The following is a 144,179-nucleotide window of genomic DNA, read 5'->3' as shown; positions in this document are numbered from 1 at the left end:
CTGTCCTCTCTGGGCACTCATTGCAACTGGGCCACCAGAGTGTCAGAGGAGCAGTTTGAGTGGCAGCAGGCATGGCACTTGCCTTGGGGCCTTCCTGCTGCTCACTTACCCTCTCTGAGCCTGTTTCTCCATATGGAAAATGGGGTAATCATAGCAGACCCACTGACCTTATAGAATTTTTTAAAAATTTAATTTGTGAATAGGTTCTAGGTATACCTAGTACACAATTCAAAAGGTATATAAGGACACATAGTGGAAAGTTACTCTCCTTCCCGCTTCTCTCCTCCAGACTCCCAGTTGTCTTCTCCAAAGACAATCCCTGTCACCAGTTTCTTTAGCTTCCTTCCATAGATATTCCATGTGTTTTAGAGCAAATATATCATCCATCACCACCTGTGCAGCATTCCAGGGGAGGAGAATCCACAACCTGCATCTAACTGTGAGGAAGCATCAGACAAATGAGGAATATTCTATTTTTTAAAGTGGCAGTTACAAAGCATCAAAATCACAAAACACAAAGAAAGACTGTGGACGTGTTCCAGAATTAAGGAGAATGGTAGATTAGATAAAAGCACTGTATCCATGTTAAATTTACCAAAGTTGATAAGTTTACTGCGGTTATGTAAGAGAATCCCTTTTTTAGGACATAAACACTTGACATATTTAGGGGTAAAGGGACCATGATGTACAACTTACCCTCATATGTTTCAGGAAGAAAAACGTGTGTGTGTGTGTGTGTGTGTGTGTGTACATAAGAAGGGAAGGGAGGACACACATGGTAAAGAAAATGGGGTAAATGTTAACAATAGGCGAATATGGGTAAAGTGTTGATGAATATTTTTGTAGTATTTTTATTTTTGCAACTTACGTCTAAGTTTGAGGTTATTTCTCCTAAACAACTGATGTTCATATTCATGGGTTCAAGTATTTGCAAATTCATCTACTCACTAACCTTTATTTGGAGCCCCAAATCAACACTCTAGGCACTTGCACAGCCATTCACACGCATGTGCAGAGCAGGGACAAATCTGAGTCATCCAACATGCGTGTTCCAAGCTGAGGTCAAACAAGGCAGCCCCCTCCCTCCCTGCTTCAGCTCTCAGCCTGTAAACAAGTGTCCTCTTTGCAGTCTATTTAGTGTCTATTTAGCCATGTTTTTTGAATTTTCATGCTTTTTGTTAATAATTGTGCTGCTTAAAATTGCCTTCAGTCATAGTGTTGAAGTGCTGTCTAGGGTTCCTAAGCGCACAAGAAAACTTTGATGTGCCTTACGGAGAAGATACATGTGCTAGATGAGTTTCATTCAGGTACGAGTTCCAGTGCTGTTGGCTATGAGCTCAGTGTTAATGAATCTGCAATACATATTAAATAAGATGTCTTTAAACAGAAACAATAAAGTTATGTATGTGTTGGTCTGTTGATGAAAATATTGTGACTGGAGCTTGCAGGAACCTAACCCTGTATTTCCCCTGGGAACAATAGTTCAATATCTGTTAATTCAGTGTTTGTGGAAACTTTATAGAACATAACTACCATGAATAACAACAATCAACTGTTTCTATATATGTGTTTCCTACACAAATGAGAGAATACAATATGCACTGTTCTGTACCGTATGAATATATTTACCAACATTCATAGAAATCGTGCTATTAGTTTGCATTCATTCTTTTTTTTTTTTTTTCAATCAGGTGAACAAAAAATGTGCTATGGAGATCTGTCAGCCTCTTTTCTCAGCCACCCAGTGTTTGCTCAATGGGCCCATGTAACCAAGTGGCATGGTAGCTGGGTTTTGTGGGCACATTGGGGCTTTTTTTTTTTCATTCTTCTGAACAGGTGCCTGGGATTCCCCATATGGGTGTTTCCTAATTGATCTAACTAGTCCTCTAGTGACAGACATTTGGGTTTTATCTTTTCAAAATGTTGCAGTCCTGCTTAAAGTACTTCCAGGCCTTACTCCTGTGGCATCTCCTGGCTCTTGGGATAAAAATTAAAGTCCTTAACCATGACCTGACAGACACTCTCACACGGCACCCTGTCATCTGCAAGTCTCCCCTCCAGCCTTCTCTCATCCCCAGTATCATCCACACTGCCTCCTGCTACATAGCATGTGCACGAGCTTTCCTCGTGGGACAGCATCCCCATCCCTCGCCCTTGGCCTGATTAACTATCCTCTTCCTTCAAACCTCTACCCGCTCAACCAATGTATCGCCGTTGGGGCCTGGCATAGAACCTGGCATATAGAAGCTGTTCAATACACTCGTGTTGAACAATTGAAGGAATGAGGCAGGAGGCAGGCAGGGAGAGAAGGCTGCTGGTAAGAATTATGTTTATGTGGCTGTCTTTTGACCAAACACTTGGTCGTAAATGCTTAGTGGAATGAAAACTGTACAGCTGTCTTATCTCCTGTCAGACTCTCAGCTCATTAGCACCAGAGTGATTTCTGTTGAACTAGACACATGATGATGATGGGAAGTCAGGGAGCCCCACAGAGTGACCCTGAGGAGGTCGCCATACCTTTCTGTGCCAGTTCCTCACCGTGAGAGGGGGTGATAATGTCTGGATCTGGCTTGCTGTGAGTAACACACCTTAGGACACATCACAGGGGCTCTCTTCCCCCGCTCCAGCTCCTACCACCTGTAAAGCATTGCCCCTGTCCTCTAAGAATATCCTCAGCATATTGGCTCAGAACAAAAGATCTGAATACGATGATCCAGTGACAAGTCAACATTCCCCCAACCAGGAGATGCCTGCTGGCACCAAGCTAAGGGGAAGGAACAGAAAAGGAGGTATCATAGACAAAGTGTCTTCCCGCCTCTCCAGGAGCGTATCACATGCCCCCGAGCAGGGAGAGACAGAGTTCTTTCTAGGCTGTCACCAGGCCTTTGGCTCCTTTCCACCTTCAAGCGACTAATTCTATTCTCACGGTTTCTCTAAAACTATATGAAACTTGTGGTAAAACCCACATCCTTCCCCTATGCCAAAAGGCCCCCAGCCATATCCTCCCAATGACCACCACCCCTTTTCCTCTATTATTGCTGCAAAATGAATCAAAGTAGCTCACAAAAAAGGTGTGAGAGAGAGAGCATACACAGGGGATGTCATAGACCCAGAATCCAACCAGCTACTTTTCCCCCCCGACCAACCACCTCCCCAGTCTGAACCATCCTCATCTCTCACCTGGTTTCTTGCAACACCCTAGCTGATCTTCCTGCTTTTACCTCCGTGCCCTAAAGCTTTCTCCGTGTACAGGATTGCCAGATAAACTTCAGGACACTGAGTTAAATTTGCATTTCAGATAAACAAAAAATAATTGTTTAGTATAAATATGTCACAAATATTATCTGGGATACACTTCTACTACGAAAAATATTCATTAATCTGAAATGCAAATTTAACTGGACATCATGAAGTTTTATTTGCTAAATCTGGCAACCCTAACCATGTAGCAACCAGAGTCAGCCTTTTAAAATGTAAATTAGCTCATATTATCCCTCTGCTCAAAATTCACCAAGAGTTTCCCATCTCTGAGCAAAGTCTTTACCATGATCTGCCTTCCCCAGTACTTCTTGTGTCTCATCCCCTACCACTCCCTTCCTTGGCCACCCAGCCCAGCCACCCTGGCTTCCTTGTTGTGCCTCACACTTCTCCCAGGTAGCCACATTGCTAGCTCCTTCTCCTTCTTTAGGGCTTTGCTTTCTCAGTGATGTCTTCTCTGACGATCCTTTAAACAAACACTGGAGGCATTCTACCTTCTGTCATCTCCCTGCTTTCTCTCCATCGCATGGTGATGTGTCAGCTCCTAACACACCACAGTACACATATGTGTTGGCTGGCTCTCTCTCTCCCCACTAAAAAGCATAGTTCATGAGAGCAGGTACTACAGTTTGTTCAAGCTGAGTATCCAGCCCCAGAATCCTGCTTGGCATATAGGAGACACTCAATAATTACTTCTTGAACCAATGATGAAACCCAAGGACAAGAAGCACAGCCAGGAAAGTCCGAAAACAAGGGGGTTTTGCTGCGTTTTCCTTTCTTGGCGGGATTGCTCTAATCTTTCTCCACTTATGTTGCTCAAGGCCCCCTTTGGCCACATTTCCGTGCCTCACCAGGACTTCTCGGGGGCACCATCACAAGACTGGGGTAACCTGATTGGCTCAGCTCACCTCCCTTCCTTTCTCTCTCTCTTTTTCTTTCTCTATCTATCCCTTTCCCCCTCCTTCCCTCTTTCCCAATCTCTTTTTGCCACTTATGTTTTTAATATTTTTTAATGAATGAGTAATATTTCTAAAAATTGACTTTATTTTCTTTATGTCTAGTGTGAAAAAGAGTGATCTGGCGGCTCTGACAGCCAAGAGCAAATGCCACTAAACATCTTCCTTGTGCCCTTTCCCAGGCTCAGGTTCCCTGCAGAGAATCACTGGTTCTCTGGTCTGTATTAGCTAGGAGAGGACAGCCTTCAGTCTGGTAGCAAACAGACTCAAAATCTGAGTCATATAAGACAGGAATTTACTCCTCACATATGATACATGTCCAAAGTGAATTGGCAGGGGTTCTGCAGTACCAAGTCTGAGGAAGCCAGACTGATGGAGACTCTTTTGAATTGTAGCTGGGTCATCTGGTCACCCTGTCCAGAGCAGGGAAATAGAGATGGAGGGACCCACCCTGGTCCACCCACCCTGGTTCTTAAATGCATCAGTCCAGAAATGAAGGCCAGCACATCCCCTAACAGCCCTTTGTCCAGAATTGGTCACATGGCTCCACATAATAGCAGGGGTCTAGGAAATGTGGGCGAACCTAGAGATATTTGGTAAGAAGTAGATGTCTCTTCCTAGGCACCCTCTTGGGGAAGAGGATGAGAGGCAAAGTGGGCGAGAAGCCTGTTCGGGCACAGATGTTCTTCTACTCGCTCACTTCACCTCCCAGAGCTCAGGGAACTCAGATGATCCCTGGCCAGTAAAGAGGAAGAGATCAAATGTGAGCCAGCTCTAAGCACTTGAACCAGGCCAGATGGCAGTGAGAAAATAAGATGATTTTCTGGGTAATGCAGGCTCCATTTCCTGATTCCATATCTGCTATGGAAAATAATAATATTAACTTTCATTTTTCCAGCACTGACACTTTTCAAAGAGCTTTCCCTTCCAGGTGGGCTTCACGAAAAGGCAGAAATTAATACCTTTTCACCGAAGAGAAATCAGAGGCTCAGAAAGGTTAAGAGAATTGCCTAAGGTCAGGCGCAAATAGAAGCATAATTGGGACTTGAGCAGCTCTGTTTGCCTCTACCTGGTCCAGGGCTCATCATACTTGTGCTTTGAAGGACTGGCCAGTGGGGAGGGAAGAACACAACTGGTCCCATAGAGGTCTCTTCAGCCACACCACATACATGGGAAACCATCACTGCTGCCTCCCTGTTATTCATAAACAGGTTAAGATTCAAAAATTAGGTAAAATTTAGCTCTGTTCAGGAAACAGAAAGCATGTTATCATGTGGATGGTGGGGAACAAAAGTGTAATGGCTTTCAAAGCAGAAAGATGAGGGAACTTTCCAAAAACCACACTCTTTCCATGTATCCCAGAGAGCTAAGTTGTAGAGCTGAACAGGCTGGTTACAAGGAAGGTTGCCCTGGGATTGAATCCTGGCTCTGCCCCTAACCTGCTCCATAAACTTGAACAAGTGACAACCTTCCTGAATCACGATCTCCACAGTTGTACAGTGATGGTTAGAGCATCCCCTTTATAGACTCTTGTGTGGACATAATGTAAAGTGAACCTATATGGTTCTCAGCACACAGCTGTCATTTGGTAAATGGTGTCTGTTCAGAACTGTTGAATGGGTTGACAGGAAGCCTGTGGGACCCTCAGGCTCAGAGAGAAAAACAGAAGGAACTGGAGGGCGGGGGCTTCCCAGTTCCTCTTCCTTTTGCCCTCTCTTCCTCCTTCTCTCATACTATTTTATTTTTACTTATAAAGAGAATAGAGAATAATTTTTAAAAGTTTAGGAGTAAAGAAGAAAAAAATGCAAAGAAACACTCACAACCTCATGATGGTAACCCAAACGTCTTGCCTTGTTCATACTTAAAAGTAAGTTTGCGTTCTCGAAATACTGTTTTGAGACTTTTTCTATGTTGCCTCTTAGGTTTAGGATAGCTTGTGCTCCAGTATCAACTCCCAAATCTCAGAGGCTTAAAATAATAAAGGCTTATTCCTTATTTCCCCAATGTCTTCTGTGGACCCGAGTGACTCTCGTGCAGTGAGAGTCATCTCCCATGGGATGACTTAGAGATGGAAGCTCCTTAAACCTTATGGCCCCTCCATTTGAACACATGGTCCTCTTCTTGACTGTAATGAAGAATTGTGTGTGGCATCTTAGATGGTCTAGCCCAGCAGAACAAGTATCACTTCCTAGTCACGAAGCTGTATCTTAAGGCAAGGCAGGGTGTGAGGAGGCCTGGACAATGCAGTCTTCCATGTGTCCAGGAAGGAAACTGAGAGTACCTGTGAGCCATCTTTTCAACTTTGTGTTTGCATGACTTTTCATTAATGGCACATTCCATCATTTATAGTTAGACATTTAGATTGTTTGCAATTTTTCAATATTATAAATATAATCAGAGCTCCCCAGTTTCACTATGTTTACAGGTGGGACCACACTAGCATTAAGACTGCCATCTTGCAGATGTAGGCCACCACCCACTCAGGCAGAGCCTCAGCTCTCATCCCCACTCATCCAGATCAGCCCTGTTTCCCAGAGTCCACAGGTGAGTAAGACCACTCAAGTTCTTCTATTCATTCAGAAATATACATTGAGTGCATGCTGGAGGTGAGGCACTGTGCCTGACACACCTGGGGATACAGCAGAAAATCAGACAGATGCAGTCCCCACCCTCACATACTCCATTCATGCTCTTGTCCTCTGCCCACACCTTTCGGAGCACTGCTGAGAACTCTGTGCCTTGACAGAGTAGAGGGGGTAGGAGAATGCTTCTCTCTCTGTTCCGTATGGCACTTGACCATGTAGACCCTGAAACTACACTGTTTGGACGTTAGGGTCTCACATAGTCCTTTGTTCATTCTTTTCCTTCTGTTTCTCCCACAAAGCATCAAAACCAGTGAGGCAGCCAATTCTAGGGTGGCAGAGACTCAAACCTTCTTGTCCCCCATGGTCCTCATCTTCATCATCCCTAGGAACCTCTTACTCATTCTTCAACCAAAATCCCAAAGCTGCCATGTACATCAACTGATGAAAACACACACTTGTGGAAAGGGGTGTCCCCTAATGCCACCCACCAGGACCACTGTAGACTCAGGCTCAGGTCATCCAGAAGCCGCTGAGAAGTAGTAACACTCAATGGACATCACCAAGAAGAGCTTCTTTCTTCGTTAGATTATTTCCCTAGGATAAATTCCCAGATGTGTGATAGCTGGGTCAAAGTATTAAAATATTTTTTGTGGCTCTTGATTCAAGTTGACAAATTGTTTTCTGAGACTTGTGTGGTGATAAGCGCTATCTACGATAATACCAGTTTCTTGCACTGTCACCAGGATTAAGAATTATCATTGTTGTAAATATTATCACTGTGGTGGAAAAAAGCCATACTTTTCCCTTGCTTTAATCTGTATTTCTGTGAATACCACAGATTTTAATTTTTTGCCATCTTTATTTATAGCAGTGTTTATACTTGTGTGATTTGTCACTGCAGGTGTTGATTTATTTATTCAAGCCTTAATTTCTTAAACCAATTTTTATGAGTTCTTTGTATAAGAAAGATGTTAGTCTTCTAGCTGTGGTAATTATATCTTAGAGCCTCACCCCACTGCCCCTGTTCTGGTCTCTTTGCTTTTTTATTTTGGTTATTTTATTGTTTTCATTGTAGTGCAGAAGTTTTATTTTTTTATTTATTTATTATTTTTTTTGCAGTATGCGGGCCTCTCACTGTTATGGCCTCTCCCATTGTGGAGTACAGGCTCCGGACGCTCAGGCTTAGCGGCCGTGGCTCATGGGTCCAGCCGCTCCGCGGCACGTGGGATCTTCCCGGACCGGGGCACGAACCCGTGTCCCCTGAATCGGCAGGCGGACTCTCAACCACTGCGCCACCAGGGAAGCCCAGAAGTTTTAAATTTTAATTCATTCAAATGTGTCAGTCTTTTCCATTGTGGTTTCTTCTTTTTTGTTTTCACTTCAAAGCTTACAAAAGTTAAAATTGATGACTAATAAGAACCTGCAATATAAAACAAACAAACAAACAAAAAACAACAAATACTAAACTTTCTTTGGGTTATTTGTGTGGAAATATGTTAATATAAATATTTCAGATATTACATGAAATTTCTAAAAATCTTATGTGTTCTGGTATAATGTTATAAGTCATAATTCTAGTTATTACTTTAAAATGTGTATCTCAGAAATAACTAAATTTCCTTGTCAATTGCATTATTATGAACTTTCATCAAATCTTTAACCCTGGTCATTTTTAAGTCTTTTGTCATTTACAGACAGTCCTGGGTATACTCTGATGTTTTTGCAAAAATGTTCCTATAAAAGGGTCTCATCTTCAAGGAATTCATGGAAAAGACTCTGACAAGTATAGGTTTCTGGTAACTGACTATACTGCTGAACTGAATGAATAAGCATTTTCAGAACTCTAATGGAAAACTGATGAATTCATAAAAGTGCTAACAAAAGATCAAGATAAAAAAATTAATTACATGGGACTGAGTGAACTGATGAGGATGATTATAATTTTTGTGACTTTCTGTTTGAATAAAAAAAAAATCCCACAAGGACTCAGAGGCAAAAAATATACAAATCAATTTTCACTGCAAAGTAAAGGAGCTGTTACAGTGGAGGATTACTGGACTGATGTCAATACTATGACATAGTATGAGTGTGTTTCATGCTTGGTAATTGCAATCATTGTTGCTTTTGTTGTGGTCATCCATTTACCATGCTTGGTGTCAGTTTATTTATCTCTTGTAAAAATAAAATACAGTGTTTGTGTGTGTGTGTGAGTTGTGAAAAAGAAAAAAAAAAAAGAAAGCTTACAAAAGTATTTCCTATCCAGAAACTTGATAATTATGTGATTTTATTTTCTTCTAGTTTGTCTTCTATGATTTGGCTTTTTAATATTTAAATCTTTCCCCCCCCCCCCCAGGCGTGCACTTAAAGAAAACTCAATTGTTTGAACATGGATTGCTTCTTAATTTTTTTCTTTAATGTTTATTCAATTTATTTAAACTTAAAAAAAACAGTTCCCTCATTTCTCCTACCCCTCCACACCCCTATCCCTCGCATCTTGCAACCACCAATCTGTTCTATGGGCTTGGTTTTTGTTTTGTTTTGTTTTAGATTCCACATACAAGAGAGATCATATGTATATTTGTCTTTCTCTGACTTATTTCACTTAGCATAATACCCTCAGGGCCATTCCTATTGCTGCATATGGCAAAATTTCATTCTTTTTATGGCTGAATAATATTCCATTATATATATCTATATATAATATACAAATATATTCCACAGCTTCTTTATCCTTTCACTTAGGTTGTTTTCATATCTTGACTATTGTAAATAAAGCTGCAATGAATTTGGGGGTGCATATATATATTTGAATTATTGTTTTTATTTTCTTCTCCATTTATTTTTAACTAGCCTTAGAGGGGATAAAAACCTTCTCTGAAAGGTAAGGAAACTTATTTGGGGTGTTTAATTCTAAACCCAAGGCATCAGGCATTAGATTTTCATTGGTTTGAAGGATTAGAGATAACTCTGTCCCAAGTTTTAAGCAAACTGAAATATAAAAATATCAATTCTTCCAATCCATAAGTATGGAATGTCTTTCCATTTATTTGTGTTTTCTTCAACTTCTTTCATTAATGTCTTGTGGTTTTCAATATACGGATCTCTCAGCTCCTTGGTTAAATTTATTGACAGGTATTTTATTCTTTTCAATGCAGTTTTAAATGGGATTGTTTTCTTAACTTCGCTTTCTGATAGTTTGTTGTTAGTGTTAAGAAGCGTGACAAATTCTTGTGTGTTGATTTTGTATTCTGCAACGTTACTGAATTTGCTTATTATTTCTAAAAGTTTTTTGATAGAGTAGGGTTTTCTATATATAATATAATGTAATCTGCAAATACGGAGTTTTACTTCTTCCTTTCCAATTTGGATGACTTTTATTTCTTTTTCTTGCCTAATTGTTCTGTCTAGGACTGCCAACACTGTCTTGAATAAAAGTGGCAAGAGTGGACATCCTTTTCTTGTTCTTGACCTTTGAGGAAAATTTTTCAATTTTTACTGTTGAGTATGATATTAGCTGTGAGCTTGTCCTATAGAGCCTTTATTATGTCTCCTGGAGGGAAGCTTTACACATGTCTGGTGTCTGATGCCCAGAGGGCACCCCTTGATCACCTGACTCTGGTGGCTGGAGGAGCTTGTGTTTCTGGGTCCCATGGGAATGTGGGAATTGGAGGAACAGTCCTTAACAAACCACCATGCCCAGGGCACAGCACAAACAGCGGACTGAGGCACACCCACCATTTTTTCTGTGAAGGAGGCCACTTTGCTTGTCCTGGAGCTTCAAACTGAGGAGTCGGCTCCAGGTTTGGCTTACATTTAGTGGCCTAAGGAGCTGCTCTCAAGGAAGATAAGCTGTGGATGCCATCTTGGCGTTCTCCCTCTGCCTGGTTCCAGCTTTCTGGTATCTCCCAGATACCAGAGCTTATACACTCATCTGGAGCCCACACGGTGGACATCTCTGGATCACTTGGCTCTGGTAGCCAGTGGGGCTTACCCTTGCAGCCCCTCAGAGCTATATATATTTGCATAAAAGCTGCTGTCTGAGGGGTAGCTACCAGTCAGATTCAATCTAGGTGCTGAGATCCTCCACTCTGGGACAGTAGCAGGTCTTGGCACATCCTCAACTACTGGGAGCTACTAAAAATATAATAGGCTGCCTGGACAAGCACAGAGGTTTAAGAGAAAACCAGGAGCTGAGGTAGGGTTATAACAAGGTATAACCTTGTAATAACAAGGTTCATCTCCTACACAAGGCCACTCCTTCAAGACTGGAAGAAGTGGTTGTTTCATCTACTGTACAGAAACCAACAGAGAGTCAAGCAAAATGAAGAGAGGAATGTGTTCCAAATGAAAGAACAAGATAAACCTCAGAAAACATCTTAACGAAATAGAGATCAGTAATTTACCTGATAAAAAGTTCAAAGTAATGGTCACAAAGATGCTCACTGAACTGGGGAGAAGAATAAACACAGGGAGAATTCCAACAAAGAGATGGAAAAATATAAGAAAATACCAACTAGAAGTCAGAGAGCTGAAGAATGCAATAACTGAACTGAAAAATACAATAGAGGGGTTCAACAGCAGACTAGAGGAAGCAGAAGAAAAGATCAGTCAACTCAGGGACAAGGCAATGGAATTTACCCAATCAGAGGAGCAGAAAGAAAAAAGAATGAAAAAATGTGAAGATGGCTTAAGGAATTTATGGAACAACATCAAACAGACTAACATTTAATTTATAGGGTTCCCAGAAGGAGAAGAGAGAAAGGGACAGAAATCTTATTTGAAAATGTAATGGCTGGGGACTTCCCTGGTGGTCCAGTGGTAAAGAATCCACCTTACAATGCAGGGGACGTGGGTTTGATCCCTGGTCAGGGAACTAAGATCCCACATGCTGCAGAGCAACAAAGCCCATGCACCACAACCACTGAGCTTGCGCATCTCAACTTGAGAGCCTGCATGCCACAAACTACAGAGCCTACGCGCTCTGATACCCATGTGCCACAACTAGAGAAGAGAAAATCCACATGCCACAACTAGAGAGAAGCCTGTGTGCCACCACGAAAGATCCCGCATGCCTCAAAGAAGATCCTGCGTGCTGCAACTAAGACCCTTCACAGCCAAAATAAATTAAATAAATAAATAAATAATAAATCTTTTTTTTTTTTTTTTTTTTTTTGTGGTATGCGGGCCTTACCCACCAAAGTTTTCATTCAGAATTGAAGGAGAGATAAAGAGTTTTCCAGACAAGCAAAAGTTAAAGGAGTTCATCACCACTAAACCCGCCTTACAAGAAAAGTCTCAAATAAACAACTAAACTTTATACGATAAGGAAACAGAAAAAGAAGAACAAATGAAGCCCAAAGTTAGTAAAAGGAAGAAAATAAAGATTAGAGCAGATATAATTGAAATAGAGACCAAAAAGACAACGGAAAAATATCAGTGAAATTAATAGCTGGGTTTTTGAAAAGATAAAAAAAATTGACAAATCTTTAACAAGATTCACCAAGAAAAAAAGGAGAGATGATTCAAATAAATAAAATCAGAAATGAAAGATGAGCTGTTACAACTGATACCACAGAAATACAAAGGATCGTAAGAGACTACAATGAACAATTATATGCCGACAAATTGAATAACCTAGAAGAAATGGATAAATTCCTAGCACATACAACCTATCAAGACTGAATCATGAGGAAACAGAAAATTTGAACAGATCAGTTACTAGCAAGGAGTTGAATCAGTAATCAAAAATCTCCCAACAAACATAAGTCTGGACCATACGACTTCACTAGTGAATTCTACCAAACATTCAAAGAAGAATTAACACCAATCCTTCTCAAACTCTCCCCCCAAATAGAAAGTCTTCCAAACACATTTTACGAGGCCAGCATTACCCATTATAAAAACCAGACAACCTGCCAAGACTGAATCAGGAAGAAAAAGAAAATATGAACAGACCAATCACAAGCACTGAAATGGAAACTGTGATTTAAAATCTTCCAACAAACAAAAGCCCAGGACCAGATGGCTTCACAGGCGAATTCTATCAAACATTTAGAGAATAGCTAACACCTATCCTTCTCAAACTCTTCCAAAATATAGCAGAGGGAGGAACACTCCCAAATTCCTTCTACGAGGCCACCATCACCTTGATGCCAAAACCAGACAAGGATGGCACAAAGAAAGAAAACTACATGCCAATATCACTGATGAACATAGATGCAAAAATCCTCAACAAAATACTAGCAAACAAAATCCAGCAGCACATTAAAAGGATCATACAACATGATCAAGTGGGGTTTATTCCAGGAATGCAAGGATTCTTCAATATACGCAAATCAATCAATGTGATAAACCATATTAACAAATTGAAGGAGAAAAACCATATGATCATCTCAATAGATGCAGAGAAAGCTTTTGACAAAATTCAACACCCATTTATGATAAAAACCCTGCAGAAAGTAGGCATAGAGGGAACTTTCCTCAACATAATAAAGGCCATATATGACAAACCCACAGCCAACGTCATCCTCAATGGTGAAAAACTGAAAGCATTTCCACTAAGATCAGGAACAAGACAAGGTTGCCCACTCTCACCACTCTTAATCAATATAGTTTTGGAAATTTTAGCCACAGCAATCAGAGAAGAAAAGGAAATAAAAGGAATCCAAACCGGAAAAGAAGAAGTAAAGCTGTCACTGTTTGCAGATGACATGATACTATACACAGAGAATCCTAAAGATGCTACCAGAAAACTACTAGAGCTAATCAATGAATTTGGTAAAGTTGCAGGATACAAAATCAATGCACAGAAATCTCTGACATTCCTATACACTAATGATGAAAAATCTGAAAGTGAAATCAAGAAAACACTCCCATTTACCATTGCAACAAAAAGAATAAAATATCTAGGAATAAACCTACCTAAGGAAACAAAAGACCTATATGCAGAAAATTATAAGACACTGATGAAAAAAATTAAAGATGATGCAAATAGATGGAGAGATATACCATGTTCTTGGATAGGAAGAATCAACATTGTGAAAATGACTCTACTACCCAAAGCAATCTATAGAGTCAATGCAATCCCTATCAAACTACCACTGGCATTTTTCACAGAACTAGAACAAAAAATTTCACAATTTGTATGGAAACACAAAGGACCCCGAATAGCCAAAGCAATCTTGAAAACGAAAAACGGAGCTGGAGGAATCAGGCTCCCTGACTTCAGACTATACTACAAAGCTACAGTAATCAAGACAGTATGGTACTGGCACAAAAACAGAAAGAGAGATCAATGGAACAGGATAGAAAGCCCAGAGATAAACCCACACACATATGGTCACCTTATCTTTGATGAAGGAGGCAGGAATGTACAGTGGAGAAAGGACAGCCTCTTTAATAAGTGGTGCTGGGAAAACTGAACAGGTACATGTAAAAGTATGAGATTAGATCATTCCCTAACACCATACACAAAAATAAGCTCAAAATGGATTAAAGACCTAAATGTAAGGCCAGAAACTATCAAACTCTTAGAGGAAAACAGGCAGAACACTCTATGACATAAATCACAGCAAGATCCTTTTTGACCCACCTCCTAGAGAAATGGAAATAAAAACAAAAATAAACAAATGGGACCTAATGAAACTTCAAAGCTTTTGCACAGTAAAGCAAACCATAAACAAGACCAAAAGACAACCCTCAGAATGGGAGAAAATATGCAAATGAAGCAACTGACAAAGGATTAATTTCCAAAATTTACAAGCAGCTCATGCAGCTCAATATCAAAAAAACAAACAACCCAATCCAAAAATGGGCAGAAGACCTAAATAGACATTTCTCCAAAGAAGACATACAGACTGCCAACAAACACATGAAAGAATGCTCAACATCATTAATCATTAGGGAAATGCAAATCAAAACTACAATGAGATATCATCTCACACCAGTCAGAATGGCCATCATCAAAAAATCTAGAAATAATAAATGCTGGAGAGGGTGTAGAGAAAAGGGAACACTCTTGCACTGCTGGTGCCAATGTGAATTGGTATAGCCACTATGGAGAACAGTATGGAGGTTCCTTAAAAAACTACAAATAGAACTACCATATGACCCAGCAATCTCACTACTGGCCATATACCCTGAGAAAACCATAATTCAAAAAGAGTCATGTACCAAAATGTTCATTGCAGCTCTGTTTACAATAGCCAAGAGATGGAAACAACCTAAGTGTCCATCATCGGATGAATGGATAAAGAAGATGTGTCACATATATACAATGGAATATTACTCAGCTATAAAAAGAAACGAAATTGAGCTATTTGTAATGAGGTGGATGGACCTAGAGTCTGTTATACAGAGTGAAGTAAGTCAGAAAGAGAAAGACAAATACTGTATGCTAACACATATATGTGGAATCTAAGAAAAAAAAATGTCATGAAAAACCTACGGGTAAGAGAGGAACAAAGACACAGAACTACTAGAGAATGGACTTGAGGATACAGGGAGGGGGAAGAGTAAGCTGTGACAAAGCGAGAGAGAGGCATGGACATATATACACTACCAAACGTAAGGTAGATAGCTAGTGGGAAGCAGCCACATAGCACAAGGATATCAGCTCAGTGCTTTGTGACCTCCTGGAGGGGTGGGATGGGGGGGGGGGGAGGGAGGAAGATGCAAGAGGGAAGAGATATGGGAACATGTGTATATGTATAACTGATTCACTTTGTTATAAAGCAGAAACTAACACACCATTGTAAAGCAATTATACCCCAATAAAGATGTTAAAAACAAAACAAAACAAAACAAAAAACCAGACAAAGATGCCACAAAAAAAGAAAATTACAGACCAATATCCCTGATGAACATAGATGCAAAAATCATCAACAAACTATTAGCAAATCAATTTCAACAACCCATTAGAAATATCATACACCATGATCAAGTGGGATTTATTCCAGGGATGCAAGGATGATTCAACATCCACAAATCAATCATGTGATACACCACATTAACAGAATGAAGAATAAAAGTCATATGATAATCTCAATAGGGGCTGAAAAAGCATTTGACAATGTTCAACATCCATTTTTGATAAAATCAACGAAGTGATTATTGAGAAAATATTTAAATCTTTCATCCAAATGAAACTTACTTTAGAGCTATACCATTTCTTTTTCCAACAAGTAGGAGTTGTAAGTCTTTCTACTATCCCTTAAGCCAAATAAATAAATAAGAAGTTGACCAAAAGTATCTCGGGCAATGTGAGGCCTGGGGATGGGCCTGGGAATAGGAGTTTTCTTTAGCCTCTCCTTCCATTCCCTTGCGTTTCTGATGAATGAACAAGGGTTGGGAATGGCCCATCTGTTCAACGTCTTTTCTTTCAGAGGCCCTTCAGAAGAATAGAGTAAACTCCAATTGTTAAAATCCTTCTTTGTTTTTCTTTTCTTTCTTTGTTTTTTTTTTTTTTGTTTGTTTGTTTTGAGTATAACATCTACAGGGTTGAGAGCTGGTGGAGGGAATGGAGGGTTAGGGTAGATGTTTTTATTTTAGGACTTGTGTGACTTTTTTTCTCAAGTTGTCTATATCAGGTAATGGTTTGGGGGTTTGTGCCACAGACCAACACTGTGATTTATGTCATCAGGTATGTTCAGGTCTCTGTATTGAGAAGGCTGTTTAGTTGCAGCCCCCAGCAAAATCTTTTAAAGTGGAGATGGGGTAGGGATGAGCCCAAGAAGTGTGTGTTGGGGCAAGGAGTTCATTACAAAGAACAAAAACTCACTTTGCTTTTTTTGTTTTAATTGAAGGTGGAGAAATGGCTTACTGCTAATATAATAGAGAATGCTAATATATTTCTCTAGTCACCAATACAAATTTTATTGTAAAAGTAGTTATGAGATATAGGGGTAAATAAATTCCAGGATATCTAAAGGAACTTACTCCCTTTGCACCTGAATTTCCCTAGCTGAAAAATAGAATCAACTTGGGATCCTATTGCCCCTACATTTCAAGAATAAATGGAAAAGATTACATCACATAAAACCCTGGAATTATGTACATTCATTTGAATACTTAACCTTTGTTAAATTAATTAAACCTCTGATCATATTTTTCACACAACTGTTCCTTTGAAAATGCTATTGCTGAAATAACAAAAATGTCCCTCAGTAGAGGACTGGGTATATCCACACAAAGGAATACAATGCATATGTAAAATGTATTCAGAAATATCGATATGTTCTGCTACAAAATGATTTCTGTGATATATTGTTAAGTGAAAAAGGCAACATATAGAACAGTGTGTAAAGGAACAGTATGCCATATTTATTTTAAGAAAGAGGCAGGAGAAATATGGTCATGTGTATACATACATATTTGATAATATGATATTTTTTTAAAAAGGAAAAAATGGAAGAGTAGACCAAAAAAGTAAAGGGAACCTGGGCTCTTTGTAGAAACTGCTAAGGCAGGAAATGTACAAGATAAGCCTGAAATGTCTTGTGGTACCAGAAAAAAAGGAAGTTATCAGAGACTACTGGATTTGTGCCAAAAGGACACAACAGCTAACAAGAAGGAATTCCCACTAACCAAATATGGAACAATCTGAAAACGAAAAATAAACAAACAAAAAATAAAAACGAAAACTGTCTGAGAAAATAACGATGCGTGTACTTGATTGAAACACAATAAGCATATTAAAGTTATGAGTTCATTATGCTATTAAAAATAATTTATTAGGCAGATAAGTGGATGCTAGGGAACCAACTCATTATTTTGAAAAGTGGTAAAGAAAAGGAAAGAATAGAGAATTTATTTTGCCTCTTTCATACAAACTATCTTTTAGAGTAACTGAGTAGTTGATGAAGGAGAATTTTCCATCACAGATTTCCAGCTAATACATGAAAAGGAATGTGGTAACCAGCCTCCACAATGGCCCCCAACAATTGGGTCTCCCAGTATTCACACCCTGTGCAGTCCCCTCCCACACAGTATCAGGGTTGGTCTGTTTGGCCAACAGCACATAGTAGAAATGATGGCATGTCACTTCTGAGATAGATCAGAAAAGACTTTGGTTTCCATCTTGTTCTCTCAGTCTCCCTTTCTCTCTCTCTCTCTCTCTCTCTCTCCTTACTCACTCTGAGGTAGCTGCCATATTGTGAGACATTCAAATAGTCTATGAAGAAAGAAGCTCACTAGGTGAGGAACTGAGTTATTCAGAGCCAGTAGGAACTTAGCCCTGCCAACAACCATGTTAGTGAGTTTGAAGGAGATCGTCCAGCCCCAAATGACTGCAGCCCCAGTCAGCAGATTGGTTGCAATGACACGAGAGACCCAGCTAAGCCACTTTCAGATTGCTGCCCACAGAAACTATGAGATAATACATGTTTGTTGTTTCAAGCTACTAAATTTTGGGCTAATTTGTTGTGCAACAGTAGATCACCAATACAAGGAATGATAGAGTTAGAATACCATAGATTTGTACTGACTAATGATCATCAAAAACTACTAAAATCATAGGTGCAAGGCTAAGGGGGAACTTTATAATAGATGGATCTGCAGGCTGACAATATTTGAACTTAGTAATTAATTTTTTAAAACAACTGGGTACTTCAAAGTAAATCCCAGACATCATATCATTTCACTCACTGGTCAATCTTAACATCACAAAAATAGAGCCAAATAGACATTATAAGCCTCCTGATGTGATGCAATTAGAAGTACCGAACACTATGTGTAAAATATTATTGCTAAAAAAAAAATTGAACCTGAATTTAATTAAGTCCCAACTGCAAGTTTATAGGAAATACAGAGGACATGTAGAAAACTCTACATATAAGTGACTCGATTTCTTCAAAAAGCAAATTGCCTAAAAGAGTGAAAAAAGAGAATCGAGATAACCCAGAAATGGGTGGACTCAGGTTCTCCAGAGAAACAGAACCAATACAGGAGGAAATTTATTATAGGCTTTGGTTCAGACAGTTATGGAGGCTGACAAGTCCCATCATTTGTGTCTGCAAGCTGGAGACACAGGAAAGCTGATGACGTAATTCAGTTCGAGTCTGAAGGCCTGAGAACTGGGAGTGGGGATAGAGGGTAAGTGGGGGGCAGCAGTTTAAGTCCTGATCTGCATCTGAATGCCCTAAAGCCAGGAGCAGCATGTTTGAAGGCATCTCAGCCCAAGCAGAGAGTGCAAATTTGCCCTTCCTCCATCTCTTTGTTCTATTCAGGCCCACAATGGATTGGATGATGTCTGCCCCGAACTGGTGAGAGTGATCTTTACTCAATCTCTTGAATTAACTGCTAATCTCTTCCAGAGACACCCTCATAGACACACCCAGAAATAAAGTTTTACCAACTATCTGGGCAGCCCTTAGTCCAGTTGGGTCGACACATAAAATTAACCAGCACATGTACCCTATTTGGAAATCAATTCAAACAAACCATCTGTAAAAGACATTGTGAGACAACAAGGAAAATGGAACATGAACCAGATATGCAATAACATTAAGGAATTATTATTGATTTTGTCAGGTGTGATAATGGAATTGTGGTTTTTGTTGTTGTTGTTATTGTCCTTATCTATAGAGATGTCTACTGAAGAATTTATGAAAAAATTAAATTATGCGATGCTGGAATTGGCTCTGCTCATCATGAAATTTTTTGCATTTTGATTTTTAAAAATATTGCATAAAGTATTACTTACCTTGATTAGTGAGTTTTCCTGGCATGTCCTTAAGTGCTCAAGGCAATTGCCTCACTCAGCTTACTCTAGTCCTGGTCCTGAGGAGACTGAATGTAAACAAGGCAGTCAGGACATAAATAATGCAACTGCGGAATGTGATGAATGCTATAAAGGCAACTTTTTGGACAATCATTAGGGAGTGGGAGCCAGAGAGACTAAGAGCGAGTGTGTGTGGGTGGGTGTGTGTATGTGTGGATAATGTTGGGTGGTAGGGGCAGAGGGGGGAGTCAGGGTCCAGATTTCCAAGGAGATGATGGAATTGGAGAGAAGTAGAGGGAATTCAGGATATATTTTCAGGATGGAAAAGATGGGATTTGCCAATGGCTGAGCAAAAGGAGGGGAGTGAAAGATAAGAGATGGGATTCAGCTTCAGGAATGGCAACCTGGGATACCTTTACAGAGGTGAATGATACTGAGGAGGAACAGAACTCAAGGGAAACCGAGTTTGACTTTGAACCATGTTAAATGTGAGCTGCTTATTAAAGACAGAAGTAGAGTTGGAAAAGGCATTGATAAAGGCAAATCTGGAACTCGAGTGCAAAGAGTTGAGCCAGAGATAGATAGAAACTTGGATGAGATCACCTGTGGAGATTATATAAATAGAGAAATGGGGAGCGCACAGGTCTGAGCTCTGGGCCTCTACACTTAAAGATCGGGTAAGGAGGAGGAAGGAGGCTGAGAAGTAGCCATCAGTCAGGCAGGAGGAAAACAAGGAAAGCCTTTCGCGAGGAAGAACTGTGTGAAATGCCGCTGAGAAGTAATTTAAGTGGAAAAAAGACAACTAGCCATTGGCAGTTTCTGGTGACCAAGGCACGGGCAGTTTCCCTTGAGTGGGTGGATGGAAGCTGGATTGGAATGAATTGGCAAGGAAATGAAGGCAATGAATTTGACAATGCACTTGGGAAATCCTTCAGGGATGAAGAATAAGAGATGGCTGGGAAGAATCGAGTTGGGGCATAATCCTCAGCCCGCACCTCTACTATCTACCTGCAGCATTTTGTATTGAGTACAACTCCGGTTCAGGAAGCTGTGGAGGTTTCATGGTTTCTTTACTTTGTGTGAAGATTACAAAGAGGAAGGAAAATAAATGTAAATTGTTTTACATTTTGCATACTTCTTTTTTTTTTTGGCCACACCGTGAGCATTCAGGATCTTAGTTCCCCAACCAGGGATCAAACCCGTGCCCCCTGCAGTGGACGCATGGAGTCTTAACCACTGGACTCCCAGGGAAGTCCCCTGCATATGTTTTTAATATGTTATCTTTTAACCAGCTATGACAGTAGCAGCAGAAGACATTAGCTAAAAATGTTAAGTCTAAATCAGGGTGTAGCATTTTTAAAGCAAGAATCATCCCTTAAGGCAGGGGACCGAGAGTGCAGGCAAGTGAGAGGTGAGGGGTGTGGAGCCCCATCCTTGGGCAGAGGTCTGACAGCGGAGACGGGGGGTCTGCCTAGCAGCACCCACGTGTGAGTGCCCTAGCTGAGTGGCCAGACCCTTGGAGCAGGCTGCCCTGAGATGAGCAGCCTCGGGAATACTCTCCACCTTATAATCTTGTGAGCAGTGCCCTGTTGTCCCCTCACCTTCCCACAAGAGCAAAGCCAGGACTGTCCCTGACACTCCAAGCACCCATGTGGGTTGAGGTGCTCCTTCCGTCACCAACAGATGGAAACTGAGAAGCAGCAGAGATGGCATCTCTTCCCTCCCCACCCCCATTCCCCCTGTTCTCCAGTAGAGACAGGAGAGAGAGGAGGAAACAATAAACATCCATTTGAAAAGCCACCAACCCCATCTTTCTTCTCCATGTATTTTGAACTAGTCTTCAAGGGGGAAATTGCTGCTCTGAGAGGTAAGGAAACATATTTTGGGTTTTGAATCCTAAACCCAAGGCACCAAGCATGACGTTCCTTGATATTCGTTGGTTTGAAGGAACCTAGATAACTCTGCTCCTCGTTTCAAGCAAACTGACCTGTAAACATGCCCTGCTTGTTCTTGTTCAGGCTTCTCAGAGCCCTGCTTGTTCTGCTCCTGTGGCTTTTAAAATTTCCTCCTTGGACTTGGGCAAGAACTGCTCAGACAGGCCTAAGTTTCTGCCTTTAGACAAGGAAAAGAGACATTCATTTAATCAGCAACTTTGGCTGCTCTGTGGCCACACTTCACCCAGAGGTGTATCCAGAGCACACACAAATCCACCTCCAAAAGCCTGTAGAATGAGACAGCTTTTACTGAATGTTTTTCCAAAAGGGGCAATGAGGGGGGATCATGCCACCCACCATGGCATGATTCTGGTCCCTCCTCTTGGGAAGAGGGCAAGTCATCTCTTTCATAAAATGCCCTCTACCCAGTCCACTGGCCCCTCGCTCCTCATTTCCCTGCCCCCCACCGCTTTCTCAGCCAGAGAGTCTGGCCTGCTCTCAGCTTCTGTCACTTTCCTCTCCAGCCCTCACCCCAGCAGTCCTGACCGGTCCTGACAAGATATTTCCTGCTCTTGTATGTTTTCGGTCAAAGAGGTGTGCAGGCCCACTGTCCCCAGTGATGGGACTCCCATTTTAATCACTGAGGTCCTTTGAGTTTGTTTCCTATTGCTGCTGTAGCAACTTGCCGCAGGCTTAGTGGCTTTAAACAACGCAGATTTACTATCTTACTGTTCTCTAGTTCAGAAGTCGAAAATGGGTCTCAGTGGGCTAAAATCAAGGTGTCATCTGGGCTGTGCCCCTTTCTGGAGGCTCTGGAGGGGAATCTGTTTTTTGCCTTTTCCAGCTTCTGGAGGCTGCCACATTCCCTGTTCCGTGGCCCCCTGCCTGCCCTCTTCAAAGCCAGCAATCACATTATACCGACCTCTGCTTTCATCTCCTTATCTGATTCTGCCTCCATCTTCCACATGTATGGGCCCTTTTGATTACGCTGGGCCTGCCCAATAACCCAGGGTATTCTCCCTATCTTAAAGTCAGCCTATTAGCAACATTAATGCCATCTGCAAACTGAATTCCCCTTTGCCATGTAGCATAACATCATCACTGTTTCTAGGGATTAGGGCATGGACACTTCACGGGGGGACATCATTCAGTCTACCAGAGTTCAAAGGCCAAAGTGGCTGGGGGTAGATGGTGGGGAACAGTCCCCTCCTCCTTTAGCCAAAGGCCTAAACTCAACTCAAATTGGTGCTAAGAGGCTGAGCCACTCAGGATAAGCTCAAGCCTTCCTCCAAATTTAGCCTCCTGCAAACCCTCCCCGTTTCAGCTCTGCTCCATCCTTGTCCTTAACCCCCATGTTAGGTGGGCAAGGGTGGGTGGGCAGTGACTTTCAGAAGAAACACAGATGAACAGACACTTTATCCCCAATGCCCCAGAGACATTTGCTTTCTACGGTTTCTTCTATCCTCTCCTGGCATCTCCTTGGCTCACAGCACTGAGCCATCCAGATTTTGGTGGACAGTTTGGCATTTGAATGGCTCTCCCATCCCCAGGTTAACGCCAGAATCACGTCGAATTCTTCTCATTGACTCCGGGAGGAGGGGAAGCATCGTCACCCTGTGGCTCTGATTTGTAGGTGAGGAAATACAGGATGGTCACTTGTTTTGATTTGGCAGTAACCATCACTCCATATCCCACAATTACATGGTGTGAGATAGTCACCAAAGATGGCTGTCATTAATTCCTCATCTCCCTGATGCACATCAAGACGTAGAGTCTAATTCCCCTGCCTGGGCTGGCCATAGCGACTTGCTTGACGGATAGAATGTGGGGGAAGTGATATGCTGGGCCTTTTGAGGCTAAGTCACAAGGCTTTTGCACGATCCTCTTGGGCATTGATTCTTGGAATCCAGCTATAATTATGTGAGAGCCCAAGTCACACAGAGAGGCCAAATGTAGGCTCTCTGGTTACTAGGGCCTGCTGAGCTCCCAGCCAACAGCAGCATCAATTTCTAGCTACATGAGTGAGCCATCCTGAACAACACGCCCAGACAAGCCTTCAGCTAACTCCAGCCCCAGTTGCTATCTGAACATAATAGTGTGCAAGGCCCTAAGTGAGAACCATCCTGTTGAGCCCAGTCAACCCCCAGAACTGTGAGCAATAAAAATATATTGTTATTTTAATCCACTAAATTTTCCTCATCTCTGGACCCTGGCACTGAGCCTGCTGCCTGACCCGGAGGAGTGTGTTTGGTCTATGCCTGCTGAATGGTGAAGCTGTTGCCATGGCCTAGGCTGGACGTGATGAAGGTGTAAGCCACTGCGGGGAGCCGAGAAAGAGAGAGGACAGATGTGGAAGAATTTAACAGGGAAAGGCATGGGGCTTGATGAATCTTGCCAGAACAGAGAGTTTTTTATGTTATGATCTTTCGTGATCTAAGTTGACAGCTCTTTGGCACGAGTTGAAAGAACATGAGCTAAATACCTCACTTAATAGAAATTTATTGAACGTCTTCCAAAGTTAAGAAATTCCTCAATTGTTTCAAAATCACCAGGACAAAGGATGCCTCGAGCTTGAAGACTTTCAGGCTTCTTGTTCTATGCTTGCCTCTGCTACTGTTAACAGGTTAGAGCACCAAACCGCATGTCAGGGCTTTCACCTGGCAGCCCTTCCGCACCACTGACAACACCTTTCTGTGCCGACCGGCCCCCAGAAGTAGATGTGTGCACTCACTCACTAATGTCCAGACACCAGCTGCTTTCTAGAAACCAGTCTCTGTGGCCATAAGCACAATTTGCTCACGTCATTCTTCAGTGTCAGCTCAGGTTTTGGAATCAGCGCAGACTGGGTCTGAATTCAGTAAAGGGCTCTGCCATTTACTACGGACTTTGGTCAAGTTATACCACCTGTGTAACTCCCAGCTCCTTTACCTGTAAAATGGGGATTGTAATGGGGCTACACCACTGGGTGTATGAGGATTAAATGAGGTTCTGGGTGTAAAGCACTTGGCCTTTAGTATGCACTCAGTATACAGTAGCTCTTAAACTGTTAGGATAAGTAGGTTTTCAGGCCCCTGTGGCCTCTCGAGTCAAAGGATATTAACAGCGTAATGAAAATAGTAGCCAGTTATGGCCATTCACAAAATTCAAGTGTGTAAAATAGAAACTTATTAATTTCTCGCACTGGCCTTATTTTCTGATCCTGTGACTCTGTCCTGGCCTTTGAAGGATGAGCTGATCCTGGTACATGCAGTCCTAGCCCATGACTTCACAGCCACATTTGGGATTAGTATCCAGTTGGAGCTCAGCACATCCTCTTTTCTTCCTCTGCACTGCTGCCTGGTCCAACATAAGCTGAGAACTTTGCTCTCTAGCACAGTCACCATGCAAAGGGAGAAATGGATCCCTTTTTTGGTCTCCTAGGCTCTGGGACCCAGGCTGTTGTCAGTTCCTGATGTCCTCTGGTCTGTGGTGCTCTCTCAGAGATGACAGTGGGGCAGCTCTGGTCAGTGGCACATCCTGTTCCATCCCATGGAGCCCAGCCTCACCTTTCCCTCACTGCTAAGGATCAGGTCTGTCCCTCTCTTACCTCCTGGCACAGGCCTCCATGGGTAGGTGTCTCTTCCCAACCAGGCCAGCACGACTCACCCTCCCAACTAACCTGTGACTCACTACAAGCTCCTAGAAGCCTCTAAGCCACTCTAGGACCTGCAAACCCGGGGGGCCCACTCACATCTCTATGCTGTCATCCTACTCGCTTCCCCTTATCAGAAGGTAGAAGACCCATCTGAGCAACTGCAACTTGGACACTAAGCCCACAAGCCTCCCCTTCTCGGAGGTGCCCCTGCACCTCCAGGGCAATGCTCCTCTCCTGCTTTCTCCCCACGTCAGAGTCATGTTAGCGGGAGGACTGTTCTACCTCTTATCACCCTTGTTCTCCCTCTATTGCCCTGTCTCCTGTCTCTGTCCTCCTCCAGCACAAATCTCTTTTTATAAACACATACACACACCACAGACACAGTGGAAACCAGTTCTCCGAGTTTATGCAGACTTTCCAGACTGTTTTGTCTCGTGTCCACCGGAGAACAGAACCTCTTTGAAGTGATGAGCTAAGGCGTCTGCCATTCTTGTTGCTAGAGGGCTTCTTGTGGTGGCTGAGGCGAGTGAACCTGCTAGTTGATGTCTCAGCTATTAGTCCGCCACAGATTAAGATTTCATGTTTCATCCTGTCTCGTGAGTTACATGGGTTTTTACTATGTAGTTGGAATGAGGTCTAACAGACAGCTCAGTTCACGGGGTGGGAAGAACCCCTTCATCATGCTCCAATCGACCCTTCTTTATCCCATTTCAATCTTTTATTTTAATTTCTTATCAAAGTTCTGCATACATATAATTTAAAAAGTCAAGTAATTCTCTAAAACATTAGAAAAACAGTAGTCTTCTGGTCCTCTCTCCTGTCCTCTACTCCCATTCTCACTTTACACCTTTAACTGGTTTTTAAAAATATTTTCCTCCATATTGCTAAAGAGTGAAGTTATATCGCTACCTCTTGACTTTTGGACATTATTTACTGATTTCCAAGCATGGGAGATAAAAGATTTAGCTTTTATGAAGACTCCCACACGCGCTAACTTACTATAGTATACTCTAATTGCCTTTCCTTTCTTGAACAATTTTTGTTTTCCTTGGATTTAATAATTGCCCTTTTTCCCCTTTGCTTAGTTTTCTATGTACTTACCTCTAAGTCAATGTCCTTTTCTTGCAGACTTTGCTTCCAGATCCTTCTGTCTCACCTCCTCTTGCCCCCTTGGTTGATAGATGTGTTGGGCATGCTTCGTTCTTGGCTTCCCTGGCAGCGTTCAGCAGACGGGACACACAACTTTTACTGGACTGCACTGCTACTCTGCCGGCTCTCCTCACTCTCTGGTCACTCCTCTCCTGTAGTTTCTCTTCCTCTCCTGTCCCTTGCATTGAAATGCCCCGCGTTCATCTCATCTCTCTTTGCCCCTCTCTCTACATAGGCTTCCCTGACTCATCCCATGCTAATCGCCCTGGCCTCTCCTGCCACCTCTGTATGGATGGCTGTGACTCTTGCTCAGTTTTTCTGCTGAGCTCAGACCTACATTTCCATCTTCTGGTGGGACATTTCTGCCAGGATATTCCACAGGAACCTCAAACTCAGCATGTCCTGAACCAAAATCGCTATTTCAGAACCTAAACGTGTTCAAAGTGCACTTTGTTATCTGTGAAACTTTGGGAAAGTTACTGTATTCTCACCTGGAAAACTGGATGATACTGCATTCCTTAGAGGATCAAATGGTCTCATATATCATGTGTGTTAAGCACTCGTCAGAGTGTCTGACCTCCTGTCCATGCTCAATAAATGGCCATGATCATTAGTAGTAGCAGAAGGAGGAAAGGATGGTGAGGAAGGAGAGCATTAATACTGCTGTTGTCCTCTCTCCATCATAATGGCACCATCATCACTTGTTCCCAGTCCAAACACATAGGATTCGTCCTTGGCCTCTGCTTCCTCCCCACAACCTAACTCACTCTATCATCAAGCCTATTGACCATATCTCATAAATATCTCTCACATCAGGTCCCCTGTTCCCATCCTCACTGCCCTGCCCTGTTTAGGCCCAATCCTCTCTCACCTACTCTATCAGGAAGGCCCTGCTGCCTGGTTCCCCGACCTCTGATCTTACATTTCACTTCTAGTCTATCCTCTAAATTTCACCAAAATGATCCATCTACATGCTAGTCTGACTGTCCCGTCTCTCCTAGGCATAGTTCAGTAATAATTATAATCGTAGCAGAGAGGGCGGAAAGCTAATATTTAAAATCATAACACACTGCAGCTGTGTCTTCCCCCCAGGCGTGCATTCCTGTTGTGCACAACGATCTTTGTTTGACAAAACACCTGGCTGGAGACAGAAGGTGAACAGTTGAGAAAAGAAAACAGAGAGATAGTTAAACTCCTCTGCAGAGGAAATAAGCCTGAATTGGGGAGTTAAAGGCATCTCGAGTGGGAAGGGAACTGAGGACAGACTTGGGGAGCGGGGGGAGGTGGGGGGGAGATATCTCACCAACTCAGTGGGTGGCTGGAGAGAATTGGGCCTCGGTGGGAGTGACTGTCATGTAAAGATCAGCAGTGTCTCAAGAGTTGGACCATTCTGTGCTGGTCTAGAACCCTTCCCATTCTACTCGCAACCCCACTTCCCTTTACTCCACATCTGTAACAAAGTTTATTACAGTAACACTGCCCCCCACGATCCTGCAAATGGGGGAAAGAGGTTGGTGCTGTCTGGATCTGCTCGGAACAGAGAGCTGAGAGCAGGGGTGGGGGGTGAACTTGGAGCCTGTGGATCCTAGGAACACAAGGGCATTTTTTGGCGGGGGTGCATGAACCTAAGTAGAAGCAAAGGTGGGGTTTCAAATCAATTCTACTTAAATCTCAGAGAGTGCCGCAGCTCTAATTCTGTGGTATCATCACTAGGACGATTTCACAGCTCTGCTTCCTATGGGCCAGGCCATTGACTGGGTGCTTTGCATGCACAGCCTCACGCCCTCCTCTCCTCATCCCTGCTGCAGAATTGCTATTATTGACTCCATTTACAACCAAGGAATTACAACTTGCCTGGGGTCACAGAGCTGGTGGGGGTCAGAGCCCCGATCTACCTCACCATCATTCAGTGCTCTCTCCTTTTTCTTGGATAAACTCTCAGCTCCTTCTGTATGCCCCAATTTTCTAATAGTGGTCAGATAAAAAGGTAGGTTCAATTTCAGGTCTGAATAAAAAATCAAGTCTAGCCATCTCATTTTGCAAATTGGAAGAGGTTGTTCCAAGGAAGCATGGTGACCCTGTCGAGGGGGTCCCATGGATTAGGACAAAGTTCCTTTCATTCCAAGCCTAGTGGTCCTTCCACTGCTCCAGTTTCCCAAACACGGTCTGCAGAACTGATGATGCCAATAAGTGTACCATGAGAAAGTGGCGATTTAATATGTCTAGAAATCATTGAGTTAAGTAAAGCTTACCAGGACTTCTCACAATCTTTATTATATTAATGTACATTTAAAAATTTTATTTTTTTATTGAAGTATAGTTGATTTTTACAATGTTGTGTTAATTTCTGCTGTACAGCAAAGTGACTCAGTTATACATATATATATCTACATACATACATTTATATATATGTATATATATATATATATACAATTTTTTAAATATTCTTTTTCATTATGGTTTATCACAGGGTATTGAATATAGTTCCCTGTGCTATACAGTAGGACCTTGTTGTTTATCCATTCTAGATGTAATAGTTTGCATCTGCTAACCCCAAACTCCCACTCCATCTCTCCCCCGCCCCCATTAATGTGCATTTGATTCTCCAAAAGCAAGCATTGATATGCAACGTTTCTCAAACTTACTGGATAAACCACTTACCAAGCCAGTATATCATAGGACAGAGTTTGGGAACTCTGGCTTTCCTTGCAGAAAAGCATTTACTTGGAGGAAATGCAGGCATTGCATAAAGCAGGGGTTTTAGGTAGTGCAAACTGATTACCCATAAAGATAATATTTTCTACAGAAAGAATGAGGAACCCCCAGAATCCTGCAGGGTCTCATATATTTCTTGATATAATTGGATGGAGACAGATGCCAAAGAGAAGGGTTATTCTGAGTAAGGGAAGGAATTTTGCTTTGAGAGAAAGGACAGAATCTAGCAGAAAGAATCTGAGTAGAATGAGGCTGGATCTAAAAATCACATACCTGTCAGGTAAAGACTACTCCTCGGTACTCAAATTGCAAGGATGACATATACCTTTATTTTTCTCAGTCAAACCTGGCCCACTCATAATGGTCAGCAAAAAGTACCAGTCATTTTCAGTGACTCTTTCCCCTTCTCTCAAGTCACATCAGAAGCCTAGGCTTGTCTAGTCCAGAACAGTGGGGAAAGAGGAGCCTCTCCTGCTGTGTAGATTCGGACTTCAGCTTTTTGGACCAGCACTGCCTCTCCAGGCAGGACTCGGAAATGGCCCTCCAGGGCCTTCCTCACAGAAGGGCTCAGTTACAGGGGCCCCTGTGGCAACCAGGGTCACCACTCAGTGTCCACAGACTTCCAGCCTCCTCACAAAACCTGAGACACTCCCCCTCCCCAGCCCCAGTAAGGTTTACTTGGCAACTGACCCCTCCTTCCCTGGAAGTTCTAACCTAGCCCTCACGTCCACTTCCAATTCATCCAATTTAGTTTCTTTCACCAAGCTCCTGAGAACACAGGTCTGGCAACCCTTTGGGGTTCAGGAGAGCCAGGCTGACCTTAAGCATTTAAAGCTACCGTGACCTAAGATCCTGTTGAACAGGGAAGAAAAAGTGCCTTTTCTTTCTTTGGCTGATGAATCCATAGCAGGTACCCCTAACAGCATCATTAAAAGAAGGAGAAGGAGAAGAAATTCTTCAAGAGGGCATTGTGTCACAAATATAATGTTTATTTGTTATGATTATATTTGTAGTAAAATAGAGGAAAAGATTAGAGACAGCTTCAGTAAGTCAATGAAGCCACGGAAGGGAAATGTGGTCCAGAGAAATCTTAGCCCTGGTGGAGCTTCCCTCTGTGTGAGGCTGGGAGAACCATGGAGTGATACCGACACTTGAGTGAAAATGACACCCTATGACCTCTGTGGCGGCATGGGTGCCTGGAGAGCACCGCGTGGCTGAGCACAGGAGTCAACATGCTGTGAACACATTGCTCGACCTCAACAACAACAAGTAATCAGAGAGCCGTGGGCAGTGAAGAGGACAAAAACAGGAAGACTGGCTGCAGTAGCTAATTTTATGTGCTAACTTGGCTCAGCAGTGGTGCCCGGATATTTGGTCAGACTCCAGTCTAGATGCTGCTGTGAAAGTACTTTTTAGATGTGATTAACATTTGACTCCATAGATTTGTATAAAAGCAGATGACCTTCCATCATGTGGATGGACCTCAATCTAATCAGTTGAAGGCCTTAAGACCCAGGCTTCCATGAAGAAGGAATTTGGCCTCCAGAAGGCAACATAGAACTTCTGCCTGAGTTTCTAGCCTGCACATTTTGGGCTCAGGATTCCAATATCAACTCTTCCCTGAATTTCCAGCCTGTGGGTCTGCCCTACAAACTTTGGACTTGCCAGCTCCCATGATCACAGGACCAATTCCTTAAAATCAGGCCTTTTTTTTCTCTCTCTCTCTCAATCATAACACACTAGCTTATGCTATTTTGAACTTGATACTATACATTAGAGATTAATAATGAGGGATGAGAATGGAAACAGGTAGCAAACTAGGTGCACATATCTGCTGTCCCTCCCCACATTCCCAAATCTCATAGTCATGGAGCAAGAAGAAGAGGAAGAGGAGGAAGAGGAGAAGGAGGGGGAGGAGGAGGGGAGGAGGAGGGGAGGAAGGAAGGAGGAGGGGAGGAGGGGAGGAGGGGAGGAGGAGGGGAGGAGGGGAGGAGGAGGGGAGAAGGGGGAGGAGGGGAGGAGGGGGGAAGGGGGAGGAGTGGGAGAGAGGGGGAGGAGGAGGAGGAGGAGGAGGGGGAGAAGGGGGGAGGAGGGGAGAAGGAGGGAAGGAGGGGAGGAGGGGAGGAGGGGAGGAGGAGGAAGAGAATCCACAATAGCACCAGAAAATAAGACTAATCATTGAACCACATTGTTTTTTGAGAAGAATTATAAAACAAATTGTTGAGGGAAAGGAGAGCATGTTCACCTAGTTCAAAATTCTAAAAAGTATCAAAGGATGTACATAAGTTTTCCTCCCATCGCTGCCCCAGGCAATCAATATCAGCGTGTGGTGGTGGATGGTGATGGTGGTGTGTGTGTAACCTCCCATATCTATATTAGGCACGTACAAGCATATAAATTATATTCCGTTGCCCCTTTTTTGTACAAATACTAGCATGCTCCACATACTGCTTTGCACCTGGTCTTACTCATACACACACATAAAGAGCCTTCTCATTTTTCTTTATACCCACATAACCATGGGGACCCACCATAGGTTACTGAACCACTGCACTATCCATGAGCATGTTTCCCATTGTTTGCTATTATGAAATAATGCAGGGAATAAGTTTGTCCACATATCACTTCCTAAGTTTGCAAATATATCCTTAGGATAAAGTACTAGAAGTGAAACTGCTGGTCAGAGAATATCTGCATTTGCAGACTTGATAGACAATTGTCAAAATGCCTTCCTTGGAGACTTGTAATTTTCATTCCCGTCAGCTATGACATGTTATCAAACTGTTAGAGACTGGTCAATCTAACAGGTTAAAATACAGTATCTTAGTGTAGTTTTAACTCGCATTTTTCTTATTTATGACTGAGCTTAAGCATTTTAATATATTTCCAAACTATTTGTATTTTTCTGCGAATTGTCCATTTCTTTACCTGCTTTTGTTGTTGTTGAATTGTAGATACGTGTGTGTATGTTTACATCAGCTGGCAAAAGTTCTTCATACAGCACACTTTTTTGACTGGGATAAAAATTGTAAAGATTTTTCCTCAACTTATCTTTTGCTTTTTAATTTTGCTTATGGTAGTTTTGTCATGCAGAAATACTGATTTCTTTTGCACGGATCAGAAAAATTGAGAAATCCCCTGGAAAACAGAAACTGGATGGTATCAAATTAGGAGAAACAAGATCAGAGAAAACCACAGTGAAAAACCAGAAAAGTCCTGCTTTGGAGGTGGGAATGATTCTTCAACGGATCCAAGCTCAGAGTCAATGGACCTGAGGAATGGCGGGGTGGTCCTTGGGTCAACCATGAGGATATTTAATTTGAAGCAACAGGGCTGGTGGAATCCTCTCTCAGCTCTTCTTGTGCTGAGCAGGGGTTACCAGTGGATTGTCCCCAGGATAAAGCAGTGCCTGGGCACTGGGGCCGCAGGGGCAGATTGATGTCTAGGCAGCAAGTGACACCCAGGACAGACATGAAGACCTCATAGCAAAAGATATGCATGCAGAGGCCCCCCCCCCCCACCATACTCTGGGCGTGGGGAGAGGCAGGGGCACACTCTCATCCCCAGAACCTGCACCTCAAAGACCAACATGGTTCACAAGCCCGAGGAGGAGAGGGCAGTCAAGAGTCAGGAGGTACCTGAGGAAAACCAGTACCCTAAAAGAGAGTAGCAAACTCAACAACAAGAAAGACTGATGTCTGGGGAAAGAGTAAGCACAAAGAGAAGAGTTTAAATGCATATGAGTAACTGCTCCAGAATGGCTAAGCACATGGGCTCAGGAATCAAACTACCTGAAATCAATTCCTAGATCTACCACTTTCTAGATGTGTGGATGGCATTGGGCAAGGTAATTAATTTGTTCCTCGATTTCCTAATCTATAAAATGGGGATTTAAACAATACCAATATCATAGGATTATTGTGAAAATTAAATGAGATAATCCATGTAAAAACACTCGGTTCAGCAGGTAATAATAAGTGCTCAATAAATATTAGATATTCTTTTATTATTATTATTATTATTTAGAAAAAAACCAAGAACCGGCTGTGGTAGAAAAGCAACCATTTGAGAATTTGTAAATTAAAATCAGATTCATGGCAATTTTTTTTTTTTTTTTCCTGCGGTACGTGGGCCTCTCACTGTTGTGGCCTCTCCCGTTGCGGAGCACAGGCTCCGGACGCGCAGGCTCAGCGGCCATGGCTCACGGGCCCAACCGCTCCACGGCATGTGGGATCTTCCCGGACCGGGGCACGAACCCGCATCCCCTGCATCGGCAGGCGGACTCTCAACCACTGCGCCACCAGGGAAACCCAATTTACGGCAATTTTTTAAATGAAAACGATGAACTGAAAAATACAATGGACACAGATGAAAAGGGAATCAGTGATTGACATTCTGGCCAGTGTACCCAAGACGTAAGGGATGGCATGTCAAGGGCCCAGTCTTTAACTGGCCTCCCTTCCTTCCCCTTCATGGCGGCAGAGCTTTGGCTGGCATACCTGGAGTGGGGAGTGGGGGTGGAGATTGGTGTTTCTGGGGCTAAGCTTTTAGAAAGCAAGGCCAAGAGTTTGCTTAACTATGGAAGGACTGAACAAATAAGCAGATACAGCGAGGATAATGGAGCCAGGTTTCTTACTGTCATAGAAGGGATTTACAAATAGGGGATAAGGAAGGAACGGTGTGAGAATGGAATCGGAGGTGTTGATGCAAACTCATTGATTTTACAGATCCATGCGTGTATGCATGCATATACACACACAGGCATATACATACATAAATGCATTTATTTCCTTGCTCTGTCTCCTCAGAGGGCCTAGAACCAATTATACCCCAGTAGCAGTAAGCATACCTAGCTCCTCAATCTTGGTTTCTGAATACTATTCTCCACTAAAAGGAACTGGGGCTCCTAAGAAAAATGGGTTGATTCCAGGGTTGGGACAGAAAAGTACAAGAGGAGACAAGAATATTTCATTGTTCCATAAAGTAAGAAAATGTTCAACCAATGCCAAAGACATACCAAAGGACATAGGAACCAACTGAAGTGGCAAAATCTCAAATATCATCAAATATGTCTTGAGACTGAAAAATATATAATGATAGTAATAGACTATAATCCACTGGATAAAACAAGAATTCACAAATCCACACTGATATAAGTAAATTTTAAATATAAATAGGAGAAAAGGAAAAGGTCTCCCTTATGGTTGAATGCCAACTAAATATGGAAGGAATAATAAAGTTAAAAAATCATCAATGGATGATCAAATTAGTGCATAAAAGTTTGATGAAGAACCAGAGATTTAAAGAATCTCAAAGTATCTCCCCCACCACCCCTAATTTTTTATTGATTACAAAGGGAAAAAGAGTAACTTTACTAAAAGGAAATGTATCAGAAAACATATTAACCAAGTGATCAAAGTTAACATATATATTTACATATTTATTTATATTTATTTCCTATTTGTTCTGTTTCTCTGGAGAACCCTGACTAATATAATTGGTTACAACCCTTAAGAATGGAATATTCAGGGGTCTTCCCTGGTGGCGCAGTGGTTAATACTCCACAGTCCCAATGCAGGGGGCCAGGGTTTGATCCCTGGTCAAGGAGCTAGATCCCACATGCATGCCACAACTAGGAGTTCACATGCCACAACTAAGGAGCCCATGTGCCCCAACTAAGGAGCTGGCGAGCCACATCTAAGGAGCCTGCCTGCCGCAATAAGACCAAGCACAACCAAATAAAGAAACAAATATTTAAAAAAGAATGGAATATTCAATAAACCAACATCCTGTGTCTTCTGATACCGTGCACTGAGAAGAATACATCATTTCAGTGATATTCCTGCCAAAAACATGTAACCTGAATCTAGTCATGAGGAAATGTCAGGCAACACCAATTGAAGAATGTTCTACAAAATACAGGAAATTCAGGCAAAAGAAAGGTTGAGGAATCTTTCAGATTAAGGAGACTAAAAAGACATGACAGGTGAACTCAATGTGTGATTCTGGTTGGATCCTGGATCAGGAAAAAACAGTTATAAAGATTTTGTTGAGACAATTGACAAAATTTAAATATGGACTGTGGATTAGAAAATAGTATTGTATCAATGTTAAGTGTCTATATTTTGAAAATTGTACTATGGTTATGAAAGAGAATGTGTTTGTTGGGCAATGTACAATGAAGTACCCATGATGTCTCCCACCCATTCTCAAACGGTTCAGAAAAAAAAAAGCATTTCAATCTATCCATCTAGGAGTGATAAAGGAAATGGAGCTGAGAATTTCCTGGAATTTTTTTTTAAAGATACCAGATCCAGGAATCTCAATAAATTTCAAGCAAGGTAAATGGAAAGATATACACATTTACATATAACCTACTGGAACACCGCTAAAAAAGATCTCTTAAACAACCGTAAAGAAAAGACAAATAATGTGTCAAACTGGCAGCTAGAATTACCACTGACTTTTCAAAAGCAATAATGGATACCAGAGATAAGTAAGGAAGAGTATGTTAGGAATACAGGAGACCCCTGAGGATGTCCTTAGTTTACCTTGCCCTCTGATTAGGTTCAATGGAAAACTATGACAACCCAAACCAGGCAGGCTTAGTAATGGCCAGACCCTTTAGGAATGAAGTCTTGGGTCACCCTACCACATAAAGAACCATGACCAGCTGAGGTGCTTGCCGAAGGCAAAAGGAATACAAAGAATGAGTAGTAGAAGAAGGTAATTATAAATACCAGCTACAGGGGCTTCCCTTCCCTGGTGGTGCAGTGGTTGAGAGTCCGCCTGCTGATGCAGGGGACACGGGTTGGTGCCCCGGTCCGGGAAGATCCCACATGCCGCGGAGTGGCTAGGCCCGTGGGCCATGGCCGCTGAGCCTGCGCGTCCGGAGCCTGTGCTCTGCAACGGGAGAGGCCACAACAGTGAGAGGCCCGCATACAGCAAAAAAAAAAAAAAAAAGTAAATACCAGCTACAGTCATGGGACCAGCTACAGAAATGATGCCTGTAATTACCATGAATTTTGTTACATTCCTTTTTTCCATATGGGAACCATTTGTCCGCAAAGCTTATTTTATTATGAAAAAAACTAATTTTGTGATGAATACATTTGTGTGTATACACACATACATTACACAAATATCTTTGTCTTCTTTCCACTCTTATTTCCTTTTATCATGAAACATAAGATGTATTGACTTTATATCGGTATTATTAATTTCACATCATAGTATTTGAGTTGTAGGATATCAAGAGAAGAATAAACATCACTCAAGTATTTTACCTCCACTTCTGGGGAAGAAATTAGCATGTTTTCAGTTGTACATAGGGGAGTTGTATCATGTCGGCAGAGTTATGATCTCATTATTGTTTTTATTTAGAGATTAAATATAGTTTAAGGAGATGTATATGGGTGCCAACTTCACAAGGGGTGGACTTGTGATGGTCAATTTTATGTGTCAACTTGACTGGGATAAGGGATGCTCAGATAGCTGGCAACATATTATTTCGGATAAGTCTGTGAGGGTGTCTCTGGAGGAGATTAGCATTCGAATCTGTAGACTGAGTAAGGAAGATCACCCTCACCAATGAGGGTGCCATCACCCAGTCCAATGAGAGCTTGTAAAGAACAAAAAGGTGGAGGAAGGGCTAACTCCCTCTCTGCTGCCCTCTGACTTACTCCTGGTTCTCAGGCCTCAGACTGGGATTTAAATTACACCATTGTCCCCACCCCCTTCTCAGGCCTTTGGATTCAGACTGAATTATACTGCAGGCTTTCCTGGGTCTCCAGCTTGCAGATGACAGATCCTGGGACTTCTCAGGCTCCGTAATCATGACAGCCAATTCCCATAATCAATCTCCTCTTATCTCTCCTCTCTCTCTCTCTCTCCCTCTCTCTCTCTCTCTATATATATGTGTATATATATATATATATATATATATACACCCACATATATTTATATCCCATTGGTTCTGTTTTTCTGGAGAACCCTAATACAGTTACTTACAACAACTAAGAGTGGAATATTCAATAAATACAAAAAATAGCATTTGGGAAAAATGGCTCCCCATATGGAAAAATAAAATTGTGTCATATGCCATATATAAACATAAATTCCAGATGGATGAAGGGGCTAATTGTTTTAAAGGTACAAAAGCATTATAAAAACACAAAAAATATTAATTGTGGAGTTTTTCTTAAGCAAGACACAAAATGCAGAAGCCGTAAAGGAACAGATTGTGAGATTTATCTAAAATGAAAATCCAAAATTTAAATTAAGTAAAGGACATCATAAGCAAAGTTAAATGACAAGGGATACAGTAAAAGAAAATATCTACAAATCAAGAAAAAAGGCGAACCATTCACTAGAAAAACAGGCAAAAGCTGTACATTGAATGGGCAATAAATACCTACAAGAAGTTGCTCAACCTCACTGGTAATGAGGGAAACCCAGATTAAAGAGTTATTTTTTCTTTCACCAGACTGTCAAAAGCAAAATGAAAAAACCCTGATATATTACCTTGTCTCTTTCATTTATGCCACTGGTGGAAGGGTACATTGGTAACGTCTTTCGGAGGGCGATTCAGTGGAATCCATCAACATTAAAAGTTAACTCCCTTTAACTCAGCACTTCACTTCTGAGAATCTGCCCTTCTGAATATCTACGTATGTGCACAGAGATGCACATAAAAGGATGTGTGGTTCATCACCAGAACTGTGAAATCTAGCACTGTCCATCCCAACCAAAATGCCTCTGTGTGTCCTGTCACGCAAGCATCCTCAAGACCTCAATTCATTTTGATCAGGGAAAAAACAAATCGTGTCAACAATTACCCATTTCTGTAAAACTGAAAGAAACCACACACATACAGTTGCATGTATGTGATATGTGTAGGTAAATGTCTAGAGAAAGGGCTATAAGAACATACATGAATCTGGGAGGTGGTGGAGAGAGATGATGACTTGTGTCAAAGAGGATGTTCATATTTTCTTCCAGGACTTTGGTGCTGCTTGACTCATTCACACTGCAAGTGGAGGGAGAAGGTTTACAAAGTAAACTGCTCCGTAGTACACAGAGCAGTGTTCCCAACCGCCACTTGCAAAGGAAGGGGGTGTTTTCAGAACTTAGAGCCACCCCTTTCTAGATCCCTCCCCTAGCTGAGTGAGTGCAGTCTGGGTTGGGAGTTGTGCTCAGGGCTCTGTGAACTGGGCGTCTATCCTTGTGGACACGAGTGAGCCAGGCTCTGAGTGGGCATAAGACTCCACGCATGAACACCCCAGTCATTTCCCTTAACCAGGATGTCTCACCCCTTCCCCGCTGGACCCCGACGGCCCAGTGCTTCCACCCACCCACCCTGCTGCATCTCAATTCCAAGGCTGGCCTTTTTTTTTTTTTTGCGGTATGCGGGCCTCTCACTGTTGTGGCCTCTCCTGTTGCGGAGCACAGGCTCCGGACGCCCAGGCTCAGCGGCCATGGCTCACGGGCCCACCCGCTCCGTGGCATGTGGGATCCTCCCAGACTGGGGCACGAACCCATGTCCCCTGCATCAGCAGGCGGACTCTCAACCACTGCGCCACCAGGGAAGCCCAAGGCTGGCCTTTTTTAGGAGCAGTGAAACAAGTCCTGATGATGGTAGTTTCTGGGCCTAAAATTTGTCTCCTGGAGGAGAGTAAGGTCAACCACAGTGACAAGCAAAACCAAGAGCAGGGGCAGTGGGTGGAGCAGGATGACGACTGTGGCCTTCATTTCCTCCAGGCAAAGAAACCTCAGAAGGCTGAAGTCAGGGCTTCCCAGCATTTTCACACTGAGGCTTATTGGGAAATTTCAAAAGTTGCCACCCACACCCTGACCCAGGAGGGAGAGGGGACTCCTTCTTCAGAGATTGGTTGGGTGTTGTGTGAGACCAAGTACCCTGCAGAGATAGGAGAGACTGGGAACTGGTTCCCCCTCTGGGGAGTTAAAGTGTTGGGAAGTCAAAATTTTAATCTTCTTCAGAAGTTAACATTTGAGTGTAGATTTGAACAGGTGAAGGATGAAGCCATGTGGATGTCAGAAGGAAGAGCATTCCAGGTACAGGGAACAGCAGTGCAAAGGCCCTGAGGTAGGATCATGTCTGATGCGTTGGAAGTACAGCAAGGAAGCCACTGTGGCTGGAGCTAAGTGAGTAGGGGGAGAGTAGAAGAAGACTAGATTGGACACGAAGGGAGGAAGGTGAAGAACGAGAACTACCTTGACATCTTGTAAGGACTTTGCCTTTTATTCTAGATGAATTAGGGAGCCATTGGCAGCCTAAGAGGCAGGGAGTGACTTGATCCAGCTAAGGTTTAACGGGATGGCTCTGGCTGCTGTGTTGAGAACAGACTAAAGGAATAAGGGGAAAGCAGGGGGTCAGGGAAGCAGCAACTGAGTCCAAAAGAGAGATGGTAGAGCTGAGATTTTCTTGACAGAGTGGCCGGCATCACTTGGAGGGCCTGTGATACTCTTTGGGGGACAGGGACTCCTTAGAACAAGGGATGCAATGTGCATACCACTTCTCTGTGTGCTGCTACCCCTTGAAGTTGTTACTGCTGTTAGTGGGGCAGGGCCTAGGAATTAGCATTTTTGCATGTTCCCAGGTGATACTACTGCTGGTCTGGGAACATTGACAACCACTAGCTTTTTCTTCCTAGCACTGATGAAAATGTGCAATTGATGTTTATCATACCTCCTCAAGGAAGCTCTTTAGTCACCCCTGCATCCCTGGGCCAACCATGATGCCTGGCATTAATGTCTTGAGCTTGGCTCTGGGCCAGGCATGGTGCTACCTGGAATGAAGGTCTTGAGGATCCCTGGTCTGAATGGTTGGAGATAACTGGTGATGAAATTTCCAGGAAGTGGTCATTAGAGGGAAGAGGTTAATTATAATAACAACAACAATGGATGTGACACCCACCCATTCCTGTGTCTGCCTAGGTGTTTTACTGACATCTTCTCCAATTAAATCCTGTAAAAGCCCTGTGAATCTGGCATTATCCCCCTTATTTTATAAATGAGGAAACCAGAGGCTCAGAGAGTTTAAGTAATTTTCCCAAGGTCACACCACTAACAAGTACCAGAGCCCAGCCAGGCCTGACTGCCAGACAGTTCCGTGCTCTGCTGACACCACTCTCCCTCAAGAAGTCACTGGTAAGAGGAGATTGCCTTAAAGACAGGGGCTTCCTTACAGGGGGACTGTGAGTCATTTTAAAAAATGCCGGGAAGATGCCATCCTTTAAAAAAACTCCTACTGTCTGAATTGAGAGCCTGTTCACACAGCACATTACCAGCCCCAAGCCCTTTTTTTTTTTTTTTTTTTTTTTTTTTTTGCGGTACGCGGGCCTCTCACTGTTGTGGCCTCTCCCGTTGCGGAGCACAGGCTCCGGACGCGCAGGCTCAGCGGCCATGGCTCACGGGCCCAGCCGCTCCGCGGCATGTGGGATCCTCCCCGGGCACGAACCCGCATCCCCTGCATCGGCAGGCGGACTCTCAACCACTGCGCCACCAGGGAAGCCCCCCAAGCCCTCCTTGACAGAGCCCTGGTCCCCTAATAAGTAGCAGTGGCTGCCCCAAGAGAAGTATTTTTGCTGACCTTTGTGGCTTTATCGTTCTCAGGTGGAGCACTTTTCCTCAGCCCTCACCCTCTTCTCAGCCTCCTCCTGTAGAATGATGGGCACAGTATTCTGTGCTGGGGAGTTGAGGCTTGACAAATCAAGGCTGGTTTATCTCTAAACTCAATCCATCCCTCTCAGTAGAGAAGGAGAAAATCAAGTTCCAGGACTTCCCGCCTCATCAGCCCGGTTCTTCCGCCACCCACCCCAGAGGATAAAAATAGCAGCCTCCCAGGGCCTCACTGTTCTTGCAGCAACTGTGCACTGAAGCTGGGCCTGGCCCGGGAGCAGCTGTTCCCAGAGGCACAAGCCTGGTGGGAGGCATAGGGTCAGGACAGGGGCTAGGCTGCCCACAGGGGCTAGGTGACCCAGGCCTGGCCGGGATGCTTGGAAACCTCACGAAGAGAGGCGGCACCTGGAGCAGGTTTGACCGCGACACATCAATAAATACGTCACGAGGTGCACCAGCTCGCTGGTCGGCCTTTAAAAGAGACGAGGTGTATCCGTGATTCTTAACGTCTTTCAGGGACAAGGACTCCCTGGAACAAATGAGATGTACATATCACTTCTCTGTGTGTGCTCAAGCCCACACACAGCACACACTGAGAGGCAGACACACACTTTTGCACACAACTTCATATGCGGGGGGGAGCTGTCAAAGTCCGGCATGGACCACGGGTTGACAGCCCCAAATTCAGGTTGATTATAGAGACGCAAAACGATTATAAAAAATAAAAATTTGTAATGTGTAGGAGGAATAAGTTTAAAGTTTGCAGTTTGCTCAACAAGATCTTCTTGGATAGTAAAAGTATACAGTATATATCCATCAAAACAGACACAGAAATGTTAATGTTGACCTCCGTTGGTAGGATAAAAGGTATTTTCTCTTTTTCTCTCCAAATAAAAAGCATGTTTCTCTTTTGCCATCAGAGCGGCCGCATCCAGGCATTTCCCTGAATCTGGAAGCCTACTCGGCTGCAGGCGCTGCCCGGGCCTGCCTGCCTGGACCCTCCATCCCGGGCGGGGGTGTGTGTGGTACAGACAATAGACAAGCAAACATCAGGCTGGTGACAACGTGGGGCGGGGACGGGCTCCTCTACAGGGTGACCGGGGAGCCCCTCGCCTTCAGAGAACCTGGAAACCCAAAGCGCTACTCGCCGGGCTCGGGCCCGCACGGAGGAGGCGGTGCGTGCGTGCGCGCTCTCGAGGCGGCGGCGGCGCGCGCACGCGCGCCACCGCGGCCCGCCTCCCGCAGCGGAAGATGCGGCCGAGGAGGGGGCGGCGGCGGCGGCGGCGGCGCGCTCCGGCGGTCTGAAGCGGCGGCAGGGTGCCACGGGCCGGCGGCGCGATGAGCTGGGCGGCCGCCCCCGGCTCGGGGCTGTGAGGGGCTCGGGGCCGGGGGTGGGCGGCGGCGGCGCGGCGGGCGGCCCACGCTTCTCCTCGGCGGCGGCGGCGGTGGCCATGCGCAGGACGGCGCGGCCGGGGCCGCCGGGCCGGGGCCGCCTCCCGTGGACTCGCGGCCTGAGGGCCCCGCCGCCGCCGCTGCTGCTCCTGCTCGCGCTGCTGCCGCTGCTGCTCGCACCAGGCGCCGCCGCCGCCCCTGCCCCGAGGCCGCCGGCGCTGCCTCCCGCGTCCGCCGGGCCCAGCGTAAGCCTCTACCTGAGCGAGGATGAGGTGCGCCGGCTTATCGGTGAGTGGGGCCGCCTGCGCCGGGGTGGGCAGGTAGGGTCGGGCCCCGGTGCTTCCGGCCGCCGGCGGCCCAGTCCGCGCGACCTGGACCGCGGGCGGGCAGGCCCCAGCGCCCCGGGTCGCCTCTGGGCCCCGGCCTTTGCCTGCCTTGCTGGCCGGGAGGTGTGGTCCCTGCCCGGCCCCCGCCCTGGGCCAGCCTTCCGGCCTCCCCCGCACGTCGCGGAAAGACCCGGGGACCCCTCGGCCCCCGGCGATCTACCCCATTCCAGCCTGCTTACAGCCTCTTTAGCCTTTCGCCTTATTCCCTAGAGGCAGACTCTTCTTCCCTGCCGCTCCAAGTTTCTTTGACCTTTCCTCAACGTGTCACTCTAGGGCCCTGGATTTTGGATACTCGAAATCCACGTTTTATTTAGGTTAAATCTGCTGTGGTTTTGATGCCCCAGTAGAGGCCACACTACGGTGCTCATACTTTCTGGTTATCGTAGTTTTTTGTTTTGTTTTGTTTTTAAATGAGAGACAGAGATTGGTTATAAGGGCACTACATGTTCGTGACAGTCTCCAAATCTTGGGACCGATAAGCGTATTTTACAACAGTGAATGAATCTCCAGGTAGCCGACCTTTTAGCTTTTTCAGTACCTTTTTGGTTCTTGTGTTGGAGTTTGGACTGAATCTGAATTTCTGGGCCACTCTTCTACTTAGAATACCTTGTAAGAAAAGGAGAACTTGGCTTTGGGTCAGTTGGTGGTTCTGTGCTACCTAATTAACTTTGTCATTGGGGAATTAATTAGAAAAATGTGACTTTGTGGATTCTGGAAATGACCCCTTAGAGGAAGGTCTGATAGAAATGGCCCCAAATGGGAAGTCTTTGGTAGTTGCAGATAGCTATACATTCACTTTCTTTTGTGTATTATGGGCCAGAAAACCACATTTTTTTTTTCATTTTTATTTCATCTCAGATTTGTGGTGCATCTGAGGGGGAAAATTATTCTTTTAAGCATCCATTAGCTGTCATTTTATTCAATTTTTTTGTTATAAGACTTTCTTGAGGTCTGCTGAAGTCCACTCAGTGTTAAAATGGAACTGCTTTTAAGCAGGCTGTTTAGACGTTGTTACATATACGGGTTTGTCCCTTTTAACCAAAGAATGCTGTGTTTTTGTAATGTCCTGCCAGTCTATAATCCTCTTTTTAGTCTGGTGGAATTAGCTGAATTTAATTTAGCTAAGTTAAAACAGCAAATTGGATTAGTACTTGAAACAAGACTAAGGTTTAGGAAAAATAATGAATGCTTATAAATTGACTCATAACATTAATTTAGAAAATATTAATGTATTATGCATGGTTTTGTAAAGGTTTTTTGGTTAAAAGCGTGTATATAATTTGTGACTTTGTTTACATGTAAGAAACCAATTGAGGTAGGGGACATGGCACAACCAGAGGCTGACATTGATTGAGTGCCTGCCATATACTTCCTCCTACATGTTTTATACACATTATTTCCTCTAATTTTCTTGTGACCCAGTGAGGTGGATATCATTATTTCTCTTTTAGAGATGAGGAAAGTAAGACTTTAACTTGCTCAAGGTCACACATTTAATAATCTTTTTTTAAAAATAATCAAACATAGTGTTGACATAGGCCACAACAAGTTTCAAATTTCATTGAATGAAATAAAGATATTTATATAGAAGTTTGATTATGGCATGGTGGAAAAGAAGTCATTGCTAATTAATACTTGAAATGATGTATTTGTTACCTGATTGATGAGCATACAGTTTGTGCCCAGGAGTGAGCTGTTGGGAAGAGGGGAGGGAGGATTTCCTCATTGATCAACCTTGGTCCACCTCTGGGACAAGGGGAACCTTCAGTAGTATTTTCTCTAATGCAAACAGAGTTGACCTGTTGCAGTGGGTCTCTTGACTCTCCATCCTGCCAGATCCAGGTCCTCTCCTTCCTTCCATCTTCCTCATCTATTCTGACTTTATTTTTTGGCTGCCCCTGGCTGGGGAAGAACAATGGGTGGGGCTGAGATGTATACCAGGCATACTGATTTCTCAGAATGCAGTTTCCCACAGGAACTCTTATGCTTATGGTGTTTAAGACTACTTGAAATACTTTGTACCATGTTTTTGTATCATTATGGGTTAAATGCCTTCTGAAAGCTGACTTGGGAAACTAACCATCACTTTATAATATTTGTAAGACAATTAATTTGCAATTCCAAGTATGAAACTTATAAATAAAGTTGGTAGTGACATCTTTATAAATTGAACTGATTGTTCTTGACATGAGAATAAGTTGTTTTAATCCAATTCATATATGCACATAGGTAAAAAAAGAAATCAAATAGTGCTAAAAGACCTCAAATGAAAAAACAGCAGTCTTCTGCCTTTGGCCTTTTTATCCTCCGGGCCCTACTTTCTAGTGGAAGCTACTATCACAAGCTAGCTCTTTTTTTTTTTCCCTGTTTTTTTTACTTTTTATATTTTGAAATCAATGTAGAATAAGCATTTCACTTCCTAGTATCATAACTGAGCAGTTGTCCTCTTCTCTTGCGCAAACCCCCCAATATAGTTACATCATTTTTAGTAAAACCAGCAGTCTGTATTTAGATTATTGTGTATATATTTATATTGTAAATTTTTATTATACATTATTATATGTATACATGTACGTATATGTACACACACACACACATATATAAACTCACTTGTGAGTTAAATAGTGACCCATTGTTATGTTTTCTTCTCCTGTATGTTATTGTTTTTCCTGGAGCAAATAAACTGTAAACTTTTTGAGTCTTTTCTATATCTATGGCTACAATCTCTCATACACTCCAAGAAATATGTTAAATACCTTTTGATATTTTTTTTCCAGGTAACACATCAAATCATCTATCACTTTCACTTGATTTCCTCTTAGAGACTCCATGCTTTGGAGCCTTCCATCCTCTTCTTCCAATCTGGACAGTAGGATTATTTTTCCTGCACATACTGTACCCTTCTCTCCTGTCTTGGAGCCTCTGTTTCCTGGATCTTCTGTCTTCGTTTTTCTTTGTTTGCTTCATTTTGCTAAAGTATATCCTCAGTAGCTTACTGAGAAGGGTTGCATGGGAGGTAAATAATTTGAAGCCTTATATGTCTGAAGGTGTCTATCCTATCCTCATGCTTTATAGGTGATTTGGCTGAATTTAGAATATTAGACAGAAAAAAAAATATTTTCCCGATTTTTGGTGGCATTTTTACAGTTTTCTGGCTTTAAGGATTTCTGATGAAAAATCCAAAATCATTCTGATTCCTTTTTTTCCTTGTGTGTTTTTTTTCTTTTTTTTTTTTTTTTGTTTGGTTGTTCTTGTTTGTTTTCTGTTTTTTGAGCTTAGGGTCTTTGTCTTTAAAAAAAATCTGTAGTTTTATCAGCTTCTGTGTGGGTCCTTCCTTCTGTTTGTGGTCCCTCTAGTCTTAGTGAGCCCTTTCAATCTAGAGACTCATATCCTTCAGTTTTCAAAAATGTCTGTTACTTCTGATAATTTCCTACCCATCACTTGTTTTGTTTGTTTCTGAGATATCTATTGGTTTGGTTATTGAATCTTCTGGAATTGATCTTCAGATACTCAACGTATGTTGCCTCTTATTTATATCTCTATGTTTGGAGGTGGGAAGAGGGGGAAATTTTCTTAATTTTGTCTTCCAAGCTCTTTTATTTTTAAAATTTTAATGATGATTTTAAATTTTAGAACTCTTTGTTTTCTGTTTCCATTTCCATTTCATTTTATTCTAATTTTATGGATGTATTATCTTCACTTATCTTTGAGGCATGTGTTTTTAATTTTTTCTGTATGTTTAACATTTTTAAAATATTTCTTCTGCTTCCTCCAATGTGCCTGTTCATTTCAGAGTTCTTTTTCTGTTCATTTAGATAGTATCTGTTGATCCTTGGCTGTCTGTAATTAAGAGTGAGATGCTGAAAAGTTGATTAGGGGAGGGCAAGCTTGTGGGTGGGTAGGTGGGTGGTCTATTGGCCTCCCTTGGAATGTGGGTGAACATTTCATTGGGAGCCCCCCCGCACACACACATATCAGCACCTTCACAGCTTCTTTGGGACTGGTCAGTGTCTGCAGAGAAGACACCTGCAGTCTGCTGCCTCTGGTGTGCTTGGTGGTACACCAGCCTCTGTGGTTCAGTTTTTTCAGAAAAACTTTGGGTCTCTTGCTGGACCTGGGGGCCCAACTGCTTTGAATGCCCCTCATCAGAGGCTCCCCCTTTGACAGGCCAGAGCCTCAAGCCAGCCTTTGGTGGCCCTTGTTGCATCCAGGGCTGAGTCCCTCCAGAGGTTCTGAGAGGCAGTGACCACTCCTTCAACTGCTTCCCATCTTGCAAAAGTTTGTTGAAATATATGTTGCATTGTCTTCTTTCCCTTTCTGTGTTTGTGGTTTAATGTCTTTGTGATTTCATTACTGTCATTTTAGAGGATTCCTAGGAGGATGGGGGTAAAGGCAAGTGGTCATTCTACAGTGTGTAAATGGTTGGGCTTTGACTGTTGAAGAGCTGGTGATGTGTAGTTTTTTGGTACTAACAGTATTAGGAAGAGTAGTGGTGGTGGTCACAGAAATGGTTGACACTTGAATTTATAGTGCTGCTGACGTGTGGCAATCTTGCCTGTGTCAGGTACAAAGGTAATCCCTGTTTTGGGTGTGTATTGTTACTTCCATAATATAGATGAGGAAACAGATGTGCAGGAAGTATGTAACTAGCTCATTCCTTGGTAGTAGGGCATGCAGTCTTGATAGAAGTCCATCGGTATAGAGACTCCAAAAGCCTCAGACGTTTTATGTGGCATCCCTGTGTCCCCAGGCCCTGCTTAGGCTGCAGTGTAGGCATCCATTTCTCCATTTTACTGATGAAGACTGATCTGGGGCCCTTTGGGCAGTGAATAGAGGGCCAGGTCTTGACTCAGTCTGGAATCCATATTGCCTCTTTGTCAGCTCTGGAGGAGCTGTGATTAACCAAAATGCTTAAGGAGTAGAATCGGCAAGCCTGCTGCCACATGTGCTCATCTGTGGTCTTGATTATTATCTGCATTCTCTCCTGTTCTCTATCTACTTGATAATTCTAATAGCTGAGTTCCCTGGAAGTCCAGAGCTGGTGAAATCAGTCTGTGGCTGGGGCAGTACTAGGGGGTGTGGGAATAAGATGCTGATGGGTGGGGGGTATGATATAAACTGGTCATGGCAGCGGTGATGGTGGTGATAGGGAATCTGTAGGAGTCAGGGGGACTTCTGAGAATAGACTCCGCCTCACACCAATTAGAAATTCACTTTGGATAACTTGCCTCTCCGTTAAAATAAATATCCTCTGAAAGAGTTAAGCGTTGTTCACATCTTTTTTAAAATCAGTTCAATACTAGTTGAGATCATTGCTCCCCAAATCAGTCCAGTAAAAATTTTTGAAGCCCAACCAAGTACCATATATTGTGGTAGAAAATGGCAATTCAAAATTACTGAATTCCTTTTCTTGAAGAACTCAAAATTTCATAGGGGAGACTAACAGTTGTATCTACAACTGTAACACTGAGATAAGAGTTATACTGCTGATTGATACAAGTTTTTGTGGGAATGATTACTTTTGACTGTAGAAGGAGGGGGAGTGGAGAGGCTTAGGGGCTTTCAGGAATGTGTTCCAGGAAAGGAGACATTTGAGCCTCATCTTGAAGGATGAATTTGAAAGACAGAAAAGAGGAGCATTTCATGTCAGGCAGAGAAAATAGCACGAACAAAGCCATAGCTGTATGGAAGCAGATTTGTGTGAATTCAAGGAGTAGGCTAAGGTGAGAAAATTTGGCAAAACCAGGGAGTGGCAGAATATAAAGCTGGGAGGTAGGTTGCAGTTAGGTTAGGAATTTGAAGTTTATTTTATAGGTAATGAGGAACTGTTGAACTTAGGAAAGGAGAGTATAGATAGGACTGGGTTCTAGAAAAGACAGCTTCGGCCCCAGTGAAAAGGGTGGCTTGAAGACTGAAAAGCTGGATCTGGGAAATGGGACAGAGTCAGCCTTGTGCTGGTAAGAGGAATCAACTAGGACAGTTGAGGGGGGGTGGGATGGATTTGTGAGGAATTTTCTGGGAGTTTGGAGAAGACTTAGTGGAGGACACCTCAGGGCTAAAGAAGAGGGAGGAGTCACAGAGGAATCTGAGTTTCACATTTGGGCAGCTGAACTGAAGGACTCTTTTTGGGAAATGGTTGAGGAAAAAGAAGGATGAGATGAGCCACTTGTTCCTCTCCTCCCAGCACCTCTCTTCCTCTTCAACCTCAGGCCAAGTGTTTGGGGGAGGGCAGTGAGGGTGTCCTCTCTGCTGGTGTCTGGCATATCCTGCCACTGCCCAGACTTTGAGGAGGTGGGTGCTGGTGGAGGTGGGTTAGCACCTTGCAGCACACTCTTAATTCTGGGCATTTGGGTAGGGTTGGTGGCATTGATGCAGCATTAATTTGAATCCATGTGTTCTTCACTGGGAGAACAAGACTGAGACATTGTGCAATTGTGGGTTTTGAGGGTTTTTTTTTCCTTCTTCGTGCTACACATGTGGGAGAACTCTGTCCAGTTATGGCTAACCTGTTCCCTATGAGTCATATCCTGAGTTGACTAGTCAGTTCTGAAGGTGCTGCCTGGAACACTGTTTGGATTTTAAGGATCATTTTAGAAACAAATGAAACATGTGGGTATTTTTTTGAGCATCACAAATTGAGAAGTTCCACAGCATTACTTTTGGGGTTTTAACACAGTTATGCCAGTGTTCTGAAAAAACTTGCCAGCTATACATACTAAAACAAAACAAAACAAAAACTTAACATGAAGTAGAGCCATTAGCTACTCTGAAATTATATTATGCTTAAAAGTGTGCTTTTTTGTGTTATTGTACATCAAGTACAATGTTTTCTAATCAAGATATTATTAAGCAGCTTTCATTTATGTAGGACCTCTAAAAATGTGGTGTGCCAGAACAAAAGTGTGTATTGCTGAATTAAGTAATAAACACTTATTAATTGATTCTACTTAACTGTGCCCAGCAAGTGACAGTGCTGAATGGTAGAATATTTCTGAAAAGTAATTTAATAGGTCCCATTCTTGTTCATAAGACAGATATGTTGTGTCTTGTTCATAAATAATGAACATGTTCTTATATAAATGTCTTGCTCTGTGTCAACTATTTCACATATTTTCTTTTATTTTATCAACCACTGGAAGTAGATGGCATTGGCATTTATCTATAGATAAAGCTGAGGCTCTGGGAAATTACAGAATTTGCTGGAGGTCACAGAGATGTCTAGGGCTATGTGACTCTAAAGTGCATGCCTTCTCTACTCTGCTGCCTCTGAAAGTTAACAGTTCAGTCTTTATCTAACTAGATCATCTGAGGGGCTTAAACAAAGTACAGATTCCTATACCTACCCTGAGCAATTTGTTTAGGAGATCTGAGATGGGGCCCAGCCAGTGAGATTTTTGAATGGCATGTTGCATGAATTGTAAGATGTACGGCTTTTTCACATTTGAACATCTCTGAAATTGGAACCATTTCACAATCAATGGTGAATCATCAGTTAATTGACAGCTCTTTTTCTTTCTTAGTGGCATCTTAGTGGCACAAAAAATAATGGTGCATTTTAGATTAAATGAAATATAGTATTTTAACAAGGTGATTTTAAAAAAATAATAAATTTATTTATTTATTTTTGGCTACGTTGGGTCTTTGTTGCTGAACGCGGGCTTTCTCTAGTTGTGGCGAGCGGGGGCTACTCTTCATTATGGTGCTCAGGCTTCTCATTGCGGTGGCTTCTCTTGTTGCAGAGCATGGGCTTTAGGTGCGCAGGCTTCAGTAGTTGTGGCACGTGGGCTCAGTAGTTGTGGCTCGCGTGCTGTAGAGAGCAGGCTCAGTAGTTTGGCGCACGGGCTTAGTTGCTCCGTGGCATGTGGGATCTTCCCGGCCCAGGGCTCAAACCCGTGTCCCCTGCATTGGCAGGAGGATTCTTAACCACTGCGCCACTAGGGAAGTCCCAATGAGGTGATACTGTGAAGGAGACAGACATAATTTGCCACCTTTCCTTTTTTTTGGGTACCTGTCACGACTTTCTTTCAGAGTTGTAAAATTCACTGGTGGTAAATTATTTACTTGTGGTAATGGCTGTGTAGTAATGGCCTTGCAGGGTAGGCAAATGATGGCAGTGAGATATTACCATTAGGTTTAAGAGCAATGGCAACTCACTTTTCAGCTAGGAAGTTGCTGGCAAGAGAAATATCAGTGGTTCTCAACCTTATTTTGTGAAAGCCTTAGGACCTTTTGCTAGACAAGGGTGTGGATCCCACACATATTAAGTTTTGCACACTGTGATGGGGGTTCTTAGACTTTGAGGACCTTACAGGGCCCCCTGATGAAAGCTTATGGGTACACCTGAATCCCTCAAAAGCTGGTTCTGGAAGGGGGCATCTATTAACATTCTATATTTCATCCTAGGATTCTTTGACCTCCTACGTGATTTTCTTTCCTTCTAGTTTTATTGAGATTTAATTGACATAAAGCACTGTGTAAGTTTAAGGTGTCCAGCATAATGATTTGACTTACATACATCATGAAATAATTAACCACAGTAGGTTTAGTGAACACCATCATCTCATATAGATAAAATATTAAAGAGAAAAAAAATTTCATTCCTTGTGATGAGAACTCTTAGATTTCCTCTCTTAACAGTGTTCATATATAACATACAGCAGTGTTAATTATCTTTATCATGTACATTATATCCCTAGTACTTATTTATCTTATAACTGAAAGTTTGTACTCTTTGATTACCTTCATCCAACTCCCCCTGCCGCCTGAATTAAAAAAAAAAATTTGCATACATTAAGGTTTATTCTGTTGTAGTTATATGGGTTTTGACAAATGCATCCAGTATAGTATCATATAGAATAATTTTGCAGCCCTAATAAGTCCCCTGTGAAGGGGGGCATTTATATTTATTAATACCTTTCCTTATATTTTAAATGTTTGCTTTTAAAAATGTATTTATTATGTAAAATTTCAAACATTCAAAAGTAGACAGAATAGTATAATGAACCTCTGTGTATCCATCATCCTGCTTCAACAATTATCAGCTCATGGCCAGTTCTGTTTGGTCTATACTTCTCCACTCCCCAATCTGCTCCCTTGTCCTACTCCCCCTCATCTTCTGCTTGGATTATTTTGAAGCAAACTCAGACATAAAATTTTGTAAAAAATTTTTTGATATGTATCTCTAAAAGATAGGAATTCTTTAAAATTTTGAAATAACTATTATCACACCTAAGAAATTAATAGTAATTCATAAATACCAAATATCTAGGCTTAGATCTTCCTGATTTCTAAATGAATGTTTATGTAGAGACTCTTGCCTGCCACCTGTTTCTTCCCTTGTCCCTGCTCCCCACCGTATCACCGTTTAGTTCCTTTGGTGCCAAGCTTTTTTCACCCTAGGGTCTGCATTCGATGGTTGCTCTGCCTTATGTACTTTTCCTAGATCTTTACGTGGCTAGAGCCTTCTAGATCTTAGCTTAATGTTACTTCCTCAGAGAGCCTTGCCTTCCTAGGGTTGACCCTCAGTGCCACTCTGTTCTGTCACCCTGTTTTCTTTTCCTTTTTTTTTTTTAATTAATTAATTTGTGGCTACATTGGTCTTCGTTGTTGCATGCGGCCTTTCTCTAGTTGCGGTGAGCAGGGGCTACTCTTCGTTGTGGTGCGCAGGCTTATCATTGAGGTGGCTTCTCTTGTTTCAGAGCACGGGCTCTAGGCACACGGGCTTCAGTAGTTGTGGCACACAGGCTCAGTAGTTATGGCTCGCGGGCTCTAGAGTGCAGACTCAGTAGTCGCGGTGCATGGGCTTAGTTGCTCCGCGGCATGTGAGATCTTACCGGACCAGGCCTTGAACCCATGTCCCCTGCATTGGCAGGCGGATTCTTAACCACTGTGCCACCAGGGAAGCCCCCATCCTGTTTTCTTTTAAGTACCTGATACTTTTGTTGTTTCCATCTCGCTCTGTAGGAAGGCTAATTCTGTTTGAGTAGAGACCTTTTATATTGTTCCACTCTGTATGCCCAGCACCTAAATCAGTACCTGGCATATAGTAGGATATTCAGTAAAAGTTCAGTGAATGAATAAATGAATGAATCATATTTTCTTTTTGTTTTTTTGGATTCACTATCTTGTGCCTTACTGGGGTCATCATTCTCTTGATCATTTCCCATTGCCCGCTAAGTTATTATCCAAAAGGGGATTGGCCTGAACTTATGAATGTAAGTTTAAATAAATTAGTTTTAATAGCTTATTTCCTTTGAAGTTGCCTGATTTTCCCAAGTCTCTGTCCCCTGAACCCCCCCTCTGGGTAAGGTGCCCCCCATCTTGGCTTCCATAGCTCTATACCATGTACAAACACATCTGTATCACTGTACCCATCATGTTCTATAGTTTCCCTACTGATTAAGGCTACCTCATGGCTTGGCACATAGCTGTCTCTCAGCAGACTGCTGGTCCACACTACAGTTGAAGGATGTAAAATATTCAAGAGAGATTCCGGAAAAATAATTAAAAACCAGAAAACAATTTCTAATCTTTCCTTCTGAAATGCTAACCTGCTGTTAATCCTAGCCAGTGTATTTTTTCATCTCGTACATTGTAGTTTTCATCTCTAGAAATTTGATTTGGGTCTTTTTATATCTTCCATGTCTCTACTTAACTTTTTGTGGGGTACAGTTACAATAGTTGTTTTAATGTCTGCTGATTCTAACATCTGCCAGTTCTGGGTTGGTTTCAGTTGATCTGTCATCTGTCTCTCTATCTACTTATTTTGCTTTTTTACATGCCTGGTAGTTTTTGACTAGATGGCAGACATTATGAATTTTACCCTGTTGGGTGCTGGATATTTTTGTATTCCTGTAATTATTCTTACATTTTGTTCTGGGACCAGTTAAGTTACTTGGAAGCAGTTTGATCTTTTCAGGTCTTGCTTTTAAGACTTGTTAGATAAGACAGGAGCAGTGCTCAGTGTAGGTCCAATTATTCCCCACTACTGAGTCAAGACCCTTCCGTGTACTTTCTCCATTGACCTGTGACTCATGAGGTTTTCCAGTCTGGCTGGTGGGAATAGGTGATATTCCAAAATGTATGAAGTGCTATGCACTGTTAACCTTTTATTTTTTCTCTGCCCTTGTGTAACTTCCTTATGCATGGTCAGTACTCAGCTGAAGGCTCGAGGGGCAACCCTCTGCAGATCTTGGAAATTCTCTCTCTGTGTAGCTCTCTGTTCTCTGGTACTTTGTCCTACGTACTCTAGCTGTCTTTGTCTTTCTGAACTCTCATATATTTTGTCTGTTTTTTGATAATTTCAGACGAGAGGGTTAATCTTGTCCTGTTATTCTATCTTGTCCATAAGTGGAAATGACCAAGGATTATCTTTTTGATTGTTTGCATCTTTTCTAAAGTTGTTTAACTCCTTAGATTATTTGTTAAAGGAGAGAATTTAGTCTAATTTCAAGAAAAAGCACTAAGGTTGTATACCTACGCATACGTGCACATGTGCGCAAATGTGGGTTTATACTAGCTAACATGGTGTGAGAAAATATTGGATTTGGAATCTGCATATTTGAGTTTTAAGTCCATCTCCTCCTTCTGTTATATGTGGGTAGGCAAGTAATTAATGTTTCTGAGTGTTGGTTTCCTCATATATGAGATGTATAGCAGGATGTCTGTTATCATATTGCCATAATGTATATGAAAATGCTACATAATCCTCAAAATAATTTATTTTAGTTATTGGTGGGGGATTTGTATGTTTTTGGATAAAAACTCAAATCATAGAATGTTAGAAAGAGAGGTCACTTAGACATCACCTGGTTGATTGCCTTGGGTAGCAACATTTATCACTCGCTGAGCAATTACTTATTGAATGTACAATAGGCCTTATTTTAGGGGCTTGACATGTTTTGGTGAATAAAGCAGATATAGATCCCTGGTCTCATGGCACTAACTTCTAGCGGAGAGCTAAGTGACTTGCCTTAGAAAAGAATTCAGGTAGCTTTGGAACGTGACTCCAAGTTAGCACTTGGAGTTGCTGGGAGGGAGAAACGATGTTTGTGAGTTCTCCATTGTGCTTTGAGCCCCTGGCCATAATAGCCAACTCTAAGTTACTAATGGCCTCCACGGCTGACTGAGAGTGTGTGCTCCTATTAGGAGTTGGCTATGAAAGAAATTGAATGGTGGTTATGTCAAACTGTGAGTAAATTACTCCATGTCTACTCTAGAGCTGTACTTGCAATGTATGCATGAGCTTGGTGAGATCATTTTCTTCTTTAAATAGTGCAGGAACCAATGATAAATTAGTTTCCAGAGTATCATTTTACCAGATACTAGAACATTCTCACGCTATGGCAGGGCATGGTTCATATTTTATGTTATAGTGCTAGAGATTATGGGTTACGTTTTTGTTACTATTCTTACATAGGAATTGGGGAGCACCTTTAACATCTCTGCAGTTGTGGTACAAATCACATCTTTGGGGAAGTTCTTTTATGGATTTTTTTTTTTAAGATGACAGCTATATTAATTGGATGTGAAATCTTGTTCCCTGATCCTGTGTTTTAGTGTCAGCCCTCTATAATTTCTTATCCATCTGCTGTAGTATTTTCAGATGGGGAAGGTGACGGTATTATTTGAGTCATCCATTTGAAATCAAAAGTGACAACACTCGTGAAGAGAAAAAAAAATGACCACACTCTCCCTTTGATTCCACACAACTTCTCTCAAAGGTCATATCATCACAGGTACTAGAGAGGCAAACCTGAGCACAGCATTTGTGATGGAGAGCTTTGGGTTTCCATTTTCAGGGATCACTGAATTACAGTCAAAGTTATGTACTGAAATGGAAGACACGGGAGGGGAGATGCTTGGTACTGGAATAGTTGTATCCTGGAGCCTGATCTGTTAAAGCAGTGGCAACTAATAGCCATTCCAGTGGATTGTTTTAAGTGAGCTGTTGATTTTGATCACACATCATGTACTCTTCCTAAAGTGGCAGAGTGAGGAAAGGTGCTCAGTGATTGCAGATGCTGGCTTTTCTTTGAGAGGATCAGGAGGTTCCCTTTCTTGGTGCTGACCCCCTAGCCACTTCTTAGGGACCAAAGGATGGACCGCTTGCCTTTCCTTTGAGGAGGCCAGTTTTAGGCATGGGATGAGGAGGCAGCCTGTAGGAAGGGGGTGGAGGGAAGGGGCATGTTTACTTTGTCTTCCATTGTTGATGTCTTCTTTCTCTTAAAAGCTCACTTTAATTCTTTTTATACTCTCTGTGTGTACATGTGTACTCTCAGCCCACTTCTATCCAGACATTTATGGTTGCAGGAGAAATGTAGGAGGAAAATCTGAATGGGCAGAGATCACATGAAACATCTCATTTAATCTACAAGAATATCGTTTAAACAGCTATGGGGATTGAAGATTTATGTGCTTTTTCATTTTTAATTATGAAGATAGGATGCCCCTTTCCTATAGTCTAACATTTGTAAATTCCCTTCTTATGATGTAGTTAAATATTAGGTCTCAGCTAATTTTCTAGGTATAATTCGACTATAGCTAGGTTTATGAGATTTTGATGGACAAATTGTTACTTTATTGTATTTATTTCAGTTTGTTAGTTTCCATAAACCAGGAAAATTTGAAGTAAGAGCTCTGTATTTATTTAATTTCAGCATTGATTAAAATACAGAGTATTTACTGGTTTCATACGTAGTAAGTGATTTTGGCTTTTTTCCTCTGGCTTGTATACCACACTGTCCTCAGAACCTAGAAGATTATTTTGACTAAGTAAATTTTTAACTTAAGCTTTGACTAGCATTTGGAAACCATTGATGACATCATAGAATAATAGAGTTTTGGCTGACATTTGGAAACCATGGATGATATCATAGAATAATAGAATTTTGGGGCTGAGGAGGGACTTTAACTTTATCTGGTTTAACTCCCTCGTTTTATAGTTGAGAAAATTGATGCCTGGAGAAGGTGGTTAAATAATTGATTGCCAAAGGTCACTCAGCTGCTCATTAGCAAAAACTCTGCTATAGTTCTGTTTCTACATCACTTGTTTTTCTACCTTAACTGATTCCTGATGTTTTCTTTAAAACATCATTTCCCTTAAAATTTATCTTTGATGTAGTTGATTTTTATCTACAGCCAGCCATTCATGCATCTAACATTTGAGTACCTACAAATAACCTAAGACCCCAGCCTTGCTTGTGAGGTGCAAGGTAGTGGGGAAGACAGACGTGTGAACAGCTCCTGGAATGTATTTTGTTTTGTGCTGTAAGGTGGCTCTTTTTTAAAGGGAGGTGGTTTGGTCATTGACACTAATTGACCATTGTTGTGGCCTTAGGAATCCAATAGTTAACTTTTAAAATCGTTTAGAATAATTTTTAAACTATTGTGTTATTTGAACTTGAGCTACACAGGCCAGGTCATATAGAACACAGGCCTTGAATTAGGCTTGAGCTTTTTAAAATATTGTTTAGAGGAAAATGAATATTCCTTGATGGCTGTTGAGAGTTTTGCAGAAATAACTTTGGATTTTCAGCTTGGAATTTTAGTTGTTTAAAAATAACTTATGAATAAATGTCATATTTTCTAACAATAGAGTAACATTCCTACTTTGCTGGAATTGGCAGTGAGAAATTTAAGTCTGATTATTATAGGCGAAGAACTGAAATGTTTTTCATCTTAGGTTCGAAGAGAAAACCTCTATACATTCTAATAACAAAATGCTACCTCTTTAATCCAGGGCTGTTCGCCCTTGTTCCTGCCTGCTTTCCCGCAGAGCCCCTTTCTACCTTCCACCCACTCTAGTTCCCCAGCTCTGTCCTCTGTTCTGCTGGGCCTTTCAGTTTTATCTTGTAGAGCTCCAGTTTTGTTTTGAGGTCTCCTCTGACTCTTTCATACTGCTGCTTTATCTCTTCAGCTTAACTGAAACCTGCTTTCTTCTTGTGAGTGATATTTTCCTCATAATACTTTCTAGTCACTGGAAGTCAGTTTTAGTACACTCCCTCTCCATTCATTGGGCAGGGGTCAGCTTTTTTTCTTTTCTTCTTTAAAAATAATAACTTATTGGGTGAAATTCACATGACATAAAATTAACCATTGTAAAGTGAACAAATTATTCAGTGACATTGAGTACATATACCATGTTGTGCGACCACCAACCCTGTCTAGTTCCAAAATATTTCCATTGCTCCAGAGTAAAACTCCTCACCCGTTAAGCAGTTTTTTCTCACCTCCCTCTTCCCCCAGCCTCTGGCAACCACCAATTTGTTTTCTATTTCTGTGGATTTATCTATCCTGGATATTTTATATAAATGGACTAATACAATATGAGACCTTTTCTATCGGCTTCTTTTATTTAGCATAATGTTTTGGGGGTTCATTCACATTGTAGCATGTATCAATACTTCACTCCTTTTTGTGACTGAATAGTATTCCATTTCTATGTATATACCACAGTTTGTTTCTTCATTCATCTGTTGATGGACATTTGGGCTGTTTTCACATCTTTACTATTGTGAATAATGCTTCTATGAACATGTGTGTTAAGTACTTGAGTACCTGTTTTCAGTTTTGGATATATACCTAGGAGTGGAATTGTGGGTCATGTGGTAATTCCATGTTTAACTTTTTGAGGAACCACCAAACTTTTTTATAGTGGCTGAGCTGTTTTGCAGTCCCACCAGCAATGTACAGAAGTTCCAATTTTTCCATGTCCTTGCTAACACTTGCTGTTTTCTGCTTGTTTGTTTGTTTTTTAATTAATGCTATCCTAGTAAGTATAAAGTTTTACCTCATTGTGGTTTTGATTTGTATTTCCCTTATGACTGCTGGTGTTCATGTGTTTGTTGGCTATTTGTGTGTCTTCTTTGGAGAAATGTCTTTTCAAGTCCCTTGCCCATTTTTAAATTGTCTTTCTGTTGTTGAGTTGTAAGAGTTCTTTATATATTGTGGATACTAGACCCTTATCAAATACATAACTTGCAATATTTTCCTCCATTTTCTAGGTTGTCTTCACCTTGATAATGACTTTCAATATGCAGGGTTTTTTAAAATTTTTTAACATCTTTATTGGAGTATAATTGCTTTACAATGGTGTGTTAGTTTCTGCTTTAAAACAAAGTGAATCATCTATACATATACATATATCACCATCTCTCTTCCCTCTTGCGTCTCCCTCCCTCCCACCCTCCCTATCCCACCCCTCTAGGTGGTCACAAAGCACCAAGCTGATCTCCCTGTGCTATGTGGCTGCTTCCCAGTAGCTAGCTATCTGTTTTACATTTGGTAGTGTATATATGTCCATGCCACGCTCTCACTTTGTCCCAGCTTACCCTTCCCCCTCCCCATGTCCTCAAGTCCATTCTCTAGTAGGTCTGCGTCTTTATTCCTGTCCAGCCCCTAGGTTCTTCATAACCATTTTCTTTTTTGTTTTTTAGATTCCATATATGTGTGTTAGCATGTGGTATTTGTTTTTCTCTTTCTGACTTACTTCACTCTGTATGACAGACTCTAGGTCCATCCACCTCACTACAAATAACTCAATTTCGTTTCTTTTTATGGCTGAGTAATATTCCATTGTATATATGTGCCACATGTTCTTTATCCATTCATCTGTCGATGGATACTGAGGTTGCTTCCATGTCCTGGCTATTGTAAATAGAGCTGCAATGAACATTGTTATACATGACTCTTTGAATTATGGTTTTCTCAGGGTATATGCCGAGTAGTGGGATTGCTGGGGCATATGGTAGTTCTATTTTTAGTTTTTTAAGGAACCTCCATACTGTTCTCTATAGTGGCTGTATCAATTTACATTCCCACCAACAGTGTAAGAGGGTTCCCTTTTCTCCATACCCTCTTCAGCATTTATTGTTTGTAGATTTTTTGATGATGGCCATTCTGACTGGTGTGAGGTGATACCTCATTGTAGATTTGCATTTCTCTAATGATTAGTGATGTTGAGCATCCTTTCATGTGTTTGTTGGCAATCTGTATATCTTCTGTGGAGAAATGTCTGTTTAGTTCTTCTTCCCATTTTTGGATTGGGTTGTTTGTTTTTTTGATATTGAGCTGCATGAGCTGCTTGTAAATTTTGGAGATTAATCCCTTGTCCGTTGCTTTGTTTGCAAATATTTTCTCCCATTCTGAAGGTTGTCTTTTCGTCTTGTTAATGTTTTCCTTCGTTGTGCAAAAGCTTTTAAGTTTCATTAGGTCCCACTTGTTTACTTTTGTTTTCATTTCCATTTCTCTAGGAGGTGGGTCAAAAAGGATCTTGCTGTGATTTATGTCACAGAGTGTTCTTCCTATGCTTTCCTTTAAGAGTTTTACAGTGTCTGGTCTTACATTTAGGTCTTTAATCCATTTTGAGTTTATTTTTGTGTATGGTGTTAGGGAGTGTTCTAATTTTATGAAGTCCAGTTTATCTAGTTTTCTTCTGTTGCTCTTGCTTTTAGTCACATATCTAAGGATCCATTGCTAAATCCAAGGTCATGAAAATTTATCCCTGTTTTCTTCTAAGAGTTTTATAGTTTTAGGTCTTATATTTATGTTGTTGATATATTTTGAATTAGTTTTTGTATATGGTGTGAGGTAGGGGTCTAATTTTCATTCTTTTTGCATGTGGATATCCAGTTGTCCCAGCACCATTTGTTGAAGAGGCTGTTCTTTCCCTATTAAGTGGTCTTGGCGCTCTTGTCAGAAATCAGTCGGCTAGGGACTTGCCTGGTGGTCCAGTGGTTAAGGCTCCACGCTCCCAATGCAGGGGTTCAATCCCTGGTCAGGGAGCTAGATCCTTCATGCCGCAACTAAAAAAAAAAAAAAAAAAGATCCCACACGGCTCAACTAAAGATGCCGCAACTGAAGATCCTGTGTGCCACAACTGAAACCTAGCGCAGCCAAATAAATAAATAAATAATTATTTTAAAAAAATCAGTTGGCTAGGAATATATAGGCTTATTTGTGCACTCTCAGTTCTGTTTCATCAATTTAGCTGTCTATCACTATGCCAGTACCACACTGTTTTGGTTTCTGTGGCTTTGTGGTAAGTTTTGAAATTGGAAAGTGTGACTCAACTATGTTCTTTTTCAAGACTGTTTAGGCTGTTGGAGGCCACTTGCAATTCCATATTAATTTGAGAATCTGCCTTTCCATTTCTGCAAAAAAAGGGGTTAGAATTTTGATAGGGATTGCACTGATATATCCATTTGGGTAGTATTTTGACCTTAACATTAGTAATAGTGAGTCTTCCAATCCATGAAGATGGGATGTCTTTCCATTTATTTAGGTCTTCCTTAATTTTAGCAATGTTTTGTAGTTTTCAGCGGATAAACCTTTTATCTCCTTGTTTAAAGTTATTGTTAGGTATTTTATTCTTTTGCGTGCTATTATAAACGGAGTTGTTTTCTTAATTTCCTTTTTGGATTGTTTATTAAGGGACCAGCTTTTATCATGCATTATATCCTTTCTTTCTTACTTTGATTTTTGATTGTTTTGCCCCAGGACACTGACTCAGCATCCTCGTCTGTTGAGGTTTATTGATACTTGTATGACCTTTGACCCATTAGAGTTGTTGCAGCCACTCAGTTGCAAGATGATCCTCAGTGACTATACCCTGACTTGCTTTCATTATTTCCCTCCCTTTATCCCAAAGGATATTAAAATCTACTGTGATTTTTTTTTTTTCCTCAGCTGTTACTCCTTTGACCATGCTGGTGTCCTGGTTCTCAGGTCTCTTTTCTAAATAAGGCACTCATTGAAATGGACACTTTGGACTTGGTCCTTTTCTCAGCCCTTGGAACTTCCTTGTTCTGATCAGGACACCCCAACCTACTTTCTCAGTCACTCCCCTCTACCAGGCTCTGTTTCCTGGTCTCTTAAAGAGTTACCCTTTTCCTGTCTTGTGCCCAGCTGGCTCAATATAGCATCGCTGAATAAACTGTTTCCCTCATTGCCTCTCTAACCATTCCTCGCTGCCCGCTTCTCTGTGGAGGCTACCACACCAGTCCCAGACAATGATAAGCCTTGCTGTCTACTACCCCTGCTTTGAGATTGCATTTAATTGTTATTGTCATATTTGAAACACTAATAATTAGAAGCAATTAGAAAGAAGTAGATTATCTAGATTCTGTCTTCATTGTCTTTCACTTTTACTTAAAAATTGTTTTGAGCGTCATGGGGAAGGAAAGAAAAAAGATTACATTCAGAAATAAATGTATGATAGTCTCTACAGATTTCATCTTTTTCTAAAAATCAATTTGTTTAAAATTCTTTTTATTTTATTAATTTTATTTCCTGATTATCAGAGTAAAAACATACTGATGGGCCATTTGGAAAGTGTACAGGACCATAAAGAAGAAGAAAAGTATATGTTATTTAACCGTGCATTGGCAGTCTTTGGTAAATATCTTTCCAGTATTTTTTTCCATGTTCTCATTTTTCTTTATGTAGTTGAAATCTTAGAACATGGGTAACTCTTTGATATAGATGGTACTTCACAATCTATTATGTTATGTTTTCCCTCACTCTCTGTCTTCTTACCTGTGGTCAGATTGTGGCCTATACATTTTCTACTTTATGAAATTGACTGTGCTTTTCATTATAGCTGATCACTTTTTCTAAATCTCTTATTGATGCTTTGAAAGAATTGAATTTCCTTTAGAGTATGGTCTTGGTGTGTCTGCATGTCCACTCATCCGTATTAATTATGGATGGAGATACACGTATCAACATGCTAAGATCAGACTGATAGTTTTGTACCATGATTATACTTACATTGGGTTCTCTTCATATTTCTATTATTTTGGGAAGATTTTACTTACATTGGGTTCTCTTTGCATTTCTAATATTTGGGGAATTTTTTGGACTCCTTACATTTCATTTAGAGTTATATTCATGATGATTATACTTGAATTATTATGTATCATGTAAACCTCAGTGTAAAATGATTACCTCACGTTAGAAATAAAAGTGTTATTAACCTTTCAGTATGTTTTGGAGTAGCTTTTTTGGGGAAGGATATATAATCGGTGTATTTTTTGAGAATCTGTTGTCTTCACATATGATGAGAATCTGTCTGGGAATGTAATTCTTGGCCCGCTTCTGATTTCCCTGAAACCTATAGCTTTATTGCCTTCTCTGTCGTCTTCAGGATTTCCCATGTTATCCTTATTCAGACAGTGAGCATGCGTAGTCCAGGGATTTTCTTCTCCTTTCAGCCCCATTGTCACTGTTGCATGGTGAAGTTCTTTCTGAGCTTTGAACTTTTCACTATGAGCTTTTCAGTTCGTAGTACTTTGCCAGATTTTACCTTTTGGTTGGGTATTTTAAGGGAAAGTTGAAGGAAGATGTTTTAGTCATTAGTAAATTATTATTACTAGTGTTAATCTTGATATATCAAAGATATTATCTTTACCAGTGTGATTTTTTAAAACTGAAATTTGTTGTTTGAGGGCTTTCTCTCTAGCTTTTACTGGCCTTCATGGATTACTCTAGGCAGTAATTGGGTTTTTGCTCAGTGCATTGCTGTAGCTGTATGCATATTTCTTTAAACATGTTTTTGAAAACTAATTTTTATTTTTCCCAGTTTAACTTAACTTTCATAGGAAATTTAAGAAAAGAATAAAAGCATAACCCATAAGCCACCATTTATAATCAATCACTTCATATTTTTTGGTATTTCCTTTCTTTTTTGAGAAATGGTACACACACATTGTACGTATACATGTACAGGGTTTTTTTAAATGCAGGTCCTCTTTTTTTTTAACCTTTTTATAAATTGAAGTATAGTTAATTTACAATGTTGTGTTGGTTTCAGGTGTATAGCAAAGTGATTCAGTTATATATATAACTGAATATATATTCTGAATGTATATGTATTCTTTTTCAGATTCTTTTTCCATTATAGGTTATTACAAGATATTGAATGTAGTTTGCTATGCTATACAATAGGTCCTTGTTGTTTATTTATCTTATATATAGTAGTGTGTATATGTTAATCCCAAATTCTTAATTTATCTCCACCCCCATCCCCTTTGGTAACCATAAGTTTGTTTTCTATGTCTGAGTCTATTTGTTTTGTAAATAAGTTCATTTGTATCACATATGAGTGATATCATATAATATTTGTCTTTGTCTGGCTTACTTCACTTAATATGATAATCTCTGGGTCCATCCATGTTGCTGCAAATGGCATTATTTCATTCTTTTTTATGGCTGGGTAATATTCCATTGTATATATATACCACATCTTCTTTATCCATTCATCTGTTGATGAACATTTAGGTTGCTTCCATGTCTTGGCTGTTGTAAATAGTGCTGCTGTAAACACTGAGGGTTGCATATACATTTAATTCACCAGACAAATATTTATTGAACACCTGTTTTATGCAAGGGAACTATTATAGATGCCAGACATTATTAAAATTTTGCTGTATATAGTTTGTATCTTGCCTGTTCTTATTTAATGTAACATTCTAAGCAAAACTCAATTCATTAAAATTTATTTGTAACAGTCCTGTTCATGGCTTCATAGTCTTTTTCACTGTTTTTTTAGCCATTAAAACCTGTCTTCAAAGGGGAAGCTCAATATGTCACATGGATGAACAGGAGAGATTTGACTGAAGGGGTGTAATGGCTTAGAGTACCACCTCTCTCCTTCTCCAAAGAAAGAGAAGTTGTTGAAAACTATTGTTCTCTGTTTTGGATATATTATAGTTTATTGATTACTGCTCTGTTGCTGGTAGTTTATATTGTTACTTTTCTTCAATTTTAAATATTATTTTGATTAATATCTATACATAAACATTTGGATCTATATTTGGTTTCCTTAGGATGAATTTTTCAAATTGGACTTAGTGGGTCAGAGTATAAATATTTATAAAATACTGATATATGTTCACAAATTGCTTGCTTGCCGCACACTGCCTAACATTCAGTATTGTATTTAAAGAACATAAGCATTTCTGTTACAACATCAAATACATTAAAAAAAAAAACCTTTAAGGTTTCCAAGTCACTGAAAATAACAGGACTTATGGGAAGAATAAGGTTAAGGGCAAACCATTCAAGACCTCTGCAGTTTTCAAACCAATTACTAACAAAAGCATAATTGGTACCTTATGAGATAACTTGGACAGCCTGGTCAAACTACTTAGGGTGGCTGAGGCTGCTTCAGAGGAGAATTAAAGATGTTAAAACATAATAGGGTGGAAATCGCTGGCTTGCATGTTTTTGAGATAGTGCAGATGAGAGCAGCTTTCTAAGCCATTGGGGCTGCCATAGAGTTGGACACAAGAGAAAGTGCATCTTCCTAGGTCCAGGAACCATGCAGAGACTGGTGGTGCTCCTCTGAGGAGAGAGCCCTGCGTGCAGGTGCTTATTTTTAGTTTTCTTAAAATAGGGCTGAGAGGGCTCCTGCCTGGTGGTAGCTAAGTTGAGTAAGGGTCTTTTCCTTTTCCACTGAAAGTTATAATTCTTTACCTGCTATTCCAGTCCCCCTTGCCTGGGAAAATTCAAATGTAAACTGACACAATTTCTGTGTTGTACTGGTATTGTTATTTTGTTTACTAACCACTTATAAGCTAATTGGTGTTCAGGAACCTGTCTTATGACAGAACAGACTGTATTTGCTAATTTGATAGGTAAAAATTTGAACCTAATTTGAACCATTAAATTTGAACCATTAAAATGGCTTCTTTGAAGAAATTCAAACCCTTCCAAACTAGGAATAACTACCTGAGTTAATAAAGAATAGCTATTTCAGGGCTTTCGTGGTGGCACAGTGGTGAGAGGCCCGCGTACTGCAAGAGAAAAAAAAAAAAAAAAGAAAAAAAAAAGAATGGCTATTTCAAAATAAATTGCTTTCAAAATCTAAAACAGCAACTCTGTTTAACAGTTGTATTACTGTTTCAATACCTCAATCTAGGGTAGTGAATTTAAAATTTTCAGTTTATTTTGGTGGTCATTAAGATATGGATCACAGGGCTCCAAACTTTCAACAGCTTATGTATATTACTTTATTTGTTGAGCATAGAAGTCATGGTTTTGTAGTGACTCATTTGTGGGAATGACTTCATTCAGGATTATGCAGCATTCAGTTATAGCACCAGAGAAGACAAGGAGTAGGGGTGTCAAGTCAAGTTCAAGATTGGCTGTTTTCAGGGTAGGGTATGCATGTCTTGATATAGGCTGTGGGAGAAAGTTGAGGGTACTGGTAAGAAAGTAATTGCAGTAATTGGCGTTGAGGCCAGTAAGAAGAAAATAAGGAAATAATTGCTATAATCAAATGGGAGAAACAAGAGGATTATGGACATTGGCGATATTATGAGCCCACAGAACAGCTGTTGTAACAATAAAGGGAAGGAGCTGAGGAGCTACTAACTATTGAGATAATTACAGTGTAAGATTTTGGAGGTAGAGCAATTTATATATTGTCACTGTCCATAGAAATGGGTTGCTTTGGTATGGATGAAGGTTGTTGGAGTTGAGGAATAAAAGGATCATTGAAGGTTGGGTTGAGAGTGGGTTGGTCTCAGGTACCTTGGGAGTCTGCCATAATAAGTCACAGGATAAGGGTGTGTAGAAATTTCATAAACTGGTTCCAGGATCCTCAGTGAATGAGGTAGCTAAGATACTGGGAAGGAGTTTTATGTGGAGTTGAATTTACAGAACTCCTAGATGTTCTTGACACTTTGAACTGTGTCTGGAAAATTTAAATATTTACACATCGTTGTTACTACCAGTAACAACCTTATAACTGTTATTTATTAGGAACAATTCATTTCCCTGTGAATGATGCTTGAAATTTAAATTTGGAAGTTGTTGATCACTTAAGATTAATTCTTTTTTTCTGAAACTTTTTATGTTGGTGATAGTAACATTCTGTGGTATGCAAGCTTTTTAAGACTGGAAAAGAGAGGTAAAAACTTGACTCTTTAAAAAAATTTAGGTAGACTTTACATACAATGAAACGTGCAGATACAGTTGGTCGAGTTTTGAAAAATGCATACACCTATGTAACCACCGCCCCCATTAGATGCAGAACATTTCCATCACCCCAGGAGGTTCCCTTTGTAATCAGTTCACCAACCTCCCTCCCAACCCCCTCCCAAGCAACCACACTAATCTGATTTCTGTCACCACAGATTAATTTTGCCTGCTCTAGAACGTTATATAAATGGAATCATATAGGATGTACTCTGTGTACAGCTTCTTTGACTCATATTGTCTGTGAGATTCATCCCTTTTGTTACAGAGTCTCAACAGTTTATTTTCATTGCTGAGTAGTATTCCATTGTATGAATATACTCAATTGGTTATTCATTCATCTGCTGATGGACATTTGTGTTGTTTCCAGTTTTGGCTATTCTGAATAAAAGTGTTATCAATGTTCACATACGAGTTTTTTTGTGGAATCATATGTTTTTATTTCTTTTGGATAATTACCTAGGAGTGTAATTACTGGGTCTGAGTAGGCATATGCTTAACTTTATAAGAAACTGCCCGTTTTCCAAAGTAGTTGAACATTTTTACCTTCCCAGCAATGTGTGAGAGTTGCAGTTGCTCCACATCCTTGCCAACATTTAGTCATTCTTGCGAGTGGAAATGGTATCTCATTGTGGTTTTAGTTTGTATTTCGCTGATAACTAATAATGTTTAGCACCTTTTCATATGCTCATTGTCTATTTACATATCTTTTCTTACAAAATGTATGTTCACATCTTTTGCCTATTTTATTTAATTGGGTTGTCTTTTTAGTTTTGGTTCATAAGAGATCTTTATTCTAGAAACAAGTCCTTTTAGGTGTATGAGGTGTGAATATTTTCTCCCAGTTTGTGACTTGAATTTCATTTTCTTAGTATCTTTTAAGGAGCAGAAGTTTTAAATTTTAATGATGACCAATTCATCAATTTTTTCTCTTTGGGTTCGTGGTTTATGTGGCCAGTCCAAGAAATCTTTGCTTAACCCAGGTTGTGAAAATAATCATTTTCTTCTAGAAGCTTTATAGTTTTAGCCTTTACATTTAGGTCTGTAATCAATTTCAGATCAGGTTTTGTAATATGTGATATGTAAGATAGGGCTCAAGATTTTTCCCCCCATACCTTTATCCATTTGGTTTAGCATCACTTTAATTGAATTGCCATTGTGCCTTTGTTGAAATTCCATTGACCCTTGTGCGTTTAGTTTTGGATTCTGTTTTGTTCCATTGATATATCTATCCTTATACCAATACCACACTGTCTTGATTACTCTAGTTCTTCATCCTGTTGTGAAATAGGAAGATAACTGGAATCCTTACATTACCTATGAGGTAGTGTGAGTCTTCCAACGTTGTCTTTTTCTTTTTTCTTCAAGATTATTTTGGCATTTAAATTTCATTTTAGAGTTAATTTGTTTCTTCAGAAAATCTGTTAGGATTTTGATTAGGATTACTTTAAAGCTATAGATCAATTTAAGAAACTTGACATCTTAACAGTGTTGAGGCTTATCTAAGAGAATGGTATCTCTCCACTTACTTAGGTCATCTCTAATTTTTCTGTCATGTTCTGTAGTTTCAAGATAAGAGGTCTTATCTTTAGTTAGAATTATTTCTAGATACTATTTTCTTTTATGTTATGGTATTGATTTTTAAATTTTATTTTCCAGTTATTGCTAGTATATAGAGATACAAGTAATTTTTTGAATATTGGCCTTGTATTCTGAGGCTTTGCTAAATTCATGAATTGGTTTTAGTAGTATTTTATTAATAATAGATTTCATAGTGTTTTCTCTGCACATGTAATCCTATCATCTGTGAATAATGAGCTATAGTTCATCCTCTCTAACTTTTATAATTTTTGTCTTATAAATTGGCTATGACCTCCAGCGCAAGGTTGAATAGAAGTGTTGGAAGTGGACATCCTTGTCTTGTTTCTGATCTTAGAAATAAGAATTTAAATTCACCATTGAGTATGATGTTAGCTATAGTGTTTTTGTAGATACTCTTTACCAGACTGAGAAGATTTACTTCTCTTCCTAGTTTGCCCAGTTTTTTTTTAATCATTATTAGGCTTTGAATTTTACCAAATGCATTTTCTGCATCTGTTGAGATGATCTGGGTTTTTGCCTTTTATTCATTAATGTGTTTAATTATATTGATTTTTAAAGGTTTACCTTTTATAAACACTTGGTCATGATGTATTAACCTTTTTCTATATTGCTGGACTCAGTTTGCTAATGTTTGATAGAGAATGTGTCTGTGTTCACGAGGGAAGTCAGTCTAATTTTCTTAACGATGTTTTAGTCAGGTTTTAATATCAGTGTAACATAAAATGAGTTAGGAAGTTCTTTGACTGTTTTCTGAAAGAGTTTGTGCAAGATTGGTAGTATATCTTCCTTAAATGTTTTGGTAGAATTCATCTGGACCTGGAGCTTTGAGGGAAGGTTTTTAATTATTTGGATTTTTAATTTCTTCTTGTCAGTTTTGGTAAATTCAAGGATTTTTTTTATCTTATCTAAATTACTGAAATTGTCATTAGGTTGTTCATAATATTCTTTTTTTAACATCTATAGGACTTGTAGTAACGTTGCCTCTTCCTAAATATTGTTAGTCTGTGTCTCCTTTTTTTCTTATTTATCTATCTATTTATTTATTTATTTATGGCTGCGTCAGGTCTCAGTTGTGGCATGCGGGATCCTTTGTTGCGGTGCGCAGCCTCTTCGTTGCGGTGTGCCGGCTTCTCTCTAGTTGTGGCTCATGGGCTCCAGAGCACGTGGGCTCTGCAGTTGGGGAACACGGGCTCTGTAGTTGTTGGGCGCGGGCTTAGTTACCGTGCAGTGTGTGGGATCTTAGTTCCCCAGCCGGGGATCAAACCCGAGTCTCCTGCATTGGAAGTCCGCGTCGTACTCTTAACCACTGGACCACCAGGGAAGTCCCTACTAATCTTTTCAAGTAATCATCTTTTGACTTTATCCTTATGGTTAATTTCTATATTGTGGTATTTGATCAGAGAAGGTAGCCTACATTATTTCAAGTTAGAATCCATTTTGTAAAATGTGTAATGGTGGCTTCCCTGGTGGCGCAGTGGTTGAGAGTCCGCCTGCCGATGCAGGGAACTCGGGTTCGTGCCCTGGTCCGGGAGGATCCCACATGCCGCGGAGCGGCTGGGCCCGCGCGTCCGGAGCCTGTGCTCCGCAACGGGAGAGGCCACAACAGTGAGAGGCCCGCATACCGCAAAAAAAAAAAAAAAAGTGTAATGGGTCTAATTCATGATTAACCTCCCTTGTTTCATGTCCCATAATTACATTGTTCAAATTATATGTCCACACTAAATTTTTATCTGTTTTGATCTTTTGTTTTCTGAAGGATGTTAGTTTCCAACTATGACTGTGGATTTATTTCTTATTGATTTTTTTTTTTGGCTTTCTATATTTGAAGCTCGTTTGTTAGTTGTACTACTGTATCTTATGTTTTTATGAATATGAACTTTTTCTTACTAATAAATTCATATTAATTAATGAATTTATTAATATAAAGTCTTTCTACCTTAAGTTCTAATTTGTCTCATGTCAGTATTGCCATATTTACTTCTTTGTTTTTCTCCCCCTTTTAACCTGGCATATATTTTAAAATTTTGTTCTAGGTATTGTATATCTCTTATGAACAGCATCAATCTAGACTAGAGTAAAAAAAATTTTTAAAAACAAGCAAAATTTAAGCTATTTACAGTTATTGTGTTTGCTGATGGCCTTCTTTGTACCCAGCTTTCTTGTTGCATTTCCCTCCTACCTCTCTCCCACCTTCTTACTTTCTTTCCCCTACCCTCCTTTCTCCAGCCCCACCAGTCCTCCCTCCCCAATTGTTTGCTAGCACTTCTTGTTCTGCTGGCAGGGAGAGCCTTTTGCAGAAGACCTCTAACTTTCTCTCATTGCATTTGGTTTCCTCTATAGGATCAATAAAGCAGCGCTGCTCAACCAGTGCAGCAACTTTCCCCTATGTAAGCCTCAAATCTCATTTCTGAATTAATGATTGTATTAGATTCAGTTCAGAAATGAGAAAACTAATTTTACAGGAGAAATGCCTATAGCAGAGTTATTCATTTCTCTATCTGTATCTTAGGAGGTGTGAGAGCCTCACCTTGACCTCTTTGTATACCACAAGGTGTTTTAGACTCATGGTATAAGGCTCAGTAAGTATGAAATTTGCATTTCAGTTGGCCTCCCCTGTACCTTTTTCCCTCCTGTGTGTGGAATATGTGTCATGCATTACTAGAGGGACACCTGGTCACAACTTTTAATAACAGTAAATCAATTGAGAGAACTTACTCCCTGCTTTCATTCTTAAAGTTCTTTTGGGTTATCATAGAGAAAACCTCTGATTCTTTACCTCTCTCAAATACTTGCTATTATCCCCTTCCTCCCTTTTTGTAAACAATGAGCTGGGCTCAGGCTCACTGCCTTGGTGTAGGCCACAGTATTTAGCATTTAGTAATGTTTTGTTTTCCTTTTAATTGATTTATTATTTCTTTTTTTTGGTTACCTTGTATTTTTTCACAATAATTACTGGTTTTCCACTCAAGATGGTGATTAAATTTTGCCTTTAAAATTTTTATTTTAAGAAGGGGTATCACAAAATTGAGAAATGTGATGTGTGTTTGAGGTTGGATGTGACCTTGGGCAAGAAAGTGATATGGCAATGAGTGAGATTTGAAATCTCCAACATTTCTCAGGCATCTTGATTATTTCTCTTTTTATCTGCAGTTCTAACTTGTCTAACAAGTGTTTACTGAGCATCTGCTTTGTGCAGAGGACTGTCCCAAGAATACGAGAAGTATGGTGTTCTCCACCTTGTAGTTCAGATTGGGAAGAGGACATGTGTCTGTGTGGCAGTGGTGTGAGTGTACCTTGGTAACATGCCGTCCAAGCAGCCAGTGCGTCGTACTGACAGAAGCCGAGGTCATCTCTGGCTGGGGTCTTGAGGCCTTGGTTCACATTAATATTTTCACCCAGGTGCCCATCTCTCTTCCTAAATCCTCATCAGTTTTGTGGGGTTAAGGGGCTTTTGTTTGTAGGCATTTCTCTGAGAAGGTCTGTTTCCAAAAGGAAGTGTATCATATTGGTCGTTCTCGGAAGACAGCGTGGCTCCCAGAGTTGTGGCTCCAGCACCCCTGTGCTTAGCTGGAGGACCACTTAATTGTCCTGAGTCTCAGTTTCTTAATCCTTGTTGGCGATGATGAAATCCTGTGTTTTTCCTACTTTGTAAGGCAGCACATGTGGGATATGTTTGTGATGTGCATTTGTACATCAGTGTTATTTTTATAATAATCAGTATTTGAAATACTGATGGTTAATGCTTTTGAGGGTATTATGGGCGTTTAATTTTTTTCCCTATTTTTTTTCTAGGTCTTGATGCAGAACTTTATTATGTGAGAAATGATCTTATTAGTCACTACGCCCTATCCTTTAACCTGTTAGTACCCAGCGAGACAAATTTCCTGCACTTCACTTGGCATGCAAAGTCCAAGGTAAGAGAGCGGTCAACCAAAGATGCCAAGACAGGACCACCCAGGCCCAGAGGCTGAGGCAAGGACTGTATCTGAGGAATGGGCTGCCAACCACACAAGGGGGTCAGTGGGTGGTGGGCTGTAGCAGTACTGGATCTTTTCAGATTTCTATTTTAAATCTTGAGCCTAGTCCTGTAGACTTTCTCAAATCCTTGAAAATGAAGGTAGTCATCATTTATGTGACTAGCTTATGGCAGAACACTTAAATCTTTTCAAGCTTTTCAAATAGAGATGTAGCTCTAGCTTGAAGAGGGGACAGCTGGACCTGTTAATGACTATGCTGTTACTGTTATGATGAAGTGATATGAGTGAGGGGTGGGGGAATTTGTAAGTTAGGTGTTTCAGACATGTTTGAGGTATTGGATATAGTTCTCCCATTTATGGAGAAGTGGTAAAAGTCAGGTACAGCAGACGTAAGCACCTGTGTGTAACTATGACGAACCTCTTGCCTGGTTTGCTTGTTGCTGAATTCTTCACATTTCTTCTGACTGTCTGGGCTTCTCTAACATGATAAGTTTTCTCTTAGGTCAGAGAGTGAGAGGCTGAATGTAGAGCCCACCTCCCCCGATCAACTTCAGTTTCTTTTGGCACCATTATATATAAGCTTCTGAGTAGGGTTTTATTTGGGAAATAAAAATAGTTTTTGCTACTAAATAAGAATACCTACTGTACAGTTTATTTTAAAATTATTATAAAGTGGTATTTGTCCTTATATTTGTTGAAGGTCATTTAAGTTTGATCACTTTAATATAGATCTTTTTTTGTCTACTTAGAAAACAATAATAGTTATTGGGAAAATTCAAATATTATAGAATTGTTTTAAGAACTGTTAAGACTTTGTACCTCTGTACCAAGAAGTAATCATTGTTTATAATTTGGTATACTTCAAAGCTCATTTCTTTTTCCTTTTTAAACAAAAAGGGGATTTTCTAACACATGTGTTGTACAGTGTTTCCCCCCTACCTAATACTATGTCTTGGCATCTTTCCATTTCTCTACTTTCAGATTTAACACAGTCTCTTTAATGGCTTTATAATATGATATCATATGGATGTACGATGTATTGTTATTTGTTAAGTGCCTCATTGATGCATGGATTTTTTTTTTTTTTTTTTTTTTGCGGTACGCGGGCCTCTCACTGTTGTGGCCTCTCCCGTTGCGGAGCACAGGCTCCGGACGCACAGGCTCAGCGGCCATGGCTCACGGGCCCAGCTGCTCCGCAGCATGTGGGATCTTCCCGGACCGGGGCACAAACCCATGTCCCCTGCATCGGCAGGCAGACTCTCAACCACTGCGCCACCAGGGAAGCCCAATGCATGGATTTTTAATAGCATTTTACTGTTTCAAACAATGTTTCCTTTCACTATTACAAATAGTTTCTTCACTTCATTTGGCAGGCAAAATCCATGGTAAAAACAATTGGTAGTTCATCTTTTGTTGCTGTTTCTAACTTTATTATTGATGAATATAGAAACAAAAAATATGTATGCGTGTGAATGTTTATGAGTATGTATGTATACATTAAGAACATCTTAATTTGTTAAGAAATTTTTGTGTACTTTTGGCATTATTTCTGAGTAGTACGTTGTGACCAGGAAGTGAAATGACTGGGTCAGAGACTGTGCATGATTAAAATTTTGATTGATATCGCCAAATTCGTTCTCCCTTCCCTCTCTTAAGATGGTACCAATAAGCCAACATTCCTTACAAAGTGAATAAGAGTGCTTCTTTCAGTTCACCATTTAATGCTAAATATTTAAGTATATTTGTTTGCCAGTCAGATAAGTAAAAATGATTATATAAATATGCATATATCCACATTATTATATATACTCACATGTACATTAGAGAAACGTACACACATACACGCATTAAAACGTAGCTGCAGGAATGCTGTGATTAAAGTTGAATTAGCTTGGATCCTGGGTAAAGCATATGTGCCTTGCTGTCTAGAGCACCTCAACTGTCCAACATTATTGCCTTGGGGTATCCAAATAGGGGGGTGTTCTTTTAGGAGTGGATAGATCTCTTTAGGGTGAAATCTGCAAAAACAGAGAGAGAAATTTCATGTGAACTAAGAATATATGGTAGATGGTAACTTGGATATACTGAAGTGCCAGCGTAAATCATATAGGTAATTCAGAAAAGGTTCACCTGAGACATTTTAATCTAAGGTCTGTTAGTTTGAATGGGTAGACACCTGGACTCTTCAATGAAACAGCTATCACATTTTTCAGTATTCTTATATAACATTGTGTGACATTATTATTTGGGGCGGGTAACTTTTAATTTTGATATAATTTCAAACATAGAGAAAATTATAAGAACAGTACAAAGAATTCTCAAAGAGTATCCTTTACCCAGGTTCACTAATTGTTACTGGTTTGCTCCATTTACTTACTTTATCATTCATTCGCTCATTCTCCCCACACTCACGCACACATACTTTTTTCCGTTGAACTGTGTGCAGGTGAATTGCGTGCATTGTGTCCCTTTACTCCTAAATATATCAGTGTATATTTTCTAAGAACAGGGTTAGGAACATAATATTAAAACAATACTATTATCTAATCTACAGAACTCATATTTCATCAGTTATCCCAATCATGTTCTTTATAGCCCTTTTTTCACCTTTCTTTGTGTTTCTTGACTTCGACATTTAGGAACATACAGGCCAGTGGACTGTCCCTCATTTTGAGTTGTCTGAGGTTTCCTTATGGTTAGATTCCGGAATGTCTCCTTGGTGGTAGCACTACAGCATTGCTGTCCTCCACAGTGCACACGATGTCAATTTGTCCCCTTACTGTTGATGTTAACTGTGATCACACAGTTCACCAGGTTTCTCCACTGTAAAGTTCTCTCCTTTATAATGAACAGGTAATCGTGGGGAAATAATTTGAAATTATATATTAAAATCCCATAACGCAACACCCTTTCAACCACTAATTTTTGCACCTGTGTTTAGAACTAGGTTTCACTTTTAGCCAGTGTGATTGTTTCCTCTCACTGGAAGAGGTGATCTGCACTGGGTAGCCATTTGGTGGTAGTGCTGTAGAAGGAATTTAAACATTGTGGAGTGGCAGTCTTAAAATTTAAGTTCCTTTGCAACTCTGAGATCCATCGTTTCTGTGAATCTTTCAGGCAGAGAAGCTTTTTATATTCTTCAAAAAATTGATGGTTAGTCCTTTGTTACTTTTCCTATCTTTAATGTTGATGAATACGAAAACAAAAAATACATATATTTTAAAATAGTGAAAAATCTAATGAAATAGTAGAGATTCTATTCTGGGTAAGCTGCTGACTTTGAATAGGATGTGATTGTTTCTGGGCCCACTTGGGAAAAAAAATGCTGATATACCATGAGAATATTTTCTGGGCAACTGTATGAGTAGTGACTTATGAATAAAAAGGCAGTGTGGGATGTGGCAGTTAGAATTGAACAGAATTAAACATTCTATTTTCATTCATTTTTAAAAATATACACTAATTTTTTTTTTTTTCATTTGGAGTGAGTTTCAGGGGTCTGACTGCTGATAGTGGGTGCCTGAGGAGTTTTAGGAGCCTGTCACAAGGAGGAAATTGGAGTGGAGGAGAGCAGATAGAAGAAGGGGCTCAGATGAATATATATGTTTGAACGGGAAGCAGTGTTGGCATGGGTACGTTTTGGATTAGCAGGAGCCTTGGTATAGCTCTTTTGTACTTTCATGTTCTTCATATTATCTTGTAGAGCATCATTTCTAAACTACTTCTGTGGCGGGTATTAAATACCATCATTAATGCACATTTGGACTGCTCTTGCTGGTATGCTAGTCCTCGTAAGGCAGAAGCTCCCTGACTTGTTGGAGGCCATCACATTTATTTACACGTTGAGGCCAGAAGCCTAGAAGGGATCCTAGACTCCTCCTTCACCTTCCCAGTCCAGATTATTCTCGCTCATAATTACACCTTAAATTCGTTTCCTATCTCTCTCGAGACTAATGCCTCATCCTTAGTTTGGGCTTTCATTGTTTCTTAACTAGATACAGAAATAGTCTTCTAACTGGTCTTGCCTCTAGACTGACCTCTTGCTGTACCCCCCGCAAAGCTGTCCTAGGGCTCTCGGTTGCCATCAGAATAAAGTTCTATTTCTTAGGGAGCCTTCATGATCTCATCCCTGCCTTTTCTTTTTCTGCCTGCCCTCCTGCTAATTGTTTACTGCCATTTTTTTTTGGGGGGGGGGGTCTGGCAATTTCTGGAATGCCCTGTACCCTGTCACATTGCTGCTGTTTGCTCTGCTAGAAATGCCCTTTCCTCATTCTTTACCTCATTAACTCTTTTTATCTCAAAACTTACACTTGGTGTCACCTCTATTTCATCTATGTCAGGTGCCCTTTTCTGTACCCACAGTGACCTTCTCTTTCCTCCCTCATAGCCCTTATCATACTCTAAGAATATTTTAGTAGTTGATTTTCTTGTCTGTCTCCTTCCAAGGTGCTGAGCATGTTAAGGGTAGGCACCTCTTTTGTCCTTTTCTGAGTCCCTTGTGCCTGGTGTAGCACCTGGTAGTTAGTTACAGGTATTCCTTAACTGACTATGGAAGAGATGCACAGGTAGAAGCCACAGGGCACAGCTCAACAAATGGGGAACTTCTGAACAGTTAGAGCTTTTCAAAGTTAGAATGTGCTGCTTTAGGAGTGGTGGATTCCTATATCTAGAAATGTGAAAACATAGGTTGGGTACACTTGACAAGCTAGTTGACAAACTAGTTGCACACCTGGGATTTTCCAGATATTTCACTCTGAATAAAGTTATAAATTTGGAAAAATGAATGGAATTCATAGTTTGAATATATAGCTGAACTTATCTCACAGTTCATCTGTAGCAGGTGTAAGAATTTAGAGGAAAGTGCTAATCATGTTATATCTTAAAATGTTTTATAGTAAAAAACTAAGGAACGTGTGTACGTTAAATCTAATTTCAGGTTCAGCTTCCGTTGCAGCTCCTAATTCCAGTTTTAGGTCATAATCTCTTCGGTGATTTTAGCACAGTTGTTTAATTGAAGTTTGTCTATTTTAAAAGTTAATCTTTTTTTTGTTTTTGTTTTTGCCGTACGCGGGCCTCTCACTGTTGTGGCCTCTCCCGTTGTGGAGCACAGGCTCCGGATGCGCAGTCTCAGCGGCCATGGCTCATGGGCGTAGCCGCTCGCGGCATGTGGGATCTTCCTGGACCGGGGCACTAACCCGTGTCCCCTGCATCGGCAGGCGGACTCAACCACTGCGCCACCAGGGAAGCCCTAAAAGTTAATCTTTTGAGTATTTCATTTATGCATATGGTACAAAATGCAAAAGGCATAGGGGTATACAGTGAAAAATAAATCCCCTACACCTTCCTAGTACCATCCCCAAGCAATCTAGCCACCTAGTTCCCCTTCCATTGGCAACCACTGTTACCTGATTCTAGTCTCCCCTTCTAAAGATAGTCTGTGCATAGATAAGCATCTGGGTGTGTGTGTGTGTATTTTTTTGAAATGGGAAAATCATGCAAGGGGCTAGGAGAGACATGTTGGAGAGTTCTTCACCTGATCATGTTGGCTCTGGGATGCAATCAGGAACTTTCAGAAGGAGGGCCATGGCTCCCAGGCTCCAGCACTTTGTAGTTCTTGCTTTTTAAGAATTGCCAGAAGATGAGGTATTTGCTTCCAGAGATCTCCAGGCTTCTTGGTATTTCACTTCACATTGTAGATATTTTAACATTAGTTTTAACACATCAGAGCTTTTGATAATAGTGTTCTCCAGTGTATACGTGATTCTGTTTTATCTTGCCAAACAGGTTGTGGTCTTCTCAGAGGCTGGAGCTGTGTCTTATTCATGACATTGTGTCACACTGCCTTAGTGAGTGGTTGGTAAATGTGATGGGTTAATTGCATTTCCAGATGGGATGAGAACTCTGGTGTTGCTTGTCTTTCACAAGGCCACACACTCAAAAAGAAAAAAAAAAAGACTACTGGTGGCTTTAAGAAATAATTAGTTTCTTCTGTATTCCAGAACATTCTCCAATATCCAGAAAAAAACATGCAACTGCATCTGTTAAGTGTCAGTAGATATTTTAGATAGCTGAAAGGCAAAAATATACCAAAATGTAGCAGAATACAATCCCCACTCACTCCCATCCCATAGCTGATATCTAGTTTCAGGAATTCATCATTGTCAGGAGGGTCTGCAGGGAACTTGTCCAGAGTTCCTACAGCAGCCCTGGGGCTCAGCCTGCTGTATCGCCTGCAGAGTGGGGTTTCTATGAGAAATGCAGCACTTCTGGTAATTTCAGAGGAATTAAAAGCCTATTTGGCTGTAGGCAAGTGTATTCACTTTAAATCTGTACTGTGTTCCAAAAGGAAGTGGCTTTACTCAGCAGCTGCCTCTTTGCAATTGCCATTTGTTTCCAAGTAAGGGAAGATTACCAAAAATGTTTATTTCTTAGCTTATTCAAATATTTATATTTTCTCTAGTTTCTTTTCTGAAGTATTTTGGCTCATTCTTTTTTCTGATAAACAACTGCTGTTCAGATTTCCTTTGTTCCAGTAGATTATAAATGTTAGCTTTAGAGCAGATCTGTTTCTTCAAAGGATCATTGGCAAGTGAGATTCGATACAGAGCGATACATGCCAAAATAGGAAAAAACTGGCCTTTAATAATGGGCAGTTTCTAACCCCAGAAACTGCAATTTAAAATTTTATATTCTGAAGGTTCCAGAGGGAGAAGAGAACTGCTTTGGAATGCCTTTCACGTTTAGGCAGAGAGCATCAAAACGGGAGGAAGCAAAGGACAGGCATGGTGCTTTCACACTTCTTAGTGTTCCAGGCTGCTCTTGGCCAAAGGTTTGGGCTTTTCAGAAATCTTACTCAGCCCGTTCACCACCTCTCTCCATGCCCCTGACTCTACCCAGCTCCACTCACAAGCTTACTTCTCTCCCTCCTGCCCTTCTCCGCCCCCAACCCCTGGCTGCACTGAGACTCTCCAGAGCTAGTCTTGTTCCCGCCCTTAGCACTGCAGATAAGGCCTTTGACCCTGTTTGCCGCTGGCTTTATCTGCTGCCCCAGGGGTTCTGGTCCCTGACTAGCTGTGCCTCTGCTTGCAATAACTGAGACCTAGAATAAAGGAGACAGCAAGTGTGGGGAAGCATAATAAGTTTGGTTTTGAATCTGCCACATTTGAGAGCTGTAAGATTATTAGGTAGATATGTCTAGTAGTTAATTGGGCATATGGGAGAAAATGAAGATATAGGAGAGTGAGAGAGATGAGTTGATGATACAAAATCCCATCAATGGTGAAGTGGGCTAGAACTAGTATACTAGGAGAGAAGGGTTTATCATTTGGAGAGGAGAACAGATCTCTCCTTGGGACTGGTGCGCAAAGGTTGAGTGTTCTAAACAGATCTGCCTGGAGCTGAAAAGAAAGGCAGAAAGGGGGTTCCTGTGTGCCAGCCGCAGGGGACAAGAGCATTGTCTGAGAGAAGGGAAGTGGGGAGGGCAGCAGGTGGTGAAGCTGTGGATCCTGTGAGATTTGGAGTGAGAAGACTAGGGAGAGAGGGGTGAGTGGGGAAGGGATTGCTGAGCAGAATTAATGGCCTACCCTGAAGCTGGGGATCATCTTTGTGTCGTAGCAACTTTCTCTTCCAGGTGTGATTTCCCCCAGCAGTGCTGGGCAGCAGAAGTAGAGTGAGAGGTGGTCAGAGTCCTGATGGCAATACGACTGTGTCGGTAACTAGTCTTCTTTGGGGCACAGTCTGTGGGAAAGTGAAACCAGGTCACTAGCTAGGCTGGAGAGGATGGAAATAGCTTTACTGGCTATTGCATCCCAACTATGAGCATAGCCCTTGGCTTACAAATGTGCTTCATAAATGTTGGTTGAATCAGAGTGTTGTAGACAAAGAACCGGTTTTATAGGAATCAGATGTTATGATGGGATCTTTGATAGAGTGGGATTTTTGCATTTGTTTTGGTTATGGGGCAATTCTTCAGTACATAGGAATACTGAATGTTAATATTGAAGCCATCAGGAAGATGGCAGGAGACAGAGTGAGCCAAGCGCCCAGGCCTCTGCAGAGTCCCTGTGTGTCACTGATGATGTTGGCGTGAGAAATATCCGTTATGAGTAGAAGTTGGGAGCTTCAGAGTATAGGGGGTTTTGCATGAGGAAGGGGTGTGTAGGACCTAATGATTCTGAAAGAATGCTGACCCTACTGTCTAGGCCCTGAGGATTGAGGGTTAGGAAAGCCAGTCTGGGGGAGAAGGTGGGGAAGACACTTGTGAAGAGGCTGAGAGTATGGGAGGCTGTTTAGAATAGTGGCGTTCCCAAGATGGGGGACAAAACAGAAGGGCAGCAGTATTGTTCTTGGCAGGGCATAGGAAAGCTTGTGTCAGAATCTCTGGGGTCAGTAGGCTGGTGCTTACGGGGAAGTGCAGCAGGGCCTAGGGTAGCTACTCTGGAATGATTGCTGATGCCACTGGGGTCTGCGTTTATTAAAGGGGGCCTGTGCCAGACTGACAGGTGTGTCATCTTAATTATTTTATTTGATCTTCATAACATGGTTATACTAGCCTCATTTTATAAAAACTGAAACTCGGAAAAGTTAGTAATTTACCTAATGGTCACACAGTCTCATGGTTCTAATCCAGTTCTTGCTGACTGTGCTTAATTTTTTTTTCATGCACTTGCCCTTCATGTATTGCCCTGTTTAGAGGTAGCATGGGTATAGGGATATAGTCAATGCATTCTCTTAATGTTAGTCAATGAGTGTTGCTGGGAAAGCTTGCCCATTCTGGGCCCAGACTTTCTGGGCTGCAGCTCTCTCTCACCCCCTAGTGGCAGTGATGGTATTTTGGCCTGCTAAGATGAGAGGGAACACTTCTAGCCAAGGTGCCACTAAGTCACTGATGTGCAGCAGCAAGAACATTCCCTTTGTTGTGAACGTGGCACTTACCGAATACAGCCTTCAACAATTGTTTGTATACCTATCTTAACTGTAAAGCAATACTTTAATATTTGCATACTCCCTACAGCGTTCTGGGACTTTCAAGTAGCGTGTGAAAAGAGAAACCCAGAGGGGGAGTTACAGTCATTGGATTGAGCCCTTCTTATCCATGGTTTAAACACCTCCTGACCCAGTTAATACTCAGGTGTCCATCCTTTCTTTTATAATCTGGAAGATTACTCTTTCCCTGTTTCCTCTTTGTTAAGTCTTTTTTTGTTGGCTTTTTTCATTAGCATATAAACATATTTGAGTATCTTCCATTGAAAAAAGAAGAAAGAAGGGCTTTGAAATCTACCCCACCACCCATCCCCAGCCCTGCTCCCCACCATTACCTGATTACATTCTTCCTAGTTAAGTTTCTTGAAGCACGGTTTCTTGGACCTCTTTTCTACTACTGTTTTCCACTGCCCTTTGGCTTCTGCCAGTCCCAGCCTCCACCAAAAAGCCCTTGTGACCACTGAATGGGAGAGGGGTACCATTCTTATTGAGTCCCCAAGGGCAGGACAAAGAGTAGTGTGAAATATAAGGCCTCACTGAAGGTCTTGAAGGTGGCAGCCATTCTGAATTTCACCTATTGCTTTGCACTTTGAACTCTTTCTTTCATGAACATCTCTCTAGCAACAGGATATATTTATTGATTGATGCTGATTGGTTCTATTGAGCCACCTGTGTAGGCCAGGTATTGATAGAGAATATTGGTGTTCCCAGGACATCTTCCTAGTCACCCCTCTTCCTTTCCTGATTCTGAATCACTTGAGAAATAGATCCAGAGGTTAGATGGGCATCCAAACATAAACTTTCTCAGTGGTGAAAGCTGGACTAGAGAATGTGGCTTAGATATTCTATGAGAAATTTGTACCTTGGAATCTGCTTGTGACGTGAGTGGGTCTGTAGAATAGACCTTTGTCCCAGTCACATGCAGGCCCTCAGAGCTTGGCTTTTATCAAATAGAGAAGACATTGGTGACTAGTCATGGTCTGTAAATTATACATCTCAGCCCCTTGGCTCTTCATATCTATCTGCCTCTCCAGGGCTTCTCTGTCAGTGGCTGTAGTCCTCAGCAGAATTTCTGAATCCTAGATGGCAGATTGTACAGGAGAGTGGGGGTACTGTTCTGAGCATGAAATAGAGGGTGGCTTACTGGATTGAATTTTTATCCAATTGAAAATTCCTAGGAACAAATGCACAAACATAACAAGACAGAAACCGAGTCATAAATACAGAGAACAAGCAGGTGGTTACCAGAGGAGTTAGGGTAGAGGGGGACGAAAGAGATAGATGAGGGAGATTAAGAGGTGCAGACTTCCAGTTGCAAAATAAAAGAGTCAAGGATATGAAATTTACAGTGTGGGCAGTATAGTCAATAACTAAACAATATCTTTGTGGTGATGTATTGTAACTAGACTTATTTTGGTGATCATTTTGAAATGTATAGAAAAATCACTGTTGCATAAATGGAACTAATATAGCATTGTAGGTCACTTATACTTCAAAAACAAACAAACATACAAAGAAACACATAGAAAAAGAGATCAGATTTGTGGTTACCAGAGGAGGTGGGCAGGGGGAATTGGATGAAGGCAATGAAAAGGTACTACAAACTTCCAGTTATAAGATAAATAAGTGCTAGGGATATAATGTACAACCTTATAAATAGAATTAACAATGCTGTATGTTATATATGAACATTGTTAAGAGAGTAAATTCTAAGAGTTCTTATCACAAGGAAAATTTTTTTTCTATTTCTTTAATTTTGTATCTATATGAGATGATAGATGTTCCCTAAACTTATGGTGATAAGCATTTCATTATGTAAGTCAAATCATTATGCTGTAACCGTTTTAAACTTATATAGTGATATATGTCAATTATATCTCAATAAAACTGGAAGAAAAAAATAAACACACCCCCAAGACAGTAATCTAATGGGTCATGTAAGAGGCAATGCAGTCTGGTGGGGAAAAGTCTTAGAATCAGACGCAGCTGAGCTGGATTCCCACTCTAGCTACTTTGCATATATTCAACTTCCCTGGCTTGGTTTCTTCCAACTGTTTAAAACAAAAGGAACATTCCTAGCACTGTTTCTGACAATTTGGACTTTTTAAAAAATAGCTAGATTATTTGTTCTTATGAAAGGCTCATGCATTCATTAGTTAATTACCTAAATCAGTGAGGTCAAGCTGTTGGTGCCTTTTCTGTTATGATGGATCCAGTTTGTTTATTTCTCCATTTTACAGGTTGAATATAAGCTGGGATTCCAAGTAGACAATTTTGTGGCTATGGACATGCCCCAGGTCAACATTTCTGCTCAGGGGGAAGTTCCACGCACTTTATCAGGTGAGTCTCAGTGACAGAGTTTAACATACTGTTTTTAACTGTGTCCCATGTACTCTCAAAGAACAGTTAAACTACTGATAATGTAGTATTCTACGCACACACGTAGGTATCAGATGCATAAGTACTTTGAAAAGTAATTTTTTTAAATAGGGGTTATTTGGACTGTTTAAACCATTTCCTCTTTTCCAACCCTTCCAGAACTGTCTGCACTCAGCTCTTCTCTATCTCCTTATGTGCATTGTTGGCCCCCAGCTGGGTCCCTTTGTCTGGTCTTGTTTCTCTTCCGTTAGTTCCCACACTGCAGCCCTGATAACTGCCGAACACTCACTTCCGACCATGTGATATCAAGCCCCTCAGTGCCCCCACCCCAGTCAGCTGAGTACATTGCACACTCCCCAGCCAGTGTGCTGTGTTTACATCTGCCCCTGCCTGCCTGTCTAAACCTTACTGCTGCATTTGCTCCAGTGTTCCAGCAGTGCCATGCTACATGTAGTTCTCAGAGCCATGCCTTTGCACAAGCTGGTCTCTGTATTTGGAACCATTTTTTCATCTTTCCTGCTTGTGAATTTCTATTCATACTAAATATTCTGCAAGACTCAAAATCTGTACTCTCCTTTTCCTGCCTCCTCTCCCTCCATTTGTTAACTCTTCTGTATTTAACTGTTTTGAACTGATCACATTATCTTGTAATTCTTTCTTTCTCCCTCTAGCCTGTGCCACCCTGAGGGCAGGAGCTGTCTTTTTCAGCTATCTACCCTGGGTGCCTAGCATAACATCTGGAACAGGATAAGCACTCAGGACATGTCTGAGTAAATCATTTAAGTGTCATATTTACACCAATTTAACTACTTTTGAGCCAGCCTTTTGAGAGAGGCTTCTGAAGATGTGAGATTTAAAGAAAACGAAAAATTTTTAAACTTGACAGTATAAGCCCCAGTGTTATGGAACTTTTTTGACAGTCTTACTCACTGTTATTAGTGACATTCATTAATCCAAGCTTTAAGAAAACATGGGAAGGCTGGCTAATTTTTATGGGCCAGTAAAGAAATTTAAAAATGCCCATATTGTTCATATGCTGATGTAGATGGTAGAATGATGTATTCTAAATTTGTAGAAAAAGAGTCTTAAACTGAAAGATTGAAAAAAAAACAAAAGTGCACCAAAGTCTGTTATCCCTTTGCTTACATTAATTGATTAAAAGCCAGTTTCTGTTTAGAAAGGTTTTTTTTTTTTCTTTTTAATTCATAGTTGAGAATTTATCAGTTTCATTTACAGGTTTATTTTTAATCTCTTCATTAAGAATAATACATAATTGCATTTTGGTGGTGAATTGTCTTTCCTTTTTTATCAAGTAATTTTTGTTATTACTGTTGATTGTGACTGATGAGGTAGTAGGGTTTGCCTTATGATTCTGTAGCTTTATTATAATAAGAGAACTTATGAGACAAATTGATATATTAAAAATCATGAGCAAATTTGAAAATAATTCTCTTCCTTTATGTCTTGGTTTGTTCTTTAATGCTAACTTTTATATCTGTAATGAATGAAGTACTTAATGTCCAAAGCTGTGTAGTCTAAAGATAAGTTCTCTGAAAGTTTCTTCTTAGTATGTTATGTAAATGTATTATTTGCAGTTTTATTGAAAAATAAATAAATTCTAAATTATTCAATGGGCATTAATGTTGATTTTTAGAAAATTAAAATATTTTTTCTTTTTTAAACAGTGTTTCGGGTCGAGCTTTCCTGTACTGGCAAAGTAGATTCTGAGGTTATGATACTAATGCAGCTCAACTTGACAGTAAATTCTTCAAAAAACTTTACAGTCTTAAATTTTAAACGAAGGAAAATGTGCTACAAAAGTAAGGAATTTATTTACCAAAGTATGTGTTTTATATAGATGTGAGAAGGTCAAAAATAGATTTTGTCATCTTTTTACAGATTTGTGATCAAATCTTGATTATAGTTGCAAGTGAGAAAACAGAGCACTGACTGATGAAATTCCAAAATAATCACCTAGATAGCTTGTAGCCAGGAATCTCATTCAGGCCCCACTTACTTCCTGCTTTCTCAAAATTTTGATCAGAATTGCTAAGGACGTTTTCCTTTAGGAATGTGAAATAGCACTAGTGGCTGAAGAGGTAAAGAAATCAGGTAATTTTGATAGGGACCCCTGAGTAATGGGGTGTTAACTATGTTTCCTTTATGAATTACCATTATGTAGAAGAATTGCCCTGGGGCCAGAAAGACCTGCATTAGAATTACAGCTCTGCTCTTGACAGGATAATTGGAACAGGTTTCTTAACCTAAGTCTCAGTCTTTTTCATCTGTAAAATGGCATAATAACCTGTTTCAAGAGATTGGTTGGTTGGTTGATTTTAGATTAATTGAAGCTAATCACCTGAAACTTAGAATACCATATGTGGGTACTTAATACATGTTGGTAGTTTTTGGTTTTGAATAATCTGTTGCTCAAGAAATTACAGTGGATGTGAAAGAGCTTCAGCATGCTAGGTCATAGATCAAAGAATTTTAGAATTCTCCTTAAAGGTTATCTAGTCCAACCCACTCACTTTAAGTTCCAGAGAGATTAAAGTGACCTGAATTTACAAAGTCACATTGGTAGAGCTGGTTAGTATCTAAGATAGGAGAAAAAAAAAGCTAAAGAAAACCCCTCTAAACTTGCTGAGTGCTTACTGTGTTCTAAGTGCTTTACACACATTAAACCCATTTAATGCTTATAGCAGCCCTAGGCAGTAGGTTCTCTCATTATCTCCATTTTCTGAGGAGCAAGCTGAGGCTCAGAGAATCCAACCAACTTGCCAAGGCCGGACAGCTAAGTTGTGGAGCTGGGTTGCAAACCCGTGCTCTTGCTTCTTTGGCTTCTTTGGCAAACTGTCTCTTAACACATTTTCTAGTCAAAGTTAGTGCTGAGTGTTATGAGAACGCCTGAGGCCAGCACATGAGTTATAATGGCTAATGTCCAGATAACATGCCAGTAAAAAAGCTGTACTGCATTAGAATGGGCATTTTTTAAGCTCTAATTTAATCTTTTAATTAGAGTAAATATAAAGCAAGCAGTTACTCTCCATGTATATTTTTCCCAGTTTTATTGAGATATAATTAACATACATCACTGTATAAGTTTAAGGTGTACAGCATAATGGTTTGATTTACATACATTGTGAAATGATTATCACAGTAAATTTACTTAGCATCCATCATTTCATATGGATACAATAGAAAGAGAGAGCAAAAAAATAAAAAAATTTTTTCCTTGTGATGAGACCTCTTAGGATTTACTTTCTTAACAACTCTCACATATATCATACAGTTAACATATTGTGTTAAATAACATATAAAGTACACCGTGCTGTACTTTATATCCCTAGTGTTTATCTTATAACTGGAAGTTTGTACCTTTTGACTACCTCCTCCAGTTCCTCCTCCCTCCTGCCTCTGATAATAACAAATCTGATCTCTTTTCTTACGATTAAAAAAAAAATTGATTCTTTAGATTCTATATACATATAAGTGAGATCATAGAATATCTCATAGTCTTTCTCTGTCTGACTTATTTCACTTAGTATAAGACCCTCAAAGTCTATCCATGTTGTTGCAAATGGCAGGATTTCCTTATTTTTTATGGCTAAATGGTGTTCCATTATGTGTGTGGTGTGTGTGTGCATGTGTGTGTGTGTGTGTGTGTGCATGCACATGTATTTTCAGCACTTCTTTATGCAGAATGGACATTTTTAGTCTATGGCCACACCACCCTGAATGCGTGATCTCGTCAGAATGGACATTTTTAAAATGAAAAGTTAGTCCCATGTTTGCTTTGGTGTTTTGATACATTTGTCAGTTCTTACATATCCAGTTATACCTTCATGTAATTTTAAAGCCAAAGAAGACTTCAGAGACACTAGTTCAACCTAGTCGTTATATAATATGAGGAGACTGGGACCTGGAGTGGTCACCTAAGCGTGCATAGGCAGTCAGTGAGGAATGCAGAATAGGTGGTTCCTGGCCCCTAGGGAGGTGGCGCTGCCTGTACCACGGCGCTTCACCTGTTAGTGCTTAAAGACAGAATGTTGGTCAAGTGTGATGGGGTCTGTGGAGCCCACTAAGGTTAATGATTAGCCGATATTCAGAATAATCCCATACCTTCTCCATTCTTTAATATGTACATGAAAATTAACAGTTGATGTAATTTTCTATTCTGTTTTAGACTTAAGTTTAATATAGTACCACCCTTTTTATTTGGTGGTCATACTTCTGGCCACCCTAATCATCCAGTTTACATTCATGACTCTTTAATATGTGATCCTAATATATTTATATGATTTTCCAGCTTACTACATTTTGAAAACTGTCTGCCACAGAAAACATACATGTACTGTATATGTTAATGGGTGTTACTGGGAAGAAAATGTTCCTTTATGAGGGTGTAAATTATTGGATCAGACAGGTTTTGTTACTCTCAAACTCCTCAGAGCCTTTGCACTCTGCTAATGTGCACTGTGAACCTACACAGAGGTTATAGTATGTAGCTTTCCCCAGACTTCTTGACCACAAAAACCCTTTTTCATTGAGCATCTATCTGTAAGTTATACCCATTGGCTAATATAGGCATAGACTATTGATTGATGAATATAGTGATGATTATCAGAATAGTAATGTAGCATTTATTATATATATATTTTTTAACATCTTTATTGGAGTATAATTGCTTTACAATGTTGTGTTAGTTTCTGATGTATAACAAGCTGAATCAGCTGTATGTATACATATATCCCCATATCCCCTCCCTCTTGCATCTCTCTCCCACCCTCCCTATCCCACCTCTCTAGGTGGTCACAAAGCACTGATCTGGTCTCCCTGCGCTATGCAGCTTCTTCCTACTAGCTATCTGTATGTTTATTATCTTGCAACAAATACCTTGTTACTTAGTTCAGGGACTTCTGTTAGAACATAAAGCTATGTGAGAAAAAATTCAGAAAATATAATTTGGTATTTAAGGATTTTCATGGAAAAGAAAGAATTTCTAAAGCATCTTTTATCTCCTTTTTAATTCAGAACTTGAAGAAGTAAAAACTTCATCCTTGGACAAAAACACTAGCAGAACTATTTGTAAGTGTTACTGTATTATCTTTTTCCATCATTAGGGGTGAAAAATGATGGATTGCAAATGAACATGGTTTTGTGTAGCTTGGATGTTTTGTGGTTTCCAGTTTGTCAAAAGATTAAATGACACCATGCTGCTTATTTCAGTGATGTTTTGTAGATTGGTATGTTCAGATGAAACTATTAGAATATTGAAAATTTTGTAAAGCAAAATTCATACATATTTCATGTGATCTAAAAAACTTTTATAAGCAAGAATTTATATCATCATTTCAAATGGTCATAATTAAAGTATGAACGTGAAATATGTGTAAGATCTTCATCTGTTTAACAGAAGGATAGAAAATCTAATTCATGGCCTGGGTAACCCTCAGCTAGTTTCATCCAGGTGAAAATACAGGCTTAAATATCCACATTGTTTAAACCTACAGAGCAGAAACTTGAAGGAGATTTTTATTTTTTGATAATGGTTGTGTAAGGTAGTATAACTTAGACTTCTTTTTCCTTTTCTGACATAAATACATTATTAACTCTTACTCTTCCTGAATTTAATAGCAGTATCTTAAAATGTTACTAGATTTCTTTTTATGGAAGTAAACTAAAACAAAATCGGAGGAGGGAATTTCAAGTATGCAGAAGTCAAGAGAATGTTTTGATGAACCCCCATGTGACCATCACCCTGCTTCAGTAATGATCAACATTTGCCAGTCCTGTACCGTTGATTCCTTCCTCCTTTTTCAGTTGGGTGCGTGGGTGGGGAAGGATAGAGTAGTACTTTAAAGCACATCCTAGGCATCATATCATTTCACCCCATAAATGTTTCAGGGTAGGTAACTTTTTAAAAGGCCATCAAAAAAGCCACAATCACCCAGCACCTATTTACTTGTATTTGATTTATCACATGTAACAAAATTAACTCCTTAATATCTTCTGATAGCTAGTCCATGTTCAAATTAACCTGATTGTCTCAAAATTGTCTTTGTATAGTTTCTTCCCTGAATCAGGATCCAAATGAAGCCTACACACACTGTATTTGGTTGACATGTATTTTATATTAATCAGAAACCACCCCCTTCCCTTCAATGTCATTTATTTGTTGAAGAAATTGAGTCATTTGTCTCATAGAATTTTCCACATCTGCATTTTTGTGGTCATTTGTCGCATAGAATTTGCCACATCTGCATTTTGTCATTTAACATGTTTTTCTCTCTTCTAAACTGGTAGTTAGATTTTGTACTTCGTTAGGTTGAGAACCAACTCTTTTGGCTAGAATAATTCATAGATGGTAGTATGTGCTTCCTATTTTATCTTTTTTATCGCCTCAAGAGACACAAAGCATCTGGTTGTCTCAAAGTAGACCATTTTTGAAGGTAAAATAATATGAGATTTGTCTGCCTTTTAGAAATATTTCATTTGGATTTGTCTTTGAGAAGAAAATAAAACTATTTTTTAAAATATTGCTGCTCTCCAACTTTACTTGTAAAATTCTGGTGATTTTATCTGTTTCTTTTATGCTAGTAGGGTTATTATTTCTGACAAGCAGAATACAGTATTGCGTATCCTTGGTCTCTGTCTGCCTCTTCATTGCTCCCTCTCTCCTCCGCTCCCTTTCTGTGTATTCATCCATCTAACGTTTACTGAGAGGCTATGATGTGCCAGGTGGTATGATCGAGGCAGAGGATTAAACTGAACAAAGCAGACTCTGTAAGCCCCCATGGGTTTCTAATGTAGCAGAGGAAATGGAGTTGCAGTACCAGTGACAACAGTATCTTGTGGCAGGCTGTGACGAGGCCAGCACAAGGGGCTTTGGAAATCCTGAGGAGAGGGGCAAGCAACCTCCTCTGGGAATGAGGGTGAGCTTCCTGAGGAGGGTGGCATCTCGTCTGAGACCTGAAGGGTGACTAGGTGGTGGCAGGTGAAATGTCAAAGTGAGGGAATGGGAAGAGTGCATACACAAGCCTTGGAATTTGGAGGTAGTCAGGCGGGGCGCATTTGGGGACCTGCCCAGCAGAGCGGTACCCTCTCCTCTGCCTTGGAGTGTGCTGAGATGGATACTGCCAACATCAGCCTTTGGGACCTTCCTTTCCCACCCCTTCAAGGTTGAACGGCCTGTGGTATTCTTAAGGAAAGTCATACCTTCATTCAGGCTGCTGTCAAGTCTAGCTGCCCTAGAAGCCATTCGGTCTCTCTGCATTGATCTGTTCTGGTTTATTATTTGTTGATTCAAAGTTTAACTTTTAGAAAGCAATCTTATTTTTAAGTTTTTGAAAGCTATGACTTTTATCTTTTGTCCTGACCTATCCCCGTAACTCCACATTTGTATTTCTGTCAATTTGACATCTCCATGTAGATGTGTACTAGGTACTCTTGGACAAAACAAAACTCTTGATTCTCTGTTTCCCCAACCTGCTTCTTTTTTCTGCTTGTAAAGGTACCTTATCCACCTCATTCTTCAAGCCAAAGCTTTGCTTCCTCTTTTTCTTTCTACCCCAGTTCAGTCCATTAGCAAACTCTGTTGACTCTGCTTCCCAATCCATGAACTTCTCACCTTCACCATAACACTCTTGTCCAAGCCACTGCTCTCTCTTTCTTGGACTGCTGTAGTAACCTGATTTGTTCCTGCTTCTGCTTTTGCTCCTCCCCACAGTATTCTTTATACAGCATGCAGAGTCATCTTTGTTTCTTTTATTTTCAAGTATGATCACGTGTATCATTCCTTTGGTTGAAGCCTTGCAGTGACTTCCTATATCATTAGGATAAAATCCAAATTCTTCACTAGAATTCTGATGTGAGTACTCATCAAAACTTACATGAATCTCCAGTTACACCAGTTCTGTTTCTATTTCTCTGTCTTCCATTCTGCTTGCTCTTATCATGCAGATCTTTGTTTCTGTGTCTCTTTCTCAGTTGTTTCTGTGTGTATGTATATACATGTGTCTCTGTGTCTTTGAATTATTTCCCCTATTGCTGAGGCTTTCTTTCTTTTTGCATAGTATTAAGGTGACAGTTATTTTATTTCATGAGTATAGTCTTGTTTTCCTGCTTTTATCTTTAAAAACAGATAAGCAAAATAATTTCTGTTACTCTCAAAAGTGAAAAAGATGAAAGGTTTGTTTGTTTTACCTGTGGGTCGCTCTACTGTATATCCCTCCCCCTGTGAGTTAGTGGTCATCGGCAACAAAGATGTCTGATCTCTCCGTACCAGGTGTCACTGTTGAGGAAGGGTCTGTAGAGCTTGCTGTCCAGTATGGTAATTACTAGCCACGTGTGGCTGTTTAACATTAAATTAATTGAAATGAAATAAAATTAAAACTTCAGTTCCTCCATTGTACTAGCTACATTTCAAGTGCTTAATAGCCACAGGCGGCCAGTGGCTGCTGTATTGGAATGCACCCCATAGAGCATTCCCCTATTGGACAGCACTGCTATAGATGTTTTATTATATGTATACCACTTGTAAATTTTACTCATTAACCAAAAGTTCTATTTAAAATCCCTCTTTTACTACAACAAAAACACTTTTTAAATTGTGTGAATTTGCATCAACATGCTACTGGTAACTGATCTTATCAAAGAATGGACACATGAAATGAAAATCTTTTACAAAAAACAGGGTACTCATTGTGTATATTAGGTCACAAAGCAATTGATGATATTTGTTTAAAAAGCTTAATGTGCTGTTCATTTTTATTTCAGATGATCCTGTACATGCAGCTCCAACCACTTCTACACGTGTATTTTATATCAGCGTAGGGGTTTGCTGTGCAGTAATATTTCTTGTAGCAATAATATTAGCTGTTTTGCACCTTCATAGTATGAAAAGGATTGAACTGGATGACAGGTATCGTATATATTTTGGGAAAGGAAAAAAATAAAAGCAGTTGTTTGCATTTACATGGGAGCCCACACACACCCATGCCCACTGGTGCACAGTGGTGCAGGGGAAGAAGGATGGGAGGCTTTCCCTAGCCAAGGGAAAAAATACTTGAAAAAATACTGTCTTTGTGTTTCTCTAATTTTATTTTTAAAAATCTGTGAAGTCAGAAATTAGTTTATTAGTTGGTGGAGAAGTAGTAGAGATCAATTTTTTCCCTATCCCCTTTGACATGAAGGGGATGTCTTAGTACCTTTTTGAAATAGCCCTGTTTCTTCCTCCTAGTTTGTCCCTCCATCACTATCCATCCTTCTATCCATCCATCCATCCATCCATCCATCCAATTTATTAACATTTATTGAGAACCTGCTATGATTTAAATCATTAGTTCTCAACCTGGTCACACATTAGAGTCATGGGTAAGCTTTTAAAATACATCAGAACTTAGGTACCCCCTTCCAGAAATTCTGATGTCATTGGTCTAGGGTGGTGTTTGAGCGTCAGTATTTTTCTTAGAGCTTTCTGGATGAGTCTAATATGTAGGCTTTGAGATACACTGGATTAGATGTTATGCTAAGTGCTAGGAATAAAAAAAAAGTAATGATATACTTCATGGCTTCAAGTATTTAATCTTTGACATTAACCCATATTATAAAAGTTTGTAAATTTGATGATTGTGGTATGTGTATTATAGTGTGGGAATAAAACAAGTGCCCGTCCCAGCCTGGGTGAGTCAAGATGACCAGGAGGATGTTATAGCCAGGATAGGGTGAGAGGTAAAGATGGAATCATAGGTTTATTTTCCTAGTGCACAGTTCTCGTTTCCCTCCTCAGTGATTCCCAGTTGCTGACTGAAGACATTCTCAGCTTCGTGACTTGGCTTTCAAGGCACCCTCCTTTACGGTCTGGAGATGAGCCTGCCTTGTCTCTCATCCTTAACTTCACGCTCCAGTTAAATGATTATTTTTTCCTCACTTTTGCCCTACACTTTGCCCTCCAGGACTTTTGTTCATGCTTTCTTTGCCCACAGGGCTACCTGCATTTTCCACTGGTTCAAACCATTCTTAACATTTCAACTCCATTGCCGTCTCTTCTATGAACTCTTTTTTAAGCCTCCCAACCATCAATTTCTCCCTCCTCTCTTTGTCTCTCTCTCATTCCCTCTCCGTTTCTCTGTCTCTCTCTCTTTTTGGTAGCAATTATTTTACTTTTTCCTTCTAAAATCAGTTTTTGTGTACTTGTCTCTCCTGCTGGAATGTAAGCTTTTCCCAGTTAGGGAGCAGTGCATCTTACTGCTGACTTCCCAGTCCTACATGGTGCCATACATACAGCGGGTAAGCATATGTGTGGCAGAAACAAAAGCACAAGGGGATGGGGATCCTGGTTGGATTAATTCCTGCCCCTAACTACTCTCTGTCCCCTCTGTTACCCTTTCTTTATCTGAGTAGAGAAAGAAGAGGGAGGAGGTCAGAGTGAGAAGGGAAATTCACGGGTGGGGTGTTTCAGAGTATGTTTTGTATATATGGTTGTGTTACTTACAATCAGGTTTTGTAGAGAAAGTACTGAGGGGGGAGTGAAGTAACAGGAACATTTTGATGGGACTCAGAGAGGATATGGCAGAGTTAGAGGTCACTGGAAGGCATGGCATTTAGTGGTCTGTCTTGATAAACACATTCTCCTTGAATGCTTGCTTGTGGGCGGGGGGGGGGGGGCTCTGAACCCACAGAGATCAGAGTTGTGCAAGAACTTCAGAATCCATGGGGCTTATACCTTTGCTGCTGAAATAATTTGTTAGCACCCATGAATTGGTGTTCCAGTTCTCTAGTTTTCAGGCAAATGTTCCCAGACATTGCCTGAATAGAAGCAGCTTTCATCATCACTTGTTTTCAGAGTACAGCCTAGTCGTTAAGAGCATGGACTGGAGCCAGCACGTCTCTGAATTCTGTCTGTGCTACAGGCCCAGATAGAGGAAGTTTTGTAGCTGCTTTATGTCTCAGTTTTCCTCATGTCTAAAGCAGAGATGATCATGGCACATACTTTGTAGGCATGTTGGGAAGTTTTAGTGAAATAAAAGTGTAAACTCTTAGAACAAGCCTGGCATATAGTAATTGCCATTATTATGATTTTTCTTTTCAGAAAGTTGCAGTGTGTTGGTAGTGATGGACTAATTTCTTCTTCATCTCTTTCCTATTCTACTAGCTGTTATTTATTACATGCCAGGCAAGCTAATAGTGGTGACTAGAAAGTTCCCATCCAGTGATCTAATAGCATTTAAGAGACACTGCTTCTTCCCTCTGTGCTGGGGCCACTGAGTTAACAATGGCTACCATTTCATTGAGTGCTATTTACCAGTACTGTACCAAGCACTTTACATGTATTATCTTATTTGACACTCACAGCCACTTATGGGTATGGTACTGTCCTTGTTTTAAAGATAAAGAAACAGGCTTGAAGAGATTAAATAACTTTTTCAGGGTTGCACTTCTAGGACCAGGGCCGAGCAACAGGAGGGACTCATTATTGTTGTAATAGCTGTATTGTAATAACTCAGTACTGTATTTGTATAAAGCACTTGTTATATGCCAGGCACTGTTCCATGTGCTTTTACATCCATTAATCCTCTTAATCCTCACAGCAGCCCTGTGAGGTTTGATGGGACCCATGGCTCCATGGAATTGCTTGCACAGGGATGGTACAGAGTTCTTCCATTCCTGACACTCAGGAGCCAGAGTCCTCTTATACACAGAGCTTATTTAGAGGCAGAGAATAAAACTGCCTGAGGTGTGCTCATGCCAGGGGCAGTTGGAGCCCAAGTGTGTGACTTTCCCTCTCCTGACACTATAAGCTCATCTTCTCAGTCTCTGTGTTGTGCCAGATGAGTGTATTCTGGAGATGCAGAGCTTTTGTAAAGTCCTTCCACAGAGGGATTGATCTGCACCCTGTCTATACTGTAGTCTTCCCCTGTTAGCTTGCAACTATAGGAGAGTTCACTCCTTTGTGGGATACATGAACTTGTTATTTGGCAATATCTTCATTTTCCATTATCTGCATTGCCCCATCACCCTTGCCATTACTGGTGACAGGGTCCCTTTTATTTCCCCCTATTCATTTCTGTATTCCCGTTATTCAGTGTCTAACAGGTATCACTGAATGAATGTTGCATGAAGAATTTGTTGAATGAGGAATGAGTAGAGAGAGAAAGGAAACCATTCTGTTAGAGCAATAATTCTTTCCCTCTTTCAGTATATATCAATAGCTCATGTCAGCAGCAACTCTTCTGTGTGGTTTATAGCTTTCTATTCCAAGGAAGGGTGTTTTTCTCTGTTTATGGATTGATTGATTCAGTAAGTGTTAATTGAGCTCTCACTAAGAGTTGGGCCCACTTGAGGCCTCTTGTGCCAGGCCCTGGCTTAAGTGCTGGGAAGGGAGGAGTGAACAAATAGGTACTTTTCCTGCCCTCGTGGAGTTTACAGTCTGCTTGGGCAAGATAGATATTAAACCAAAAATCCCTGCTAGAATGTAGGCTTCATGAGGGTAGGGATCTTTGTTTCTTATGTTCACTGCTGTATCCCCAGCACCTGGCACAGTATCTAGCATCTAGTATACACTTAGTAAATAGTTTTTGAATGAATAATTAAATAAATGAATTCCACAGAAAAATAGAGAAATATAAATCATAATAAGCGTTCTGAAGGAAAATGATGATCTTTGCCCTAAGTTCTAACTTCAACGCTAAAGCAAGGTTAATGTCTTCATAACTAAGCTTACTTGCTTATGAAAGTCAAATGAGATAATTTATTTAGACTGGTGTTAAACTATTAAGTGCTAGCAAGTGTACATTTTTATTTCATTTTTTACCTCATGTGATGTAGCTATGTAGATACTGAATTTAATAGGTATCAGGGGTCGATCCCCAACTGCTCTGTGCTTCTCTCATAACAGTAAGTCTGGGCTTTCAAAGGTTTGTTCTGATCGCTTAATATTAGTGCTGTGCTTATTGTAGGGACCACTAAATATGGATGAGCGCATAACATCTTTGTATGCCCAGGCTTTTCAGGAATTCTGAGGTGGTACAAGAGTGCCACCTACTGTTGAGCTGCTGAAGAGAAGCACAATAGTAAATAATTTGGGGTCTGTGCATATTTATTCAACCTGTACATTGGTTGCAGGTAATATTTGAATTATACTTTCACATACATTATACAACTTGAGCCTCACAAAAATCCTGGGAGGTAGGTTTTCTTAGTCCCATTTTATGGGTAAGTAAATTGTATTCTATTATTTCCCCCCTCTTTGAGGATGATAATGCTTCTCTCCTCTCCCCATTATTGAATCCTGGACTTTTAACAGATTTGATTTCCGACGTGGTCTTTGAGTAGTATGTACTCAGAACTCCAAAAACAGGTGCCTAGTGGTTCCAGGAATTAAGGATGTATAATATTGGTAATAATATGCATAATTAGTAATAATAACTTGTAAGTGTATGTTTGAGGGCAGGGCATTGCCCTAAAAGGATTATATTTTTTGTGTAATCCTTTTAGCAACCTTTTCAGGAGGTAGTATTATGGTTATTTTGTCCACGAGGAATTTGAGGCTCCAGAAGCATTTTGCCTAAGGTCATACAGCTAGTTAATAAATGGTGGTGCTGGCAGTTTTGATTTCAAGGTTATGCTCTACATCTCTTCACTGTACTGTCCCATACCCACTATATGTGTAGACCTATATAGATCAATTTTTGAGTAGCAGCTTTTTATCATTATGTGTTTTTTTAATCATTAGGTTATGAAAATACAGAACTATTTTGTGGGGTTGGTGATTTAAACAATTTTCATATTTAGGAAATTTGGGAGCCTCTTATGGGACTCTGCCGATTCTATAGCTAAGGGAGGCATGGAAAGTAGACCGTCCTCTTGAGGGGATGACATCCTGCCTGCGATTTCACTCTTCATGCTGAATTTCTATGCTTCACTTCTCCACTGCTGCAAAAATACAAGGGCTGAGGCGGTGAAATTGGAATGTGTGCAAGGGTGACCCTGGGATAAGGTCGTCGTCCACTGACAAGACAAAAGGACATTATCTGTAGTAATCTTGAGTATGGGGTTCACATTTATTTGAACCTACCATTTTCTGGGTCTCCTCATTACTTAAAGAATATGGCATAATAGAATTCTTCCCGTGCTAGAGATTTCTAATAAGTTCTGTAAATTCTAAAAAGGTGGGATTGGGGAAGTAGAAGCAGCAAAATGTATATGATTAAACAGATTTGAACCAGGTAGGAAGTCCCTTCCCAAGCTTTGAGCACGTTGGCACGTTTGATTTGCTTTCATACTCCATCATCTGTAGGCCATTTGATTTTGGACCATCATTAAAAGAGGCCTGTCTTTATGCTCCTTTTCTTAAAAGCAATCTAATTGAGCGGCATGAGCTCTTTTCCTAAGAGATGGTTCCCTAGCATAACATTTTGTGAGGTTCAGGACTGCTATCTATGGTGTCTGAGGAATACCACGTTTGTTAATGACTGTGATATGATGAACTTGCCTGGTGGTTGTGGAGATAGAAAGGAAGGAAAAAATAGAGCTCTACGTTATTAGGCAGATTAAAATTTCAATATGGAACATTTGTGATAGAGATCCATGCATTATTGTGATCTCCGTTAGGGTTTTAAGCTGGTTATAATGGCTACATGCATTTTGTATGTATGGAAAAAGGAAATTTCTCATTGAAGCTGACTTGCCAAGTATTTCTCTCTTAAAAATTGTTTGCAGCATCAGTGCCAGCAGTAGTTCCCAAGGGCTGTCTCAGCCATCTACCCAGACGACTCAGTATCTGAGAGCCGACACACCCAACAATGCAACTCCTATCACCAGTAAGAGTTAATTTAATTCTAAAGATGGTTTACTAATATTGTCTATGTTCTGTCTTTCCTTGATCCTGTGTGGTTAGTTACGTGTGCCATGCTGTGTACATAGTATCTAACATGTACAGAATTAGGCTTTAACTTTTGCTTTCTAGAGCATTGAATGAAACATTCCAAAATTGGAGTATTAAAATTTTAGGTTTAACGACTAGAATTAGTTTTGGGGAGGTTTCTATAGATTATATTAAGAGGGCTGCTGAACCATCTCTATACAAATTCAGAAGGAGGATTTTCAGGTAGTTAGATAGAATAAGCCACTGATCTCTATGAAGGCAGAGACTTGGATTTTAATGAATTATTTGATGGTCTCATGGGCTGTGGTTAGGACGTTACATTGTCTTCTGATCATGATGGGAAACTAGTTGCCATTAGAGTTGAGAATGGGGTCTGATTTCCTGTTTTTGAACAGGATTTTGATGAAAGTTTTTATACTGTAACATGTAGATGTTTGGGGGAAAATAATCATTCTTAGAGTATAATTTAGACATAATGAGGACTCAGTCACCATACAAATAAGAAACTACACAATCATCAGGATAGACAGTGGACTACAAGTCAGGGCTCAACTCAGTGGTGCCATTGATTAATGAGGTTCTTGTAGGCAATTAACTATTATCTCCCCTGGGCTGACATTTACTCTCTAGCAAACTAAAATTAAGGAGTATCTGTTCTTCACCCAGTGCCCTCTTGTGGTCTTTCAGTACTGTTTCTCATTAAGAAGTACCAGGATTCTTTGGAGAAACGGATGATTCCAGGACTGGGTTGGGAATGTGTAAGATAAACCTGGGACATTTGCTGAGCCAAAAATCCAGGAAGCTACTAAAGACAAGAGCTCCCCAAAATGGGACCATTGAGCATCAGAAAGAATAATGACTGCAGTGGATTGGTGAAGTGATGTAAATGTGAAATGTAAAAATGTGTAAAAATCCACAAGTTCGTAATGATACTTTTTAGAAAAATCAGTCATTATGGGAGTTAACTAAGACACCAAGTTAACTAAGACATTATTATGCCTTACTCTGACAACTGGCTACCTGAACTATTTCACAGTAACCAGATAGTGCTGGTTTATGAAGGAAAATGTTTTTTTACAGAAAAATCCCAGCTAATAAATGTGGAAGGAATGGTAGAATTAGAAAATCATACTTGCATCCCCTAATAAAATATTTGATTCAGGAAAAGTTCGTTAGTGTTTTAAACTATACAAACAAAGGGAAGTAGGGAACTTTACCATTTGAGGGATCAGAGTTTCACCGCCTGAATCCACTACTGAAACTTAGCGTCATTAAAAGTAGGACAGCTAGTATTTTGTGCTCCTAGATGGAGTATTCTTGTCTCCCCTCCCCCTCCAAGAGTTAACCTGGATCTAATCAAGGCTGTAAAACTGACTTGCAGTTTACAAGAAATACAGGGATAGGGAAACAAGTTAGATGACACTAGAAGAGGCAGATGCTGGACATTCTCCAGGATAATTGACGCAGTTTCTTTAATAAGATGTGGCAAGAAAAACGAAAGGGAAGGAGGGGGCACTCTAGCTTAAAAGAAATCTAAGAGAAATCATAACAGCAGTTAACATCTCCACCAAGGAAAGAAAGACATAAGTTCCTCAGGAAATATAATGATAGATGTGAGAGTAGTCCAAACTATTTATAAGAAACACATCATTGCTTTTAATGTCTAGCTGTCAAGAATTGCTCATTAGAGTCAATTCTTGATGGTGCATATAATCTTAAAGAGGTAGATAGTAATTTATTATATATGCTAAAAGCAAAATGCATTTTAAAAAGTCAGTGGAAGTACATTTATTTGTTGACAAATTTTTTTATTTACCACCAATAAGAAGTTTATTTGTTTTGTAGACATTACCTTAAGGCGATAGATACTTCATTTCTTATGTATGATAAAAACAAATAGTGCTTTTAAGAAAACCCAATGGAAATATATTTGTCTATAAATAAAAGAAGAAAGGAGCGGAAAAATTACTTGAAGACAAAATAGCCAAGAGTTTTCCAAAATAACAAAACACAACAGTCCACAGATGCAAGAAACTCAGAGAACTCCAGGAAGGATTAAACACTCATAAATGCACTCATAAATGCTCACATATGCACACACACCTAGACATATCATGGTCAAAGTGCTGATCAGTGGAATCAGGTTTTGTCAGCCTAATCCATCCATTATAAAGGTTTCCAAAGCCTTTCATGTAGTTCTTCTAGCAGCCACTGATGACCGTTGTCCAAGTCCACCCATTCTTTACGGATTTTTCTTCCCCAAAATACTATTCCAGTGGGGATACCATTCCAATTTCTGCTTGCTAACACTAACTTTTATTCTGACTTTTTTTTTGTGCAATGAGAATTTTAATTGATGGCCAGAAATTTTGTTTTGCCGTCATCATATTAAGAATGAATGGGAATTAGGGAACTGAAAAACAAATATGAATCTCACAGTGGTATGACTAGGCTGTATGGATGCCAGAATGATTAAATCAATTATATGTTTTTTTAGAAAAGATATTTTTACAAACATGTCTTCATTTGAAAAGGTTTTTTTTGTTAGGAGACTGTATTAGAAAATCTTTGGAGAGAAAAGCAGTCCATATGAGGGATTACATTAAATTCCATGAATCAAAGCTTGTTTCATTTGGCTGAAAAGCAGTTGAAGTGGTGGCAATATAATATTATTTTTAGTGTTTCTTGTTTTAATTCTGCATTTTAAGATTTTGGGATAGGTGGGAAAGTGTTTCTTTAAAATTTAGTATGGCCTTCATAAGTAATTCTCCCTGTTCGTGTGTGTGCCTTTTTCCATTTATGATTCTTACATTCATTCATTCCTGTGACTTGAGTCCTGAGGTTCTAACTGAACTAGTTGACCCTGATGCCATAATAAGGGTATTTATATTTCTTGGTTTGGCTTTGTTGGCTCCTCAGGTTATCCTACCTTGCGGATAGAGAAGAATGACCTGAGAAGTGTCACTCTTTTGGAGGCCAAAGCTAAGGTGAAGGATATCGCAATATCCAGGGAGAGGATAACTCTAAAAGATGTACTCCAAGAAGGTATCTATTATCTCAAAATCAGGTTTTCAAGGAAGAAATGTTAGTAGTATAAAAATTTTTTTGTTTCAGAATTTAAGAATTTCATCTCATTTTGAGTTTAAGGCTAGAAAGCAGTGCACAATTTGTTTCCTCTATAACACTGATTTTTATTTTCCCTTTCTTTAGATTTTCAATTTGCCTTAATATGGACAGCTTTGGTGCAATTGTTGATTTTCAAGTATATTAAGGCATGATTATTAGTGTTTGTCACCTTTAAAGTATATTTTCTGTTTAGTTCTTGTCTGAAGGTGATCACTACCTAGCAGGACTCTTTGAAGCATTCTAAGTAATTCTCTCTGTGATGGAAAGTGTATGGGTTCTAGCAGAAGGCACATGCATGGGGATTGGAGTTATGCCCAACTTCCAATCCCAGTCCCACAATTTATTACCTATGTGACCTTGGGGAAATCATTTCCTGTTTTCCATGTCCAGTTTCCTCTTCTCTAAATTTGGACTCCGTTGTCTACTCTTAGACAGTTATGAAGATTAGATGAACTGATGTTCATTAAATGAACTAACACATGATAGGTGTTTGAGAGATAGGACACTGCCCTTCCCCCTCTTGCTGGTCCTTGCTTTCTTTTTTGAGTTTCAAGGTATTGATTGGGGAGAATGCTGAAAGAAGAAGACAGAAATTAATAATAAAATACTTTATTGAGCTCTTCAAGTTGTTAAATAGAGAATTACCTTTTCCCCCCCTTCCATAACTCAGTTTGGAATGTTTTGGATGCATGTGAGTCATTCTGAATTCATCTGTTTGGTTGAGATACTTGTAGGTCAGTCAAAGCCAAGGGAGGGGCTTGAACTGTCTCCAGTGGCAAATAGTAATTAATGGAAGCAGATTTTTTTGGTGTTTTTGAATGTATGAGGAGAGTCCATTTTTCTCCTTTGTCGTTGCTCTGAGGCTAAGCCTAGAAACTCATAAATGTCTCTACGGATACCCCATTACTGAGCTCCAGTGCTCCTGTCTATATCATTAGTTTATTTAGGATATTTCAGAATGAATGCTCATATATAGTTTAAATTTGGTATTTCAAAAGGCAAGTTAAGATATTTTGTAGTTAAAAAGAGCCTTTAACAGTCATTAAAAAACAAAGATTTGAGTCTTTTTATGCTAGGGCTGGAGTAATGTTGATCACATTTTCCCTTGTTATGTTTAAGTTGTATTGTGCCAGAAAGTTTTGTACTTATAGTTTTATGAATGTTATCATATGATCTCAATAATTATTATTTTTCCTTTTAGGTACTTTTGGGCGTATTTTCCATGGGATTTTAGTAGATGAAAAAGATCCAAATAAGGAAAAACAAGCATTTGTAAAAACAGTTAAAGGTAGGATTTTATTTCCCATTCTGTTTCCATACTGCTTTTCTGTCTAAGGTGGCTTATGTCAGCAAAATTGTTTCAGATTTTCAGTGTGTGCCAGACCTTAATCATTAATCAGTCCATGTTAATTTAGCTCATACAATCTAAACTTTTAGGAGATTTGTGTTGTTTTCATTAAGGTATAGAACATAGAAGCTAATAAATTAAGACATTATATATTTATTAGATATTACTCAGGCTTCTAAATAAACTGCATCCACTTGACTTCATTTTTGCTATATCTAATATTATGTTTTTCCTAGGTTAAAATTCTTTGGTTTTTCCTTCTTAAAAAACATTGATAGTAGTTTTCCCTCCATCTCAGCACCCCTCCACCCCCAATACTGAGGACTTATAAAGAAAAAAAATGACCCCCAGACCCACTGAACCTTATGTGAATAGGTGCTATTTGCCTTTCTCTCACTCCCTCTCCTCCCTTTTTTTTGCTGTGTGTGTGTGTGTGTGTGTGTGTGTGTGTGTGTGTGTGTGTGTGTATTATTTCTTGGTAGAGTTTTGCAGGTATAGCTGTAGTTGGAATTGCTGCCCCACGAGGTGTTTACATTTAAAATATTGATAGTTGTTGCCAGATTGTTTTCTAAAAGGTAGTGATAGTTTATATTTTCATGAACAGAATACCTATTTTCACATATTCTCCTTTTGGAGAAATGTGATGCTTAATTTTTCACTTACTGATTTGACTTACTGATTTATATAAAATTTTCAGTTAGAGATTCCCTATCAACATATACTAGAACGTTTTTATATGGCTTATTGCCTAATACTGGTAAATTAGCAAGTCCTTTTATAATATTAGAATTTTAATGATTTATAACTGATTTGTATATTTAAGCTTTGTAAAAGCTTCAATAATTCTTAGGTAAGTCTATTTGCTCATTTTAAGAGAGAAAATGTAATTTAAAGAGTGCTTAATGTCTGACAGTGTCTGATGTAAGTTGAAATAACTAGTTATTAATTTTGGAAAAACAAATTTAGCATTCCAAATGCAGAAATTGAGGGCAAAATTAAATTCAGTTTTATGAGTAGGAGGTGACAATTTTGTGAAGCTCACAAAGTTAATTTATAAGAACTTATGTTTCTAAATTTAGTTAAAGGAATTCTTAGGAAGCATGAAAGGTTTGTGTTTATTGTTTCTAAAAAGTTGGGTTGTACTAATCTAACAAAAAAACTTTGGTATTTGATTTCTTTTAATTTAGCAAAATTGCTTGTTTAAGGATGCTATAAACACACACTTTCTTCTTTCTAAACAGATGGTTTAACTTGCTGTTAAGTAAGTTAACAGTTAATAAAATGAATTTATTCATTCACTTCTCCTAACCCCAAAACACTTCTAAAGATTGAATTTTAGGTTTGGTCCCACTAGGTTTTCTGACTAGTTTTGAAGGATACTTTACATATTACTCTTGGTAGATGTAAAATTTGAGCCCTAAGTTTAATAATGTCTGCCTTTTGTTACAGTTTCTCCATTTTTTAAAGGAAACATTCCCCCTTACTTCTAATATTTCTTCTGGGGTTTGTAAATATTCTATGGATAATTTAGAACTGGGATATTATTAATTTGTTCTGAAGGAATGTTGAATTAACAAAAGAGGTTTCTGTATAGAATTGGGTTGATTTAGGATTGGAAATGGGGGGAAAGGAAATAATAGTGATAAGAAAACACAATGCAGATACTGGGACTGTTTCACAAGATAAGATTTCTCTTTCCATGTACCTTTGAATTGTAGTCACTTGCTTGTTTCTCTGTCTTACCACTGTAATTATAATGTTCTCTCTGAGCTAGATGGAAACAAGAGAAAGCATAGTGAGTCCTTAGCCAAGATGTGGTCATGATTTGCGTGGGAAACACAGAGGAAGTGTACTGACCACGGTATTTGCTTTAAAATTGTTAGATAACTCCACATGATTGAGTGTCTTTGAGATTTATTCTTTTGGAATGTTATTTTTTAATTGAAGCTACGTAGAGTTGACAAAGTTCTTTCACAAATATGTATGCTTTGTTACATGCTATACAATTAGAAGTAGAGCTAAAAATGCAAAAATTTTTTAAAAGATCAGTTACTTTACCTTTATTTTTTAACTTATTTATTTTTATATTTATTTTATTTATTTATTTGGTTGCACCAGGTCTTAGTTGCAGCAGGTGGGCTCCTTAGTTGTGGCTCACCTGCTCCTTAGTTGCAGCTCGCCAACTCCTCAGTTGCGGCATGCGAACTCTAAGTTATAGCATGTGAACTCTTAGTTGTGGCATGCATGTGGGATCTAGTTCCCTGATGGGAATCGAACCCGGGCCCCCGGCATTGGGAGCGTGGAGTCTTAACCACTGCACCACTAGGGAAGTCCCTACCTTTGCTTTTAGGCATAAGCAGGAAATTGGAGTTTGGCTTCTTAAAAGTTATCATTTTTCACAGAGACTTAACGGATATCCCAATATAAATTTCCAGAGATTGAAATTAGGAATCTGAATTTCACACAGTGAATATTGTGAAATTGAATTCCATGAAATAAATGAATTAATTTGAGGTTATTTGTATTAAGTTCTTGTTTTCTTTTATAGCTTCTAATTTTTTACAAATTAGAAATAAGTAGGGTTTTGTAAAAATCATTTTGTTCTTGTAACTTTTAGAATATAAATTATTGTATAGTATTCTTTTCAAATGTATACATCTTAAAGATAGACCTTTCAGTATTTAAAATTATAAGACTAGGCCCAGACTGGGTAAGGTGTCCAGGAAAATGATTTTTTTCTTACTAAATGTATAAAATTATTTTTTCTCCAAAGTTTCCTTAGCTCATTATCCAGCTCAAGTGTCCCTGGCTTAATAGAACATGCTTATCAAAGTTAAAAACTTAAAAAATTATGCAAAAAATGACACATCCTGAAATTACCTTTCATTTTACTTGGATCTCTGTACCAGTTGACAAGAAGGTAAACTCTTACCAAATGGGTACAGACCTCCAACTATTACTAGTTTTCAGTTGTAAAAAGATCCTTCCAGGGCTTCCCTGGTGGCGCAGTGGTTGAGAGTCCGCCTGCTGATGCAGGGGACGCGGGTTCGTGCCCCGGTCCGGGAAGATCCCACGTGCCATGGAGCAGCTGGGCCCGTGAGCCATGGCCACTGAGCCTGTGCGTCCAGAGCCTGTGCTCTGCAACGGGAGAGGCCACAGCAGTGAGAGGCCTGCGTACCGCAAAAAAAAAAGATCCTTCCAGTCCCCAAATAGTTCTGGCCATAATTTTATTAACACTTATTTAGATTACAGAAAGAGTAAAAAGGCATATTCTGCCATTTACTAAATGTTCCTAAATTTTAAGCAGTTTTTAAACAACTAGAGTTTATTTCAGCAGACATTGAGGTAAAGTGCTTTTTCAAAGAAGTAGCAAGTATTCCAAGTCCTTGGCTTTTTGTCTACCCATTTTGTAGTCCTACAAAAGTTTTAACTAAGTGAAGTGGTCTGGAAAGGGAACACTAATATCACGTAATGAGAGAGGGAGTGATTCCACGGGTTAGTCTTGGAAGTAAATGAAATTGACTATTTCTCAGCTTTGACAGCTCCACTTTTAAGGATTGAGTGTATAATCATGGTGCCTGAGTTTAGAGGTCTGGATTTTACTGTTGGTTTAGCATTTTACTAGGTAGGGCTGGGAGTTGGATCTTGGCTTTGCCCATCTTTCTATCTTCTTCTCCCTCGTACTGCATTGATCAGAAGATCTATAAATTATTGTTACTATTTTTTAAATTGTTGGCATACAAATCTATTATTGGCTTCTTTGAAAGTATTTTTAAGGGTATACTGTTAATTTTGTTTTTGATATTTAAAAACCATTAAAAAAATTAAAACTCATTTTCAATTTTATAATGAAAATATACTATTCACTTAATGGAAATGTTCTTTTCAGACAGGGGAGAAAATCTTCTATACTTATTAAAATAGTGGTCCCTATAAGAGAAGGCATCCTTGTAGATTTGTGCAAATATTTAATGGCTTCAAATTCTTTTGAAGGTGCACACTAAAGATATTGGTAAATTGCATTATCATGTTTTATTTCAAAAACATTGAACTAAAAGCCAATTTTAGTTCTGTTTGTTACCTGGACCAAAAACCATGAGTTCAGAAGCTAAAAATAAAATGGAATAATCATGCTAATTTGGGCTATTATATGAAAATTAAATCTTTTTCTACCAATATAATAGTAGTTCTTTTTGTTTGTTTAACCACATAGAGGTAAGAAGAAGAAAACAATAAAATGCACCACAATCTCCAGTCAGAACTCCTGTGGTCATTTTTTTCTAATTCTATGTTTGTAAGGTTAGAAAATTTAAACAGGACAGCAAGGTGCAAAATGTAAATTCTCGCATCTCTAAAAGTAACCACCGTAAACAATTTCCTATGATTCCCTCTGTGAGTAAGAAGAAAAACACAGCCAAATATATCTAATTTTCCAAATAAATTTGATTTTGAAATATAACTGATCGCACAAACACAGTTTTTCATCTTGCTTTTAAAATTTAATATGTCTTGCAGATTTTCCTCTGTCAGTACATGTAAATCTGACTTTTTTTTCTTAAGGTAGCTGCATATTATTCTTACGTGCTAATTTAACTAGTTCTCTGTGATGGGCACTTTGGTCTTTGGTTGTTTTGAGTTTTTTTGTTGTTATAATTGAACAGTATTCTTGTTATGTTATATATAGATGAGCTTTTATGAGTAGACTCTTAGCAGTGGGATTGATGATGGTAAAAGGTATTAAAAATTTTGTTAGATGTTGTTTCCCCCACCTACCCAAGATACTGTGGATGAGCCTGTTTCCTCACACTCTTGCCCAAACTGACAGGTAGCTGACTTTTTTGTCTCTTCCAGTCTGATGAGGAAAATGGCATCTCCTCGTTTAATTTGCATTTCTTTACTGAGGAATGAAGCAGAAAGTCGTTTTTTTAATTTTGTTGGTCATTTGTGTTGTTTTTTTAGTAAACTATATGTTTATATCCTTTGCCTCTTTTTCAGATTTTTTCTTATCGTATGAGTTCTTTAAAGAAGGGGGGAAAAGACGAAATCAGCCCTTTATATGCCTTATGTGTTACAGATATTTTTCCAGTCTGTTATTACTTTGTCTGCTTTGTTTCTGGAACCTTACTTAGTTTCTGATTTTTACGTAGTCAAACTTATCCTTAATGGCATCTGTAAATGTTGACCTTGTCAATGAGACTCTACCTACTACAATAGAATTTTAGGCTAGACCTATTTAGATTTGCCTGTAACTTTTGATGAAATTTACCATACAGTTAGAGATAGTTACTTACTAATACCAGAAAATATTGATGTCATATGTATAATATTATCATACTATATATGACAGTGTCTTTTTCTTTATGTAGATCAAGCTTCTGAAATTCAGGTGACAATGATGCTCACTGAAAGTTGTAAGCTACGAGGTCTTCATCACAGGTGAGAGGAGAAGCCACCCAGCATTGTGTTAAGCATGGTAGCATTGTATGCTACATTTTTAAGAATGTTGTAATGTGCTGTTAATAGAAAGCATTTCTGGAATAGCTTAATTTGTTTTTTCCTGAATATAAAAGTGAAATGCATGCTCATTGCACAAAATTTTAAAACACAGTAAAATATAAAGAAGAGTATGTAAGCCCACATCTGGATAATTATAGCTGAGCTTTCAGGAAAGAGTTTATATTTATGTGCATCTTTCCCTTTAAAAAGTAGGATAATGATATACATATGCTAAAAAATATTTGTTATGAAATGTTGAACATGTAGAGTACCAAAGAAAAGAATAATAAACACCAGTAAGCCCACCTCCTGAATACATTGGTGGTTAACATTTGCCATTTTTTGCTGTGCATGTTTATGTATCTATCATCTATTTAGTTAGATATAGATAGATATTTGCAAGTGTGGAAATATTTTAAACTAAATTGGATATCTTAGCACTTTCAATGCATTTCCAGCATGCATTTTCCAAAAAGTTGAGGACATTTTTCTATATAATCACAATACCATTATCTTTAACAAGGTTAACACACTTCTTGATATATGGCAAAACAATGTATCTAACTTTTCATGTAAGTAACTATAAATTCACATCCACATTTAAAAAGACTACATAGTAGTTCATTGAATGGATGCACCACATTTTATTTAACCAGTCTCTTATCATTAGTTTGCAGTATGATTTTTAAAAAATACTTACAGTTCTGTATATGAAGAACTTTTTTTAAAAGCTTTATATCAGTCCTTTTCACAGAGCTATAATAAGAGATTCTATCTTCTGAGCCAAAAAGGGCATAATTATAGTATCACAATGTGCAGTATCAATATTTGGGCAAGGTTTTTGTTGTTGTTGTTTTAAAGCACTATACAGAGTCAGCTTAATTTGTGTGCCTACTGAAAATTTGATCACATATGTTTAAAAAATGGAATGGTGACCATGATTGTTGGAAGATATTTATGGACTTCTGGAAAAAAAAGAAAGTGATGTGTCCAAAAGGCATTATGCATTGTAATTTCTGTGTACTTTGAGCAGTTACTTGAGTTCTGCCAAAAAATAAGATGACTGTGCAGAGTTTTATTTTTGAATTTTATTTATACTTTGGTTCATAGTCAAAAGAATTTGAGAACCTAAAAAGAAGGCAGCTATAGTAAGATCAATAAAATGGTAATGAAAATGAACTTGAGTTTTTTGGCATTGTGATGGTGGAAAAGAAGACAAATAAGCCAACATTAAGGAGACAATTATTTTTACTGTGATTGAACATAGAACAACTCTTAGCTTCTGGGCAAGCAAGGCTGAAGGAAACAAAGTTTGATACATCTCAGTATTAGAAGGGAAGGAAATGTACATGTTTCTTGGGGAGAAAACTTTTTCTGGTTTCACATTCTGGGACAGATGTCATTAGCTTTATCATATACTTGGGACATTGATTAAGATAATGAACAGATATACTTTTTAGTTTCATTGAAAATAAAAAAGCCAGAGACCTTTGAAAAAAATTGACCACACAGTAATGAGGGACTAAAGATGTCCTTTTGAAGGGTTAAAGTCATGTGATTTAAGAATGTTACCTTCCATTGACCTGATTCACTGATTCATTCCAAGAATAGAAGTCCTTTGCAGAGGAATGGATAGATAACTGACCCTTTAGACTATATTTTCTAAAAAAAAAAAAAAACACACACACATTTTGTTTCCTCTGAGTAACAAAGCAAGAACTGGGTAATGATCAATTGGGAATGTCCTTTTTGACAATGTTCGGAGTACTTGATTTATTATGCTGACCCTAGCAGGAAGAACCAGAGTGTTTAATACTAGTATGTAATGTTAACCTAGTACTTACGTACTTAGCTAGTATTCTTACCTTGATGAAAGGTCTGTACCACATCAGCACAGAAGTGGGTGGCAGGGATATAGACAAAGCCAGGATTTTCTCAAGAAGCAGTTTTATATCCACAGTAGCCCAAAGGTGCTTTGGCTGAAAAATGTTCAGAGCAAGTATTTGCAGCATTTTCTCAGGCAGCTTTAAGCTATAGGATTTTCCAGCATCCAACTAGGATGAATTAGTAGCCCCAGGATACACTTAGGTGGTGGAATGGGATGACTTATACTGAATTAGGGTTATTTGTTACTGTACGTTCAGTGATTAGGGAATGTCTTCTAAAGGCAAGTTATGGTTTGATCCTGGTTAATTGTTCTTCCTCATCATAAAGTGATACCAGGACTCCTGGTTTTTAATGAGCAAAACACATTGTCAATGTGTAGAAAGTATATGGTTCTTTCTACTCACTGTAGCAATTTATTTCATTTTTAAGGGGACTAGGGCCTATAACACATTTCTTTTGACCCCTGATGTCTAGACTGTTCATGGCTCTGTGTATGCATACGTTCTTATTCATTAAGTGCCCATTTTGCACTTGGAACACTGCTAGGCATGAGGGTTAAAAATGAAATAATGGGCTTACCTGGTGGCGCAGTGGTTGGGAGTCCGCCTGCCGATGCAGGGGACACAGGTTTGTGCCCCGGTCCGGGAAGATCCCACATGCCGCGGAGCGGCTTGTCCCGTGACCCATGGCCATTGAGCCTGAGCGTCCGGAGCCTGTGCTCCGCAACGGGAGAGGCCACAACAGTGAGAGGCGCGCATACCGCAAAAAAAATTAAAAAAGAAATAATGATCTTCAGTGATCATATTATAGAATTTATCAAGCAAACTCAATACACTCAGCAAGAAATGACACCTAGTTTCTGATTTTACCTTTTTTAAAAAACTAGTTTTGGTATGTAATTCATCATGTTTACTTCCTGTTTTAACATTCCGTGATTAAGAGTTTTAAAGTGTTGAAATATTTTAAAGCATCTTGAAATTCTTTCTTTTCATTCCTTTTTCCACTGGAGTTTTTTAGAATAATTTTTATTATAAGTTAAAATAGCTGTATAAATAAAAGATAGCTGTTGATCTATTTAAATTCCATCAGACATGCTTTATAAAAAGTACTCAAGCTATTTCTGCTTGTAGTTTGACTCTCCATTGGCCCAAGGGTGCCTGATGATGGGCACTTTGCTGGATGCCTCATGGCTCTCACTCTGCAGGCACGCTCGGCAAGACTGAGAACTGGACCAGTTCTTGCCTCAAGTCCCTGCAGAACCTGCCTTTCCTCTATAGCACCTGCTTCTGCCTCATCCGCTCTTCTTATGGATCCCATATCTTCCTCTTTATCTTCCTGTCCTTTATAAACTGGGCAGAATGAAGAGCAGCCATTTATTCTTTGAAATATTTTCATGCAGCTTGTTACTTCTCCCGGAGGGCTTTTAATCCTCTGGTGATAGAATAAGTGATTTGATCTCATCCAGCAAACTTCCTGTGTTTCGGTCAGATTCCTTTAACTTTGCTCAGTGAATTTCAGTCATGAGGAAAGGTGCAGAGAAATAATTTTGGGAGGGTTAAAGAGATTGGGCAGCTCTTCATATTACTCCTGAGATCATGGTAGGCAGTTAAACCTGAGTGCACACCTGCTGTAGTCATTTTTTCCCACTTTTATTGAGAAATAATTGAGATACCTCAATGTATAAGTTTAAAACATACAGCATGATGATTTGATTTACATATATTGTGAAATGATTACCATGGTAGGTTCAGCTAACATCCATGTTTTCATATAGATACAATAAAAGGGAAAGAAAGAAGAAAGAAAATTTTCTCCTTGTGATGAGAGCTCTTGGGATTTACTCTCTTACCCACTGTCCTGTATATCACACAGCAGTGTTAGCTATAGTCGTCAGGTTGTACAGTACATCCCTAGTACTTATTTATAATTGGAAGTTTGTACCTTTGACTGCCTTCCTCCAGTTCCCCCTCCCTCCATCCTCCTGCTGTAGTCATTTTAGTATGTGTGGGTCTCGGTGTGAAAAGAGACTCTGTCTTGCTGCCCTGGGAGGGAATGTCCAGTGATCCAGTGGAAAACATAAGGTTTTTAGAATCAGATGAAGATTTGAATTTTTTCCACTATGTGCTGGCTGTTTGTCCTTGGCAAATTACCTCACCCCTTACCACCTTCATGGATTCCCTCGCCTGTAAAGTGGGACTAATCATCACTGCCACTCTTGGGCTGTAAGGCAAGCAGAAGCCTTACAGAGAAGTTGCCGCATACAGGTTTACTGATCTCTGAGTCCTCATTTTCCCGGCTCCTCAGGGTCAGTGCTTTCCCTGTTAGTAACTCCTGCACAGCAGGAGGGGGGCCCCACAGCTTTCACTTCTGCACTGTTAGGCCAGAATCGTGTGACTGTGGTTTTAAAAGAGATACATACTCAATTGAGACAATTTAAGAAATACAGAAAAGCAAGGTAGAAATGATCTAAAGTCTCGCAACTCAAAAACAACAACTCTTGGCATACTTCTGTGCAGAGTTGTATTTGCCCCCATACTTGTAATTATCCTGCAAGCATATGTGAATTTTGTATCTTGCTTTCCTATAAGTAAGCTTTTACTCATATTCTTGTAACATCCCTTTGTGACTATTTAATTGTTATATACCATCCTATTATTTGGCTGTACTTCCTTACTTTTGGACAGTCTTGTTGTTTGCAGCTTTTACTATTAATACTGCATTAACTATCCTTGTTCATATAGCTTTCATATGTTTAATAATATTTCCTTATTAATATCCTTAGAGGCAGAATTTTCCAAGTTAAGGAGGAGGAATGTTTTTCAGCTTGTTGTTTGGTGTTACTTACCAAATATTTATTAAATGCTTATTTCTGTGGCACAGAATACAAAGCATTGGGTGTAAAAAAGGAGTTCACTTTAGTTTTTGCCATCTAGGAATTTTCAGCTTAGTGGGGGAAATGAGGTAATTATGTAAAAAGTTACATAGCCTTGGGAAAAATTAACAGTTATTTCCAGGTACCAATGGAAGAGGTGTCATTAGGCAATAGGATGAAAGTATGTGTGCCATGGAGATTTTAAAAGGAACAAGATTTTTTTTTACTGCATGCTTGGCCTTATTTGTATATCACCGCAACATTGTATGGCTGGTGGGATCCCCATGTTAGAGGTATGGAAACTAAGGCCAAGAGAGATGGTCACACAGACAGTAAATGGTAAATTTAGGATTTAGAAATCCCATGTGACCTGCTAAGAACTTCTTGGCTTTTTGTGACAGTTTCAAGCTCTTGATTATCATATTCTTTTCTGCAGACTTGCGTTGGGGCCCCTTTTTTTTTCTTCTTTTTTAAGCGTGATAATGAACCAAATGGGCTGTTATCATATGCTCATGGTCAACTCATTTTTTAGGTCCCTTTGATTACCCTTTAGAGTAGAGATTTAGTGTGGCTAGAGTGTGTCTTAAGAGAATCTAGTCCACAGGAAACAACTTCTGAGTTTATAATTTTTCCCTATCAAGAAAGTGGGTATGTGGAAAACATTAAAGTCCAGTCTAAAAGAGCATTTATAATTTTACATTTTTAATGGTTATATGTTTTTAAGTAAGTTGGAGATTTTCTTGTTTTGTTTTAGGTTATCTTTATTTTATTACTTTTTGTTAAAAATAACCCCCTGAAGTTTCAGATTTCACTTGTGTTTCTCCTGATTTTTTATTATTTTATAGAAATCTTCTTCCTATTACCCATGTCTGTATAGAAGAAGGAGAAAAGCCCATGGTGATATTGCCTTACATGAATTGGGGGAATCTTAAATTGTTTTTACGGCAGTGCAAATTAGTAGAGGCCAATAATCCACAGGTGAGAAATATTTGCCCACATACCAATTATTTACCAGTAGCTTCTAATATCTTTGAAGGTAGATGTTAACATTCCTGTATATAAACTGTTTAGAAGTCTGTAAAAAGAAACTCAAGGTTGAACCAGAAGATATTGCTAACCTATTGATTTAGAGAGAGATGGTTTGTGATTCCTGTCTTGAGGCTTACACTCTGCTGATGCTGAAGGTTTTCCATGTATAACCATTATTATTCATAATCACCTCAAACCCTCTGTGACACCATCTCAGTCATATTCCTCATAACTCTTTGAAGGTACTTGTACCAGATCTCCCTTCTAGGAATGGATATAGACCTTACAGAGCCATTTGGTCCATGTTGTACAAAAAAAAAAAAAACAAAAAAAAAGCTGGTGGTAGCTGGAGGTGTAGATTGTCGGTGATAATTTGGTAGCCAGGGTTTCCAGCAAGTGGTTGGCAGCCATAGCCCACCAGCATCACCTGGAGAAGAATTTCATTCCTCAACCTACAGTCCTGGCACATTAGCTCTAGAGGAGCACATCAGAGAGAGCTGTAAACTAGCATTAGTTTGAAAATGGTCTCTGGGGGATAACCTCCTAATAAAAGCTTAATATTGTAAAAGAAAAGAACAAGTTATTGAATAATAAACATTTGAAATATTACCCTTAGAATTCAGCATTCATTGAACAGATGTTTATTTAGCTGCTACTGTATATGCTGGATGTTGGGGAGATACACCTAACAGATGAGAGTGAAGTAAATGGTAAATTACAGTACAGAATGATAAGGACTGTAGTAGGTATAAGTATAGGAAGCTATGGGAACATGTTCTTGGTCAAGAAGTAGCTTTTTAAAACTTAGTGTGTAGGTGTATTTTGGGATGGAGTAAGATTGTGGAATAAAATAACTACCATCAAAGTTTTTGTGCTAACTGCAGACATTGTCATTTTCTGTTACCACAGGCAATTTCTCAACAAGACCTGGTCCACATGGCTATTCAGATTGCCTGTGGAATGAGCTATCTGGCCAGAAGGGAAGTCATCCACAAAGACCTGGCTGCTAGGAACTGTGTGTAGGTGCCATGAGCTTGTCACTGTCATTTGATATTTAGTGTTCCCTGAATTTGGGTTCTCTCCAGGAGTCACAGTGGGAACTGTGTTGTATTTATGAGTGATTGTGGTCCATATTTTTTCAGTATTCAATTGTATTTGATGTTCATATCTACTTTTCAGCATTGATGACACACTTCAAGTTAAGATCACAGACAATGCCCTCTCCAGAGACTTGTTCCCTATGGACTATCATTGTCTGGGAGACAACGAAAACAGGCCGGTTCGGTGGATGGCTCTTGAAAGTCTGGTTAATAACGAATTCTCCAGTGCTAGTGATGTGGTAAGTACTGGGACCCCCAGATATCAGCAGAATGGAGGAGGCTCCAAATGCTTTTAAAACGTTTTTCAATTTTTTTAATCTGATAACTGTTCCCCGAAGTTTTTTATTCAGAAAGCAAGTATAGTTAGCTTTCTAACTGTCAGCTAGTTTGTGGAGATAAGCTGTGACCCAAACCATGGCCCATCACTGTGTGTAATGAGATAGGTAGACACTATCCCAGTTTTAAAGGTGATGATATTGAAGTTAGGTTTTTTTTTTTTTTTTTTTTTGCAGTACACGGGCCTCTCACTGTTGTGGCCTCTCCCGTTGCGGAGCACAGGCTCCGGATGCGCAGGCTCAGCGGCCATGGGTCACGGGCCCAGCCGCTCCGCGGCATGTGGGATCTTCCCGGACCGGGGCACGAACCCGTGTCCCCTGCATAGGCAGGCGGACTCTCAACCACTGCGCTGCCAGGGAAGCCCTGAAGTTAGGTTTTTTCAGTCTCAGAATGACCAGGTGGCTGTCAGATAGTAAAGATTTATTGTTTTCTTTTTTTCAAATGACCTCTTCCAAGTTTTATGGCCTGTGTAACTTACAGTTCCCCAGATGTCACTCTCTTCCTTTTTGTCAGTTTCTGGGTGGTTCTGTCTATTCAAGCAGATCATATAGTGGGATCCTTTCAACTTAGTGATGTATAGTTTCAGAAGCCACAGTTACTCGTGTGTATTTTGTAGGCATTTTAATTGTTTTTAATTTCTGCCACTTTTTAGTTTGATTTGGAAAATTAATTTATCTCCCTATCTCTTGCTTAATGCACTTTATTATTATAGCTGAATATTTAGAGATTAGGTAAAACTTCTGCTTATAAGGTCCCCCTGTATCACTCAATATCTGTTAGTGTTACATGTAAAATTTTATAGAGTAATTTGCTTCAAAGTTTCAGCTATAGAAATTGGGCTTACCATATCATTATATCTTGTGTCTCAGTGATATATTTTATTTATAATATAGGGTTTCCCTTTTACTAACTTTGTGTGGGTTAAGGACTACTCTTTTAATACCAATTTCCCTCAGTGTATTAGTGTCCTGTGGCTGCTGTAACAGATTGCAGCAACCTTGGTGGTAAAACAGCAGAGGCTCATTCTCTCACAGTTGAATTCTGGAAGCCACATGTTTGAAATCAGGGTGTAGGCAGGGCCGTGCTCCCTCCAGAGACCTTAAGGGAGAAACCATCCTTGCCTCTCCCAGCTTCTGGTGGCTCTTGGCACTCCTTGGCTTGTGGCTGCATCTCTCTGCTCCATGTTCATACCACCTTATCCTCCATGTGTCTGTCTCTCGAAACTCCCTCTACCTCTCTCTTACAGTGATACATATGATTGCATTTAGGATTTATCTCATAATCCAGGATATGTTTCTACTCTCAAGGTCCTTAACTTAATCACATCTTTTGTCATATAAGGTAATATCTATAGGTTTCGGGGATTAGAATGTAGACATATCTTTGGGGCCACCATTCAATCCACTATACTCAGTAATTGAAATTACCTAAGATTTCCTTATTGAAAAACTAATCTTCCAATTTAAAATCCTTGAAATGATTTGTTAAGGGAGGAACCCTCTCTTGTTATTATAGTCTTTTTTTTTGCGGTACGCGGGCCTCTCACTGTTGTGGACTCTCCCGTTGTGGAGCAACAGGCTCCGGACGTGCAGGCTTAGCGGCCATGGCCCACGGGCGCAGCCGCTCTGCGGCATGTGGGATCCTCCCGGACTGGGGCACGAACCCGTGTCCCCTGCATCGGCAGGCGGACTCTCAACCACTGCGCCACCAGGGAAGCCCTATAGTCTTTTAATTTAATTTTTTTTTTCTTTTTCAGGAGCTAGGTTAGCTATTTGATATATTATGCCTTTCTGCATACCACGTGTTTTGATGAAATGTGCTCACTTGATGTAAATGAGCAAGTTACATATATAGTTTTTAACCTTTTTTCATGTAAGTGAAGGTCTTTCATTATGCATATCTTCAAAATACTTTGTTTTAACTTAATTTAAAATCAACTACTCTCTGAAAAGAAAAAAGAAAAGCTTATCTGACACTTGTGAGATGGGCAGAATAGATATGAGTGATGATGCGAAGGATGTTTTCTGCTTCATGGAGCAGCTGCAAAAGTTAATAGTGGATGGAAACTTGTTGCCACAGTCTTTCCCAGCCAGAGTCATGGGGCCTTTTGGAGAATGGGTGGAGGTGGGAGGAATAAATCCTGATTCTTAGACACAGAGCCCTGAGGGTTCAGCTTGTATAGCAGTGGGAAACTAGGCCTAGTCTGTTCTTCCAGAGCTGTGATAATAAAATAAAATTTCTCTAACATTAATGTCAAGAAGTTAAAATTCCAAGTAAAGCAATACAAATACGCCAAGCAACTTACATAGTTCTCATAGTTATTTAAAGAGAACCTGGACTTCTTTTGGGGGGAAGGAGGGGTTGCTTTTTTTGTTTTTGATGTTTATTTTTCTCAAATGATGTTTAAAAAAAAGGAAAACAGAGCTTGATTTAGGCTAGCAAACAGCTGCTGTATTGAATGACAGTAAGGACCAGTTATACTCAGATGCTTGTTTTTCAGGTTGCCAAATCTTTATTCAGAAGTTCTGAATTGTAGGTGGGATTCTTTACCAGTTTCTACATTAAGCAAAGCCATTTTCATGGGGAAAAAAATTGAGTTTAACTTTGGTTTTAGAACATAGTTCAAAAACATAATATCAGTTGAATTAGAGCTACATGGTTTTCAAATCCACCCCTTTAGTAGAAAAGCCTGCATCTGAACATTTTTGAATGCAGAAAAGTAGAAGAAATTTTCCTCACATCTTCTTTGAAAATATCATTCCATATTTGATTTAAAAGATTAATTCACTCATCTCTTTGGGATGTTAATATTCTTTTTAATGGTTGATTTTAAAATTTTATGGTTTTATTACTCATTGAAATATAGCATAGTTGCCTTAACAGAAATGAGGTGGCAGTTGTGGTGAACCCAAAACTAGTCTAATGGGCAGGAAATAGAAGATGTTTCTTAGATGGCAGTCTATAATACAAAGATGCCATGTAAATTCAAGGAGATTGGGAATTGTTTGATTATTCTCTTAGAAAAAGGAATATTGATAAGTAATATTTCAGAGGGGTATGCAAGATGGCCAGTAGTACTGTTAGCTTGCACAGTGGAAGCCCCCAAAATATGCATGCTTAACCTAATGTATTTGCTTATTTCTATATAAGTATTCCATTGTATATTTAAGCAGTAATAGGAAATTTTTTTTAGGAATTATTTTTCATAACACTTATGATCACATATTTCACAGGAACTCCAGAGTGAAAATTAGATGATACACTTCAACTAATGAGACTATAGTTAATAATACATTTCTAAGCAATGTGATCTGCATCTCTTCAGCTGGGTACACTGTGCTGTATTAGCTGGTAAATTCCATATAGAGGATATATGGCTTGGTTAAGCAAATATTTCAAAATCATACTTAGAATTAGTTATTCTTACAATTATGATATTTTACAAATTTTGCAACAGTTCACATATTTTGTGTAAGAACTTGCCTTAACAGGAGAATTACTTTAAAATCATCACCACTTTTAGCATGTCTCGGCATAAACTTACTTGAAGTGTCTGTGTGACCCAAGTTCTTCTGAGCTGTACTTAGAATGTGATGGTGAGAATACCCACATTGATTTACGTTTAACATGGTCAACTCCTAAAATGTTCAGATTTTTCTTCTTTAGATTCTTATAAATTCATTTCCTTTAAAATGTATTTTTCCCCTAAATATCTTTTGCCTTGGATAATTGAGATTGAAAGGAATGGGAATACTGTTCTGTTTCCTATGACTGTGATGGGGCTATTTAGTGTAAAAATCCTGCCTTTCTGTTTTGTGGGATTGAGTATTTTTTGAATTCTTGTGTTGAAGCACACGTTAAATTGCTTTTTAACATTTGTATTGAATTGTGTATACACAATCGTTATGCTGTGCTTCTACTTTTCCTTTATGGATTAAATTGGGGTTTTAAAAAGTTACATTTAATATTGTACTTTCGGGCTGTAAAACTTCATTCAGAGTCAAATGCAAAATAAGTAATGTAACCCCATTCCCCCCAGAATATCTACACATGTAAAATACATATTTTAGCTATTAATGTAGCATCTAACAAATGATATTACTGCCTTGGAGGGAAATTTTCTCTGCCCTTAAAAGACCCTTAACATTTTTGCATTCCTTTATAGTTAAAAATTCTCCCTGATTTATTTGGAAATACATTAATGTTTTCTGTCTTAAAAATAATACATTGCATTTCTGGGTTGTGTTTTAACAGTTTTTACTGGAAGGATTCAATATTTTACTATGTCAAGATTGTTATAATGTTAATATCAGCTTTTAACTGTTGAACTTAGGAAATATGCACAACCAGATTTGACTAGTTATAAATCTCTAATATTATTCTAAGATATGACATCATCATAGCCATTATTAAGAATTTCTGGATATTGTTTTTACTCTGCTTTCATCAGATGTGGTACTGCCATAGATCTTCTTTGGTGACTTTCTTTTCCTTTATTTGAAAATAGATTTCTTGATTTATGTCTTCTTTGAATTATTTAGCTAGTTATAGTAGCTAACATAATTCTGTAAGAGGCTACCTTCTATTAAGAGACTGAATGCAATCAGGAATACACAATTAAGAGTTTTTTCTTGGTGGTTTTCTTGCCTTTATGGTATTACATTGTGTTTACAAAGCATTTTCTTGGGACAAAAACAAGTCAAGGAAATGATTTCCATGTTAGTCTTATCAGTGTGGTTTATGGCAATGAGGAGATCCTTTAAGGTATTCAAACAGTTTTTAGGGTGCATGGCATATGAAAGTGTATTCCTTGACATTTCTTTTGTGAACATTAGAGATTATCTCCAGAAGAAGGAGAGAAATCCGTAGTTATGCAGATACTCTGTTTGCTGCAGAGTGCTTCTTATTACTCCTCTTTGCCCAGTGCCATGGAAAGTCACTGCCACAACCCTGAAAAGACTTGTGCAGGAGAAACTCACATTCATAATATGCCCATGAAGAGTGGTCTTCTGAACTACTGTGGTATCAGAGAGAGCTATAGTTTTCAGAGAATGCTTATTACTTTTAAAAGAATAGAAAACTTTCTATTTTATTCCATTTCTTCATTATTAATTTTAGAATAATACTTAGAGTCCCATTATTTAATTTGTTTCCATTATGGTTGCACATTTTACACATCAACAATCTTAGACTTACTATTTAAATATTCATGTTAAGATGAATTGATTAAAAGACATTAGAAAAAAGCTGGAGAGGTGAAAAAATCATTCAGACATTACTTTAGGAAATAAAGATTTAAAGTTTAATTTTATTAACATTAAGAAAATATTGTTTAGTTTTATGAAATAGTCCTAATATTTCCTGGGAATGCGGAATAAATGGATTTACTTTAGGAACAGTTAATATATTTTCAGAGTGAACAGTTCCTGTCTTGTGATCAAGTAGTTGCACTCAATTTATTTTCTGTATTTGGCTCTCCTTGAGAATAGATATTTTCCTTAAGAGATCTTGTGAACATACCCTTCCTTTCCTTTCCTGCCTTGTCCTTATCATTCTATTTAATATCCCCTTCAAATAGCCCCAGTGTTCTGATAGAGCAATGTCTAAGCATCTGATACAGTGGAGGAAAGTACCATATATAGCAGATATGTGTGATGGCTTGGTAGGCATCCAGTATTAGATCCTAGGACAGATTTGGTCTCTGTTCAGTCACGTAGGACACTCTGTGCCTAAAGTTTGCAGATTTTTGAAGTTGAGTTAGCAGGCATGTACTAAATTCGATACCTGATGCAGTCAAAATGCACTTTCTATATAGTCATTGTACACTTGGGTACATTTGTTTAGCTGGAATAGAAAAGTATTAGCCACAGTGATAAGTATAAAGGATTATTAAGATTTTTAGGTGATAGTTTACACTGAAGAATTGTTAAAAAGAACCCTTTAAAGGTCACTTGTGTGAATTTATTAATTGGATCCTGGCCCCTGGCCCTTGACTCCACTCAGTGTGCCAGGGGCTTGGCCCACCACTGTGCATCCAGTAAAGCTTTTTTAAAGTAGCATAATTCTATAGATACATATTTCCACTGTGGTTATTGGAAAGGCCTGGAAAATACGTGTCTGAAAAATGAAAATTCCTAGAATAGTATAGCTTCAAAAATTGGATATTCAGAAAGGGGTATATACTAATAAAGCCTGTACCTCGAGTATGGCATAGTGTTAGTTTTGGAAACTTGTGAAAATTGTTTAGTTAATGTTAATGAAAGTCGATTAAACTCAAGCTTCCACTGCTTGGAATGTTACTCTATGATATTTTGATCTTCAGAGTGAACTCTTAATTAAAGGAATTGGTAAAGAGAAATCCAAACTCCTTCGCCTTGGTTTTCAGAACTTCTGTTCCTTATCTTCATGTTTCAGTTTTATATTTTCTACTGTACGTTTCTTTATATTCTGCATTTAAGCCAATCCGAAATTCCTGCTGAGTCCAAACTCGCCAGGTGCTTCTGTGCCATTTAATTTGATCATCTTTGGATCCCAGAGAATTGTATCTACTTAATGACACCCATAAAGAATTCTTTATCTACCTAATAATGGCACCTATCACACGCTGCCTTATATTTTCTGGCACAAGTCATTTTTCCCAGAACAGGCAGTGGGGAACTCTAACTTAATTATTTTCCTTTAGAAGGTTTTCCATATTTACAGCATTAAAGTTGTGTGTGTGTGTGTGTGTGTGTGTGTGTGTGTGTGTGTGCACGTAGCAGTGTTAATCTTATCCTTAGAGAGCTGTGTACGTGACTGTGTAAAAGAATCTTGGAGGGCCTCACACTGTCCTCTTCTACCCTCTGTTTCCATGTTGAATCCTCATTTTTCTCCTTGTCTCACTCCTACAGACTTCAATTCAGAGATCCCATGTGTTCTTTTGACTACAGTTGTTATTTATGAGTAAATGATTTATTAATTGACATTTGTGGCCTAAGGTCTCCCTCTTAAGTATTAGATATATTGCATAGATACCTACTCTGCTTTTGTGCCCAGGGCCCATGTTTCTGAAAACATTAAGTGCAATCTTTGCACTGTAAAGATGCAACACAATTGAGGACAACAGGTAGACTGTCTGGTTTGAGGGGAAAACATGATTGATTTGCTATGGGGCATGTTAAGTTCAGGATACTGATGGGTGGAATGTAGATCTGGAATTCTGGACAGACATAGAAGCAGGATATTAGAAATTGTACATCAGCTTCGTAAAAGTGTGTGATAGAATAAACAAGAGAGTTTGTTGAGCTCAGAGGTGGCGAATATAAAGAGAGAAGAAAGCCAAGAGAAAATGTAGGGAATATTTACTTTAGTTAGTGAGAAAGGAAAGATGAACAATGAATCAAACAGAAAGGTAAGAAGAGAATCCAGAGAATGCTGTGTCTTAGAAACCAAGGAAGGAAATAGTTTCAAGGAGAGTCTAGTCTCTAAATATATCTGCAGTAGTCAGAAAGGATGAGGAAATCTTTGAGGGCTTTTGAACAGGCAGGTTTAGTAAATCATTAAAGATGGATATGGTTGTTAAGGGCTCTGTGGGAGGTGAGAAAGTGGAGACAATAAATAGATTACACTTTGAAGAAGTTTAGCTATGAAAAGGAGTGGAAGGATTGTAGCTTGATGGGTTGGCAGGATCAAGAGAGGTTTTATTGTGTTAATGTTGTGTTTTATTTTACTGGGTTTGTTTGGTGTGGCTTTTAGGCAGGGAAGCAATGGGGAGAAAGAGATGGACTTGTGATTATTGGAGGGGAGGTCCAAGAGATGATAGGTGAACGGGCTCAGAAGCCCATGTAAAGGTATAGTTTGGCATAGGAGGAGGTATACCTCTTGTCTGAGATGGGAATAAAGCAAGAGATGGGAGAGAGAAGGTACAGAAAATTCTTGAAGAAGGATCTCTCATTGACCTATGGGACAACTTCAGTTGCTGAATATAGTTGTAATCGGGGTCCACAAAAGCATGCATTGGAGATGCGGGGCAGTGGGGGACTAAAAGAATAATGAAGAAATAACTGAAATGTTTCCAAATTTGATTAAAACTATAAATCCACAGATCTAAGAGCTCAACAAACCCCAAACAAAATAAGCACGAAGAAACTAATGCGTTACACATTATAATCAAATTGCGCAAAACTAGCGATAAAGAGAAAATCTTAAAAGCAGCCATAAAAAAAAGAATGTTAATATACAGAGGAACCAGGAAAATTTCTCACTGGAAGCCATGCAAGGGAGAAGACAGTGAAGCAACATCTTTAAACATCTTGAACATCTACTGTAAGAAAAAACTTATGTAGAATTTTATATCCAGATAAAATATCTTTCAAAAACTGAAGGGGAAATAAAGACTTTTCCAGAAATAGAAAAGCTGAAAGAATTCATAACTAGCAGATGTGCACTATAAGAAATGTTAAAGGAAGTCCTTTAGGAACCAGCCAGATGGAAATACGGGTCTGACGAAGGAACAGAGAATACCAGAAATGGTAACTGCATGGGTAAATGTATACAGGTTTTTTTTCTCATTACTTAAATTGTTTAAAAAGATAATTGAACATATTTTTATGTGCCTTGTGTAGTAATTGGTAAAATAGACAGCAAATCAGTAAGGATATAGATTTCAATGACAGTACCAACCAACTTGATCTAGTTAACAGTTATAGAACACACCATTCAACAACAGCAGAATGCGTATCTGCAGGTTCACATGGAATATTTACTAAGGTAGACCACATTCTGGATCATGATCAAGTCAATAAATTTAAAAGGATTTAATTCACACAAAGTAGGGTTTTGTGAACACAGTGGAATTAAATTAGAAATCAAAAATAGGAATCTAGGACTTCCCTGCTGGCATAGTGGTTAAGAATCCGCCTGCCAATGCAGGGGACACAGGTTCAATCCCTGGTCCGGGAAGATCCCACATGCCACGGAGCAACTAAGCCCGTGTGCCACAACTACTGAGCCTGTGCTCTAGAGCCCATGAGCCACAACTACTGAAGCCCGTGCTCTGCAACAAGAGAAGCCAACACAGCGAGAAGTCCGCGCACCGCAATGAAGAGTAGCCCCCACTCACCACAACTAGAGAAAGCCCGCGAGCAGCAGCAAAGACCCAATGCACTCAAAAATAAAAATAAATTAAAACAACAACAACAAAAAGGAATCTAGAAAATCCTCAAATATTTAGAAACTAAATAATACACATTCAAGTAACCCATGTGTCAAGGAAGTAATCAAAAGGGAAATTATAAAGTACTTAGAATTGAATGAAAGTAAAGACACATTTCAAAATTTGGGGGATGCTGCTCAAGGGCGACATGTATACTATTAAACATCAATATTAGAAAAGAAGAAAAGTCTCAAATTAGTGACCTTAGTTTTCACCTTAACAAACTAGAAGAAGAGCAGTTTAACTCCCAAGTAAGTAGGTGAAAGGAAATAATAAAGATTAGATGGAAGTCAGTGAAATATGAAACAGAAAAACAGTGGAGAAAAATCAAGTGAAACCAGTGCTTAACTCTGAGAATATCATTAATGATGAATCTTTTGCCAGACTAATCAGGAAAAAAAGACGTTGCAAATTAACGATATAATGAATGAGAGAGGTGATATCATTAAAGATTCTCACAGGTATTAATAGTAAGAGAATATTATGAACTTTTTCCCAATAAATTTAGACACAGGTGAAATGGACAAATTTTTTGGAAGATAAGAATTTTCAAAGCTCACTCAAGGAGTAGATAATCTGAATAGCCATATAAAAATTGAATTTTGGGGTTTTTTTGGCCTTGCTGCGTGGCTTGTGAGATCTTAGTTCCCCGACCAGGGATTAAAGCCAGGCCCTCAGCAGTGAGAGTGTGGAGTCCTAACCACTGGACTGCCAGGTAATTCCCCCAAAATTTAATATTTAGTTAAAAACCTGCCCCAAAAGAAAATTTTAGGTCTAGATTAAACTCTAGGGCACTGCCGAATGCCTTCAAACATTTAAGGAAGAAATAATAAAAATTCTATACAGTTTCAGAAAGTTGAGGAGAGAATACTTTCTAACTCATTCTGTGAAGTCAACATTACCTTGAAACTGATCTACAGATCATTATCACTCATGATCACAGATGCAAAAATTAAACAGAAGTTTAGAACCCATGAATATATTTAAAAATAATATTATGACCACATAGGCTTTATCCCAAGAATACAAGCTTTTTCAGTCATTTGAAAAGTCAAGCAGTGCAGTTTACTGTATTACATATTAAAAAATAAAAACCATATGATCATCTCAGTAGATGCAGAAAAAGTATTAGAAAAAAATCCAAAATTCATTTCTAGTAAAAATTCCTAGCAGTCTGATAAAGGGCATCTACAAAAACAAAAACAAAACCCTATAGCTGTTATCATACTTAATGCTAAAAGGCTGAATTCTTTTTACCTAATAACAGTAACAAGACAAGGGCACCCACTCTCATCAGTATTGTTCTCAAGGTTCTAGCCAGTGCACTAAGGCAAGAAAAGGAAATAAAAGGTAAGAAAATATTGCATAGGAAAAAGTAACTCTTTATTTGTGGGCAACTTGATCGTCTATGAAGAAAATCCAATGTGATATACAAAATAGCTACTAGAACTAATAAATGAGTTTAGAAAGATTACAGGATATAAGATCAATGTACAAAAGTAAGTTGTATTTCTACATACTAATAAAAATCAGAAATTAAAAGTTTTTTAAAAACATAAAAGCATCATAAAATATGAAATTCTTAGGAATAAATATGACAAAAATTGTGAAAGACCTATATGATGAAAACGCTATGAAACACTGTTGAGAGAAATTAAAGTCCTACATAAGTGGAGTGGTGTACCTTGTTTGTTGGCCAGAAAACTCAATATTGAGATGTTAGTTCTCTCCAAGTTGACCTATAGATTCAACACATTTCCGAAGAAAATCTTTGCAGGCTTTTAATTTTTATTTTTATTTTTTTGTAGAAGTTGACAGATTGATAAAATTGATATGGAAAGGCAAAGAACCATAGCCAAAACAGCTTTGAAAAAAGAAAGTTATGGGTCTGATTTCAAATTACAGTAATCAAGATAGTTGTGGTATTGGGATTAAGGTAGATAGGTAGATCAGTGGAACAGAATAGAGTATGTAAAATTTGACCCACATATGTATGGACAACTAATTTGCAACAAAAGTGCAAAGGCAAGTCAATGGAGAAAGGATTCTCTTTTAAACAAATGGTCCTGGAGCAACTGGATATCCAGCTACAAAACAAATGAACTTCAATTTATACCTTGCTCCATGTACAAAAATTAACTCAAAATAAGTCACAGACCTAAGTGCATGACCTAAAACTATAAAACTTCTGGAAGACAATAATAGAAGAAAATCTTTGGAGCTTTGCCATAAGCAAAGATTTCTTAGACAAGACACCAACTCAAGATCTGTAAAAGAACAAATTAGACTTTATCAAAATTTGAAGCTTGTACTTTTTGAAATAGTGTTAAGAGAATGAGAAGACAAGTCACACTCAGAGGATATATTTGCAAGTCATATATCTGGTAAAGGACATATTTGCAGAATATATAAAGAACTCTAAAAATTCAGTACAGGTATTCCCCACTTTTCAAAAGTTTGCTTTATGCCACTTCGCTTTTACGAAAGACGTATGTTAGTACCTGTTTTCACAAACCAAGAGAAATCGAAAGAAGATTTTTGGTTTTACAAAAAAAAAGGTGAAAAGCAAAAACAGCATTCAAGTGTTTGTTTTGTAGCAGCCATTATAGAGGCATCTTGCACCCCAGGCAGTGAGAGTGGCCCCACCAAGCTCCTTCCCCAGACACTACACTCAGCATCTCAGTATCAAGCCACCATGGCTTTGAACTGTGCTTGTGAGCATCTGTGATTTATCTCGATTTATATTGTGCATGTGTTAGTAAGATGTGTTCTAAAGTAATTGCTGCCTCACTTTATGGCATTTCTGTTTACAAAAGGTTTCATAGGAATGCTCTACTTTCAGATATCAGGGTAAATAAAAAAGCTGTAATAAAAAAGCAACCCAATATAAAAATGGGCAAAATATTTCAACAGACACTTCACCAGTGAAGATATATAAATGGAAAATAAGCACATGAAAATATGATTAACATCATTAATCATTAGGAAAACGCAAACTAAAACCACAACAAAATACCATTCCCCACCCATTACTATGGCTAAAATTGAAGACTGAAGTCTTTGCAAGGATATGGAAGAACGGTAGCTCTCTTATACCGCTGATGGTAATGTAATATGGTACATACACTTCGGAAAACAGTTTTGCAGTTTGTTTCTTTCTTTTTTTTTTTAAGTATGAGATATTTTATCCTTAATAAATTTTTTTAATTTATTTATTTTTGGCTGCGTTGGGTCTTAGTTGTGGCACGCAGGATCTTCATTGTGGCCCATGGGCTTCTCTCTAGTTATGGCACGAGGGCTCTTCACTGCAGCACGTGGGCTCTAAAGTTGTGGTGTGTGGGCTGTCTAGTTGAGGCCTGTGGGCTCAGCAGTTGGGGCATGTGGGCTTATTTCCCCCATGGCCTGTGTTCCCTGACCAGGAATCGAACCTGCATCCCCTGCATTGGAAAGCAGATTCCTAACCACTGGACCACCAGGGACAATTCCCAGTGTGGGAGTTTCTTAAAACGTTAAACATGTACATACCATATCCAGTCATTTTGCTCCTAGGTAAATGAAAGCATATGTCCTTACCAATACTTGGGCATAGATGTTCATAGCAGCCTTATTTTTAGTAGCTAAACCTGGAAATAATTCAATGTCCATCAACAGGTAAGTGGGTAAACTGCTGTATTCATACAATGAACTACTGTTCAGCAGTGAAAAGGGATGAACTGTCAATATATCATGGATGAATCTCAGAATCGTTATTCTGAGTGAAAGAAGCTAGACAAAATGTACAGTTTTAATAATTCCATTTATGTGAAATTCTAGAAAATGCAAACTAATGTTAGTGGCAGAGAGCAGATTAATGGTTATTTGGAGATAGTGGGGACTGGGAGGAAGGGATTAGAGCTGTAAGAATCTTTGGGAAGTGATGGATATGTGATATGTTCATTATCTTGATTGTGGCAGTTGTTTCAGAGGTGTGTACATATGTGAGAATATATCAAATCGAACAGTTTATTGTATGTTGGCCATACTACAATAAAAATACATAAAAACTGTCTTCTGTCTTTGCTGTCTGACCACCACTGCTAACACATCTAAGACTAGTTCCTAAGTTTGCAGGATCTTAGGACCCAGCTAGGACTCTTAAAAATATTGAGTTCCAGGCCTCAGAATTACTAGGATGGGGCTAAGGAATCTGTAATTTTAACAAACACTCCAGATTTTTCGTGATTTTTCGTATTACTCAAGCTTGGAAAGCACTTGTCCCACATTAAGTTAATTCCACTTTGGTCATCTGAACCTATTTCCATATATGAGAAAGGGATGTTAGGTTTCCAGTGTTAACAGAAAGGCCTAGCCATAAAACACTTGATTATGCTTTTGCTATGGTCAGATGAGATCATTTAGAATTGAACAAAATTTTTTTTCATCATATGTAATATATTGAGGTCAGCCTGAAGTAACAGAATGGAAATCTCTGAATAGTCCCAACATTAGTGAATATTACATCAAAGAGTAAAAAAGAATTATTATATACTTTTTTTTCTCTTTCCCTTTTTTTATTTCTTTTTTTTAACATCTTTATTGAGGTATAATTGCTTTACAATAGTGTGTTAGTTTCTGCTTTATAACAAAGTGAATCAGTTATACATATACATATGTTCCCATATGTCTTCCCTCTTGCGTCTCCCTCCCTCCCACCCTCCCTATCCCACCCCTCCAGGCTGTCACAAAGCACCGAGCCAATATCCCTGTGCCATGCGGCTGCTTCCCACTAGCTATCTACCTTACTACGTTTGTTAGTGTGTATATGTCCATGACTCTCTCTCGCCCTGTCACAGCTCACCCTTCCCCCTCCCCATAACCTCAAGTCCGTTCTCCAGTAGGTCTGCGTCTTTATTCCTGTCTTACCCCTAGGTTCTTCATGACATTTTTTTTCCTTAAATTCCATATATATGTGTTAGCATACAGTATTTGTCTTTTTCTTTCTGACTTACTTCACTCTGTATGACAGACTCTAGGTCTATCCACCTCATTACAAATAGCTCAATTTCGTTTCCTTTTATGGCTGAGTAATATTCCATTGTATATATGTACCACATCTTCTTTATCCATTCATCCAATGATGGGCACTTAGGTTGTTTCCATCTCTGGGCTATTGTAAATAGAGCTGCAATGAACATTTTGGTACGTGACTCTTTTTGAATTTTGGTTTTCTCAGGGTATATGCCCAGTAGTGGGATTGCTGGGTCATATGGTAGTTCTATTTGTAGTTTTTTAAGGAACCTCCATACTGTTCTCCATAGTGGCTGAACCAATTCACATTCCCACCAGCAGTGCAAGAGTGTTCCCTTTTCTCCACACCCTCTCCAACATTTATTGTTTCTAGATTTTTTGATGATGGCCATTCTGACTGGTGTGAGATGATATCTCATTGTAGTTTTGATTTGCATTTCTCTAATGATTAATGATGTTGAGCATTCTTTCATGTGTTTGTTGGCAGTCTGTATATCTTCTTTGGAGAAATGTCTATTTAGGTCTTCTGCCCATTTTTGGATTGGGTTGTTTGTTTTTTTGTTATTGAGCTGCATGAGCTGCTTGTAAATTTTGGAGATTTAATCCTTTGTCGGTTGCTTCATTTGCAAATATTTTCTCCCATTCTGAGGGTTGTCTTTTGGTCTTGTTTATGGTACCTTTGCTGTGCAAAAGCTTTGAAGTTTCATTAGGTCCCATTTGTTTATTTTTGTTTTTATTTCCATTACTCTAGGAGGTGGGTCAAAAAGGATCTTGCTGTGATTTATGTCATAGAGTGTTCTGCCTATGTTTTCCTCTAAGAGTTTGATAGTTTCTGGCCTTACATTTAGGTCTTTAATCCATTTTGAGCTTATTTTTGTGTATGGTGTTAGGGAGTGATCTAATCTCATACTTTTACATGTACCTGTTCAGTTTTCCCAGCACCACTTATTGAAGAGGCTGTCCTTTCTCCACTGTACATTCCTGCCACCTTTATCAAAGATAAGGTGTCCATATGTGCGTGGGTTTATCTCTGGGCTTTGTATCCTGTTTCATTGATCTATCTTTCTGTTTTTGTGTCAGTACCATACTGTCTTGATTACTGTAGCTTTGTAGTATAGTCTGAAGTCAGGGAGCCTGATTCCTCCAGCTCCTTTTTTCGTTCTCAAGATTGCTTTGGCTATTCGGGGTCTTTTGTGTTTCCATACAAATTGCGAAATTTTTTGTTCTAATTCTGTGAAAAATGCCAGTGGTAGTTTGATAGGGATTGCATTGACTCTATAGATTGCTTTGGGTAGTAGAGTCATTTTCACAATGTTGATTCTTCCTATCCAAGAACATGGTATATCTCTCCATCTATTTGTATCATCTTTAATTTCTTTCATCAGTGTCTTATAATTTTCTGCATACAGGTCTTTTGTCTCCTTAGGTAGGTTTATTCCTAGATATTTTATTCTTTTGGTTGCAGTGGTAAATGGGAGTGTTTTCTTGATTTCACTTTCAGATTTTTCATCATTAGTATATAGGAATGCCAGAGATTTCTGTGCATTAATTTTGTATCCTGCTACTTTACCAAATTCATTGATTAGCTCTAGTAGTTTTCTGGTAGCATCTTTAGGATTCTCTATGTATAGTATCATGTCATCTGCAAACAGTGACAGCTTTACTTCTTCTTTTCCAATTTGGATTCCTTTTATTTCCTTTTCTTCTCTGATTGCTGTGGCTAAAACTTCCAAAACTATGTTGATTAAGAGTGGTGAGAGTGGGCAACCTTGTCTTGTTCCTGATCTTAGTGGAAATGCTTTCAGTTTTTCACCATTGAGGATGATGTTTGCTGTGGGCTTGTCCTATATGGCCTTTATTATGTTGAGGAAAGTTCCCTCTATGCCTACTTTCTGCAGGGTTTTTATCATAAATGGGTGTTGAATTTTGTCAAAAGCTTTCTCTGCATCTATTGAGATGATCATATGGTTTTTCTCCTTCAATTTGTTAATATGGTTTATCACATTGATAGATTTGCGTATATTGAAGAATCCTTGCATTCCTGGAGTAAACCCACTTGATCATGGTGTATGATCCTTTTAATGTGCTGCTGGATTCTGTTTGCTAGTATTTTGTTGAGGATTTTTGCATCTATGTTCATCAGTGATATTGGCCTGTAGTTTCCTTTCTTTGTGCCATCCTTGTCTGGTTTTGGTATCAAGGTGATGGTGGCCTCGTAGAAGGAATTTGGGAGTGTTCCTCCCTCTGCTATATTTTGGAAGAGTTTGAGAAGGATAGGTGTTAGCTCTTCTCTAAATGTTTGATAGAATTCGCCTGTGAAGCCATCTGGTCCTGGGCTTTTGTTTGTTGGAAGATTTTTAATCACAGTTTCCATTTCAGTGCTTGTGATTGGTCTGTTCATATTTTCTATTTCTTCCTGCTTCAGTCTTGGCAGGTTGTGCATTTCTAAGAATTTGTCCATTTCTTCCAGATTGTCCATTTTATTGGCATAGAGTTGCTTGTAGTAATCTCTCATGATCTTTTGTATTTCTGCAGTGTCAGTTGTTACTTCTCCTTTTTCATTTCTAATTCTATTGATTTGAGTCTTCTCTCTTTTTTTCTTGATGAGTCTGGCTAGTGGTTTATCTATTTTGTTTATCTTCTCAAAGAACCAGCTTTTAGTTTTATTGATCTTTGCTATTGTTTCCTTCATTTCTTTTTCATTTATTTCTGATCTGATTTTTATGATTTCTTTCCTTCTGCTAACTTTGGGGTTTTTTGTTCTTTCTTTCTCTAATTGCTTGAGGTGCAAGGTTAGGTTGTTTATTAGAGATGTTTCCTGCTTCTTAAGGTGGACTTGTATAGCTATAAACTTCCCCCTTAGAACTGCTTTTGCTGCATCCCATAGGTTTTGGGTCATTGTGTCTCCATTGTCATTTGTTTCTAGGTATTTTTTTATTTCCTCTTTGATTTCTTCAGTGATCACTTCATTATTAAGTAGTGTTGTTTAGCCTCCATGTATTTGTATTTGTTACAGATATTTTCCTGTAATTGATATCTAGTCTCATGGTGTTGTGGTCGGAAAAGATACTTGATACAATTTCAATTTTCTTAAATTTACCAAGGCTTGATTTGTGACCCAAGATATGATCTATCCTGGAGAATGTTCCATGAGCACTTGAGAAAAATGTGTATTCTGTTGTTTTTGGATGGAGTGTCCTATAAATATCAATTAAGTCCATCTTTTTAAATGTATCATTTAAAGCTTGTGTTTCCTTATTTATTTTCATTTTGGATGATCTGTCCGTGGGTGAAAGTGGGGTGTTTAAGTCCCCTACTATGAATGTGTTACTGTCGATTTCCCCTTTTATGGCTGTTAGTATTTGCTTTATGTATTGAGGTGCTCCTAGGTTGGGTGCATAAATATTTACAGTTGTTATATCTTCTTCTTGGATCGATCCCTTGATCATTATGTAGTGTCCTTCTTTGTCTCTTCTAATAGTCCTTATTTTAAAGTCTATTTTGTCTGATATGAAAATTGCTACTCCAGCTTTCTTTTGGTTTCCATTTGCATGGAATATCTTTTTCCATCCCCTTACTTTCAGTCTGTATATGTCTCTAGGTCTGAAGTGGGTCTCTTGTAGACAGCATATATAAGGGTCTTGTTTTTGCATCCATTCAGCCAATCTGTGTCTTTTGGTGGGAGCATTTAGTCCATTTGCATTTAAGGTAATTATCGATATGTATGTTCCTATTCCCATTTTCTAAATTGTTTTGGGTTCGTTATTATAGTTCTTTTCCTTCTCTCGTGTTTCTTGTCTAGAGAAGTTCCTTTAGCATTTGTTGTAAAGCTGGTTTGGTGGTGCTGAACTCTCTCAGCTTTTGCTTGTCTGTAAAGGTTTTAACTTCTCCATCAAATCTGAATGAGATCCTTGCTGGGTAGAGTAGTCTTGGCTGCAGGTTTTTCTCCTTCATGACTTTCACTATGTCCTGTTACTCCCTTCTGGATTGTAGGGTTTCTGCTGAGAGATCAGCTGTTAACCTTATGGGGATTCCCTTGTGTGTTATTCATTGTTTTTCCCTTGCTGCTTTTAATATGCTTTCTTTGTATTTAATTTTTGACAGTTTGATTAATATGTGTCTTGGCGTATTTCTCCTTGTATTTATCTTGTATGGGACTCTCTGTGCTTCCTGGACTTGATTAACTATTTCCTTTCCCATATTAGGGAAGTTTTGAACTATAATCTCTTCAAATATTTTCTCAGTCCCTTTCTTTTTCTCTTCTTCTTCTGGAACCCCTATAATTCGAATGTTGGTGCGTTTAATGTTGTCCCAGAGGTCTCTGAGACTGTCCTCAGTTCTTTTCATTCTTTTTTCTTTATTCTGCTCTGCAGTAGTTATTTCCACTATTTTATCTTCCAGGTCACTTATCCGTTCTTCTGCCTCAGTTATTCTGCTATTGATCCCATCTAGAGTACTTTTAATTTCATTTATTGTGTTGTTTATCGTTGCTTGTTTCATTTTTATTTCTTCTAGGTCCTTGTTAACTGATTCTTGCATTTTGTGCATTCTATTTCCAAGATTTCGGATCATCCTTACCATCATTATTCTGAATTGTTTTTCAGGTAGACTGGCTATTTCCTCTTCATTTGTTAGGTCTGGCGCATTTTTATCTTGCTCCTTCATCTGCTGTGTGTTTTTCTGTCTTCTCATTTTGCTTATCTTACTGTGTTTGGGGTCTCCTTTTTGCAGACTGCAGGTTCGTAGTTCCCGCTGTTTTTGATGTCTGTCTCCAGTGGCTAAGGTTGGTTCAGTGTGTTGTGTAGGCTTCCTGGTGTAGGGGACTAGTGCCTGTGTTGTGGTGGATGAGGCTGGATCGTGTCTCTGTAGTGGGCAGGTTCACGTCTGGTGGTGTGTTTTGGGGTGTCTGTGGCCTTATTATGATTTTAGGCAGCCTCTCTGCTAATGGGTGGGGTTGTGTTCCTGTTTTGCTAGTTGTTTGGCATAGGTTGTCCAGCACTGTGGCTTGCTGGTCGTTGAGTGAAGCTGGGTGCTGGTGTTAAGATGGAGGTCTCTGGGAGATTTTCGCCATTTGATATTATGTGGAGCTGGGAGGTCTCTTGTTGACCAGTGTCCTGAAGTTGGCTCTCCTACCTCAGAGGCAGAGCCCTGACTCCTGGCTGGAGCACCAAGAGACTTTCATCCACATGGCTTTCTGTAGCTTGGACTTTTCCTGGGCTAAATCCAAGGTACTAGCGGGGCTATGTTCCTTTCTGGAGATTCTAGGGGAGAGACCTTTTAGGGTTGGTGGAGTTCTCACCTCACATCACTCTGATCTATATACTTTTTAAAAAATAAATAAATTTTTCATTCATTTATTTTTGGCTGCGTTGAGTCTTTCATTGCCGTGCACGGGCTTTCTGTAGTTGTGGCAAGTGGGGGGCTACTCTTGGTTGTGGTGTGCGGGCTTCTCATTGTGGTGGCTTCTCTTGCTGCAGAGCAGGGGGGCTCTAGGTGCACAGGCTCAGTAGTTGTGGCATGCAGGCTCTAGAGCACAGGCTCAGTAGTTGTACACAGGCTTAGCTGCTCCGCAGCTTGTGGGATCTTCCCAGACCAGGGATCGAACTCGTGTCCCCTGCATTGGCAGGTGGATTCTTAACCACTGTGCCACCAGGGTAGTCCCGAGTATTATATACTTTTTGACAAGTCACATCTGTATATGTTGTTAGTGAAGAAAAAAATTTGTATCCTATATATTAAGAAGCTGTAAAATAACACAAGTTGGGAGAAGAGAAATAAGATGAATAGAAGAACACTGTTATTCTCTACATGTTCTTTAAATGGATGTAGCAAGAGCCTTTTATAAAAGTTTTATAAAACTCTGGAAAAAACAGCCTGACCTTCTCATTGCCCCCTTTCCAAAGACGTCAAACAAGAGGAAATTATAGAATAAGTCTGTCTAAATTTTAAATGGTTCAGTTATCAGAAGACTTTAGAGAGCAAGTTTTCCACAAATTATCCTTGTGCTGTTTGGTCTTGATTTTTTTTAGAGGGTTGGTGAGCCAACATGTAATTAATCACTTTTTTTGGTTGTTGGCTTGTAAGGAAATGAAACTGGAACTTTCCCTTTGGGTTTATTGTTCTTTTTTTGGTGTTTCTTAGTGCTGCAATATGTAACATAAGAAACTTAGATGGGTGCTTAGTGGTAATGTGGATACAACAATGTGAAAGAAGTATTTTTTTTAAGTCATCTTATATATTTTGTACTGTTATGGTCCCTGTGTACACTCCAGGTCTCAGATACCACCAACATTACTATGAAAGTCTTACAGTCAGAAGTTGTTAGAACATCCCTTGTCAGTGGATGGGGTTACTCATCAAGTGGCAGTATCCACTTCTTACCAGTTCTTATTGTTTCTTCCTCCAAAATCTAGTTTGGATTGATTGTTCCTTCCCCGAAGCTGCTACCGCAATCAGTGAATAAGAACAGACCCATCTTATCTTGTAAATAAGGGGTAGGAACACCCTTCCAACTAGCTTCACTTCTTTGGGCTCTGTTCCATCTGTGTAGTGAACTACCTTCCCTGTGGCAATTGGACACTATTTTATTTATTTATTTTTAAAAATTTTTTATTTAATTAATTTATTTTTTTGGTGCTTTATAAATAAATAAAGATTTTATTTATTCTTCGTTGCTGCACGCGGGCTTTCTCTAGTTGCGGCCAGCGGGGCTACTCTTTATTGAGGTGCGCGGCCTCCTCATTGCAGTGTCTGCTCTTGTTGCGGAGAATGGGCTCTAGGCAGGCGGGCTTCAGTAGTTGTGGCTCGCAGGCTCTAGAGCGCAGGCTCAGTAGTTGTGGCGCACAGGCTTAGTTGCTCTGCGTCATGTGGGATCTTCCTGGACCAGGGCTCGAACCCGTGTCCCCTGCATTGGCAGGCGGATTCTTAACCTCTGCACCACCAGGGAAGCCCTCAACACTATTTTAAAAATTAAGCATTACTATGACTAATTACTGTCATTATTAAAAGTTCATATAAAGTTTAAAGACAAACACCTGTATGTCAGCAGGCACCTTCCTTTAACTTTTATTAATTTGAAATCGTTTTTCCATTTTTAAGCAGAACAGAAGATTCCCCTTAAACCAATAGGTTTAGGGAAATTCCTGTAGACTCTGTCTCTATGAAGATTTTAAAAATATACATCCGTCTGCATCTGAGCCCTGTCTCTTCCCTCCTCCCAAAGCACAGACCTCAAGGATGGCCGTTGTTCTACCTTAATGGTAACAATTAATAAAAAAGATATTAAGTTCCAAAAAGCTAAATGCTTTGGTTTTGGTATTTAGGATAATGCTGGCCTAAAAATGAGTCGAGAAGTGTTCCATCCTCCCCTGTTTTCTGAAAGAGTTTGTGTAGGATTGTACTGTGGTTTGAATTGTGTTCCCCCAAAAGATAGGTTGAAGTTCTAACCCCTATACCTCAGAATGTGACCTTTGGAAACAGGGTCATTAGAGATATAATGTTAAGATGAAGTCATAATTAAGGTGTCTACCGTAATCCAGTATGACTGATATCATTATAAGAAGAGACACTGGCATGCAAGGGGAGAATGTTGTGTGAAAACAGAGGCAGAGATTGAAGTACTACAGCTGCAAACCAAGGAACACCAAGGATTGCTGGCAAAGCACCAGAAGGTAGGATTAGGCAAGGAAGGATTCTCCCCTGTGGGTTTCAGAGTGAGTGTAGCCCTGCCAACACCCTGATTTTGGACTTCTAGCCTCCAGAGCTGTGAGGCAAATTCTGTTGTTTAAACAGTCACCTAGTTTGTGGTACTTTGTTATGGCAGCCGTAGGAAACTAACATTGTATTAGGAAACTAATATTGTATTTTTTTCTTTCAAGTTTGATAGAATTCATCCAGTGAAATTGGATGCAGAGTTTTCTTTGTGGGAAGATTTTAAATTTTGAATTCAATTTCTCTAAGAAATATTGGGCTGTATAGATTTTCTGTTTGTTCTTGTATCTATTTTGGTAACATATATATCAAGGAATTTGTTCATTTCATCTAAGTTATTGAATTTATTGGCATAAAGTTGAGTTGCTTATAATATTTTTTGATGTCTGTAGGATCTGTAATTATGTTTCCTCTTTTCTTCCTCGTATTGGTTATTTGTGTCTTTTTATTTTCTTTCATCAGTCTGGCTTAGGGTTTCTCAACTGGGGGCAGTTTTGCACCCTCCCTCCTGGGGGTGTGGGACATTTGGCAATATCTGGAGACATTTTCAGTTATTACAACTTGGGGCCTCCAGTAGGTGGAGGCCAGGGATGCTGCTGAACTAAACATCCTGCCATGCACAAGACAGCCTCTCACAACAGAGACTCATCCAGTCCACAGTGTCACTAGTGCTGAAGTTGGGAAACCTGTTCTAGGGCTTACAGTGTACACCTTCTACTTTCGAATATTATGCCACTTCATGTTTAATATAAGCAGCTTCCAATACAGTATTTCCACTCATCCCCTTCCATCCTTTATGCTATTATGGGCATACATTTTACTTCCATTTATATTATAAACCCCACAGTGCATGGGATTTTGCTTTAAACAGTCTATTAAGGAATTTTTTTTAATTAATTAATTTATATTTTATTTTTGGCTGTGTTGGGTCTTTGTTTCTGTGTGAGGGCTTTCTCCAGTTGCGGTGAGCGGGGGCCACTCTTCATCGCGGTGCGCGGGCCTCTCACTATCGTGGCCTCTCTTGTTGCGGAGCACAGGCTCCGGACGCGCAGGCTCAGTACTTGTGGCTCACGGGCCTAGTTGTTCCGCGGCATGTGGGATCTTCCCAGACCAGGGCTCGAACCCGCGTCCCCTGCATTGGCAGGCAGATTCTCAACCACTGCGCCACCAGGGAAGCCCTAAGGAAATTTTTAAATGAGGAAAAAATACCTAGTTCTTGTTCATATATTTTTAGCACTCTTCATTTTTTGTATAGATCCAAATTCCCATTGGTGTTTTTTCTTTCCACATGAAGAACTGCTCTAACGTGTCTTGAAGTGTATGTCTGCCAGTGACATAGTCTCTCAGCTTTTGTTTGAAAAACTGTATTTTGTCTTCATTTTTCAAGTACATTTTGGCTTAGTATAGAATTCTCCATTGACAGTTTTAAAAAATATTCTAAGATATCATTCCACTGTTTCCTTATTTGCCTAGATTATAATAAGAAATAAAACTATTGTTCACAAATATAAGGCTTTAAAAAATCTGTATACTTTAGAATAGTATTTCATTATTATTGAACAAAATAACTTAAAATTTGATGCACTGTGCTTAGATTTTATAAACAGACCTGTTGTGTTTTTTTCCTCTTTTTCCCTTTCCTTTTTCCCCCCTTCACTTATAAAAAGTGTTTTTTGGGGCAGGTTATTTCTCTGTTTCCTCATCTGTAAAATTGGGCTACCAGTGATTCTCATAGGTTCGTTGTGAAAGTTAAAAGAGAAAAAGAAAGAAAAATGAAAACAAAATGTCTACAACTTGAAGGTATTCATAAACATGATAGCATGGTACACAGGTATCTTCCTCCTCATCCACCTTCAGCTCTCCTGACCTCAAGGCCCACGCGTGGCAGCAGATCAGTGGGAGCCCCCAGTCTGAGTCTTGTCCTGCCTCATGGCAGCAGCTTTGTGGAGACATATTCCTGCCGTCCACACACTGTCCAGAAGCCACAGGCAAACTGAGGAGCCCTGGCTGGACCATGACTGAGCACTGTTGCCACTGCTTATGATTTCTGCTCCTACCAATAGTTTACATGTTGATTTTAAATAAATCTCATATTTTACCCAAGCAAGGTTGGAAGATATTCTTCCAGTATACTTTCATCTGTTAATTTAAATTATCTGAACATAGTAAAAATCCATGACATTATATTTTACATGATTTGCATTTTCCACTTTTCAGCTCTGCTGACTAGCTATGGTATTTAACACATTTACATATTAGGAAAATTTTAGACATAATTAACAGTTTTGGGTGGTGGGGCTTGTAATCAACAGTAAAAATAATTCTTTCCCATGGCTCTAATTACCTTAGAATATACAATAATGATATTCACATTAAAGAATGCATTCATTAAAATGTTCCTTTCTGTCCAACAAGAGAATCTAACTGGGTATGGTAGACTTCTTTTTATAAATAACATTTTGCTTTCATTAAGAGTTAATAGATCTGCTGGGACTTCCCTGGTGGTCCAGTGGTTAGGACTCCACGCTTCCAATGCAGGGGGTGCAGGTTCGATCCCTGGTCAGGGAACTAAGATCCCACATGCCACGCCTAAGATCCCACATGCCACACACACAAAAAAAGTTGATCAATCTGCTATTTTTGGTCCCTACCTGGCCACAGGCAGCAGCACTCTGACAGCTGTTTTAAATATCCCCTCACGGTGTTGCCGTTCTTCTTCTCAGTGGGCCTTTGGAGTGACGCTGTGGGAGCTCATGACTCTGGGCCAAACACCCTATGTGGACATCGACCCGTTTGAGATGGCCGCGTACCTGAAAGACGGTTACCGAATAGCCCAGCCGATCAACTGTCCTGATGAACTGTAAGTTTTTTCTGAGCTTGAAGACATGGATTTCACTCCATTTACGACATTTGGATAAAAGAAAAAGAACAGGTGTCCATACGTGTACAGAGACTTCCCTTTTGAGAATAATGCCTCTTTGGACTTGAATTATACTCCTGTAGAGAAACTACAAAGTCAGCCAGACTCATTCATTCTTTTTAAAGCATTTGACATTAGGACTTTTTGCATCTCATATTTGTAGTGATTAATCTAATCCAAGAGACTTATGTACATAGTGAGAAAACACTGAACACTGTCAGTTTTCCTGTGTAGAGTGAGGACCTGCACAGGAGCCTTAAGCCTTTCTTAAGGATGAGCCTTAAGGACATCCTTAGTTATAAAGAGCCTTTCTCATCTCTCTTGTGCCTTGCCAGCTGGTGTGAACTGATATACGTATAAGGAAGATGTTCTGGTCTGGTGAGTGGGATAGTTCCTGTTTCCTGCTTTTATCACATAGCTAGTCTTCCCATATAATGGGATCGGAGTGGGCAGGAGGCTGTTCAGGGGTGATTGAGTCTCAGTTCCAGTATCCCCTGAAGGTTTTTTTTGTTTTTTTTTTTGCGGTATGCGGGCCTCTCACTGTTGTGGCCTCTCCCGTTGCGGAGCACAGGCTCCGGACGCGCAGGCTCAGCGGCCACGGCTCATGGGCCCAGCCGCTCCGCGGCATGTGGGATCTTCCCGGACCGGGGCACAAACCCGTGTCCCCTGCATTGGCAGGCGGACTCTCAACCACTGCGCCACCAGGGAAGCCCCCCTGAAGGTTTTTATACTGTGGCAAGGTGGCAGCTTTTGCACAGATTTTACTGTAGATCCAGGATTCTTACAGTTTAGTTAAAGGTTCCTCTTCTTCCAAGTTCTTTCTTTCAGAACTCAAATACAGTTGACCCTTGAACAATGTGGGTCCACTTACGTGTGGATTTTTTTCAGTGATAAATACTACAGTACTACATGGTCCATGGTTGGTTGAATATGCGGATAAGGGGGAACTGGGGATACGGAGGGCTAAACTATAAGTTATGCACAGATTTTTATGCAGAGAGTCGGCACCCCTCACCCCTGTGTTGCTTAAGAGTCAACTGTACAGGATAACACAGGTTATTATTTTGACTATGTTTTAGGTAGTTATATACAATCTCTATTTGCTGATATATTTTGACATGTTGCAGAATTGAAATCCACAGATATCATCCAGATAATTCATTTTAGCTCTGCCAACAGATAGTAATATTGATTGATTTTTTTAATATATCGTCCTCTCCACGCCCACATTTAGATAGACAACATAACTGGTATCATATTGACCAAAAGGTTAGGAGTACTATATCATCACTAGCCAAATTTTCTGGTCTTGTCACTCTGCAGATTTGCTGTGATGGCTTGTTGCTGGGCCTTAGATCCGGAGGAGAGGCCCAAGTTCCAGCAGCTAGTCCAGTGTCTCACAGAGTTCCATGCAGCCCTGGGGGCCTACGTCTGACTCCTCTCACAGTCCCCCAGCGTCAGGAGGAAGGAGCCTGCCAGGGCTCACTTGCAGCCGGTCACGGATGCCGCATACGCCACGCAACGCCGCAGAAGCACATTTGTCTTCCAGAGCACCGTGCCTTAGGAATGCTTTAGAATCGGAACTATCTAAGGCAGACTTAATGATGTCAAATATTTTCTAGATATCACTTTCATTAGGTTGAACTGAAAATGTTTTTGTAAATTTTTTGGCCAAAAATTTTTTTAAACATAGTTAACTTTGGACTAGGGGTACATTCTTACAAAATAAATAAACAGTTTTTAAAATTGTTTAAACACAGGTATTTGGAATAGCTACCTTAGTGCAACTGCTTTTTATTTTTTTTACTTCATCAAGGTAATGTAGGTGATTCACCTTTAAAGTTTTTTGTTTGTTTGTTTTAATATTTATCACTAGTCTTGGGAATGGTTTGTCTTCAAGATGCAGTACTTTTTCTTAGGAAAAGAAAAACAGAAAAAGATGTCGGTTTGCCTTGTACAGGAAAAGGCAATATTGGAGGAGGAACACTGAAAGAAAAGCTAGAGGGGAAAAAAGAGAAAAATACTTATTAGAAACTGCCCTTCCATGGAGAATTGTTCTTTATTTTTTTAATGAAAAGGAGTTCTCCTTTCTTATTTTGGGGGAAGTAGGAGCTGAGTTCATTGAAACATCTTAATTTTGGCAGAACCTAGCATTTCTGTGAGCCAGAAGTGGGTTTGGGACAGGTCAGTAGTGAACAGTGGCGATCTTATTTATTTTTACTCTCTGGAAAAGGAGATAACACAATTCCAGAAAGTGAAATCTTCTTTCTAAGGTTAGGAATTCCTTTTATTGCACCTAGAATAGTGCCATGCACAGAATGGGTGCTTGAGTTGTTTTGAGTAAAAAAATGTAAACAGGTAGGTTTTGTACCTATCTTCAAGGCTGGCTTAAGTATAAAATGGTTTTTTAAAAACACCTGAGAAATTAAAGGATTTGTTTTATATTATGACAGTATTGAAAATATTGTTCATAATGAATGATTGGTTGTGTCTGGTAAGTCTTTGAACACACAACAGCTAGATAGCCCTGTTTCATTTCATGGGTGTCTCACTCAGACTCCCAAGCCCTAACACGAGTGCAGCTGACTCTGCGCAGCCTCCAGGTTCTAATAAAAAGTTGAGATTATTATTACAAGGAAGTATTACAGCACTGAAACTTTTCTCCAGAGCCGTTAAATTCAGGGTATGTATATATTTATACTTGGCTAGAGTTGGCCTAAGGCAGAGTTGAATGGACCTCTTAAATAGCTAGGCATGCATGTGCCTGCCTCTGCTCCCATTCTCACAGGTACATAGGAGAGAATGCGTAGCAGTTGGAGGCTTTTGCTGTTCTTAAAGGAGCTTTATGAATCAGCAGCACATCTGGGAAAATGGCTCACATGATACGTGCTCTGTCACAAGCAGGCCAAGAGCATGATCTTTCTGTATGCCATTTATTAACACTGGTTCTTTGGTTTTATGAAATACTCAGCCCCCTAAGGGGCCAGCTTTTTCAAAGCTCTTTGAACTTTGTAAGTTAGAGAAGTTTTGGTTGACAACCTGCAATCTTAGAAGGCATTCAGTCAACAAATATTTATTTATAGCGTTTATTATGTATTATTATGCACATGAAGTGAGTGGTTCCGCTCTAGCATCCCTTCCAACATTCAGTGCATTTTTTTAATATGTTCAGGTTAGTGCATTTTTTATATATCACAGTTCTGTGCACAAGATCGGTTCAAAGAAAAAAGTGCTGTCATTGACTTCTGTCCCAAATTACCATGTAGTAAGAGGTGCTCTCAGTTTGCTTGGATGTGTGGTGCCTTTAACCATATCTCTGTTTGTAAGCTGTTTTATTTTATGTATGTATATTTGTTTTAGAGGTGGTTTAAGACTTTAAATAGATTTTTCTTGCAGAACTACTTGGAGTCACTGACTTCAGTGAAAAGAGCAGTTACGAGATTTCCATGGCTGGGCTTTTTCCAGTGGTTTGTGAATATTACTGAATAGATTTTGTAGAAAATGTACTTTTTATAGTAAAGAAGCAAATTAGCAAAGCACTGATGTGGTATAAGCTGGCCCTAGTGACCAAGAGCTCTATTTTATTCTCTCCTTTCTCATAACACCCACATTGTAAGAAAATTTTATTTATAGAAGTAAGGAGGATTGGGTTATTCATTCATTATGTATTTATTGAGCGCCAACTGTATATCTGGCCTTCAAGGTATGCAGGGAACAAGACATGATGTTCCTCCCTTTCTAGGTCTCACATTCTGGTTAGAAGAAGCAGATAATGAACATAAGTAAGATTTTGGTAAGTGCTATAAAAAAAAAGTACAGAGTGGTATCAGAGAATAACTTTACATGTCTTTAGTCAGGCTTCTCTGAGCAGGTGGCATTTGAGCTGAGATCTGAGTAACAAAAAGCCACCTATGAGAAAATCCAGGCAGAAGGGACATAATTGCAGAAGCATTAAAGCAGGAATGAGCTGGCCTCCAGT

At 39.5% G+C, this 144,179-nt stretch overlaps 1 protein-coding gene and 1 long non-coding RNA gene across 6 annotated transcripts; one reads left to right on the top strand and one right to left on the bottom strand.

Moving 5' to 3' along the window:
- Window positions 1–41,886: 41,886 nt before the first annotated feature.
- Window positions 41,887–143,739, top strand: RYK (receptor like tyrosine kinase). 5 transcript variants are annotated; one of them, XR_003429724.1, is made up of 16 exons: window positions 42,026–42,269; window positions 71,744–71,865; window positions 83,151–83,250; window positions 84,975–85,109; window positions 88,324–88,377; window positions 92,068–92,212; window positions 98,011–98,111; window positions 101,087–101,221; window positions 102,504–102,590; window positions 108,017–108,086; window positions 113,751–113,883; window positions 114,844–114,953; window positions 115,114–115,273; window positions 136,669–136,692; window positions 136,728–136,829; window positions 140,004–140,117. XR_003429724.1 is itself a non-coding variant. In XM_027091709.1 (15 exons), exons 1-15 carry the CDS (start codon window positions 42,041–42,043, stop codon window positions 141,633–141,635), a joined length of 1,821 nt encoding a protein of 606 aa, XP_026947510.1. In that variant the 5' UTR covers window positions 41,887–42,040; the 3' UTR covers window positions 141,636–143,739. The 5 variants fall into 5 exon arrangements, 2 of the variants coding, with proteins under 2 accessions (XP_026947510.1, XP_026947509.1); XM_027091709.1 differs by lacking the exons at window positions 136,669–136,692; window positions 136,728–136,829 and adding an exon at window positions 141,524–143,739 and having other exon boundaries at window positions 41,887–42,269; window positions 101,096–101,221; window positions 140,004–140,140; XR_003429725.1 differs by lacking the exons at window positions 136,669–136,692; window positions 136,728–136,829 and adding an exon at window positions 138,963–139,080 and having other exon boundaries at window positions 140,004–140,115.
- On the bottom strand, window positions 59,945–84,535 carry LOC113612110 (uncharacterized). Its single transcript, XR_003429726.1, has 3 exons — window positions 84,524–84,535; window positions 82,993–82,997; window positions 59,945–60,083 (listed from the first exon to the last, which is right to left on the bottom strand). It is a non-coding gene; the product is annotated as an uncharacterized LOC113612110 (long non-coding RNA).
- Window positions 143,740–144,179: the final 440 nt, after the last annotated feature.

Source organism: Aethalodelphis obliquidens, unplaced genomic scaffold (genome assembly GCF_003676395.1).
Source record: "Aethalodelphis obliquidens isolate GAN/ISIS:26980383/991018 unplaced genomic scaffold, ASM367639v1 scaffold72, whole genome shotgun sequence".
Lineage (NCBI taxonomy): Eukaryota > Metazoa > Chordata > Mammalia > Artiodactyla > Delphinidae > Aethalodelphis > Aethalodelphis obliquidens.
Note: the sequence above shows the minus strand (reverse complement) of the source record. Positions and strands in the feature narration are given on the sequence as shown.

Excerpts from the sequence above, each read along its gene's own strand:
- RYK (XM_027091708.1), top strand. The coding sequence starts at position 42,041 with ATGCGCAGGACGGCGCGGCCGGGGCCGCCGGGCCGGGGCCGCCTCCCG. Across the intron at positions 113,884-114,843 it reads TAGAGGCCAATAATCCACAG|GCAATTTCTCAACAAGACCT; the intron begins GTGAGAAATATT and ends CTGTTACCACAG. Across the intron at positions 140,141-141,523 it reads ATCAACTGTCCTGATGAACT|ATTTGCTGTGATGGCTTGTT; the intron begins GTAAGTTTTTTC and ends GTCACTCTGCAG.